The following is a 103,423-nucleotide window of genomic DNA, read 5'->3' as shown; positions in this document are numbered from 1 at the left end:
ACCCTGCAAAGCCATTGTGTGAACAAACACGATCCCAGATGTAATAGAACCCAGGCTTGGTCTCTGTCCCTTCCTGTCCCTTTCACTTTATTCAGTGGTGATCATCTTCCCTGACCCTGGGGAAAATCCGGGCAGATCCTGTAGCTTTGCAGCTCAGTCTTAGGTTATTTTACCTAATTAGTCAGTTTGTGTTGTAAATACAGACTCAGCCAGGCCAAGAAAGCATTCGATCCCTTGACTTCTCAGAGACAGGGTGGCTGGTGGCTTCTCCTCCCCAGGCCAGGCAGATGGTTAGGGATGCTGTCACACAAGGCATGTTTGTGGGATCCCTCTTCTGGGTGCCCCCTTATGATCTCTTCCTTTGCCCATGGGAACCATGAGCCTAGCCCTTCCTGGCAAGGCCCCTTGTCCCTCCAGGTGGCCCTGTCATAGTGGTGCACACTGGCTCTCTCTCCATCTGCCCACCTCTGGCCCACAAGAAACACTTGGAGCACTTGCCCACCTACTCTGGGTGGGGGCCATGCCCTGACAGCAGTGCCCTCTGCAGCCAGCCCCAGCACTGCTGGCCCACACAACCCTTCCTCTGGGTTCCCAGGGTGGGAGTCAGGCCACACTCGCTCATCCACTTGAGCTTTCTTGGATCCTGCAGGCCCAGTTCTCTGTGTCTTCAACATCTCAAAGCTCTCTGAGAAGCTCTGGAGGCCCCCTCGGCCTGCCTGGAGTTAGAAGGTGGTGTGTACCTGCCACAAGCCTTGCCAGAACCTCCTGCAAGGGAAGGCTCGGGTCCTGGAAACAGCACAGCAGCAGCTCTCTCCAAAGAAACTGGCTCCCAGGGTCCCGCAGCCCTCCACTCTCTCAGACCCCTTTTTATATCCTTGATGTGCCCAGGGACCCAAGTGAGTGGCACCATTTATTTCCCTTGTAAACCAACTTCATAGGAGAGGCATGTGGTTTGGTGCCCTGAAACCTCCGATATTGGTTCCCTGGTCCAAACTGGGACAGGGATCGTCCGTTCACCACGGGGTTAACCATCTTTCTCTAGCCACATGAGAACTTTTTCAAATGGCAGACTGTGTCCAGTTTTTTGTTTGTTTTTTGTTTTTTAAAGAATATCAGAATTTAAAATAGCGGTGTATCTCACGTGGTAAGAGTGAGTGTTGTTTGGCGAAACTGTTGATTCAGCACTATATAAAAGTTGGGTGAGTGCCCATGTGTGTGTCCTGGTGAGTGACAGAGAATAAACTTTTTACTAGGAATCTCAGTGAAAAGAACTTAAAAGCAGCACAAGAACAGAGTCAATGTCTGCTTTACTCAGCACTGCATCCCGGGACTAGCTCAGTGGCTGGCACATGGTGGTAACTCAATGACTATCGCGTGTGTGAGGAGAGGAGGGAAACTGGAGACTGTGACCCCACCGTGAGGCTGTGGGGGAGTCAGGTCTTTCTCACAAGCTCCAGGGATCCTAACTACCACCTTGGTCTGGGCCAGTGGGAGGCTTCCTGCATTGTTCTTGAAACCATGGCTTGGAGCCCGGGCTTCTCAGCCCCTTAGGTGGGGTCTTCCCTGGCTGCCTGAGGTGGGCCCTCACCTGGCCTGGGATGTGGGCGGGCTCACCTGGAAGGAGGAGTGAGTGAGGCTGGGACGTGGCTGAGGCCGGGAGAGGAGGCCTGTGCTTGCAGCAAGGCTGCAGCTGCCGCTGGGTCACTCTGGGGTGAGGCTGGGGTCCAGGCAGCGGGTGGCTCTGTGAGTGATGGATGCGGCTCCTGTGTCAGCGGGAAAGCATGCAGCCCAAAGATCTCAGCCCTTGGCAGGGAGAGAGATGCTCCTGGACAGACGTCAGCTCTCACCCTGGGGGCCACGGCAGTGTTGGCAGCTTCCCTACCTCCGTGCCAGGAGCTCCTCTGACATCAGCCCTGATGGCCATGAGACTCAAACCCCGGGAGGTTGGGAGGGGCCAGGGAGACAGAAGCCCAGGCATTCCTACAGGCAGAGACAGCAACTGGGGACAGTAACTGAGAGCGAGGCAAGGGTGTGGTGGCAAAGATGCCAAAAGGCAGCCACTGATGGGCTCAGAGAAACAGCAGGGACTAGTGTCTTCTGACCCTGGCTGCTTCTGAGACTCTGTGTGTGCTGGCATGGTGCCTTTGCACGCTACCATTGCTCTAAGCACACTGTTACTGTGCAGCCCACCTGTGAGTCTAAGGGCGGTGCAAGGCCAGGCCAGACCTGTTTGTTCATAACACAGTCTTCAGCCCCTGTCCCAGCACCTGGCACAGATAAGGAGCTGGGAATATTTGCAGAAGAAAAACTGATTGATCAGCCAATTCACTCTCTGCTGAGTTCCCCTGGACCTGCTCCTCTGTTTGAACCCTTCTTGTCCCCTCAAGTTTCCTGCCCCTTTTCTCACCAGCAGTCCCATCTTCCACTCTGTTTTTCTGGAAGGAGGTCAGACACAGGACCATTTGAAATTCTCGCCAGATGGAGAAACACACGTGGATTCACCATGCACTTGTGCACACACAAGTCACAGAGGCTGTAGTCAGTCTGTCAGGGATGAGGAGGGGCACAAGGAGATCCCTGAAATCCCAGGAATGAATGTCAGGCTTCCTGTCCCAAACCTCCTTGGGCCAGGGCCCTCAGGACTTTCCCAGGGACAGAGGCAGGCAGACAGGCCAGAGAACAATCAATCAGAGAGGATGGGTGAGGAACTTAGTTCAAAAATGATACTTAAAGGCTGGCAGTTGCCAAGCTCCATCTGAGGGCATCCCAGAGGGACCCCAGGGTCCCTTCAGGAAGCACCACCCTCATGTGGGTATCCCAAGCCAGCCTGAGTGGCAGGGGTCAGGGCCAGGCCAGCCTGAGCCCAGCACATGTAATGACCATCCTGACAAGCACTTCCTCCCATGCCAGCTCACAGAGCTGGCATCCCCGGGCAGCTGCCAGGCACCTGCTGCCGGAGAGAAAAACCCCATCATCCCGGCCTTTGTGGACAGACAGGCCGGCTCGGATTCCAGAAAGGCGTGCAAGGTCAGAGTGGAGCCCCCTTCCCCGGATGTGGGCTGAGCAGCCAGCAGTATGTCCTGTCCTCTCGCCTGCCCTACTCCGTGCTGGCCTCTGTGCGAGGCAGAGCATCAGGGAGTGTGCACTGGGATCTTTGGTGCAACTGGCCAGGGGGCCGAGCTTGCCTCCAGTATTTGTCCCGGGAGCTGTCTCCCCTTGGGGCCCATGTCTGCCACTCATCCTCCCAGGCATCACTCCCTCCCTGGCAGAACCAGGCCACTTCTGTACGGAAGACTGTAGGACTTGTGGCAAGGAAGGCAGAGGGCAGGGAGGGCTTGCCCAAGAGCCCTCCCTGTTTAAGAGAAGCCGGTTTAAGAGAGATAATTGAGGCTCCTGTATCCTGTATCAATCTGTCACATTTATAGCCATCACTCCAGACAGGAGACAAGGAAATGACAAAAGCCAATAAGGCCAATAAATAAAGGGTAATGGAATAATCAGTATGTGCAGCCTATTCCCTGAGCCCCAGAGCCAGGAGCAGGGCTCAGCCCCTCCCTTCGGTCTCTGTCTCAGCTTCGCCCACAGGCCCCAGGAGACAGTTAAAACCACTCAACAGCCCCCACGGGGGTGCCCGGCTGGATTTCCAGCTGCTCAGGCCAAAACCTTTGACATCATCCTTGCCTCCTCTCTTTTTCTCACACTCCACATCCAATCCGGCAGGAAATCCTGTTGGCTCTGCCTTCGAAATATATCCCAGGTTCAACCACTTCTCAACATCTCCTCTGCCACTGCGTTCGTCTGCACCACCATCATCTCTCTCCTGGATTCTTGCAGCGGCCTCCTCACTGGTCCTTGTCCCCAACTGCTCTCAACACAGCAGCCAGCATGGTCCTATTAAAATCAAGTCAGCTCATGCTCACCGAGAGCCCTCCAGCAGCCTCATCTCACCCAGAGGAAAAGCCTTTCCACAGCCCTCACCCAGACCTGATCCATCCCTTGCCCATTTGCCTGGCTGAGCCCCGCTATGGCCAGCCTCTTGCTCCACTTCAGTGACATCAACTCCTTATGGGTTCCTGAGCAGGCCGAGCATGTCCTGGCCTGGCACTGGAGCACTGGCTGTTCCCTCCCACCTGGAATGCTCTTCCCCCAGGGATCAGCCGTAGCTCCCCTGCTTTCTCTTTCAAGTCTTAGAGGTCACTTTTGCAATAAGGCCGACCATGACCATCCTATTTTCTTCACTTTCCCAGCCCATTGTTTTTATTTTTTATCAGTTTTAAGAAAGTATAACTTATCTACAATAAAAGGCACCCTTCTTAAATGCACAGTTTGATGAGTTTCGACAAATGTTTAAGCAGTACAGCTACCACCATAATTAAGATATGGAATATTTTCATCTCATCAAGAAGTTGTCTCATCTCCTTCATGGTCAGTTGGCTGTTCCTGCCAATTACTGATTGATTTTCTGTTCCTATAGATTTGCCTTTTCTGGAGAGTTCATATAAGTGGAGTAATTTTCATATGTAGCCTTGTGTGCCTGGCTGCTTTCACTTAGCATAATGCATTAGAGATCCATCCACGTCATTGTCTGTATCAGTTGTTCCTTTTTATTGTTGAATAGTATTCCATTATATGGGCGTACCACAGTTTGTTTTCCATTCAGTAGTTGAGGGACATTTGAGTTGTTTACCATTTTTTGCTATTGTGAATAAAGCTGCCATGAACATTTGTATATAGATGTTTTTGTGCGCTTATGTGTTTTGGGCGTTTTTTTGTTTGTTTGTTTGTTTGAGATAGTCTCACTCTGTCACTCAGACTAGAGTGCATTGGCACAACCTCCGCTCACTTCAACCTCATCTTCCCAAGCTCAAGCAACCCCCCCACCTCAGCCTCCCAAGTAGCTGGGACTACAGACATGCACCAACATGCCCAGATAATTTTTTTGTATTTCTGGTAAAGACAGAGTTTTACCATGTTGCGCAGGCTGGTCTCAAACTCCTGAGCCCAAGTGATCTGTCTGCCTCAGACTCCCAGGCATGCTGGGATTACAGTTGTGAGGCACCACACCTGGCTATGTTTTTATCTCTTGGGTAAATACCTAGGAATTGAATTTCAGAGTTACATAAGTGGTGCATGTTTAACTTTATATGAAATTGTCAAAATGTTTTCCAAAGCATTTGCTTGCTTTTCATTCATCAATGAGAGTTCTAGTTGCTGTATATCCATGCCAGCATTTAGTATTGCCAGCCTTATCTTTCCTTTAACTTTAGCCATTTGAGAGTATCTTATAATTTTAATTTGGATTTCCCTGATGACTAATGATGTTGAGCATGTCTTTTTCTTCTTCAAGAGACAGGGTCTCACTCTGTCACCCAGGCTGGAGTGCAGTGGCACAATCATAGCTCACTGTAACCTTGAACTTTCAGACTCAAGCGATCATCCCACCTGAGGCTCCTGAGTAGCTGGGACTACAGGCATGAGTTATTTTTTAAAAAATTTTTGTAGAGATGGGGGGTCTTGCTATGTTGCCCAAGCTGGTCTCAAACTCCTGGGCTCAAGCAGTCCTGCCTAGGCCTCCCAAAGTGCTCGGATTACAGGCATGCGCCACCGTGCCCATAATGTGAGCATCTTTCCATGTGCTTATTGGCTATTCCTCTATCTTCTTTGGTGAAATGTCTGCCACTGTTTTAAAGAGCTCTCAACAATGTTTATATGCTTACATCATCATTGGAAGGAACAAGCCTCCCTGTGCGTGATAAACTCCCACTGCTCTGACACGGGCTTTCTGTGTGATCTGGGGAAACTGACCTCACTGTTCCGGTCTCTGTTCCCTTGTCTGTAAAATGGGGAAAATAACAACAGCTGCTTCCCAGGGTAGTGTGAGGACTATGAAAATTAAGATTTGTAAAGAATTTACAATGATCCCTGAAATACAGTAAGCACTTAATAAATGTCTAGTATGATGACAGTGATGATGATTACTAACCCCTATGTGACTTGTTCATGTCAATCCTATTTCCCTCTTAAAGCCTGATGTTTTCGTCTATAAATGGTTGCAGGAGAGGGTTTCTGGAAAATCTCTAAGTCCTGTCCACAGTAGCATCCTTGAGTTCTAGAATAGCTCTGTTTATGGACACACCCTTACAGGCCCCTTTCCCCTCCCAGGGCATGCCCAGCAGCCACCCACCTACGGGACTCTAGAGTTATACACACAAGGCAACAGGAAGCTCACCTCGAACTACTGCCCTCCAGAAATGGCCTAGGGCCCAGCTCCTTAATCACCCACAAGAAGAACCATGAGAAACTGAAAGGATCAGGAGGAGATGGCTAAGTCAGAGGCAGAGCTGGGAAGGGCAGGTGACACCAGGCAAGACCAATAGACAGTGGGAACCTGGGGAGAGCAGTGTGGCCTTACAGGGCCACATCTCCTGCCCCCGCAGTGGCTCTGCATGCTCTCCCACTCCAGTCCTCTACCTCCCACTAGGCAGCTCCACAGGTCTGCAGGCCGAGGCCTCCAGCTGCCCTGCCTGCATCCCTCCCTGACTCAGGGAGAAAGCTGGGCCCCCCAGGGAAGCATCTCAAGTCCTTGAGCCCCTCCCTTGGGGGCAGTGGGGTGGGGAGGAGGACAGGAATGTTGGGAAATCAGTGCACACAGATCTGGGGCTGGTGTCAGGGTGCCACAGGGAGCGAGGAGGAGGTGATGAGAGAAGGGCACAGCAGCTCAGCAGGGCCCAGGCCGCAGGCAGGGCAGGAGGAGTGGTGGGGATGTGACTGGGGGAGCGGAGAGGGCTGGGAGGCTGAGAGCAAGGGGTTATAGAGTTTAGAGGCTAGAGATTTCTGAAAGACCAGATCAGGGAGAAGAGGAGTTCCCGAACCGCCAGGGTGCAGGAGGGGTGAGGAAGATGAGAGCAAGGAGCAATGGCGCCGTTGCGCCCAAGGAGCAAGGGAGAAGAACCTCTGGTCCTCCCAGCCTCCCAGGCCTTCACTTCCCCTAAGCATACTCTTCACACTTATTGTCACCTCCTTGATCATGGGCAGCCCTACCCAGCCTTCTCAGCTACCAGCCCCCGCCAGGACTCTCTTGGCACCCCAGCCACCCAATGTCCTCCTCCCTTCCAGGCCAGCCTCCACCTCCATGCTGCCCTCACCACCCACCTGCTGCAAGGCCCCCAGCACAGAGCCCCCATAAGCCAATTTCTCTGCTCCCACACCCCAGCTGAAACCCACCCAGCCCCAAGCATAAGCTCACTATAAAGCCATGCATCTGCCCCCTGCCAGCCCTACCTGCCACCTTCTCTCTCCTGTGGACACTCTCACATTTGAAGAATCAATGAATACCGAGCAGCAGGGCCAAATGAGAGGCTCCAGAATCAGAGGGTCCCCTTCCTCACTCACTCACTCCCACCAAGTGAGATCAGCCTACATAGGGACCAGCTGGGGAAACCAAGGCATCTGTCCACTCTTTGTTTAGTAACCACATATTGAGCATCTTTTAGATAAAACCAGACAAGGTCCCTGTCCTCAGGTAGCTCACAGTCAAGTTAGGAAAACAGGTATTCACCTCCAGTCCACAAAGAAGGCTGTTTATAGTTACAAAACTATATGGCGGGGTAGGGGAGTACAAAGTGCAATGAGGGAGAATAACCAGTCAGGTGATCTCTATAGGGAGAGATGAGGGTGGCTTGGACGAGGATGGGGATAGTAGAGAATGAGAAACCTGGGAGCTATTTCGGATGCAAAATTGGTAGAGTGCTCAGAAGTGGGAGAGGAGGTATCTCTGGTCTCTGGCTAGGACAGCCGTGAAAGTGCCACAAGAGGCTTCCTCAGATCACCTCCCAGGCAGCCCCTCCGGCCTCGTACACCTGCCCCACAGAGCCCTTGGCAAGCAGAATGGATGGCTATTTGGGGACCTATTCTAAGAATGAATCCCAGGTCCCATCCACCCAGATCCTGCCTCCTACAGCTACCATGGGGAACCAAGCTGTAAAAAAGAGCAAGTTCCCAAAACCTGTTGAGGCAGCGCCCGTACGTCGCTGGTGATGGTGAAGACACTGGCATCTCTGGTATCTGTGAATGCAGCTGTTTGAACTGTCCCTTGGGCACAGAGCACAAAGGTGGCCTCAATCCACTTTTAATTTTTTCTGTTAACCAATCAAGAATTTACATGACACATCCAGTCCCTCCCTTAAGGGATTTTTACTTTCTGAGTTGTTTTTGTTTTGTTTTGTTTTGTTTAATAGAGATTGGGGGTCTGACCAGCACTGCCACATCACTATTGAGGACACTCATAGCATCCTCACAGGGACAGTATCACTCCTCAAAGTCAACTGGAGCCCAGGGGCTCCCCACTATGACTCATATCTAGGTGGCAGTCCCTGGCCAGGAACACAGGTACAATGTCAGCATGGCAGAGTCTCCAGAGCTCCCAGCAGTTAGCCTCACTCCATGCTAAGGACAGCCTTACCCCAGGAAACACAGGTGGGTCCTTGTTGTAAGCCCCAGTCACCACCCTAGACTCACGTGTTCCTCATATTAATCTCATTTCAGAAGCCCCATGGCCCAACGCCTTTACTGAGACCACTTCACTCCATCTCAACAAATTCCCTTCACTTCAAATCCCAGGAGCAGCAGTTGGATAGCATTTTCTTCCCTCACAGAGGTTCTGGGCTCCCTGTGTCAACTGATGCGCTTCCTCCAGGGAACAGCTTTGCATACCAGAGATCTCAGGGAGAGGAGGCTTTGGATCTAGTCTCAAAACAATAAACTAACTCCAAGTGGGGGACCAAGGCTACTCATTCCTCACCCTATGTTTGCATAACTAAGAAAGCTATTTAAGTGGCTTTCACTAAACTCCAGTTATTTCATTTTAAACTGTCCCTGTGACTTGTGGACACAAAGAGTGGACTTCACCAGGCACGTAAATCCTCCTCATTGGTCCCCAGAGCCTTGAAGAGGCTTATCTGGAGAACAGACCTCCCACAGCACCCCATCCCAGCCTCCACACAGGCTCTGCTCTGAGTGCTTTTCAGGCAGGGAAAAGGAACACGTCCAGGTGGAAATCTTCCAAATGTGTCTTCCCCAATCACCTTGTCACCGGATTGTTCTCAGCAAAAACTTTCTCATAAATTATCTTTGCCTTTGGCTGTTCACACACAAAGGTCACATAGTTGTCTGCCTCTGGTATCACACATGTAGCTGTAGAAATGGTTTCAGAGGTTCCCACAGCTGGAATCTCCAGAGGAATTTTGATCAAGAAAAGGGAAATGAGGTCATGATGAAGAGAGAAAGGGAGGAAAGATAAGGTGGGGAAGGCCTGGAGAGCTAGAGGAGGAGAGGGGAATCTCTACCTAGGTCATCTGGCTTCTTTCCCCCTTTCCATCCCTAAGCCACACTTTCTTCAGCGGCGCCTGCACCATCGCATCCAAATGAATGGATAATAAAAAAGGCCAACTGGAAGCAATAACACACCAGTATGAATGAGCACCCACAGCACCCAAATCTTGGTTTCTAAATATCGTTCCCCATTAAAAGGAACCAGGGCTTCTTGGTGAAATGGCTGATTCAGGGCTAGAGCCAGGAAAACACCAGAAAACCTGGAACATCTTATTGTGCCAGAAAGCAAAAAAGTGCTCAAAGACAGATAAGGATAAATGTCAAAAGACACAGGAGCCAGTATGACTGGGCCAACTAGTAAGTTTAGAAGTAATGATGGTGTAAAAATTATTAGTGGGCAAAAACTAGTGGGTAGAAGTTTGATGAGGAATACAGTCTCAAAGTATCTCCCCACAATTACTTAATAATTAGAAAGAGAAAATAGTAATTCTACAGGAGGGGGAACAGACACCACTTAAACTAAGTGATCAAAGATGATATCACTAACAAATGGAAAAGTTGACATAGTGTGCCTCCCGACGTAAGACTCTGAGACAGACACACCTTCAGTAATCATCCTCAAACATATCACCTGAAAGTCATAATGAGGACACATCCAACAGGATTCGAGCAACATTATTCTTCAAATAACTGGCCTGCACTTTTCAAAATTGTCAAATTCAAGAAACACAAAGGCTGAGGAACTCTGCCAGATTAAAGGAGGCGAAAGAGACATGAAAACTGAATACAATGAGTGGCCCTGGAACATTAAAAAGAAATAGAAATAGGCTGGGCTTGGTGGCTCACGCCTGTAATCCTGGCACTTTGGGAGGCCGAAGTGGGTGAATCATCTGAGGCCAGGAGTTCGAGACCAGCCTGGCCAACATGGTGAAACTATATCTCTACTAAAAATATAAAAATTAGCTGGTTGTCGTGGTGCATGCCTGTAATCCCAGCTACTTGGGAGGTTGAGGCAGGAGAATCACTTGAACCCAGGAGGCAGAGGTTGCAGTGAACCAGGGTCACGCTACTGCGCTCCAGCCTGGGCAACAGTGAGACTCTGACAAAAAAGAAGGAAAGAAGGAAAGAAGGAAAGAAGGAAGGAAGGAGGGAAGGAAGGAAGAAAGGAAGGAGGGAAGGAAGGAAAGAGAGAGAGAGAAAGAAAGAGAGAAAGAAGATATGATGAGACAACTGATGAAATGTACATACGGACTGTGGATTCGATAACAGTATTAATCAATGTTAGATTTTCTAATTTTGAACTGCACTATGGTTTTGTAAGAGAATATCTTTGTCCTTACCAACACACACAAGTATTTAGGGCAAAAAAGGCATGATGTATTCAACTTATTCTCACGTGATTCCAAAAAAATACGTGCGTGCATGTGCGTATGTGTATATATACTATATATAGTAGATATGTAATATAGAGTACATCATAAACACACACATATATATGAGGAAAGAGAGAATAAAATAAATGTGCAAAATATAAACAATTGCTGAATCTGCATAAAGGGCGTATGGGAATTTCTTGCAACTTTTCTGTATCTAAGTTTGAAATTATATTAAAATAAAATTTACAAAAATATTACTAATGGCCAGTGATTACATTGTACCCGATATGGTTTAAAACACTTTACATATTTTAGCTCATTTGGTACTTACAACAGTTCTACAAGGTATGTGGTATTATCTATCATCCATGTCATCATCTTCATTTTACAGATAGGGAAACCAAGGCACGGGGCAGTTACACTACTTGCCCTAGCTCCCCCAGCTGGTTCAGATGGCAGAGCTGAGATGTGACCCCAGGCTAATCGGCCTGGCCCAAGTCTGTGCTCCCAGTATGCTCTGATGCCTCCTAAGCTATGCAGAGGCTGAGAATGGAACCCATAGACAGGAATGCACATAGGGGAGGACAGGCACACCCTTCCCCACAGACACACACACAGTGGGGCTGCCTGGAAAAGTATGGTTACAGCCTGCTAATCAAAATAGTCTTCAGATCTGAACACAGGAGAGAGCCTTTTAGAGCATGGAAGGAAGTTCAGAGTTCAGTGTCATACAGCTTGGGGGCTGGACACCTGGGCCAAGACCCTCCACCCTGAAGGGCTTCCTGTAGCCTCTGGCTTGGTCCTATTTGTCTTCTCCTTCCCCTTCCCTAGAGCTCCAAATTTCTGTCTCTCTTTCTCCAAGACTTTTCTGCTCCCTCCACCCCATCCCAATGAACCCAGAAATAAGAGGTTTCTGGTATGGCCTTCTGGTGAACAGTGGCCTTAGAGGAAAGAGGTGGGCCCAGACAGAGAAATGGCCCAAAAGCCAGGGAGTTGGAGGGGGAAGACTGGAAGCTGATGGTCACTGTGATAGAGGAGATGGGGTAAGGAGAGGAGACAAGAGGATCAGCCATTCAAGTCTGCCCAGGGATAAGAAGCACTGTGTGTGTCAGGACCCGGCATCAGCAGTCACTGCAGGAACAGCTCTGATGGGGGTGGGAGGTGGTCATCCTTCTTGGCACTTTGCCAGAAAGGACTGAGGGAGAGCTGTCTCCTACCATTTCTGAGAAGGCTGAGGCCACATGGAGCAGAAACAAATCTCCAAGCCAGGGGTTCTCAGGGAGGGTGCCTGGTTGCTAGGGCCTGTCTAGTCTGACAGGGCAATGGGGGTTGGGGGAAAAAGATGCTGACATCTGAATTCAGAAGTGGAGTGGACCCCCACCATCACCCTCCCTGCCGAAGGGCCTGTCACAAGGCGGCCGTGGCTCACACCTGCTTATCAGCGCTGGGGTGTGGAGAGGGTGTCGCAGACGGGAGATAGGGCTGGGACAGGGCTGTCCACACCGGCCCTGCTCTACCTCCCTCATTCACACCTCCTCAGAGGCCCTCGGCCCACTTTGCCCCTGCGGCCTCCAGCCCGCCCCACTGTGCCTCTTCTGCAAACCACCCCAGCAGCCTGCCTTGCTCCAAGGATTGCTCTGCCCTGGACAATTAAGAGACACCAAAGAGGAGGGACGCTGGACACTGTCTAGCCCCAACCCCTCACTTTACAGAAGAGGAACTGGAGAGTGAGGTGCAGCCACTTACCTAAAATCCTATCGCAAGTACACCGAGGAGCCAGAACTAGAAGGCAGGCTCTCACCCCCGACCAGAACATGAAAGAGTCTGAGTTTCAGCGGGGGCACCCCCAAGAGCAGGGTTCCAAGGGTCATAGTGAAGGAGGACTGAGGGGCACATTTATCCCTGAGGAGGGTGTCTGTTCATATGTTAGCCTCATGCAGGGAGAGAGAGCACAATCACATCATATCATCGTGAGCTCCACCTGCCTTGGATGAGACCCCCCAGGGCAGGGCTCTTCCATCTCTGCCTCCAGACAAGCTCTCTTCCATCTGAGTGGTGATGGCTGGCAAGGGGTCAAAGACTGTCTCTGAAGTGGTGGGCAGAGTAGGGGCACGGAGCACATCAATCAAGAGGCTAGTGTGAGAAGCCAGGGTCCCTTCACGGTTGTGGTGAGGGAACCCGAACATCATCCCGTCTGGTGGTCTAAGAAGGAGCCAGTTGGGCCCTAGTTGCACCAAGGCCTCAAAGGTGCTAGGGAGGCTCAGCAAATTTAAGGCCACTGCATGCCATTGTCCCCACCCCTTCAGCCTTGGAGGACATTTGGGTAGATCTTTCCGTCCGGGCATCACAAGAGGTAGGACATTTCATCCTGTGCCTGTGGAGTAACTGGGGCTGAAGGAGGGAGACGATGGGAATAATTCTGAGATCCTAGTTGGGGGTAGGTAAGGGGGTGGCGCTTCACACCTGCACACAACTGGAAGACCTAATTTTAGCTCTGCTTCTCCCAGAGTCAAACACACAAAAGCCCTTGCTCAGCACACTCTGACTGCCACCTCCACACTTCCATCTTCACACCAGGGTAACTGCTTCAGACCAGAGACCAGACTGCAGAGCCTAACATAGGGTGCCCAGGGAAAGTGCCCTGGGAGTTAAGGCATGCGTTCAGCAATGCTCAGTACCCAGGTGTTATTCAAGACACAGGCTTGCCCACAGCCACAGAGCAGGACCCAGGTCCCCACCCTTCTGTGTCCCCATGCCCCCGACCCCAAGTAAATGAGCACATTAGCACTCAAGCAGGATAAGCTCCACCTTTCTGACTTGCTATGTAACTCCAAAACATTTCTTGAACACTCACTATTTGCAAAACCCCGCAGGAACCGCAGAAAAGAATCAATTCCATTATGTGCCTGCCTCTAAAGAGTTAGCAGGGCACTGTAGGGCTAAAATGGGTAAATGCACAAATGACCGAATTAGAAAGCAAATGAAAATAACTACACAACAACTTTGAGGGATGAGGAGTTGAGGGCAAACATTAGATTGGAAGCTGGAAGATCTTGGTAAATTCCTAGTTTGTTTCTTTGTTTGTGAAATGCGATGAATCGCGCCAATTCAAATGGTGGACTGCATAAATTCTGACTAGAAAGCGCTTTGCAAACTGTAAAGCATGGATATGCTCAAAGGGCTGGTAGCAACACATCACAGTCTTAGGATTTGGGAAGAGATTAAACCGCTTCCACCACCACAGGTTAACACCATACTGAGGTCTGGCTCTGTCCTTCACTCTCTCAGATCAGGATGACCTTTATCAGTCACCAATAATCATTCTCAAGAATTCACAGTAACTGGCTACTATTTATTAAAAGCTTACCAAACTGCATATGTTATCTTATTCAATCCTCAACCAGTCCTGCGGGTCTTCAACTTGCTTACAGATGAGGAACCTGATACAGAAGGATGAAGTCAGTTGTCCTCAACTGCCCCGCACTGGTAAGTGGAAAAATGATTATGTGGGACCCTAAGTCTCCCCAGCAGCCTCCCCGCCCACTGCTGGTGTCCAAAGCATTGGCACAGCCATGCCATGTGGACCCAGAGATGCGGCAGGCACTCTCCCTGTCCCAGAGTGACTCACAGGCAAATTGTGATGGAGCCCTATTTCTCCATAGTGCAATCAATTCACAGTTTTTCTTTCTAAAGAAACAGAAATGGGTTGAGTGACTTGGCTCAAGTCCATAATCCCAGCACTTAGGGAGGCCAAAGTGAGAGGACTGCTTGAGGCCAGGAGTTCAAGACCAGCCTGGGCAACATGGTGAGAACTCATCTCCAGAAAATTTTTTTTAAAAATTAGCCAGGCATGCTGGTACATGCCTGTAGTCCTAGCTACTCAGAAGGCTGAGGCAGGAGGATTGCTTGAGCCCAGGAGTTCAAGGTTAGAGTGAACTGCAATCGCACCACTGCACTCCAGCCAGGATGAGAAAGTGAGATGCTGTTTCTATAAATAAATAAACAAACAGAAATGAACTTAATAGAAAATATCAGAGCACATTATGAAACTGGGTATGTGAAGTGGGTTGCCATGTAAAGTGAATTTTTTATCAGAGGGATTTTCCATGGCTCTGTCTTGTTCAATGTTTTTAACAAACACATTGAAGGCTTGTTTATCCAATCTGCTATCTCAAAGCTCGGATGCATAGCTAACATGTCAGATGGCCAAATCAGGATCATCAAGAATGTGAACTCACTTGAAGATGGGTAGAAACCGTAAAAAGATGAAATCTCAACAGTTGGGCACACATCAAATCTCACATTTTCATCCAAAACTTGGCTATGTAAGTTCATAATGGGAAAGTGATTTGACAGCAGATTGATCATGTGAAAACGACTTGAGGCAGTTAGTTGGACCGAGTTCCACAGGAAGCAATGGTATATAATGTGAAAAGTGGAGCGTCCCTGAGGAGAGTGGTCAATCCCCTGGACTCAGTTCAGCACTGCTCTCACTGCACCCTGAATGCTTTGCTCAGATGTGGCTGCCACATCATGAAGGCATATAAAATCACGATGGTGAAGGGTCTGAAATTCATGAGCACCGGAGCACGACATGAGATGCCACATGTCTTTATAAGCTGCATATCTCGAAAGGACTATCAGGTGAAAGGAGGTGTCAGTCAGTTTTGTGTGGCCTGGAATGGCAGCTTGGGCCTGTCATTGATGGGTAGGAATCACAAGGGAAGGTTTCAACTTCATCTTATGAAGATCTACTACAAAGAAAATTGCATAGCTGGTAGCTGCGGGCCCAAAGGGATAGGAGAACATACTCCCTTAGAGATATTTGGAAGCTCAAAGGCCATTTATCTGACAAAGGACTCCTGTATTGGGAGAGGGCAGAGGTATAGTAGGGGGCCAGTCTGGCTCCAAACCCTGGTTGATCAGCAGAATCACCAGTGTTGCTTGTTTAGAAAATACAAATTCCAGGCCGGGCGCAGTGGCTCACGCCTGTAGTCCCAGCACTTTGGGAGGCCAAGGTGGGCAGATCACTTGAGGCCAGTTCAAGACCAGCCTGGCCAACATGGTGAAATCTCATCTCTACTAAAAATATATAAATTAGGCAGGTGTGGTAGCACTCGCCTATAGTTCCAGCTACTCAGGAGGCTGAGACAGAAGAATCGCTTGAGCCCAGGTAGCACAAGTGGCAGCATGCTGAGATCACGCCACTGCACTCCAGCCTGGCTGACAGAGCGAGACTCTCCCAAAAAAAAGAAAAGAAAATACTGATTCTAGCCTCACATCAAATCTACAGAATTAAAACCTCAAGAAAAGTTAGAGAATCTATTTTCTGAGGCAGAATATTCTAGATTGAGACTAGTTATAATAATACGAGCTTCAACTGAAACCTATATTTAGGGAAAAAAATGTATAAATGACATTTTGGAATGCCTGGGCCAGTTTTAACAGGAATTGTTTATTAGATGATATTGAATTCTGGTAATTTTCTTAGATGTATATTTCAGAATTATAGGGGAATGTCCTTATTCTTAGGTAATACAAGCTTAAGTATTAAAAAGGTAAGTGTCATGTCTATAATTTACCGTTAAAAAAACAGCAAATTGCTTTTAATAATTTGGAAAAAAAAGAAAGCAAATGAGACAAAATTTGGGGGAGGGGTAATCATCACACTCTTCTTTCAACTTTTCTGTGGGCTTGAAATTTCTCAAAGTTTGGGGGAACATTAAGCTGTGAGGCTATTCTGGTGTGAGCCAAACATGAGACCCACTGGACAAGATAACCTCTGCTATTCCATCCAGCCTGAGTGCCTGGTGCCTGATGTCTGAGGCTGAGTTCTCTGTGGCTTACAGAGCCACACTGGGGTGTGGTAAATTCCATACTGGCTGGGGTGGTGCCACAGCTGAGACTAAGTCTTGCAGTGACACTAGGCCACAGTGACCTCTAGAGGTACTTGGTGCGCTCAGGGGCAGTCCACCCCTTGGCCACAATTGGCATGTTCAGGAGCAGGAAAGAGAAGCCCATGGGCACCCTCACTGTCCTGAATTGCATGGGGCCCGTGTCAATGCAGTCCATCTTGCTTGGTCCTAATGACCTGAGGTTTGCTCCCTGAAGGTGGGGCTAGACTAGAAAAAGGAACACCAGATCCCTGATAGACAGTCTTCAAGAATGATGACATCCAGGAAAGCATGCCAGATGGAGGCTAGGCCTGGAGACAAGCAGGAGCAGGAGTTTCACACCTGATGTGAGCCCAGCCCTGACCAAATCCACCAGAATGAACTATAGTGAGGATACAGGAGGCACATGGAGGTGTGCCAGGATGGGGAAGGATGCACGGGGTGAAGGTATGAAAGGGTAGGCAAGGAACAAACAGCACCCCAGGTGCAGGGTTAGGTTCAGGGATGGGCTGCTAATGGGAAGTTTGCGATTCATGGAGGTGATATCAATGACACTTATGTACTCACGAGGATGAGGCCAGGGGACACAGGTAGGTGACATGGTAACATTCAGAGTCATTCCAAGTATAGAACTCAGCCTAGAGCTCTAATCAAAGGTCTGAAGGAAAGACAGAAGTTTTCCGTTGCTTGAAGGTCAAGGTGCAAGGGGCAGAAATATTCGCAGGTATTTAATTAAGGACTGACATCCATTCTCCTAACCTTTGCAATTTGTTGTATTGCTACCCACAAAAATATTGGTGCAACAGCCTTAATTCAAGACCAAAGAATTTGGAATTTCACAATAAAGATATAACTGAGGGCGGAGAGAAACTTGGGATGTAGGTTTCCAGCAGAAGAGCCTGTCCAGACTGCACTTCCTCCACGGCTGCCTTTCCCTCAGACCAGGGACTATCTGAGGGAAAAGAGAACAGACAGGCAGAATCTCAGACTCAGCCTATGCTGCATCTGAGTCCAGGATGATCAACAGTCACACTGAGGGCTGAAGCAGTATGACAGGAGAAAAATGCTAACCTCTAACCAATTATTTACATTTCAAGTTTGTTTGGGGGAACTCTTAATGAAAGCGTTGAGACAATTCAAACACCATTGTTACACACTAACAAACTTTTCCAAAGGCTGCCAGATTCGTGAATCACATAAATAAATAAATATAAATAAAAATGAGGACTGGCAGACTGCAACTTTGTATTACAAGCTCTTACCTCCATTTGTCACCATGACCAGGCAACATCTTTCAAAATAAATAAAAACCTAAGAAACTGTATTGATCTGTCCTTTTGCAGGTGGCGGCGAGGGTGGAGAGGATGCCATGAAGGCCTCGGGCACACTATGAGAGTACAAGGTGGTGGGTCGCTGCCTGCCCACCCCTAAATGCCACACACCAACCCTCTACCACATGCAAATCTTTGCATCTAATCATGTCATTGCCAAGTCCTGCTTCTGGTACTTGGTATCTCAGTAAAAGATGAAGTCTTCAGGGTAGATTGTTACTGTGGGCAGGTGTTTGAGAAATGCCCCCTGTGGGTGAAGAACTTCGGCATCTGGTTGTGCTATGACACCCTGAGCAGCACCCACAACATGTGCCGGGAATACAGGGACCTGACCACTGCAGGTGCTGTCACCCATTGCTACCGAGACATGGGCCCCCGGCACCGTGCCCAGGCCCACTCCATCCAGATCATGAAGGTGGAGGAGACTGCAGCCAGCAAGTGCCACCGGCCAGCTGTCAAGCAGTTCCATGACTCCAAGATCAAGTTCCTGCTGCCCCACTGGGTTCTACACTATCAGCACAAGCCATGCTTCGCCATCAAGAGACCCAACACCTTCTTCTAGGTGCAAGGCCTTCGCTTGGGTGTGCCCCAAATAAACTCAGGAACGCCCCGGGGGAAAAAAAACTTTATTGATCTAAAACTAGAGATTCTACCATCTAGGTGAAGAGGCAGGAGCAAGAAGAGCATGAGAAGTAACTCCAAGGCTGCTGGCAATGCAGGTCGGCAGAACAGAGCATAGCAACAGGGGAAGGGAGTTGGGGGCCCGCCTCTAGAGATGGGCAGTAGGTACCTAGGACTTATCCCACAGAGCTGCCCACTTATACTCCTGGAGAAACACCCAGGCCACACCATCACCTCTCCATGGAGGAGAAAAAATAACAGATTGTTTGGTCACAGTGACATTTTGGCTCTACATCCCCGAGAAGAGGAGAACTGGCACAAGCTAATGGGGAACAGTGTGATAAAACAGAATGGTACTAATCAGGCTACTGTGTTCTGACCCCTCAACTTTTCTTTTTTACCCAAATAAAAGAGCAGAACAAGGTCAATCATTATTATCTTATCTTTATCTTAAAGCCTTGGCACTTCTCTTAGAACAAACACACCACAATAATCTTTCTTACAATACCACTCGGAAAAGACAGCAGTGGTATGCATGACAGATTCAGACAAGCTTTTATGCCCCAAGACATTTTACTGACAATGCTCAGGACAGTCCATGAAAGAACTCCAGATAAACCCAAATCAAGAGAACTGGCTCCGAAAACCAGCCACAATTTCCCTCAGGAATGCTAAATGCCTTTGGACCTTTGGCCCACTATGCTAGACAAGCAGGCACAGAGGAAGCAAATAATAAGCTGGTGATTTTGTGGACAGATCTTTTTCTTTTTTTTCTTTTTCTTTTTTTTTTTTTTTTTTTGAGACAGGGTCTCCCTCTGCAGCCCAGGCTGGAGTCCAGTAGCATGACCATGTCCCATCGCAGCCTCGACCTGCCAGGCTCAAGCAATCCTCCTATCTCAGTCTCCCAGGTAGCTGGGACTACAAGTGTGCACCATGCCCAGCTAATTTTTGTAGTTTTTTGAAAAGACAGGGTTTCATTATATTGCTCAGGCTAGTCTCAAACTCCTGGGCTCAAGCAATCCACCCACTTTGATTTCCCAAAGTGCTGAGATTACGGGCCTGAGCCACCATGCCTGGCCATAGACCCTTCTTAGGTTTCTTAATCTTAAGAACAAAAAGCTCACCTGGAAAGCAAGAACACATCAACTTGGCAGTATCTGGTCACTAAAAGAACTGCATCTCTGGAAGCAAGCATGGGCTCTAATAAACCCCACAAAATATTGCCCTCTAATTCCCAAATACTCCTGACTGTCTCTTTCCAAAGAGCTAAGGAGGGTTCAGTTCAAAGAACATTAAAGTCCCTTTGGCTTGCATAGCAGATGAGAAACCAGACTCTTCTTACCAAGCATGCCTTGGGCCCACAAATACTCATGGAAATAGGTGTATATTTCTGAGTAAAAAGCCACCATCCATGTCAGAAAAAATCTGAATCTACCTCAGCTGTCTTTCTTCTCTTAGATCTGTCTGCCTCATACTTCGTGGATGACTACTTTGGAAAAGTGAAACTCGGGTAAGACACTAAGCTCTCTAAGCGTCAATTTTCTCTCAGGTAAAATGGGGATAGTGGTATTTACCTCAAAGGGTCATTGTGAGACAACACATGTAAAGCACTGAGCCTAGTAGATAGAACAAATCTAGTCAGCAGAAACTAGTTGCTGAGTACTTCTATGCAGACAGAAGTAGAAAAAAGAGCAGATTCATAAGAGGAGAAAGAAGAAACAAATATACAGTGCCATGTGGACAGGAACTACATAGATGATTTCTAAAAGCCACCTCCAAGACCAATTCAGGTCCTAGGGGGAAAAATGTACAACACTGAGTTCTGAGAAGGCTGGGCAGATACATCAAAGACAATGCATGGTTTGGAGGTATGAAACTGAACAAATGCTTTCCCAATACTCTATATCCAGCGGGATACCAATGCAGTGTCATCTGTGGGCAATGTTCCTGTTAACTTGACACAAGATCAGCCCTCCATCTGCAGGTGTCAAAGCTCCCTTAATAATTAGTTCCTGAGTCAAATATAATACTGACAAAAACATTGTAGATCTTTCATCTTTTGGGAGAATTTTTAGTCGTAAATTTATGATTCCATTTGTTTCTTTAAAGCAAAGCCACTAGTAGCTGAGGGTGATGGTGTGTGCCTATAGTCTCAGCTGCTCAGGAGGCAGAGGCAGGAGGATTGCTTAAGCCCAGAAGTTCGAGTCTATAGTGAGCTATGATTCCACCACTGCACTCCAGCCTGGACGACACAGCGAGACATCTCTTAAAGAGAAAAATTTTTTAAAAAGCAAAAAGCAAAGCCACTAAACTATGTTAGCCTAAAGAGGGCATGCCTGCTTCATTACAGACGCTATGACACATCTTGAGATAAAAACAAGGATGGCTTTCTTGTCTAGGTTCCTGACTGCTCCTTAGCTTTGAGTTCTTCTAGTTTCTTCTCATAGCAACTCATGAAGTAATCATCTGGTTCAATCTCTGCATTCTTCAAGTTTTCCATGATCTTTTCCAGTCTAAGCACTGATCGAGCTCCTTCAATCTTTCTTGTACTCAAGTACAAGGTGAACTCCTGGAAATCCAGAAGCTTACAGGTGTCCACAGAGCAGATATTCCGGATATCTCTAGTTCTATCCAAATGAGGAAAAAACACCAGTCCTGACAACTTCTCTAGGTCCTGGAGGCTCACTTGGAATTCAGTTAACTGGGGCTGGAAGCCGATGGCTTCATTAGGTACCACAAAGGCCCCTAGTGCCAGTGGTTCGGTAGATACTGAGCTTCTGCGGGCCAGGATTACCTTATAAAGGTGTGAGGGGACTGCCACGTTGTCCTCACCAATCACCTAAAAACAAAGCAGCCATATTAGCGATGCCAATTTGTGCTAACAGTTCGCAAATTTTTTCTGAAAAACTTATTTAACGCATTGCTGAAATGTACTTATAAGCCATCCCACTCTGTTCTAATGAATTTACATTCAAATGCCAAAAATAATAAACTGATACAGAGATTCACATAGAAGATAAGTATCTAACAGGTCAATTCTGGTCACATTCTTTAAAATAATATAACCCCAGGTGAGGCACGGTGGCTCATACCTGTAATCCCAGCACTTTGGGAGGCCAAGGCGGGCGGATCACTTGAGGTCAGGAGTTCAAGACCAGCCTGGCCAACATGGTGAAAGCCCATCTCTACTAAAAAGAAACACAAAAATTAGCTGGGCGTGGTGGCAGACACCTGTAATCCCAGCTACTTGGGAGGCTGAAGCAGGAGAATTGCTTGAACCAAGGAGGGGGAGGTTGGAGTGAGCCGAGATTGCACCATTGCACTCCAGCCTGGCTGACGGAGCAAGACTCCATCTCGAAAAATAAAATAATGCCAACCCAAAGATCAGGGGTCACAGTCTCCATTCTGTTTGTAGGACAAAGGACAAAGGAATGCCATGAGTGAGTCCTGGTTTTTTAACAGACAAGAAAAGCTGTCATTTTCTCTTCATCTCATAATCAGAACTTCTGGTGCTCCAAACATTCAAAGGTCAAAACTGCTAGCTTGGGTACTCCCAGCTCTAGAAATAAAAACATAGCCTTAGTTTATGAAATTCACTAGGGAATTAAACAGCCCTCAGAGAAGCAGCCAGGTGTCAAGTCAACATTACCATCACCAGGATCACTTCAATTAGGGCTAATTTTCAAAATTAAATTACATAAATGTAAATGCTATTTGCTCTGAGTTTTGCACATCCTTGGGCTTGTGATCAAAGAACTTCTAAATACGTTGTCATATCAAACACTTTGGAAAGGTATCCACACAGTGAAGAAGCCAGAGCCAGGGTCAGGCCTAGATAAGATAAATTAGTTGTGTGGTTTGGCTGAAATTAATGAAATAACATTATTACTAAACCTTTTCAAATTTCCTTCCAATTGGCATCTCGGCTGGGTGCGGTGGCTCACATCTGTAATCCCAGCACTTTGGGAGGCCAAGGCAGGCAGATCCCCTGAGGTCGGGAGTTTGAGACCAGCCTGACCAACACGGAGACACCCCATCTCTACTAAAAATCCAAAATTAGCTGGGCATGGTGGCGCATACCTGTAATCCCAGCTACTCGGGAGGCTGAGGCAAGAGAATTGCTTGAACCCAGGAGGTGGAGGTTGCAGTGAGCTGCGATTCTAACACTGCACTTCAGCCTGGGCAACAAGAGTGAAACTCCATCTCAAAACAAAACAAAACAAAACAAAAAGCCTTTTTTGAAAAAGAAAATACTCAACATCTATTTACTTAATGGTCCCCAATAACTGACATAAACCAACTAAAATATGCTCATTGGTATTACTGCCCCTCCCGGGCCCTTCCCTGGTAAGAGTCAGTTTTCTTTCCCGATCAGACAGCTCTGCCTGCAGCAAGATTCCTTCTTGGGAGCCCAAATAAGGCAGAGACCTGACAGTTACAAAGGAAGTTTCTTTTCGGCTTTTTTCAAGCTCCTGCCTACATAGCACACAGACTGGGGACTCCATGACCATCTGCTGTCTGTCACACATGAAGGTCCCACTGCCAAGACCAACTGCAGAGCTTCAGGGAAGACCCATGCACGGGAATGATTTCCATAACCAACTGTCTTCAAAGTTACTGAAAGTGGTTGGTCAGGGTGTGGTGTAAAGTCTATGAAACTATACAAACTACATACATAAAATCCCCATTTCACCCCAAAAATTCATTTATGCACCTGGGAAGATAAACATACTCTTCAAAGCAAAAAATATACTGAGGGAGAACCCTATGGAAGTCCACAGTTAACTCACAAATCACCAAAAGATGTGAATTCAACAATGCAACTCAGAGGTCCTGTGCCTGGCACTGCTGGAAATACAGAAAAGAATATGCTTTCAAGTAGATGCAGCTGGTGCCTCCACTCAAGAAATTTACCACCTAGAGTGGGAACCAAGACCTACAGCTTTCACTACAGGTAGAATGTGGTTAGGTGCCAATACAAAGCCCAAATAACAGCACTAAGGGGATTCAGGGGAAGCTGGGGACCAGAATTCAGGGCATAGATGCAGCTGAGCCATAGTTTGCAAAAAGGGAGAAGGTAAAAGGGGCTTCAAGTATTCCAGGTGCTAGCTAGGAATCCAACAGTTAAACAAAGTCTTGGTGCCACCTCATGGACATTCCCCATCACTGCAGTACAGTTCAAGAACATTCACTTGATTTTCTCTCCTCATGGACTCCTTGTCTACAAACGGCAATTTTCAAATATAATTAACATGCCCATTGCTGCCACGCAGAGCTTCTAATCAGGCTTGCGAAATTCCAGCCAAAAGTAAAGACGTTGGACATTTTAAGTTCTACAGCTTTACTTTATGCAAATGTACCATTTCTAAAGATGTTTAAAAACTCTTAGGATTGCTAGAGGACCTCGATTCTACTTTTGAGAAACCTCATGGAAACAGAAATTCCTATTAGGAACCACAGGTGTGATCCTTCTACCCATGACTTTCTCACAATATTTCAAGGGGGTAAAATACTATCCCTAGAACTAAGGAGAAAAATAAAAACTTAGCCACTCACTGATCTCTTTTCTGATTCAGTCTGCTTTGTTCTTAGGAAGCAAACATCTTTAATCTGTCTAACATAGGGACAGGTCCTAGTAGGATATTCAGAAAAACCCACTGTTTCTTCCTTGAATTTAAGACAATTTTTTTAAACAATCAATCTTGAAATATTTTAGAGCTGTCTTCTTTAAAGACAACTCAACCTACATAATAAATTTTTTCTACTTTTGGAAAAATTGGAGATTTCCAAAAATGTTTCTGAACACTACTAGAGCTTCAGTGGACAGGAAGCCCAGAGACCTGGTCAAACCTGGCTTTGCCACTAAGCTGCAAGTCACGTCCACCCATTTCTTTTTTCTTCATTTATAAAATACATAGCAGCCATCCCCATGGGTGGATTGTTATTTATATTTTATAAATGCCTCTCTCATAGAATTGTTATGAAGATACAATGACATGTTAGTTTAAAAAATTTCAAAATCTACAAGATCTTATAAAAAGCTATTTTTGTAGTGGACATAATTCAAAAGATACAACAGCATTTCATACAAAAGATGGTTTTACAGAGGGATGGGCAGGGGGAACGTATAATCAAGCAAGATTAGACCAGTTACAGGTCAGCAATGGGGTTTCAGGAGGAGAAAGCAACTTGGGCACAAATGATGTCCGTAACAAAGGACTCAAAGGCTTAACATAAACCAAGTCTAGTTAATCAGTGAGTCAGCAAACAACCCTTTTCATGTAAGATTTAGGTATAAAAATATCTTGCAAAGGAAACCCTTGCTGCTGTTAAATTCCCAGGAAGCACTGAACTCTACTCAAGACTGTAGCAAAAACTGGAAGTCAACTGGGAGTTAACTAGAAAATACAATACATAAGCTGGCACTCATTTGCAACCTGAAGCTAGTTTTCTTATATGCTGACCTGAGCTTGTTTCCTTCCATCCAAGAGACAGAAATGACAATTTGCCACCACCACCCAGGCCCAGAAGAGACCCAAAACAAACAATACTACATTAAGCCTACCATTTGTAAGGTCATACCTACTGTAACTTTGCCTCCAATAAACTATTAAGCAGCATCAAGAGGAAAAAATATGTACCTGCTAGAATCAGATAGATATATTTGGTTACAGTCCCCTAGTAAGACAAAAAAAGAAACTCCAAAAATAAAACTAGAGGGACAGATCAAGAGACCAAGCCCTTAAAAAGTCATGCCGATCAAGTGAAAGAAAGAAACCATGGGAGTTTAATAAACAACAAATCCGAACCTGAGGGGGAGAAGGAACATGAAAAGTGAGGGAGTCACAAAGTGTGGTAAAGTCAACAAGAATGTGGTCGCCCCCTGTGTCAACTATAAAGCCTCAGCAGATTCTTGTGGCAGCACAAACCCTGGAAGATAGTACTTCTCACACTGGGGTATCTGTTCCAGGCCAAAGGGTAGGAGCCTACTAAGAGTAAAACAAGCACCCTCTTTCTAGGCTGTCAATGGTACTTGAAGATTTAGGGTGAGGGTAGAGAGACAATCAGTAAAATAATTTAACTTTCATTAAAACAAATAGATATGGAAATGAACAAAAGCTTTCCCTAAATATAAACCAAGAGACTTAAAAAAATTATTACTCCCATATCACTTCAAGTGATGTCTCAAGACTCCTGAGGGCATTTTCAATTTCCTCCCCTTTAGGGTTAGTATAGTGAAAGTTTGCAAATCGCTGTTATAAAAGAACACAGATTGTTAAAGATTTCTAACATTACCACCATCACTGAGTTCTAAAATCTGAAGCTCACTTTCTTGTCAGACCATTTATAATGTCCAAAACAGAATCTTCAGGTATGTTTCACTTGTCTGGAATCAACCTCTTCTTGAAACAGGAACATCAGAGAAAGCACAGGGATGACCTCAGCTACAATAAAGGCGGTGATTCTGATTAGAACTGTCAGAAGACTCACTTCTGATAAAATCACTGCTACGAATCTTCCCTTAGGCTCATATTCACTCAAGTTCTATGATGATGTGATCCTTTCCTACATATTCTAACAGACATTTCTGCCTGGCTATAAGGAATCCTCCTCTTGGCCCATTTTCTGTTATTTTTGCACACTAGCAAGTATCACTTGTAACTCCTCTCTCCATCCACACCATCTTTTATTATCTGCTAACCTTAAGCTTTTGTATATGAACAGCACAGCAATTCATCTACTATAAACTTGAGTGCTTCAAAGAGTAACACTGTGAATGACTGGCAATTGTCAGACAGACCCATGTTTGGATACCCTCTTTGACAATTATAAGCTACATATGCCTCAGACTCGATCCTTAAAGTCTTGATTTCCTTGCCTATAAAAGAAAATGGTCACTACTTTTTTTGTAAGGGTGTAGTGAAGATTGAATGAGATGCATATACAAAGCTATTTACATACTGCCTGGTATACCTAGCTCTCAAGAAATGCCAGTTAATGTGCTTTACTTCCTCCAAAGTAAAAACACATATATGCTTCATTGCCTGGATAGAAAACTAAATAAGCCCTTTTATTGGGTACAACCTCCTAAAATAAGGTTCAGAGTATAGTTGTAAGCAAGCAGTAAATATTAAATGGCTAGATCTGAGAAAACAAAACACTTTCCAAGCATTCTGAATTGCTGTACGTAATTGCAAGACCCTGCCTTGGAAGCGGGAATTCATGATTCAAATTATTCATTGCTTGAGAGAAACAGACCAGTCTCTAGCACTGGGCAATGCTGTGTCCCCTTTCCCAGAAGAATAAAAGAACATCATTTTATCCATATTTGTTTTATAATTAATTGCCCGCTTTTCAAAGGCCCTGCTTGCTAGAAAATTATCTTGAAATTCTTGCCTGAACTTTTTAACTGGTCATTTGAAGTTTCTGCCACCAGGCCCCAAACTTTCCTTTTATTTTTGTCTCCTTCCTACATGAATGCTCTAACTTAACTGTTTTCTCAGCACATATCCTATCTTTTCTCATCTCTTCACCTTGCCTAGGAAGACCTCACACGTCTGTATTTCTTAACCAAATTCTCCCAAGTTTATAAATACAAGTGTATGCATATATATAAAAATTTTGGCCCCACTAAATTCTTAAATCGGCAAGAATTTCAAGACAATTTTTCCGATTTATTTTACTAACAAACTATATTTTGCTTTCATCTTATAGATACTCCAAAGATTTTTAGGTTTAAAATTCTACCTGAAATAAAGTTTGATTTGAAATATAATGCCAAATCTAACAAAAGCAGTATTATTATGGAGATATTTGTTAGTGAAAAACGAAAATATATAAAAGTAGACGTCAGTTTGATATGCTTCTGAGAAAACTGAAAAACCATATGCTTCTCCAGAAATATGGATTCCTGGAGTCAATATTCAACTTTACATATACATACACAACACACAAACACAGTGAATTGCTTTCCTAATGAACAGTGTCTGTCAATCCCTGTTTTGAAGTACAAGAACACAGAAAGTAGAGGAGAAAGGCCTTCTCAACAGTGAGCCACTAAAGGCAATAGAATTCATGTACTATGAGCTTTGGGGCTCTCTCCATCTACCACAAAAGATTAAAAACAAATGTGGTGAATATACCTGACAAACCGAACAGCAGAGCGAGCACTCAAGAATCAATCTGAATTGCTGTCCGGATCTTAGTTTCTAAACATCAGTCCCCACCAAAAGGATCCAGTGCTCCTTGGAGAAATGGCCGATGGCCAAGATGAACATGGAACATACATAGCCTTATGCCAGAAAGTAGGAAATGCTAAAAAATGATGAGGATGCATCAAAAGGACACAGGAGACACTTGAAGGAGCTCCCACTAGCTAAATCTGGGGCAATTTGAGCATCAAAATGAACAATCACAGTAAACATTAAAACTCAATAAAAATAAATCTGTGAGTCTATACTGATAACAAGGAGAAGCTCTAACAGTGGAATGTCAACTAATAAATGAAGGAGTAAGAATTAGAAAGTCAACATTTAGCTACTATCATAGTAATAACTAATTCAGGCAAGAAATATCAATGGATACTAAAACTATTGAGTGAAAGTTTGAAGAGGAAAAAGATGCTTACATCACCTCAAAGTATTTCCACAGATTACTTATAAATTCCAAAGGGGGAAATGGTGAAGAAACCTGGTAGACACCACCTTAACCAAGTAAAGTTAAAATCATCAACAACCAGAGAAACTGATATTATGCACCTCCTGATGTGATATACTGAGAAGGACACAAGATCACTGCTGCTACATTCTGCTAAAAACAAAACGAATCATGAGCAAACAACAGACAAACCCAAAGGAGGGACACACTGTAAAACAACTGGCCCATACTCTTCAAAAATATCAAAGTCATTCAAGACAAAATGCTGAGTCAGAAGCTAGTTCAGATTAAAGGAGACTACAGAGACATGATCACTAAATGCAACGCTCAATCCTGGTTGGATACCAAATCAGAAAAAAAAAAAAAAGTATAAAGGATATTATTAGGTAATTTGTAAAATTTGAATATGGACTAAATATTAGATAATATTTCTATATGTTCTTTCATGAATTTGATAATTATTCTGTGGTTACATGACAGAACGCTTAGGAGGAAAGGAACAAGATATTTGCAACTAACTCAAATGGTTCAGAAAATAAAAATAGGTGTATGCCTATGTATGGAAGCAAAATGTTAACAACTAGTAAATCTAGGTGAAAGATACAGGGGAGTTCTTTTTATTGTTCTTACAACCTTTCTATAAATTTGAAATTATTTCCAAATAAAACATTAAGAAATATTAACCTGCTAAAAGCAAAGATTAAAAAAAAATCAACCTGCTTTGCAAAAAACTAATAAACAGAGATTAAAGTAGTGTTTCCAGTTAAAAAAGGCAATCTGAACATGGGTTTTTGGTCCTCTCCTCTGCAAATTAAAAGGAAAATACATATATATATACACACACACACACACACATATATGGATATCCGTATACACATTCCATATAAATATATGGAATGGAAGTAAAAAGGTATAAAAGTTCTGACAAATGACGGAGTGGTGCATTAGTGGACTAAGAACTACCGTGAAGTTATGGAAGATGAAAGATGGATGTGATAACACTGTTAAGATAAAACAAACAGGAAAAAGCCAAAGCTCACATTAATATTTTTGCCACCCCTTAAGTAGTACTCCAGCAAATAAAGGGTATCAAAATCAAAGTGTGTGACTGAAAAAAATTCATCTGCCGAATTATCATGCAACTCACAAAAGTAGCAGGCCTTTGTTTTGCCTTCACGTGAGGATAGAAAATACTCTCTAAAAGAATGGGTCTCTCTCTCTGCAGTTCATGCCCTTCCTAGAGCTAGACACGAACTTGCCTGCCAACCAAGTGCCTGCAGGGCTGCAGAAATGGCTCTGTGCCATGGCCTCCATCCTGGGCAAACCCAAGGATGGGAGCATGGGCCAGGGAGCACAGGAGGAGGGCAGCATGTGAACATGATGGGTGTGGCGGGCCTGACCATGGTGCTGAGTAGGTCCACTGAGCCCTGGGCACAGCTGTTCATCTCCTCCACCAGCGTGATGGACACCACTGAGGAGAACTGCAGCCACAGCACCCACTTCTTCGAGTTCCTCACCGAGGAGCTGGCCCTGGGCCAGGACCAGATAATTTTCCACTTTCCCCACTGGAGCCCTGGCAGACTGGCAAGAAAGGGATGGTCATAACTTTTTAATGACTGGCCTCCAGGGATCCAGGGCATCTGTGAGCTGGCTGCCCCTTCCAGAGAATCCTCCTGGCAGAGCGCCTGGTGTTACCAGCTTTAGGTAATTCCCCATGAGACATTCCTGTGACCTCATAATCCTCTTCTTCTCCATCCTCAAGTCAAATAAAGGGATCATCCTCATTAAAATAAAATAAAAATAAAAGAATGGTGGTATACATAAAACTACCCTAGAGAACTTGTCATACATAAAGATTCCTGAACCCATCTTCAGAGTTTTAGGACATTTTCGGACAAGCAAGGACTCAGAAAGGTTATCATCCATTGACTCTTCCAGAAAAAATTTGAGGATATACTCCACCAAAGCAAAAAAAGTTATCTATAAAAAAGGGTAGCCAGGTGCAGTGACTCATGCCTGTAATCCCAGCACTTTGGGAGGCTAAGGCGGGCAGATCACTTGCAGTGAGGAGTTCAAGACGAGCCTGGTCAACATGGTGAAACCCCGTCTCTACTAAAAATACAAAACATTAGCCAAACATGGTGGCAGGTGCCTGTAATCCCAGTTATTCAGGAGGCTGAGGCAGGAGAATTGCTTAAACCTGGGAGCTGGAGGCTGCAGTGAGCCAAGATCGCACCACTGCACTCCAGCCTGGGTGACAGAGTAAAACTCTGTCTCAAAAAAAAAAAAAAAGAAAAAGAAAAAAAGAAAAAGTGGGGGGTTGGGGGGAGGGTGGAAAAGAGGGAAAAGATATATTAAAATAATATCTTAAAATATTAAGATAATATTTAAGGGGAAAGAGGAATTTAAGGACCCAAGCTAGGAGTATAATAAGAAACAGAAGGACAGATATATAGATAACTTAAAACTAAAAAAGTTTACTGGGATTGCAAATGGTCAGTTCTCAACTGATCATTCCCTCCTTGAAATGCTTTCTTTACTTGGCTTCTGGAACATCACTCTCCCCTAGTTTTTCTCCTACCTTAAAGGCTGCTCCTCTGACTCTTTTGCTGGATCTTCCTCTTCTTGACCTCTAAGTGTCCGAGTGCTCCAGGGTTCAGAATTCAATCGATTGTTCTCTCCTATCTATACTCACTTATATAATCTCATCATAGCTTTCAACATCATTGGTGGGCTGATCACTTCCAAGCACATCCTAAATCAGACCACTTCTCACCATTTCTAACATCACCATCCTACTCAAGTTATTATTTCTCATGTAGACAATTCCATTAGTCTCTTAACTGGCCTTCCAGTTTCCACACTTTCTTCTGTTCTTCACAAGAAGCCAGTGTGTGCTTTAAAAATGTAAACCAGATTATGCTACTAACCTGATCAAAACACTGTAAGTGTCCCATCTCACTTAATACAATCCACATTTCTTGCCATCGCCTCCCTCTATAATTTACTTTCTTCTCCTCCTCGTGCTTACGCTGCTCTAGTCACACTGAGCAGAGCACTTGAATGTGCCAACCTCAGTTTCATCTGTGCATCTGCACTTTCTCTAGCTGAAAAACTTCATATGGCTTGCTCCCTCACTTCACTTAGGCTTCTGTCCTATCTCACTTCCCCTTGTCTTTCTTTCCCACCCTAATACAATCCTTTACCGTGCTTTATTTTTCTACGTGGCATTTTACTTACTATGTAACTCCTCCATTATAATGCATGCTCCATGAGGGTATGCTTTTCTGCCTTGTTTACTGCTGTATCAGAAGCACTCAGAACAGCACCAGGTACCTAGTAAAAGCTTAGTTAAGTCTCTGTTGAATAAAAGGAAGGAAAGAAGGGAATGAAGGAGAAAGGGATGGAGGGAGGAAACAAGTAATCCAAATTAAAACAGAAAGTCAGAGGGCTCCAAGAATTTATCTTCAAGAAAAAACTAACTTATCTTTTTAAAAAATCATATGATGATATGCTTAAACGACCTAAATTATCTGATTTAGAAAGTAAAAACATATTCCATTTTTAAAAAGAGCAATTATAATACACTGCCACCCTTACGTTCCACTTCTCAGTTTTTCCGATGTTTGTGGTAATACTTCTCTCTCAAGTGGCACAGATTTAATGATGTAGAATTACATCTACTTCCTTATAGGTCCAAACATACTACTTACACACTTATAATAATATAAATGTTGGTTAAATATTTTCCAATAGATCTTGGATTACAAACTCAAAGACCAACAAGGGCTAGACAGGAAATGTAAATGAGTAAAATGAGGCAGGTAAAGACTAAAGTGAATTGAAGATGTGTGTTCAATCTAAGGAGAAGGTTGATACTCTTGTCTAGTAAACTGGTTGCCTATCGGAGTATATGCCAATTGTTATGGAGTCATCTGATTTAAGAGAAGCTAAAATCTGGATTTATGTGAAATCTCCCAATTATTAAACATTATCAACTAATTAAAAAATAACATATAGTCAGGTTGGTGCCTCACACCTTTAGTTCCAGCCCTTTGAGGGGTGGAGGTGGGAGGATTACTTGAGGCCAGGAGTTTAAGGCCAGCTGGGGCAACACAGTAAGACCCCCATCTCTACAAAACAAAAACTTAAAAATTAGCTGGGCATGGTGGTGCATGCCTGTAGTCGTAGCTACTTGGTAGGCTGAGGTGGGAGGATCTCTTAAGCCCAGAAGATAAAGGTTATAGTGAGCTACAATCGTGTCACTGCACTCCAGCCTAGGAGACAGAGCAAGACCCTATCTCTACGAAAAACTTAAAAAAAAAAAAAAAAAATATATATATATATATACATATACACACACACCACATGAGCCAAATAAAATGCCTTTATGGGCTGGACTTGCCATAAGAGGCCTCAGTTTACAAACCCTGCTATAGGCAAAACTCAGACTACATTATCATTAGCAAACATAAATGTAAATGCTACAAACCTTGACCAGTATAAATGATAGATCAAGATTAAAGGTTTAAGTATATTATGTAAAGTATATGATGCAAAGTTTACCAACAGAAGAACTACGTATATATGACTAGCAGAGTATGGTGCAGTGCAAGAAGTAAACTTAAAAAATTTCATAATTTTACAGAGATAAATTGTTAATAAGTGACAAGTCACAAGTTAAAAATATATTTTAGTGCTCATTATTCTGAGATATAGTAATAAGCACCAGAACAAATAAAAACTGGACAGTGGGATAAGTAGTATAAGTGAGACTTTACCTTTTCATCCTGCTTTGTACTGTTTAAATTTCATTACAATGTCATATACTTCCACAATCATGTTTAAGATTTAGCACTTTTACCATTATGCACATATAATTGCATAATTTAAAAAATTTTTAAGTTTAAATTCAAGGAAAGACAGTTTGTCAATTATGACTTTAATGCCATGAGCAAAAAAAAAGCATCAAGACTAAACCATGTTTAATATAAAGTATCTAATTTCACAAGTCCTAACATAACATGAACTCATGAACTCAAAAGCATTATCTCTACTCAGAAGACTACAAAGATTGTACTTTAAAATTAATAAAGAGGCACCTGAGCTTTGGGCTTCTGTGGATAAGAAAGGAGAAATAAAAAAGAATCTTAGAAATCATAGGTTTATAAGTACATGCACCAAAGAATACAAAAAGCACTGGTCTTCATTCTTATGTTAGCCTCCAAGGGAGTAATAGTAGCTAACATTTACTGAACATTTCCTATGTGCTAACTACCAAGCTAACAATGATACTAGCAACTCAGTGAGGTAAACACTACTACTATCCAAATATCACAGATAAAACTGAACTTTACAGAAGGTAGGTCATTTTCCCAGGACCACATGCAAGCAAGTATCAAAGCAAAGATACAAGGCCAGATCTGACATGAAACATATAACTATAACCACCCTGCCTTTCCTACTATTGCAAGGTAAAGGGATAAACTCCAAGTTAAACACCAGAAATTTCTTCTGTGGTCTGCTACCCGTAGGTCTGAATTTCCTTACCAATTCTAGTACTCTGTCCCATGCTTTGATAAGAGGAGACATGTCAAATTAACATCCTTTATAATTTGGTCCAAATTTCACTTTATCTTGCAGATATTATTTGAAAAATTCCTTGATACAGGACTGTGAACATTCCCCAATTTCAGTATAAATGAAGTTTCCTTTTCTCTTCTTCTAATGCTACTCTTTTTTATGGTTCTGAGGATTAGGAAAGTACAACATATACTTTCTCTGTCATGGTTTCTGTACTCCACACAGACTGGTAGCCAATGCAATTGGAAGCAGAGAAACTCATTAGAGGCCTCTGCAATACTGCAGGTGTTCAGAGCTTTGGTATGTCTAAGTAAAAGTTATTTTAAAAAAAGAGAACTAATAAAAGTTATCGGTTCAAAGTAATTAAGAGAGATGACTGCCAGGATGTGAAATACAGGAGAGGAAGAAAGTAATCAAGAATATAAGTTTGGGGCATGCCATTTACAATTCTGTATACCTTCCTCCCACATGACAGGTACTTGAAGATTTGCTGAACTGATGATTTACCGAATTAAAGATTTGCCAGTGTGAGCATGGATAGGTCCTATAAATTAACAGACATATGGAAAACTAACGATATGAGCTAAGAAGCCCAGAATCTGAAAGAGAATACCTAATACCAGCAAGCCTTTAAAATAAAAACAAGAAACAAGACTATTACTCAAAGTATACTCTTCAGGAAGCTGATCTTGACTGACCTCACACGACTGATCATTATGACACTAAACAGGGTGAGGAGAGATGAGAGGTCTCTTTTGAAACTCTTCAAGGCTAGCTTGAACATGCTTGAGTATCATTTCACCGATAAACTATTTTAATATATTTTTTAATATTTCATTTAAATATCTGTATAATATTTAATATATAATTTTAAAATTCTGAATTAATTAAAAGCTTAGGATTTGTAAGAACAGCACAAAGAATTCCTTCCTTTATATCCTTCGCTCAGATTTACCAATTGTTAACATTTTGTTCTATTTGTTTTATCACTCTCTTCTATTTTCCCTAAACTTTTTAAAAGTCACAGACACACCCTTTTACTCCTAAACACTTTAGGATATAACTTCCTAAGAGCAAAGATATTTACTTAATCACAGAACAATTTTAAAAATCAGGAAATTTAATACTGAAAATACACAATTATCTAATTTACAGATCTTGAATGTTGCCAATTCTCCCAATAACATCCTTTTTAGCAACTTTTTTCTGGTCTAGGATCTAATCTAAGATCATACTCTGTATTTTGTTTGCATGACTCTTTAATCCATTAATCTAGAACAGATAGTTTCTCAGCCTTTGTCTTTTAAGACACCAACACTTTTGTAAAGTAGAAGTCAGCTGTTTCACAGAATGTCCCTCAATTGGGTTATGCCTGATATTTTATCCTGCTCAGTGCATCACACTAGGAAGTACAGCGTATCACTAAGTACCATCACTAGCAATACTAAACTTGATCACTTGGGTACGGGGATGTTTCTTCACTGTAAAGTTACTTTTTACTTTGTGATTAATAAATAATTTATGAGGAGATACTTTTAGACTATGTAAATACTGTATTCCTCACAAAACATTCACTCACCAGTTTTAGCTAGTGATGATTCTTGCCTGAATCAATTATGGTGATGTGTGCAAAATGATTTGTATAACTCTTCATTCTTGCAAATTTATTAACTGACATTCTATGGTAAGCAGAAGCTTTTCTTTACACCCTATGTATTTACATATTTATTGAGTATGGATTCTTATTTAATTCAATAGGTTTATAATCCATTTTATTTTGATATTCAATAGCACCAGATACGGTAAATGGGAGCTCCTTCAAGCTGATTCACATGTCCTTCTGACATATCCCCACCCACCATTTGTCTGAGCACTTCCTTGGCTTACTCCTCTTCAGGTATACCACTTTGTAAACTACCAATATGGAAGGCTAGCTAAGAATTTCCCAGCAACATTAGATGTCTGAAGCTCTCACACCACTAATTACACTCTCCTATCTTTAATCTCTCTTCAGTCTTAAAAGTGCTCACATATTTTGCATTATTAAAAAAAAAGAAGCTTCTAGAAGAAAAACTTTTCTTCCCATTTATTCAACTCACTGTAACACTGTAATCTGGTTTTTATTTTATTTTTATTTATTTATTTTTTTTGAGACAGAGTCTTGCTCTGTCGCCCAGGCTGGAGTGCAGCGGCGCAATCTCGGCTCACTGCAACCTCCGCCTCCTGGGCTCAAGCGATTCTTCTGCCTCAGACTCCCAAGTAGCTGGGACTACAGGCATGTGCCACCACACTCAGCTAATTTTTGTATTTTTCACAGAGATAGGGTTTCACCATATTGGTAAGGCTGGTCTTGAACTCCTGACCTCGTGATCTGCCCGCCTCAGCCTCCCAAAGTGCTGGGATTACAGGTGAGCCACTGCACCCGGCCTGCAATCTGGTTGTTATCTGGAACTTCTCCCTCTTCCTCACTCAAACAAGTTATTTATTCACGGTTACTCTTTCCTGTGTTCCTCTATTATTCCTCACTCCAACGGCTTGTATGTCTTAACTCATCTCTTTGCCTCTAATCTCTCCTTTAAATGCTCCCTTTTCCCACCTATCTCTTTACATGCTACTGCCAGAATATTTTTTATAAAACCCAAATATCACATTTGTCCCATGCTTAAAACAAATCTATGACTTCTTAGTGCCTAAAAATTAAAAACCAAGTCTTCATCATAGAATAGAAAGTCGCGTATTATCTCACCCGTCCACCTGTTGTTACAGAACTCTTCATCCCCCTTGAGCCACCCACACTGTTTTGCACCATAAGCTCCAACCTTTATGAATGATATATAAATCCCAAAACCCTGATGTTGACCACAAATGTCCTGTGCTCATCCTGCTCCATCCTCTGGAATCCTCAGGGTCCACTCCTGACTCTTAACTGTCAAGGTATAGCCCAATATCACTTCCTCTTTTAAGCATTCCTGACCCATATGAGTAGAGCCCATCAGTTCTTTCACAAGAACACACTGTGTTTATCTCTATTACAGCGTGTCACACTTTAATGTAATTGTTAACATCTGTCTTCCACTCTAAACTGTGAGTTCCTTGAAGTCAATAGTTGCTTTTATTCATCACTATATTCTCTATGCCTATCACGCCTAATAGGTGTTCAATAAATATTGTTGAATAAGTGAAATTAAAAAGTAGAATGCAAAATTTTTTAAATGATAAAAACAAAAATAAAAAGCAGAATGCAAAGTGAGATTATAATATCATACAGATAACATCAACCTGACTATTAAACATCCTTACCTGGTAACTAACTATTTTTTTTCCATCGCTTCTAGTCTGAGGTAACGTCAAAGGCCCAGATACCACCCAAACATCTTCAAACCTTTCTGTCAGCTCTCGACAGTACATTTCTATTCTGAAAAACAAATCAAAAAAAGTATGATATTCTCACATATATACGTGTAAGATAGCAGCAAATCATATCAATCCCTACGAAAGATACCAAGAAAAACTGCATTTGAGAAATTAACAAGAACATAGCACAAAATATTATAAGCATACAAACAATTATTTTCCCAGTTTGCTTACTGCACAGAAAAACCTTAAAAATCACATACACTAACAAAACTATCTACATTTTTCTTTATGTGCACTCAGAGTACATTCTGGAATTCAAATTTCATGAACTTAAAACTTTTTTTATGCCATAATTCCCAACCAGCTTTCAAGAATTATATATCATTCCAACAAGATGATATACTTTATTTAACCATTCCTCTTGCAGGACAATTGGGCTTATGTTAACATTTCTTAAATAATGCAACACTATCAATTCCTTCAGATAAATTTCAAGGACCAGAAATACTGAATGTATTTATTTTAACTCGTCATCATATGTAAAACTAACATTTTTAATAGGGCTATATCAATTTACTCTATAAGCTCCAAAATACAACAGCAGTTTCACAACAATCTTTATAATGCTGGGATTTATCATTTAAAAACTGTTTTTGTCAATTTACCAGATAAAAATGGCAAGTATGCCGGGCGCGGTGGCTCAAGCCTGTAATCCCAGCACTTTGGGAGGCCGAGACGGGCGGATCACGAGGTCAGAAGATCGAGACCATCCTGGCTAACACGGTGAAACCCTGTCTCTACTAAAAATACAAAAACTAGCTAGGCGAGGTGGCGGGCGCCTGTAGTCCCAGCTACTCGGGAGGCTGAGGCAGGAGAATGGCGTAAACCCGGGAGGCGGAGCTTGCAGTGAGCTGAGATCTGGCCACTGCACTCCAGTCGGGGCCACAGAGCGAGACTCCGCCTCAAAAAAAAAAAAAAAAAAAAAAAAATGGCAAGTATTTTTTTTTTCTTTTTTCTTTTTTCTTTTTTTGAGATGGAGTCTCACTCTGCCACTCAGGCTGGAGTCCAATGGTGCAATCTCAGCTCACTGCAACCTCAGCCTCCCGGGTCCAAGAGATTCTCCTGCCTCAATCTCCCGAGTAGCTGGGATTACAGGCGCCCAAATGGCAAGTAGTTTTAATATGTACTTTCTTACACTGCAGTTGGAAGATTTTTTTTTTTTTTTTTTTTTTTGAGACGGGGTCTCACTCACTCTGTCACTAAGGCTCAGCTCACTGCAACCTCCGTCTCCTGGGTTTAAGTGATTCTCCTGCCTCAGCCTCCTGAGTAGCCGGGATTTTAGGTGTGTGCCACCACACCTGGCTAATTTTTTTTTATTTTTAGTAGACACATGGTTTCGCCACGTTGCCTAGACTGGTCTCTAACTCCTGACCTCAAGCGATCTGCCCACCTCGGCTTCCCAAAGTGCTGGCATTACAGGCATGAGCCACTGCGCCCGGCCCAGTTGGAAGAGATTTCTAAATGAGAGATAACAATGCATTTCCTCATTCCTCAGTTTCTTATCTAAAAAGTAAAATCCAATTATTTTTATAGGCTGGTATAAGTGCAGTGGTTTACAACTAATTGTTCACAACCGGTTACACACTTCCTTGTTCCTTCTCTACTCCCACTGCTTCACTTGACTGACCTTAAAATTTTTTTTTAAATTATTTTTAATAGCATATATATATACCCAATCACAAGGTAAAGTTTTCCTCCCAGAAATTTATCTCTTGGGAAAAGAAAATGTTAAATGCTTCCACAGGTATGCAATCAGCAAATCCAGAATATGGAAAGGAAATTCTAGGACAAACATCCTAGATCTTCAACAGATAATTTGAATGGGGGAAAAAAAAAGGAAAGGGAAACCTACAGATTAATAGGAACTAAAGAGATATATCAACCAAATTTTTGTGTCTATCTTGTTTGAATCCTGATTCAAACCAACCAACAACAACAAGAAATCAAAGACAACCAAGAAAATTTGAACTGACTATAAAATTGGTAACAAAGAATTATTGTTAAATTCTTTAAGGGCATTAATAATACTGTGGTTATATTTTAAAAGAATCCTTATATTCTAAATATATATAACGAAACATTTATGGATAAAATATCTGCAATCTGCTAAAAATAATCTGAGTGTGTCAAAGTGATGGTATGTAGATGAAACAAATGTCGCCATGACTAATAACTGCTGAAGTCTCTCGTTGGTGCAGGGTGCTCTCTTCATTATTTTAAACCACAAAGTACTATATGGGGAAAAACACAATAGCCTGAAAGAACCTCAAACTGTTAGTTTTAGATGCATAAAGAAACCACCTGACAGTGTCAGAAATATGTAGAAGGCCCAGATTATTTTATAGTTAGGTTCTATCAAAAACTGGTTAATAGTGGTCAGGCGTGGTGGCTCATGCCTGTAATCCCAGCACTTTGGAAGGCCAAGGTGGGCAAATCATGAGGTCAGGAGTTCGAGACTAGTGTGGCCAACATAGTGAAACCCCATGTCTACTAAAAATACAAAAATTAGCCGGGTGTGGTGGTGTGTGCCTGTAATCCCAGCTACTCGGGAGACTGAGGCAGGAGAATCGCTTGAACCCGGGAGGCAGAGGTTATAGCGAGCTGAGATCATGCCATTGCATACCAGCCTAGGCAACAAAGTGAGACTTTGCCTCAGGGGGAGTAAAAAAACCAAAAAAAAACTGGTTAATAGTTATATTAAACTATGCTCCAACTTTTTTTCAAGTTCAGGAACTTTTTTTTTTTTTGAGATAGGGTCTTGCTCTGTTGTCTAGGCTGGAGTGCAGAGGCACAATTACCACTCACTATAGCCTCAATCTCCTGGGCTCAAGTGATTGTCCCACCTCAGCCTCCTGAGTAGCTGGGATTACAGGCATGGACCAACACACTTGGTTAATTTTTTAAATTTTTAGTAGAGACAAGGCTTCAGTATGTTCCAGGTCAGTCTCAACTCCTGCTCAAGCAATCCTCCTGCCTCGGCCTCTCAAAATGCTGAGACTATAAACAAGAACCACAGACCCTGGCCTAAAGCTCAGGAGCTCTTGAAATACAAAACTGTTTTTTTTAAAAAGCTAAGAAATATTGGAATACAAGAGAAAATAACAGTGTTCACTGAACATACTCAAAAAAGATGCTGCCTCAATTACTAAGATTATTATTTTGAGTCATTTCGTTTGAAACTTGACTTTTGAATAGTGGCAAACATGATCAAAAAGGCAGGCTATGTTTTGAAGTCTGATCTTCTGTAGAAGATTGTACTCCCAAAATACAGCAGAGAAAACTGGCCCAATGTACTTACCTTCAGAGGCTTAGCTTTTGAAAAACAAAGACAGAAACAGCTAATAGGCACATCAGTACATTCTCCTGTCACTTCATTTATCTTCCACAGAATCATGTTTTTAAAACTCTCATCCCTCACCTGTTCCAATATCCAGAATTATTATCAAAATCCTGAGGCACAATGTTAGAAAGGTAAAAGGTTTCAGCCATGGCTTTCTGTAAAGAAAGAAACATAGTAACTTGCACTGAAATGTTTCCTCTTTAAAATACATTTTATTAAAAAGACACAGAAAAACAGTTTCTTATTTATACATTAGTGCTAGGCAATTATTGACTATTTGTTTCAATAAATGAAAGCCATAATTATTCCAGGACAGAAAGCTCTTATAATAATTATTCAAAATGAGGACTACAAAGTAAGTAGTTAGCTATGCTTATCAATTATAAAATCCAAACCTATAATGTGAATTCTAAGAACTAAATATTTCCAACACAAAGCTTAAGGGCAAATTCTGGTTTTAAGCCTCTGGCAAAGAGTTTCTCAATAGAGACCAATTTTCACAAAAGTTATTTTAGTACAGTACAAACATACTAGTTCAAAAGTGGCAGAGAAAACGTTCTTGTTCTTCTGAATATCTGGCCACTATGTGTTCATTCACTTCACATTTCTGACCCAAATACCCAAGGCTCTGCCTCACTGTAATTTCTTCACTGATCTATACTAACTGTCAATGCTATAAGTACCTTCTCTTCAAGCAGTCGCTCTCAATCTTGGGTGCACACTGGAATAATCTAGGGAGCTTTAAAAATATTGACATTGATGCCTGGGTCTCATCCCTGAGATATTCCAATTTTATAAGTATGAGGTTAAGATCTGGGCATCAGGATTGTGAAAACTTCTCCAGGTGACTATAATGAGTGTCCAAGGTAGAGAATTACTATCTTAATGACATAATCACCAATAGTTCACGTAACAAACGTCAATATCATGAAAGACACTCCTCCACTTTTTGGCAGGAAAAGCATTCTAGATTAAAGAAGACTAAAGAAATATGATAACTAAATGTAATGCGTGATTCATGATTGAATACTAAATCAAAAAAGCTATAAAGGACATAATTAGGACCATGTGGGAAAGCTGACTATACACTGTATTTTAGATAATATTACTGCACAAATATATAAAAATGTATTCGTATACATTTCTTGATATACTTGTATTTACATTATATTCATATATACAAACATCCTTATTCTTAGATGATGCATACTCCTGAGCAATCTATTTAGAAATAAAACATTATGTCTGCAACTTTGTCAATGGTTGCAGAATTTACATATGTATATGTAAATGTATCAGTATGTTTGTTGTACTATTTTTTCACCTTTTCTATGAATTTCTACATATTTTCTGCAAATTAAAAACATTTTTCAAAATAAATTAGCCATGCATGGTGGCACATGACTGTAGTCCTAGTTACTCGGGAAGATGAGGAAAGAGAACCATATAAGCCTAGGAGTTCAAGACTACAGTGAGCTATGATTCCACCACTGTACTCCAGCCTGGGCATTAAAGCGAGACTCTGTCTCTAATTAACTAATTAAAAATAAGTGAGTAGCCGAGCACAGTGGCTCATGCCTGTAATCCCAGCACTTTGGGAGGCCGAGGCGGGTGGATCACCTGAGGTCTGGAGTTTGAGACCAGCCTGGCCAACATGGCGAAACCCCCCGTCTCTACTAAAAATACAAAAATTAGCTGGGTGTGGTGTGGGCCTGTAATCCCAGCTACTTGGGAGGCTGAGGCAGAAGAATCACTTGAACCCGGGAGGCAGAGGTTGCAGTAAGCTGAGATCGTGCCATTGCACTCCAGTCTGGGTGAGAGAGAGAAAGACTCCATCTCAAAAAATAAACAAACAAACAAACAAAAATTAGCTGAGCATGGTGACGCACACCTGTAATCCCAGCTACTCAGGAGGCTGAGGCACAAGAATTGCTTGAACCTGGGAGGCAGAGGTTGCAGTGCACTGAGATCAAGCCACTGTGTTCCGACATGGGCAACAGAGTGAGTGAAACTCCGTCTCAAAAAAAAAAAAAAAAAAAAAGTGAGTAGTTTCAGTTGCCAGTGGCTTTCTAGTTCCCTTCATATAGCACTTAGTTTTCCTCATTCAACCTGTTTAAAAATGTCTCGGCATGTGATTGAAAGAAGAGAAATAAAGTCAGGAAGAAAAGTAAGAGTATGGAAATTCTCAAGTTTTAAGGTTTAGCTCCTAGGTTTTTAATCTCTAATTCCTGTTGTATGTATAACATCAGCCCCATATTCCCATCCCTCCCCCAAAGTATGCCTACACTTGAAAATTTGTTATTTCCTGCTGGAGCCATGTGTCCTCGTGACCACCCACTTCCAACATAATCTTCATTGAAGGCACTGAAGGTTGGAGGGATATTGGGATCAGGCTTAAATTTACAATGCTTTCTGTCTGCATCACCTGAAGAAAAACACACAACATGGGTATGTTATCAGTAGACAAATGTCCCTCAAGATTCTCTAAGCAAGGCAAGCTGGCTGCTACTGCCTGGTATCTCTTCAAGCAATTAGTATTAGGGACTGCATGCATGTCTCAAGTTCCTGGGATAGTTCAGATACTTCATCTGAATTTAGAAAGTACTAGTCCAGGAAAGAATGCTTTTCATACAGTGTAGCTATCTCCTGTAATTTTGACTCTGGCCTTTCCAGTTAAAGAAAAATTCCTCTGAATAGTATTTAAGTTAAAACAATCAACAATCAAAACGCTAAACTATATAAAAAGCTTGGCTACTAAATAAATGCTTGTTTTTCAAAAAAGACACCCATGGATTGTATTTTGTATGATTGTATTTGACAAGTTTATGTGTACTAAAATAATGGATATATATAGACACAAAACAATTTGTTCTAGGCAGGCACAGCCTTGGGTAGAAGAGAGTGTCTCTGATATCTTGCTTACTGCCTCTTGAACCGTGACAAAATAAACATTTAAGTTATGAGCTCCACCCAGAAATTTCTAAAACAGAGTATCTGAGTACCACATAGGAAAGAAGAAATCTCAGATTTTATTTATTTTCTGACACCTCCAGAATGGTTTGTCACAGAGAACATTAGCAAATCCTAACACTACCTACTGCACTATTGTGAGGTGAGACCTTCTTAAATTACAAAAGTTATGACAACAAATGAAACATACTCAGACTGTTATTCAAAGAAGTGTAAAATGGAGAACAGTGAAGTCACTGATTCCAAGGTGATTTCATTCAGCCAAGAGAAATTTAGTATCAGATCCCAAAGTTCACAGTAAAGTATCATATACGTAAACTTTTTAGAATCACTTTATAAAGAATACAGGAAAATTATCATTAGTAAATTTCTAAGTGTCATTACCATTGGAATCACTTCCTTCTACACCTAGTTATTTTTGGCTGGTGCTCACTGTCACACAGAAGCAATCTGTAGGAATTTCCAAAGGCCTAAAAAGATATCTTCCTTGAGAAAAGACGTAAATTTACTGCTGTAAGGTGTCTAGCAACATTACCAGTGGAGAACCATATTAAACCATGCTCAGGGATTAAGGTTCCCTGATCTCCTCTCGATGCACAGATTTGGGCTGTAAGTCTGCATGATAGCCAGTTTTTGACCTTACCTTCTCTGGAACAAACCTTTTATCTTTCTTTTGACCTTTCTCTGTTCAATGCCAAGACAACCTTCCATGTAGTCCCCAAGAGTGGGCACGAAGTTAGTTCTAGTTCACTCTTGCCTGAGGATGTAGCCCTTTGGAGTTCCAGGGTAACACAGGAAGGGTCTCCTACACTGCAGGACCTACAGGACAACCTACCTTGGGTGAGCCTTAGGTCTTTCCTTCAATCCTCCTCACCCCATAATGCTGTGAATTCAAAGGCAAATGTGGTTTCAGTTTGCCAAGACTGCGCTTACCTCTTTGGATTCTGGCTTTCTCCCATGAACACTAGCCTGGCAATTCTCCACTATGCTGCTGGCTCTTCATTTTTCGTAAGTGATTTTTTAAAAGATACGCTTTTAGTTGGGCATAGTGGCACATACCTGTAATCCCAGCTACTCAGGAGGCTGAGAGAGGAGGGTCACTTGAACCCAGAAATTGAAGACTAGCCTAGGCAGCATAGCAAAACCTCATCTCAAAAAAAAAGTAAAAAAATATAAATATGTATATACACTTTTTATATACTAACATTTTTGGTTTTCAGCAGGAAGATGCTATCTGAATAACTCAGTCCATCATTACTGAAAATAGAAGTCCTTTTACATTAAAATCAAGTAAAACACAGGTACATTGCTCCCTAATTTCAAATATTAATTGGCTCTATTTTATTGCCTCAAAAGTATACAGCTCACAAGATTTATTATACAATATAAAATGCCCAGGTTTTCTTATATGCTGGATAAAGTTTTCACTTACATCAGTTTCTCTCTAACAGCAAGTACATTCCAAGCCTCTTGTTATTCTGCTGGTTGCTATGCACTCTAGAATGGCACACACTTACTTTTAATATCACCATTTTAATATGCATAGCCATAGCACACATTTTAAAGCAAAGGAGAATATGTGGAACACACAGCAAATTAAAAAGCAAATAACAAAAGGGAACAAAACAACTGTGACAAAAGGTAATATCCTTAATAAATAAAAGAACTTCTACAAATAAATTCAAAAGAGAATGCCCCAACTGAAATGGGTAAAGAATAACTTACCAAAAAAGACTAATTCACAACATGTTAACTCTCACTAATAATCAATAAACACAAGTAAAATCAGCATTAAATTGGTAAAGCTGAGTAATGCTCACCATGGGTGAGGGTTGAGAGAGAGAATAAACAATGATGGTAGGAGGGTAAACTTGAAGAATCTACCTAGAAGCCAATTTGACATTAATTATCAAGATCTGGTAATTCTACAGGACCCTATCAAGACATAAGGACACGTGAATAAAGTGACACACCTGCCTATTTCTCCATCCTCATTTCACATCACCTTCTCCCTCATTCACCTACTGGCACTCGATTTCAGTTCCCTAAAAGAACAAAACCCCTCTCCATATTGGGGGCCTCCAAAGATGCAAGTGTTCCTTTCTTTCTAGAATGCTCTTCTCCACATCCCATGGCACATTCAACCCCCTGCCTAAGTAATTTCCATTCACTCTTCAGTCCACTTTTTCAGAGAAGCCTTACTAATCAAAATCAGGTTCTCCTGTTATAATCTCTCATCACACTTTTTTTTTTTTTTTTTTTTTTTGGAGACATGGTCTCCCTCTGTTGCCTAGGCTGGAGTGTGGTGCTGCACGCTTGGCTCACTGCAATCCCCACCTCCTGGGCTCAAGAGATCCTCCCATCTCAGTCCCCCAAGTAGCTGGGACCACAGAGGTGCACCACCACGCCCAGCTAATTTTTGTATTTTTTGTACAAACGGGGTTTTGCCATGTTGGCCAGGCTCATCTCAAACTCCTGAGCTCAAATGCCTCAGCCTCCCAAAGTACTGGGATTACAGGTGTGAGCCACCACGCCCAGCCTCTCATCAAACTTTTTACTGTTCCTAATTATACTACACTAACTTGCAATCACTTCCTTTGGAAAAATTATAATTATACATTCATAATTATTTGTTTGATAGGTCAACTTACTCTCCCAACTCAAAGTGTCATGGGGGTAGAGATCCTCTACTCTGGTCACACATAGGTCCCCAAGTGTTATCACAGTGCCAGACACATAAATATTTGTTAAGGTAAAACTGAATGGTGCTCATTGCTGTAATATTTATGACAGAGCCTCCCAACTAGTGTGTCAAGATATGGATATTTTCCGCCCTGAAACAGCTGGAAAGGGTCCGGCTTTCTGGCTGCCAGGCAGGGTTGATTTAACCAGTAAGTTATACAAATATAATTTTCTACATGTGCTATGATATGAAAAAGGTTGAGAATATTAATAATCATCCTGTTTTAAATTTGGAGACATCTTTCATAAATACTGTTACTTCAATTTTTTTGTCCAACCACCTACCCATTATCTTGCTTTTGGATATATGTTCAAGAACCCATCTAGGCACCCGCTTTGCCTGATCATAAGACAAAGCGTGATTAGTGTAACACCTTGTCTCTGTTCCAGTTAAAGGGAATCCAAATTGTTCTAAGACAGCCTTTCCCGCAGATCCTAAAAATGAAAACAAAACAAAACAAAAACACAAACACACAATTAGTGGCTCTTAAGAATGAAAGAGTATAAGGAAAAGGAGAGCGGTGTGATTTACAAAGGACTGGCTCAAAAGTCTAATCAACGAGAAAATCTCATTTTTGCAATTACTTACGAGATGAAGAAAATAGTAGACAAAGTACAGATTTGCCTATAATCAACAAATAAACTGCAGCTACTGCGTTAACTTTTGAATAAAGACTTGATCTTGTTAGTCTTTCACATCAAATTTCCAAATCATCTCTGAAGCACTGATATGTGTGCTGTTGCAAGATGACAGTAAAACTGGTACTGTTTTTCCGAGTGGGAGAAACCAAGCACACAATCAATAGTGAGTCGGTTTCGAGATAATCCTCCCCTGATGCCTTCTCAAATCCTCAACCCACCAAGGGGGTAGTTCTCTTGCTAGATGCCAAGTATCCAAAGGAGCAAGTTAAATTGGCACATCCACAAAGTGTAAGAAATGAGCACGTCTTAATTTTTTTTTTTTTTGTCAAATGTAAGGTACTCATTGCAACATGAGTTTTTATACACTTTGGAGAGATAACAGGTATTCTTCAACTGAACAATGACGAAAGAAGGGCAGTTAACTAATCTACTAAAACTATGTATTAATTTATTCCTTCATTCATACTTACTGAATGCCAATTATGTACCAGGTACCGTGCTGGTTAGATGATGGAGACCAAAACAGACATAGTCTCAAGTCTTACGGAGCTAACAATCTTAGTGGAGGGCACAGACTTCTATTAAAACATAGATATCGCGATGAGTAATTTGGGGGAAGAAAGTCGGGCGGGGGGGGGGGTTGGTTCTGTGAAGAAAACTAAGATGCCCGGGGTAAGGAAGGACATGAGGGAAGCTGGCCAGACGCGAGGTGAGGAGGGGAGGCCAAGCCGGGAGAATAAAGGTCAGAAACCAAGGGCCAGGCTCGGGGCCCAGCAAACGGTGAAGGCTGTCCGTCAGGCACTGCCATTCACATCCCAGGTAGGAGACGGAGCCCGAAACCTGGGCCAGGGAAGGGAGGACGGGCCCACAGACTTACCATCCGGCTGCTTCCCTGTCAACGATCCCTCAGCGCCCTGACTCCGGAAGAACTGCAGGGCCGTGAGCCCAGCTCCCGCAGCGCCCACTACAGCCCCGGCCACGAAGCCACTCAGAAAACGCCGGGAGCCCCGGAGGCGGGAAGCGATACTCTTGGTAGCCATCTTGCCCGGGGTATCGGCCTTTTATCACGGCGCATGCGCGCGCAGGCCGGGCCCCTGTCTCGCCGCCCGCCAAACTGAGGGCCTTGTACGTCCCCTGGTGACAAACCTGGATGCCCTGGCGCATCTCCGCTTCATCCCTGGTCCACTGGGCGGGGCGATGGATGGGGAATAGGATGTCTAGAGGATTTAGTGGTGTGCTATGTATATTCTTGAGAAGAAAATGCTTTTAGTCCCATTTAATAGCTGAGTAAACACTTGCATATGGTTACACTAAGGTCTCCAGAGCCGATATTCCAACTCAGGTCTATTTATTTATTTATTTAGCGACAGGGTCTCTGCTACCCAGGCTGCAGTACAGTAGAATGATCATAGCTCACTGCGATCTCGAACTCCTGGGCTCAAGCGATCCTCCTGCCTCAGCCTCCTGAGTAGCTGGGACTACAGGCTACTTACCAGGCAGTGCCACACTGCCTGGCTAATTTTTTTTGGCAGGAGTGGGGGAGTAGAGAAGGGAATCTCCTTATGCTGCCCAGGCTGGTATCCAACTTCTGGCCTCAAGCAATCTTCCCGCCTCGGCCTCCCAAAGTGCTGTAAGTCCAGGTGTGAGTCACTGTCCCCAACCTTCTCTTTTATATTGGAATAATAATACTTAGACCATAGCGTTCTTGTGAGGATTAAAGGAGATGACACATGTAAAATGTTTAGGGAAGTACCAGGGGCATGTCGTTAGGCGCTCTGTAAATGTTAGAAATATTTGAGTCATCTCTACTCTTTGTCTTGATAGAATATAAAATCCAGATTGCTGAATGCCTGCTGGCAAAGGAAGGATAGATAGATTTCATGGACTACCACTCACAAATAAATGAGTTCATTTTGCAGCACAATCTCCAGCATTCCGTGTGGACTTAGTTCTTAGCAGAACTTTCAAGTTTCCTATTTCTTGGAAAACTGGTAGGAATAACTTTTATCTGATCCCACTGACGATTCACTGACCAGGAGGCCACTTCTAACAACCTACTGAAGTATGCACATTATTTTGACAGCCTCAAATGGGAGGTTACCCCCTTGCCAGGAATACCTGTTGTGAAGGACCCTGACTGGTTAAGCTACATCAACCAGAGTCCTTCCTAGGGATTTTGGATCTAGTACCCTCTCTGGGTAGCAAAGCTGTGATGTGAAACTCTGGCACTGGGCCAGGCACAGTGGCTCATGCCTGTAATCCCAGCACTTTGAGAGGCCGAGACTAGAGGATCACCTGAGGTCAGGAATTTGAGACCAGCCTGGCCAACATAGTGAAACCACATCTCTACTAACAATACAAAAATTAGCCGGGCGTGGTGGTGCATGCCTGTAATCCCAGCTACTCGAAAGGCTGAGGCAGAATTGCTTGAACCCAGGAGAGGAAGGTTGCAGTGAGCTGAGATTGTGCCACTGCACTCCAATCTGGGCAACAGAGCAAGACTCTGTTTCAAAAAACAAAACAAAAAAAAAACCTCTGGCACTATCTACAGCCTTGTTTCCTGCTAAGAAGTCAAAGGAGCAGATGCATCTGGTCTTGCTCTGAGCAATAATGGAAGAAATACCAGGACACAGGTGGAGAAGGCCTGCAATGCTGTGACCCCAACTCGCAAGGCTCCTGAAACCCACATACATCCTGCCTTTCTGAAGGCTTGGCTAGTCATTTCCCCCAGAATCCTTTCAGTGAAACCCCCTTTTTTGTCTAATGGTTTCTGTCACCTGCAACCAAGGATCCTGACAAATACAACCAGACAACACTGGTATCTGTAGACTTCAAGGCTACTTCAGCAGCTTTCCCCAGAATTTACTAAATACACAATCACTGAGGTACTGTATTTCTTAAGGCTCTTCTAAGTGCCAGACACTGCTAAATACTAGAGAAATAAATAGTAGATGGCTTTTCCTAATCCAGATCCTCTACTTCTAAACAGTGTAACCCCACATTTGGTCCCAAGAGGTCAAGAACTGGAAGGGCTGCCTGCCTCTGGGTAGGAAAACTCCCTCTGGGCCTGTATGCCCACCTCTAAAATTGGCACTGGGCCAGTGATTTGTAAACTTTAATCAAGGTTCCTAGGTGTTCCATAGGGATGCCTGAGACTTAAAGGAAGGGATGAGAGGGTAAGTGAAATGGTCCCTTGGCCCTCTTCTACTTGCTCATTCAGACAAGCCTGGTTAATATAAACCAACTTCTATGTCAAATTTCTTTTGGTGAAAGAATTCCTTTGCTAAAGGGAAAGTTTGACCAGATAACTCCTAAGGTCCAACCTTTCAGCTTTTCCAGCTCCAAGATCCTGTGTCAAAAATGTCAGCCCTTTGCCCTCCTTCCTTCATTAGGGGCACTCACTAATAAAAGGTGAACTTTCTAAATGTGAAAGAGCAAAAACAGCCAAATATTGGGCAACTGGTCCCTGAATAAAGGGTCCTTTCATCAAAAACTTTCTCCAAAAGTATCAACAGTTGCTTAATTCTCATAATAAAGAGTGAATTAAAAAGGTGTTTCTCCACTTAGGCAAATAAGAGTCATGGACCAAAAAAACTTGTTAGTGCAGAAAGCAGTGAGATGATTTCTGGGCCCTTCCTGTTTTGTTAGGTATTAAAGACTATCATTATTTTATTGTTGGGGAACCATGAGTTCCTTTGGTGAGATTAAGTCCAGATCTCTGAAACCGGAGACCTGCTTTGCTAATTCCAGGTTGGGGACAAGGACCCGTAATTGTATTTTTTAATCGCTCAGCAAATGACTCCAGTACTCAGCAACGTTTGGGAATGGCAGTTTGTCATCTGCAGTAGTCCTGAATACAACTATTTTCAAGGCTTCTCTGCTCCACTTACAACAGTATTGCTCAGGGTTGTCTGCAAAGTACAAGACTGGCGGCAGAGGATGGGGGAATGGGGGAGTGTCTTGGACATCTGGAAAATATGCTACCCTGCAGAAACTTACCCAAAATCCCAGAACAGTTCATTCAGGAGAACGGTCCCCATTCATAGTGTCCCCAACTAGACCCTGTACTTCTGAATGGCAGAAATGGAGACCTGTGCTTAGCTCCAGCCCCACAGGACCATGGCAGACTAGGCATTCAGCCATTAACATCTGTTAATATTACACATACCAAACAGAAACTGACTTGAGTCAGCCCTCTAAGCAAGGGAACGCCATTTTACTTCCAATCCTCATGAAAGGAAACTCCAATCCCCTGCCACGTAATTAAGAGAGACAAGATTGTTTTATTATTATTTTATTTTCATATACAAAAAGATAAAACTTGAAATAGTTCTAGATTTTTCCTCCTATTGTTGGGGTGTAACTGCTTCTTCACACAGGGGGAAAAAACTACATTCACATCGGTTTGAGGACCCAGTGCAGAGTTCAAGCAGCAAAACCCCAACTTAGCAGATCTAATTTCAAACTTGACACTCATTTCTAAAATTACCACAGTAAAAAGGAACAAAGATCCACTGCAAATGAATGAACTATGATACAATGTTCTTTCCAAAATGTTTTCATTTTGCAACTGTAATTACATGGATGTCTGCTTTAGGCCATTTTAGGGGTGTGTGTGTGTGTGTGTGTGTGTGTGTGTGTGTAATATATATATATAAATCAGCACACTTTTCAAATCCAGACAGGGTAACAGCAACAAGCTTAACTCTGTATATATATATATTTTTTTTTAAAAACATGATACTTTAGTATAACTTTTGTTAATTCAGTAGTACAAGCTATTTCTGTTCTACAAAATTTTTATTTTATAGCTACAAGGGTGAAAAGTGACCTACTACATTTACATCTCACATATCCTGGCATACAAACAGTACTTATTGAATTTGAGCCAAAAACTAGAAGTCTTTAGTTTTAGCACTTGAAAGAGCTTCCTTGCTTCTATAGCCTTAAATCATATACTGTCACATTTCCAGAATTTGCAATTACTCATCATTTTAAACTGTGAGAAACAGGTGAACCCAAACTTTTAATTACAATTTTTATATACAAGTTAGGTAACACAGCTCAATAAGACTTAGCTATCCATCCTAAGCCCAACACACACATTCTCCACTAAGTTAGACAAGTCTTAGGGTTTTCCTTCTTTCCCTTACAAATAATGTACAAATTTAGAAGTAGCTGGTAAAACTGATATATATATATAAGATGGCAAATAAAAGGTGACATTTTCTGTTGGTTCCAAAACTGTTCCTGCAAATTTTGTTCTTTGCTGTATTCTTTAACTGTATGTGTTACATGCAGAAAGCTCTTTTCATAAGAATTGACATCAAACTCGATGTAAGTTAAATTTACAGTACTGTATAAAGTTATTCAGATTCAAGGACAAATGTGGAAAAATATTAACAGGTGAAAAACTTGGCCTTTGACACTACCATTTAAGATCATGTCAAGTTCATAAGCAGATTTTTGTACAGTTGAAAAATGGCATTGTTGTGGATTTGTGGTTTGGAACTGAAATCTAGAAATATATTTCTACTCTGCGGTAACCCTCTCCCTCAATTCTGAAGTACCACTCAACTTTCTCTGCATTTTTACAGAATTATAGAAAAAAAAGAGAAAAAAAAAAAAAAAAGCCACTGGCATTTTAACAATTCCTTCCCTCACTGGCAGTCTTAACATTTTCAGATGAGGTCTCCTAAAGAATCGCTAATCATCACTTGCTCCCAGTCGGCCTTTCATGATGACTTGGACACTTTTCCAAATAAAACTCAGATGTTGCCTAATCTTTCCTACTCTCATCTCTGTCGTTGGTAAAATTTGGGCGACTGCATTTTTCCCTTATGGAGAAATTATTTGGCTAAACACACACTTAACTTGTGGCAGTGCTCTGAGAAAACCCCACTCGGGCTAAAGCACTTGCAGGGACTGAAGTCAACAGTCCACTGAATGGGGCAGAGACCAAACACTTAAGATGACTGACTTGGGACCCTCACTGGGAACACACTGACCTTGTGTCCCATGGTCTGCGGAACAGCAGGTCTGCAGGACAGCAGGACAGCCCAGGAAGGTAGACCATGCTCATATGGCTGAGTTACCACTTTTAATCTTGGTCTGCCATCTACGCCCCAGAGACAAAAATTCAGATGTGGTGACTGCTGGTTAATTAAACTTTTTGAACTGGTAAAAAAGGCTCTTTAAAAAATATATATATTTATTTAAAATACATCAAAATGACAAACAGCCATATCCCACAAGGCCTGATTTCACAGCAACATATGCTACAGACATCTTCCCAAAATGCACTATGGTGGATAGTGGGTTTTTTATCCTGCCATTTAAAGGAATGTTCTACATTGAGCATTAGCAACTGGAAATGTGTTACAAAGAGCTTATCTTTGGAACTAATTTGCGTGCAAGACCAGCCAATTAAATCGCTTTGCCTATTCAGATACACGAGAATACTGAAAATGGCAGAATTCAAAGAGGAACACAGGAAGCACCATTCAGATGACACTCTAGACCCATCCCACCACAGTGCCAGGACGAGCTTGCCAGAAGCCCTTTCTTCACTCCCTGGGAAGAGTTTTGCTTTAAAACAAGTGCCCACGCTCAGCAGGGTTCCTGCATGTGTACATTAAAAGTCTGCAGTATCAAGAGGACCCAGATGGTGACACTGTTCAACATGAGGTCTGAGGTAACTGGTTCTTAAAATATCTGGATCACAGAAGTGCATCCAGAAATTAGAGCTGGGAAAAAGGAAAAAGGTAGAGGTGGGGGACTAGAAAAGACAAGTAGAAAAAAGCTTACAGCAGTTGCTTTTGGGGGGAAGAGAGTGACAAAAACAAAGGCACAACAGAATTACATTCCAAGACACGTGGCTGCAGAGCAGAGAAGTGTTCTTTTTATGGGGAACAGATGGGGTTGGTTTCTGGAGTGCTACTAGATCTGCTGGAACTAAATTTATTCCAAGTATAAAAAGGGTAAAGTGTAAACCTATACGCTTAACCAGAATGAATAATAAGCACAGCTGGTTTAAAATGACACATTAGGGATTCTCTTGATAAAACTATCCAGTCCAGTGCACCTCTGTCTGGAAGCAGCTGCTTGAAGCCAGCGGGCAGAGTCTGGGGGACAGGTCTTTAGCTGGGCCTCAGGACTGGCCATTATGCATACCAGAAATTAACTTAATTATTCCTTATATATCGCCATCAAAAGTCCCACACAAATAACCATCCACTCTGCCTAAAAATAAACAGGCTAAAATGAAGACCACTTTCCATATTGTGGCAGTGATGCTAAGCTTCCTAAGAACAGCAGGAAAACTCTGGAGCTATTTGAAAGATGCTCTGCTGTTACTGGGGTTCTGAGCTTCCTCACTGGGCTCCTGGCTGACTCCACAGATTGAAGCAGCGAGCCAACCCAACCATTCTCACCTCCAAAAGAGCCCTGACCAAAGAGGACAAAATGTGCCTGGCAGCTCTCCATTGAATTGGATCACTCCATCCACATGCCACCCTCCCCACTTTTCCGAACAATTACTTAACTGGGTAATTCTGTCCCCCAACCTGGATAATGTGATCTTAGGTAATTCAGTTTGGTGGATTACTCAAACCACCAGATTCTCATTTCAAAGTTTTTGTACCTGAATCTTATTCGAGTCCCATCCCACCCCAATCTGCACCCCTATACAATTTCTGTTCCCCCGAACACTCTCACATGACTATGTCGTATGGCAAAAGCTTACAAACCAATTTTTGACCTCAGAACCCCTTTGTTCAACAGAAATCTCAGGAGGAAGCACCAATGTAAAACACACTGCAGGCCCTCTCTCCTCCCAATCCACAAGAAGCTGAGCTGAAGTATCACTGTCCTACACAAACACAAGTGGAGTTTTGGCCAAAAAAGACCCGCAAATTGACTCCAGTCTGCCAGTGTATCACAAGAATCCATATAAGCGCTAAGTAAAAGTTCCACACCACTCATGCTCCAGTGTACGTTTCTCTTGAAAGGTAAAGCTCATTAGCTCTGATTACAAAATCATTCAAATTCACTAACTTTATAAAAATAATCTGTGGTACAAAACAATCTCCACACTGTGTAGAAGAAATCTGTCAAGTGATATAACTAAATATATATGTAGAACTATCGATTTTTTTAAAGTAAAGTTTCAAGTGTTGTGTATCTATTATACAATCTATTCTTTTATTTACAATGCTAACATTCTGATGCAAACGTGATTAGGAGAGTCGGGGAATGAGCCCACACCCAACCAACAGAGAAGTTCCCAGGACTCAAGACAGAACTCATGCATTTGCAAGAAGACCCATCCTCACCTACCTGAAAAACTCGCGGGTCATATTTTTTCATAACTGTGAGCTCAAAAATGTAAACTTTGCAAGTGAATGTAATACTCTTCTGTAGATGTCCAGCATAGCCCAGGTTTATATAACCCATTCCATACACACAGAGAGTGGTGTGTACATTGCTTTAGTGTCCTGTGGTTGGTTTACAGTAGTTCTCAGAATTACCTAGGCCCTAGACAATCCAAAGACACTGCCCTAGAGAAGTAAAGGCAGTGCAGGGCCCATCACCACACATTGGCATTTAGAGAATATGTGTTTCAATTACTGAGGAAAAATCACGTCAGTTATCTCTATGAGCTGCCACAGGAACAAATAAAGTATCACTGGTTTTGGCACTACAGGGGATACAGGAAGTACCACAATACAAAAGTCTTGTTTCATTCATAACTGGAAGATACCGTAATGAAAATGTAAAAACTTGGTAATAATTTAAATAATGATAAATTCTTTAAATTCAAATTCTTGTTCGAACCAAAGTTTACAGTGGACCCAAAATAAACATAAAACATTCAAAGTGTCCCACTAGATAATTTGGACTTTTGTTTGCTGGCAGGCCTTTTGGAGCCACCAATTGTTTTAAAAAATGTTATTGGGTCAACTGAATTAATTTCCAAAGGGGTGTTTTTTCTACAAAACTAAATCATTATTTCAAAAATCTTTTCCAACCTTCTAAAGGTTTGGGATACATTCATAGGTAGACTGCTGGTTACAAATCAACTACCTGGAATCTTAAAGAACTACGCGTATAACCCTGAATTCATTAAACATTTACAAAACTAAACTGAGAAGATGTATATACAGTTCATCAACTGAATTACTGGGCCTGTTTATCTAAAACATTACTGTCAATTGAGATTTAAACTAATCATTACTAGATTGAACATGTTAGCTGCTGAGTATTTCATTAGTTTAGAATTTGCAAACAGCCATTAACTAAAAGAATTCATGTCACCCCAGTGAAAAGGAGAAAAAGACACCTTGTCCCTTCTCATTCTGGCTGTTTGCCCAGGATGCAGGGTAGATAACTAGATTCACGGAGCTTCTTAAAAAAGTATGGTCTGATGCCCCTGAAATGGGAATCAGGCCTGGTCATCTCTCCAAAGGTGTGCCATCAAAAACTCAACAGGCTAAAATAACTGAGACTGAAAATCAAACTGAGTTAACTCCTGGAAACTGCTTTCCAATTAGTTTATTTTTCTAGTGAAATCAAGTTCTCGAGAATAATAACTAGCTGTCCAACTTCTAGTACCAATTCTAAAAACTTACATACTTATGCTTATTAGATTATTTTAAAAAACCAGCAAGTCTTTGTGTTACCAATAGGTGCTGGAAACTTTATACTACATACTAAAAAAGGCCAAATTCTAGTTTCAAGAGGGCCATCCAATACTCCCACTTTAATGGAACAGCCACCTCCCCACCCTCACGGCTCAGAGCACAGGGGCCAAGTGACAGGCTTTCTGAGTCACACACAACACACGAAGGATGTTCAATACATAGCTGGGCCTCCTTCCACCAGGGAAAAACCCCACACACAGCCAGAGCACACAGGGCATAGCAGCAGGATGGAGGAAACGAGAATATGGCCAACTAAAGAGAAAGGTGACAGAGCCCAACTACAGGACGAAGTGCTTTGCTGTCTAAGTCATGTCAAGAGCGTTAGCCTAGCCTCTTAAGGCAATCGAAGAACTATCTCTGTGGCCTGGAGAAGAGAGACCCTTCCCTTTACTAAGAATATGTAAGAGTTTCTATCCTCCTGAAGATGTTCAAGGCTGGAAAACAACCTCTTTGTTCTGCAGAAACACCCCCAAGTCCAGACAGGATGTATTCAGAGTCAGAATCAGCCGGCACGTGTGGATATGCCCTCCCCACTCCCCAGGCAGGACTGGTCCCACAGGCTCCTCTCCAGAGCAGACAGGACAAGAAGGCCATGCTGGACACAAAAGCTAATAATGCTCACCATCTTCCCTCACAGGCTGGTGTCACTTTCTCCTAAGAACAGCCCATTTGCAGCCCTTGCCCACAAGCAACTCATGCAAGGAACTCCTGCTGAGGACCAATGGTCCCAGGAGAAAACCCAGCTTATGCCAGGCCAGGATGTTCTGATGACTATGTGTACAGCCTTCCCCAATGCCCCATCATTGAGGGCCCTCTGCATGACACTGTAACACAATGGCCTCTGTCCTCACTTCCTTCCTCCTTCTGCTCATTACTGGATTTCTCCAGCTAGGGATGACTTCTCAGTTATCACAGATGCTTTCAAAGAAGATTCTTCCCCAAGACCCATCCCTAAAGCCAGGAGCCTGCTTGGATGACAGCACACTAGAAACGAAGAAGCAAGGATCCTTGGCTACTCTCTGCTAACTTGGTCCCCTCCCACCCTGCATGGAACAGCCCCTCCCATTGACAGGGAAAACGATGCCAGGCCCCATTTTCCCCAATCCGTCAAAGAGCCTGAGGTCAAAAACAAAAAGAAAGCAATTATCTGAGCCCCCAAAAAGTGCATGTTGCATGAAGTTATTATGGAAAACAGCACAGGCAGAGGCTGTATGACCCAGTAAATTCAAAGTAGGACTCTAGATGGCTCACTCCTCAAAGAACACATGACAGCAAACAGACAAACATTTTACCTGGGGCAAAAGGCCCACCTGTGCTCCTAGACCCATACCCTATAAGGAGATCCCCCACTTTTTTCTTGCCATCAGAACCAGATATACCACCTGATGGGTGAGCTTTACACCACAACATGAGGGGAAGAGCGGCCTGAAGCCCAAAGAACTGGCATGGACCACCCTCCTCCCCAGCCCCACCAAAAAGGTACCATCTCCTGACACACCATCTGATGGCGAGGCTCCACGGGGACACTATAGTGGCTGAGCGCACGGTGGGCCGAAGGGGAAGGCCACCCAGAGAAAAGTCAGGCAGGCCTGACCTGTCTGTACTGTGTCATGACTGCAAAGTCCCACACCAGAACCATGGCTCAATCCTCCCTTGGCCAGGTCAAAACTTCTCACAAGAATCAAGCCAGCACACAAAAGAAAAACCACCCAGAGGAACTAAAACCAAACAAAGAGGCTGGGGTTTAGTGTTCAGGTAGTATCATGATCTAACTATTCCTGCAGTAAATTTGCTACATTTGTTAGTGGTTTGTTTCTTCTGAGGATGAAAAGTAAAGATGCCTGCCCTGCCTGAGGAGAAAGCTAAAAAAATTAGATATGGCACTTTTCAATAAATATTTTAAAGCTTCTTAAAGAAATAAATGGTAAAGAAAAGCAACTGCTGTAAGGCCTGTTTTGCCATTAAAAATTATTCCAAGGGAAGAAAAATACCACAGCACAAAATCAAACCATTTAAAAATAAAAATTAAAAAAAGACAACATAGCTTACCAAAACCCTGTTCCTGTAACCACTTGGCCAGCCGACATTTTGACCCCTGAAGCAAAAACTGAGCTCTGAGAGGGAAGCAAACGGGCCTCCCATAGCACCCTGTGCCTCCACACCCAGAGGAAAAGACCCCCGGGCAGCAAGCCCCAGACACTGAACATAGCACGCCAGGTAGATGGCCAGGCATGTGCAGTGGCCCCCCACACTGTGGACTCCAAGACCAGCAAGAGCGAAACCCTTCCCTCCCAGACACGCTACACTAGAAGACTAGCCTGCGTCACGGTGTGCTTCACAGAGGCGCCACACATCTCTTCCAAGGTTGCTGCTAATTTGCTGAAGAAGTTAAATCTCAAGTAAAATCACCCCATTCAGGTCTAAGGGCCATCCTTCTACCAAGTTTAAGTGGGGCTGTCATTCTGAACATCGACGGATCAAGTTACATGTTACATGTGAATTCCATGTGAAGCTCCAAACAACCCAAGAGGAGGCGGCCTCTTCAGTTCTCACCCAGGTCAACCTCTCCCCACAGCCCCCGCCTTGCCTACCCTCATGATGAAGAGATGCACTGTTTTTAAATAAAATGATCTAAAGAAACCAGAAGGAAAAGCCTTCACAAACAAGACTGATGAATGCCCAGACTTGGCCCAGACAGCCAACCTACAGCTGATGACAATTATTTATAAGGGGGCGTTATCAAACAAAATGGTAGCACTCCCCAGAAGATGCAAACTTTTTTCTTTTTCTCTATTTCTTTTAAACTTCCTTGTCATAAAAGCCAACTTACATTAAAATATACTTACTACAAGACAACACAACTAACAAAATATATAATAAACCTTACACAAGTAGAAAATTCTGAGGTATTTCTGGTTTGAGGTGATCTGTGGTCGTGAAGTTTTAATTCTTTTACTTTTCAAAATTTAAACCTTGGAAGCCACATAGCAAAGCATGTGTATATGTGGATGTGTTTTGTTTGAAAAAAAAATTTAGCATGTTTCATAAATTAAAAAGAATTCAAATGTTGAAACAGCAGCATTAGGAACATTCACTGACTACAGCAAGGTTATGGCATAATAGAAAAACAGTTTTTTAGAATATGTACCACTTTAAGGGGTCTGGAGAAAGTCTTGTCCACGAGCCACAGAAAGGGGACAGTATTGTTACCACCTGGGGCAGAACCAGAGCTGCAGGACTCTGGGGTCCCCAGCGAGGCAGGCCTTGGCAGACTCCACCCAGGAAATCCTCTTGCCCTATCTGTGCAAGACAACCCCCTGTGGGCATTTCCCTGAACTGCTCCAAGAGGAAACAAAAGTATTTCAACTTTTCGTCCATTAAGGGTATTTACAGCATCGTGTCTTATGAAGAATGTATTCACTAACCTGTGATTCTACCCTCACCTAATTTTAAAATTAGGGAAGAAAAAATGTTTCACCCTATGCCCAAGGCCAAGTTAGTGAAAAGAAACTGGTCAGGGACAGCAGGTAAGTCAGGGCTGTACCCAATCTCAGACTTTCTCCAAACCCCACTCTTGCTATTAATGCTCGGCCTCCAGAAGGTCCTTCCCCTCGATTCCTGGTTACCTGAGAAGTAGCCTCCATAGTAAAGGATGCTGCTCCGAATGTGCCCGAGTCCAGTGTAGCTCTGTTCCAAATCCTACCCCCAGTACTGTCCTCCCCTTCCAACTCCAGTCCAAACCATTCTCATCCCAGTTTTTTTCTCGGTCAGGACAACACCCGTTAGGTCCATGAAAGATGTATCTGCTGTTTCTTAAGCTCACTAAAACAAAATAAAAGGAGGGGTGGGAGGGAGGGAGGGAGGGGAGAAGGGCAGAGGGCAGAGGAAACTCCTCTTCTGAGGAAGGTATGTTCTTATGTAACAGTCTTCAAAGGTTCCTCTAGGTAGAGTTTGCAGCATTAGGTTTCCTAAGACAGGAGATGGGTTTCTTTGTGTCACAGATTCTGAGACGACGAACAAAGAGAAAGCGGGAAAAATGAATCCCAAAGGACAGGAGGTGGCTGAGGCTCTTCAGCATGGCGCTGGTTCTGCATTCACAGCTCAGCACCTCAACGCCTGCTGACGTGTCCGCTGTTTGTGATACAGTAGAGCAATATGCTGGTAAAAAATGATCCAATCCAAAAAATAATATTAATAATAATAATTATAATAATTATAATAATAATAATAAGTCAAGGTAAAATAGCAGCTGCATTTTATGTGTTTGTTGGTTTTATGGGATTTCCAAAACAAAACACAACTTTTTTTCCTTTTTTCTTCAGATCCACTGAGTCTGGACAGACACTCATGTCCTGGGCTTAGATGCTTGACTCTTTAGGGGGCAGGTCCACATTGGTGACAGAGGTCACCAGGGAAACGAGACAGTCCGAGGTAGTGCCGTTGACTGACCTCCGAATCAGGGACACCCGCTCCTCCACACAGCCCGCAGACAAGCGAGCCTCTGCATCATGGTCCCAGCACTCCTCGATGGTCACACAAAGCTGGGCCAGGCCCTGAGCAGCATAGGAGAGATGGGAAAGACACCTTTGTTAGGGCCCTTCAATGAGGAAAAGCTTTGGGGGACAGTAAACTTGATGTTCCCAAGGATCAGGCAGAGCCCACCAGCCCCAACCACAGCAGCAGGTCCACCAGCAGAGGCCTGGGGGAAACTTCAGGAATCAGCATGCCTGCCTTTGTGGCAGTCATCTTTCTGAGCTTACTGGCCTCACTCCACAGCCCTAGGAAAGGTTCATTGAACCTCAACATACATAGGAGGGAGAAGGAGACAACCAGGCCCCTACTAGGACAGACATGACTACTTGCCTTGAAGAACTGATACTCAAATAAAATCGTATTCAAAGCCCAAACCATACAAGGGCCCAAAATGTAGCAGTTCAGTCAAAGTGGGGATGGGGATCAGGAGAAGGACATCATCCTACCTTACTCCCCATAACCCCTGGAACCCATTCCTAAAGTCCAGGGAACGTAGCAGACTTTCTCTTTGCTCATTCCCCCTTGATTTCAGCTTACCTGCTACACATGAAGGGTTTTCCCTTCTCCACCCTCTTGCAAAGTTGCCTGCACCAGGCCCCTTACCGGGTGTTTCAACCAGTGATCCTTAATGGTGGGCCTCATCTTCTTGTGCACCACCACCTCCTGCAGCTCTTCCAACGAAGGGTGCTGGCCAATCTCTTCCTCGAAGGGCAGCATGTACTCATCCACGGGTCCTAGGATTAAGAGAGAACCTGGCAGGATCACTCCAAGGTCCCACTGCTCCTTATCCCTCAACCTAGGATGCCCAGGGCTGCCATCCTACTTACCGTCTGCAGCCTTGCAGCGAGACACAAGCTCCCACAGCACCAGCCCCATGGCATACATGTCAATGCGCAGGAAGGCATCTCTCTGGAAGTTGATGGCTCCCTCGAGCACCTCAGGAGCCATGTACCGTCTCGTGCCTACCTATGTGAGGACAGAGGAGGACAGGGTTTACAGTGACTGGCCTTACACACACAGCTGGGACATGGGAGTTACAGCCTCTGTACACCAGATGGAGGCAAGACAGAGCAATTCAGATGGGTTATCAATGATGGCAAACCTCGATTCACCACATTCACAGCAGTTACGAGAGGTCACAGCATCAATTATACTTGGATAATAATTTTTTAAATACTATATCCTGGAGATAATAGTAATCTAAAATGGAATTGTTACCAAATTAATACAAGGAACTACAGATGATGTGTATTTTACTGAGATTAAGACCAAAAACAAAGGGAGAAGGAGAACACTTAAAAATAATAACAGTGACTGTTTTAGAAATTATTTCCTAAGTTTAATTTTTAGTTAATTTTTCCAGGTTCTTTGTTTGGATCCTTAGTACATTTCTTTCTGTTTTATCTTAGGAATTAAAACTAAAAAAGTGAGAGACAGACAACGAGGACTAGTGGTCAAAACCCCAATGGGGAATCTCTACATTTCCCAGCTGACTGTCAGCTACACTGCCTTCCTGGCCTTGGTTTCTCCACTGGTCAAATAAGAGCACTGTTCTGAGTTCTCAGACAGCTCTGAACACATGCAGTCACCCTCATCTGTGCACCTCGCCAGCTAAGCACGAAAAGGGCAAAGTATCTACCCTGGGCCTGCCCCTGTCTTGCTGCCCTGTGAGGCTTGTTACCTGTCCGTGGGTGTCCCCTGGAGGTTTCCCTGGCTCAAATCGAACAGCCAAGCCAAAGTCAGCCAGCACGGCTGTGAGGTCGCTCTTCAGCAATACATTCTTACTTTTAAAGTCCCTGTGGAAACAAGTGGGCAGAGATAAAGCTTAACATCATGATCCAACTCCCACTTTGGTTCCCAAGATACTAGAGTCTGTGCCCTAGAGTCAGTCCCCAGACCAGGCCATCCCCCCTACCTGGGGTGCAGAGGTGAAGCAGCACAGGCAGGCAGCTGCAGGAGCCCACATAGGTGTGAGAATCCCTCAGTGCACTTCAGATGGAAGGCTTCCCCCAGGATTGGCAAAGCAACACCTACCCTAATGGCTGGGCAGACCCTGTCCCAGTCCCCACACTATCAAAGGCCAGCCCATATATTCTCAGAGGGGTTGTGGACAGGCACACTGGCCTGGGATGCAAGTTTTCTGAGAAGAATTTACAGCATTTGGAATGTGAATGAGAATAGGAATTTAATATTAGCTTTCCTAGGATCCTGCAGATATCCCTTAGGGCCTCGAGCTCACCATGAAGGCCGGGTGGAGCAAGGGTGCTGTTGCATGCGCCCAGCTCCACCTCTAACTAAGCAAAGCTATTTGTGGTACTCAATTTCCCCATGCCTGTCTCAGCCCTGTGAAGATTCGACTGAGTGGTAAGTACAAATGCTTAGGGCCACACCAGGAATACTTACTAGGTGTTCCTATTAAGTTGAGCCATATAGTGGAGACAACATTCAAGCTTTTGGCCTGTAAGAATAGCACTTTCATACAGTCAACCTTCTATGTCATTACTGTTATTACCATCAGGGACCCTTCAGCTGGGAACGCTGGAATTTGAGGATCATTCCCCTCCCTCACAGTCACAGAACCAGACTCAACTAGCTACAGGACCTTGGCTAAGTCATTCAACTTCTCTGTACTACTGTTCCTCATCTGCAAGACAGAGCTGAAAAATACAGTACTTGTCTCAATGGGCAGTAATGAAGGTTAAATGAATTGACACTTCTCAAGTGTTTAGAGCACTGCCTGCCATTTAGTAAGCAGGACAGTGATGAGCTCATCCAGAGTTTCTTAAAGTGTGGTTTGAGGACCCCAGAAGATCTCTAAGACTGTTCCAAGGGAATCTATAAAGTCAAAATTATTTTCATTTATTTGCTTTTTGAAGGCTCATTCTCTTAGGAGCATAACTCTATGCTCCTAAGAGCTACATGAGATGTGATGTCATCACTCTGACAGCAAATGGGATGTGTGGGTGTGCTCAAATACAGCAAATATCAATAGTCATAATCCACTTACACAAAAGTCCTTTTAAGAGTATAGAGAGGTCCTAAACTAGACAATTTGAGAACTACTGAGCCAACTCTCCAACCAAAGTAATGGAGTCAGCACTTCATGTGGCCATTAGAGGGCACCACAAACCAGCTTGGGAGGCCACACCATCCCCAGGACACAGTGGGAAGGCCAGGTTTTGTGCCCAGCTGCCTCAGACACACAGCAAGCAGAATAAGTATGTTTAGGAAGTTGAAACATCTCCAGACACTGCTCTCACCCACCAACCCTTCCTACAGCTCCAAGCCAAGTGCAGGAAAGGCATGTGCTGACCCTAGTACCTGTGGGCAATAGACGGCTTGTGGCCCTCGCCACGGCACCAGGGCACGTCCTCATGCAGGTATGAGAGGCCTCGCGACATCGTCTCTGCTACGTGACACAGTTCATTCCATGTGATGATGTTCCCCTTGAGGTAATCTGTGAGGGAGCCCTGAGAGAAGACAGCACAGAACTTGAGCACAGATTCTGGGTACAGGACAGAACCCAGCCCAGCCCTGGCAGAGAAGTCTCAGTGGGCCAATGACTAGGCTGCCCTCCTGGGAGGCTACTACAATTGATATGGAAGATAGATGAGGCCAGGAGGCAGGGAGGGCTGGGGGTGGGAATCATGCAGTCACTACTCTTATCACAAAAACTTATCCCAGGGTGAGAGGTTCCTATCATAGGGGCACCTATGTCCACTCCTATGGCAGGGGTAACCTCATTGTGGATAGTGCTACTGGGGCAGAGTACCTCATGGTGGACACCTCCACAGGGAAGGGGTCATCATATTATGGAGAGCTACCAAGGGGGCATTCTATCTCCTCTCAGAGTCCATTCTGATGGGTGTGGCTCACCTTGTCGTGGAAGGCCGTGATGAGCCACAGCTCTACTTCGAGGTTGGAGCCTCGCTTCTCGGCAGCAATGAACTGTAGCAGGTTCTCGTGCTTCATGCCAGGTGTGCTGAAGATCTCCCGTTCACTCTGCCACGACTGCTTGTCCTGAGGCCGGGGGTGAGGGGTTGGGGGGACAACTGGCTGGTTTAGCCCTGCTACAGTCACATTGCCCTACAGGAGAACAACCATTCCCCATTCCCCACTCCTGAGCCTCCCAGCTGATTCCCCACCCCCCAGCCTCGCAGCTTCAGCCATTTGTAACAGGACCAAGAGAAGATCTGTATTAAGCTAGGTCCTGGAGCATGAGGCCAACAGTGATCCCTGAGATCACTTAAGGCTAGCACTTTGATTTACAAACGGGGCCTTCCTGTCTGTGGACAGACAGGAAGTGAGTGACCCTGCATCACCCAACAAATGAGGCAGGGCGAGACCTGGTGTCCAGGGCCGCTGGAAAGACCTCAGTGTCAAAAACAAAACCTTGGAAACCGGGGCAAATCAAGGTTTTGCAAAGCCCTACCCTAGTCCTATGATAAAATTCCACAGTTGCATGAAATCTACAGACCAGCCAAGTGTAACATGAGTAACTAGGCCCAATAAGGCTCACTTTTCTCTAATACCACAATGTATTTGGGGTTTGGATTGCCTCAGGGCAGGAGAGCCTCCAGTTCAAGCTGCAGTGGAGGCAGAGGACCTGGTTGGAGCCCCTCAAATACTCACCTGGAGTGGGAAGATCTTGACAGCTACAAAGTCATTCATGAGCTGGGCCTTCCAGACACAGCCAAAGCGCCCCCGAGCCTTGATCTCCAGCAGCTGCAGTGGCTTCAGGCCCACCAGAGGGGATGGGGGTGGAGGCCCAGGGTCCTGGGGGAGAGCAAGGCTTAATAAGGTCTGGCCTGTCCTCCCGACCTCTACCCTGCCCTGCCCCAAGCTAGCACTGTCTCACCTCATGGATGTCCACATGACCGTACGGGGGCTTGCGATGCCGGTACATCCAAAAGGCCAGCAGGACGATGAGGGAAAGGCCCCCGATGGGCAGCAGTGAGTAGGCCAGCACCGTGAGCAGGGTGGGGGCTGTCGGAGGTGGCTCATACGTGACTGGGGGACACACAGAGCCCTGTGTCAAACAGTCTGCCCACCCTCACACCTCCAGAGCCAGACTACAGGGCCCTGTAGCCACACCCCACCCAACTGAGGAGCTAAGAGCTCCAAGCCAAAGAGGCCCAGGTCAGCTGACTCAAGGCCCCACTTCCACACTGCCCCCTCACCTTCTGGGCCCCCAGCCTCTGGCAAATGAGTGAAGCGCTCGTTGCAGAAGTTGCCTTCACAGCAGCAGAAGTACACCTGGGGGTTCTCCTCAGTGGCCACACACTCCTGCCTGGAGGCACAGAATTTTCCATACACCCCTCACCTGGGGGATGCAAGACTCCCCCAGGCCTGCCCCGCCAACCCCTCCTCACAGACAGAGCACCTCATGAGCAGCATCAGGGGGATGGTGTGAACTCACCTCCCCTACAGGAGACCCAAAGCCAAGGAGGAACAGCCAGGGGTTGACACTCACTGAGACCCCTCCTCAGGGTTGAGGTAGGACAAATAGCGTGTGGAAGGGCGTGGGGCCCTGGCAACCATCTCAAGAGCCCCTTCTCGGTCCTTTGTCTCCCGCTCAGACATCCTGAGACCCAAATGGCCCAGTGGGCAGTATAAGTGCAGGTGGGTCCAAGAGGAAAGGAGGGCGAGTCGTGGAGTACCTATCATAGCAGTTGAAGTCATCTAGCCAGCAGCCCTTCTTCACGAGCTCGATGGTGCCAGAGCTGTTGCGCCAGGAGGCGTAGCAGTGCAGCCGCTTGTCCTGCTCGCCCTCGCAGCGCTCCAGGCCACTCTGGTTGGTGCGCTCCAGCTCCCAGTTGGCGTTGTAGTAGATGCACTCCCGTGTCTCAGCCTCCCCACGCCCAGAGCCTGTGCCCCAGAGAAAAGAGAACCACTGAGCATGCCCCTGGGACCACCACCCAAACCCCTACTCCCAGTCCTGGGTGCCAGGCCACCCTGAGGGAGGGAGGCCGGGTGGTAGGTTGGGGTCACCAACCCCCTGCACTCACCCCTGGACGCAGGCCACCCATCCATCCAACACCTCTTAATTTACATGTGCCAGTTGGCACCAGCCCCCACCTTATTCTGCAGCCAATCACAGCTGCCCCTAGGCCTAAGCAAAAGAGAGGAGGCAGGAAACCTAATGCCCCAGAAGGATGGATAAACAGCCAGCCAGACAGAGGCCAGATGCACAGAAAGGGCACCAATACCTGAGGCTCCTGGGTGGGGGTGGGGGCTACTTCCCTGCTGCAGCAGAAACTGATGAAGGCGCACCCTTAAAACCCCAGGGCACATTGGAATCACCGTATGTTGGAGGTGTGGGAGAGAGGAGCAGTGTTCACTCAAACATATATTTCCAGGCCCAATCCAGACCCATCCCAATGGGAATGGGTGCAGAGTATGTGCTTTTAACCACCCCTGTCTGTCTCAGGTAATTGTGACAAAGATCTCAAGGACCACTTGGGAAAACTGCAAAGGGGAGTGGCTTCCTGCTGCTCCTGTCTCTGCCCCCAAACCCCCTTCTCACAACAGTTCCCCAGGGAGACCATGCCAGTGGGTCCCCCACGACTCCCTGCCCATACGTAAAGGGAAGCAAGGACCCTGTAAGCGTCCTTTCTACACCCAGCAACCACGCCTGGTACTGAAGAACATAAGGAATGTTCTCCACGCAGGGCTGGAGAACATAAGGAATGAGGCCTGCGTGTACAGGGTAAGCCTCTCAAAGTCACCAAGGGGAATACGTGCCTCAGGCAGAGGAGGGCTAGATGGTGGCTTAACCTGCAATCACAGATCATTCTCCTGGCTAGGCTTCTGATGACCCCAGGGCACTCCCCATCACTTCTGAACCCCCTTCCACCTGCTGCAGGAAGTGCCATCCAGGGGGACAACCACTTCAACCCCCACCATTCAAACACTTTCCTTCAAACTTGATTTCAAACATTCCCCAAATCCATCTTCCTCACCATCCCCTACAAAACAACCTCCAGTCCCAGCCCCAGTCTACTCCCACTACCCCCAGGAACCACATAGCCCTGAGATAGGAAAGAGTATGGAGATGCCAAAGGATGTTCGGTTCTGTCTGAAAGCTCTGCCAACACCCCATTATAGGCCGCCCACAATGGAGGGAGGTGGTGGCATTTACAACCTCATTGCTAGAACCCCATGCAGACACCCGAGAGGATAGTTGCACCAAGCATCCCGCCATCCTGTCCACACTTCTTGGGCCCAAGTAGGCCAGTGACCTGGCACCACTCCTGGCTGGTCTTCTCCTACCACTATTCCCGTCCCAGGAAGGAGGGAGGGGTCAGAGTCAATCCCACCAGACAGCCAGCCCATCAGCAGCCAAGAGCCCTACTTCGCCATCAGCCTCAACAGCTGACTGGAGTAGCAAGGAACACAAACCCTGCCCTGACCCTGGGGAAGGGCAAAGTACCCTGAACGCTAGTGTAGCCTAAGGACATCCTCACTCTCCTCTCCACCCCCATTGGTGGCCTTCATGAGGAAAGAGCTTGATTTCCCAGGGTATACCCCGGAGAGAAGGATACTGACTGGCTGTCAGGTGAAAGAAGCCCCCCACCACTGGAGCAGCCATTCCCCTGTCAAACCCAACCCCTTTCTGCATCTCCCTGAAGTGATAGGATGCTTCTTCCAGGGGCAGCAGCAAGCAACAAAACTCAAGGATCCAGGTAGCGCCCAACGGTCCGAAATGTCACCCAATCAGAATGGCAGTGCCCAGCCACAGCTCTGGTCATTCTACACCAGGTAGCCTAGGCTCTGACACTTGTGAAAGGCAAACGCATGGGCTCCTGACCAGCCAGTCAGCTGGGACTCAGCCTCTTCAAAACGAAGGGCCTCAGGGTCCACAGAAAGGCTTACAAGGGTACACACCGGCTTCCCCAGTCAGGCCCTTCATCAAGCATGTGGCTTTAAGGTTTAGAGGGAGAACCTGAGAGGGTGGGGTGGCAGTAGTAGACCAAAGGCTGAGCAAGCACCCCAGTCTGCCTGTAGCAGCACCCAATGACTGGGTTATTCGAAGCACCCTGCCCAGAGGCCACAGGGCCTCCTCTCGCCAGGCTGGGCCCCACTGCATCCACGGCAGCAGTTCTAGTGGGGGTCCGTGGAGACCTGAGACTTGTGGGGCCAGCCATGAAGCTGCACTGCAGACAGGGAAGCTGGGCACTCCCCTACCTTCCTTCCCTCACTGCAGCCACACCATAATGTCACACCCTTGAATGTGATCGGCTTCTAGGCTTAGTAAGTCGGAAGTTACCACCTCTGACCGTAAGGTTCCCCACCTTCCTCTGATTTCAGCTCTTCCTTCTCCCTCAGCTAAGACCAGGCAAACTTTCTACTTCCACTGGCCCTTGTGCTTCCCCTGCGACTTAACTTAACCACCCTTGACTAATGGCCTGTTGTTGCTTAAAGGAGTATCTCAGACATCTGAAAAGTGTACCAATAACATAACCACAAATAATCTCCAAGATGAAATAACAATGAACACTTGTATGAGAAATAAAACATTACACACGTACTCGACAACTACTTCCTAAATGTCAGGCTTTCCCCACAAGACTGGAAAGCCAACGAAGGCAGAGCCCTTGCTGTCCTGAGTGGTAGAATCATTCCAAACACATCATGGACGGATGGGTGGACAGACAGATGGACAGAAGGGTGTAGGTATCATGGCTAGAGCAAGATTTCGAAAGGAGGGGACAACAAGGAAGGATGGCCTCAGCCTGCAGCCCAAGCCCTAGGTCCTCGGAGTTTCCATCTCCATTGAGACAAGCAACAAGCCTCTGTGCTGAGGTAGGAGTTCAAACAAGGGAGACCAACAGAGTAACCTCCTCTCTCCGGGCCACTGATAAGTCAGGGACCACCCTCTAGCCACTACCATGGGCAGGACCCAAGTGAAGAGGCTGGGAGTTCCAAATCTCTGAGGACCCAAGGGTTCCAGATGTCACCTGGGCCAGGCACAGTGGCTCACGCCTGTAATCCCAGCACTCTGGGAGGCCGAGACAGGCAGATCACCTGAGGTCAAGAGTTCGAGACCAGCCTGGCCAATGTGGTGAAACCTCGTCTCTACTAAAAATACAAAAATGGGCCAGGTGTGGCAGTAGGCACCTGTAATCCCAGCTACTCAGGAGGCTGAGGCAGAAGAATCACTTGAACCCGGGAGGCAGAGGTTGCAGTGAGCTGAGGTCGTGCCATTGCACTCCATCCTGGGCGACAAGAGCGAGACTCCATTTCAAAAAGATGTCACCTGACCCCCATCTGACCAGATCCTCCTACTGGCAACCCAGCGAAACATGGCAGCCATGAGTGGGCCAGACTTCAAGTCCTACTCCAATACTTCACAGCTAGGGAAGTTGTAGCAACTAATTGAATTAAGGCACTTTAAGAGTGGTTAGAACACTGCCTGGCACATTGGCTGTATTAGAGCCACACCTACCCCCTACTGCCTATGACAATCCCTTACAACACAAGTACCCTGTATGACTTCCAGCCCATCAAGTCACACTATGCCTACAAGAGCTTTATGTTCAGAGCCCTATGTAACATTCTATGCCCCTCCCTCACCACAGGGCTCTGCTGCCAGCTGGAGACCCAGGGGCCTCCCCCATTCCTCTCTCTTCCCCAGACTCTCCTTCTTCACACACTCAGCTATTTATAGCCTCTGGCAATACTCCAACCACAGGCCACCTCTGCCTTTTGATAGAGATTCCCACCCACACCCAGGAAGCCAGGGCATCCATTCACAGGTGGCTCCCCTTGACCCCCAACCCACTCATCTAACCTGGCAGGAGGAGAAGCCATGCTCCCAAGATGGGGGTGCTTATGGTACTCCCTTAGGCCTGATGCCTCATAGTCCTGAGGTAAATGAGCATGGCTCCCAGACACCAGGACAAGGGGCTTGCTGCATCCCTAAGTCACAGCCAAACCAACTGCTGGCCTCCAAAGGAAGCTGAAATACAAGTGGCAATGTCCCCAAGGGGCAGTCCCTATGCTCCAAGAGGCCTAATACCAGTGGAAAGAAAGTACCCAGGGCTCCCCAAACCTTCCCTCCTGGCAGGACACCACTCCCAGATACACCACTCCCGACCCCCACACAAACACACAGTACATGCACACACACACAGTACATGCGCACACACACAGTACAAGCAGACTGCACTCTGAACCAACATTTCTGGTAGCAGAACCTAAGCCAGCTAGTTTTGATGCTCGAAGACATGCACTGGGAGGTCAAACACTGGGAGGTTCGCTCCTATGAAGCTGCTCCTATGAAGCAGCTCAGCCCACTAGACTTTGGACATACCCACTATGCCCTGAGGAAGAAAGGGAGAAATCTCACCAAGGTCTTGCCTGTGAGGGGCTCAAAGTGCAATGGGGAGAGAAAGGAGATGGTTCAGAGGTGGAGTGCCCATGCCCACCTCCCCTGGAGTCCCTGAGCTTTGCACTTGGGTGTCCCCAGTCCAGCCAGTGTCTCCTAGAGGAACTGTGACCCCAGCAGCCAGCAGAACCACTGCTCGGTTGGCTCCTGGAGGCCCCTTGGCAGCCACCTACCCCAGGGAGCAGGTGCCCAGTCCCACCTTTGTGGGCACTGTAGTGGTGAGAAGGAGTGCCACTCACCACTACATCTATCTAGGTCTGCTTCTGCCAGCACACTGGGGCACACCCTCCCAGAAGCCTCCATGGACAGGAGGAGGACAAGAAGGAACGTCTCAGGAGGGCCAGTGTTCTCCCTCTGGTGTCCGGCCTTCACATCTGCCCAGAGAGAAGAGGCAGCTCTCCCCACAGACAGCACCCCTCGAAAGGCAGCCCTGAGTCTGCCCAGCTGCCTTTATTGCCCTAGCAGGTCCCTCCATAAGAGCCAAGGAGGGCCAAGAGCAGTGACTTATCCATGTTATGATTCCACACCCCTAGCTCCACAAAGCAGCATCTCTACCACCTCCCCAGGACCAGAGTAAGGGCAACCGGGTGTAGAGATGGAGGGAACCTGAAGAGACAGATGGGGCCAGGAAGGAAGGCTAGAGTGTATAACAAAGACACTGACACACGCACACACGTGTATGCACATTGTGGAATGGTATGTATAATAGGGGAGAAAAAAATCCCCAAATATTCCAACATTGTGTCTTTGCATTTCTTTTACCTGAGAGAGTAACTCTTGACTGTTTCTGGCAACCAAATACAATCGCTGATACATATGCTTTTTCTCCTTCATCCATGTATTTATAAGCCATCCAGGTTGACACACATTTATTTAATACTTAAACAGCTCACACTACATCCCAGGTCCTATACTAAGCATTCTGCAAAGAGTAACTTACTTAATCCTCATGATAAACCTGTGCAGGTCCTCATTTTATAAAAACTGAGGCACAAAGAGGCTAAGTAACTTACCAAGTTATTTATTAAGTGTCAAAATCAGGCTTCAAACCCAGGCAGCCTGTCTCTAGAGTGCATGTTCTTTATATACTGCTGCCTCTCCTACAGCTCTTAAGTGCATTTATTTCAGAAGCTTAAAACCTCACATAACTTTAAGCATCCACTCACCTACTGGACTCAGGTTATTTATGTTTGCTGATCTCAGCAATGCCATCATGAATTCTTTTTTACATTTTTGTGTGTGTGTGTGCTCATGTGTGGGCATTTCTTGGCTAGGTCATAGGGTCTAAACATCATCAACTGACTAAATACCGTTAAACTGTTCTCCAAAGTGGATGTGCCAATCTAAGTTCCCAACAGATGACAGCCCCACCTGGGGTTCACCTGGTGAGTGTGAAATGGTACACAATTTGGATCTGCATTTCCCTGATTACTTGTGAGACTGATCATCTTCTCATGATTATTAACATTTCCTTCTGAGAACTGCTTGTTTGTATCTTTTCTCATTTTTCTACTGGATTGCTTTTCCTTTGAGTTATAGAAATTATTTTATATATTCTTGGTAATAAAACTTTTCTTACTATATAGTAACCCTCTTCATTTGCAATGAATGCTCTTTGCCAAAAGTCCATTTTATCTGATGTTAACATAGCTATATGACATTTCGTGTGTGTTAGTATTAAAGAAAATTATCTTTTCTAACTTAAAGAAATCTTTCTCTCTTCCCTCCCCCCAAATCAATCTAACACCATCTTTTAATTAGAGTTCAGTCTCATTACATTTATGATTACTGGGTATGTTTACATATATGATTACTGGGTATGTTTAAATTTGTTTCTTCTCTACTGTTACCTCTGTTTGGATTATCTTTTAAAATTTCCTATTTTAGCCACTTTTGAAGTTATACATCTCATTCCTATTCCGTTGTAAGCTAGGCCTATAAACTTTAATGGGTACACTTATACTAAAAGGGTAAATCAACATCTCTACCATCCCTCATTGGAACTTAAATATTTGAAACTCTAACGACTCTTCCAATGTACATCTAATTTAACATATTGCTTGTGTTCAGTATTTAGTGTCATTGTTCTTACTACCCAGCTCCCAAATCAGACATTATTTGTGTCTGTATTTTGTAAGTGTCCACACAGTCATCTTTCCCTGCATCTCTGCCTTTCTGAGACCACTGTCCTTACTGAAAAAAAATCTTTCAATAGAGATATCTTGGCAGGGGAGTCTTTGTTGTTTTTCTCAAAATATTTTGTCTTTCTTCCTGAATGGCAATTTAGATGAACATAAAATTTTAGATTGTTATTTTATCTCAGCTCTCTGAAAATATTATTCTACTATTTTCTAGCTTCCACTACTATTGCTGAAAAGTCTGCTATTAATTTAACTTTGTAGATATTCTGTTTTTTTCTCTGGCTGCTTTCTCTCTTTGCAGTTTCACTACAAGGTACATGTCTAAGTATATATTTAAAGTTATACTACTTGGGGTTCACTATGCCGTTAGATTCTAATGACTTGTGTTTTTTGTCAATTCTGACAAATTCTTGGCTATTATCAACTTGAATATTGCATCTCCATATTCTATGATTCTGAAATTCCTATTATAACCGTATTAGGCCTTCTCATTCTGTCCAGTCTCTTAACTCTCCTTTCCTATTTTCCAATTCTGTGTCTAAACACCATTACAGGTAATTCCTGAAGATCAACTTCCAATTCACGAATTCTCTCTTAAGCTATGTCTAATCTGTTGTTTAGTCCTTCTACTCAATTTATAAATTCAATTATTCTATTTTTTCATTTCTATAAGCCCTATTAAAAAAAAAACTTCCTGGTCAATTTTGATACTTCTGTACTTTGGCCGACTTCCAAATCTCTCTTAGAATTCTATAATTTAACTTCTTGAAAGTTTGCTTCTGACATTTGTTATTTCTGACTTTACTCATGGTACTGTTTCCTCATGGGGCTTTAGAATTTTGAATACTGAGCTTATGTTCATTGGGGCCTTTTCTGTTGGACTACTTTGAGGCCAAGTTTGAAGGGGCAACCTTTCAAAGGTAACTTATATTTTTGGCTTCTGCCAGTCCCCCTAGGACATTAACTATTTGGAACCACTTTAATTTCTCAACTTAGTTTACCAGAGAACAGGATGGTACAAATGCCAAGCTCACATGTGCATAGGCCTATGGTTACAAATTCTCAGGGAAACTTCCCCAACCCCAACCCCGACCCAGACTCAGACAATTTCATTATTTAGTCTCTTTGTCAACAAAGACATGTTTCCTCTAGCCCACATTTTTACTGAAGGTATAACACAACAGAAGTCTGAGGCCATGCAAAGGCCTCAGTCTCAATTCCACATCTTGTCTCCTCTTATCCACACTGCTACTAAACCCCATCTCTAAATTACAAAGACAGGCAAAGTCTCCAAGGAATCAGCAGTTTCAGCCAGTGAAGGCATACAGCTCTAGTTTCCAGCCCCTTCTTATACATGCAGCAATGTATATGCATTTTTAAAAGGGTGTTTATTATACTTTTTCCAGCGTTTCTATGTATTTTGCATGAGGATTTTCCACTGTTTTGTTCACTACAAATGCCAGAAATGTAAATACAAGAGCACCTTCCAAGGTGACAGGAGGAATTCCATCTGCCTTCAGAAGTCCCGCCTAGGAACAAGGAACCAAGCCAGGTGACCTCAAGTCACTTCCAACTTGGACTTTGTAAACAAGGACCTGGCACCATCCTCCCACAGCTCTGAAATACACGCCTTTTCCCAGGTCCCATCACTCCTGGACAACACTGGAAGGACAGCTTCCAAGTAAAGGCCAAGGATCATACACAAACATTTCCTTTTGCTCCCTCCTGTAGTCCCACTAGAACCACAGTAAAGTATTTCAAGGCATAAACCTGTAAGAACAAAGAGAACAGGAGAGAACCACAGAAATGACATTTCAAGGCTGGAAAGCATTTATACACATGGTAACTGATCATGCAGATTCCTAAGTTGGCTCTGGATAAAGTAGAAAAGCGATGTGACTTCCCCCACAGAACCCTTCAAAACTCAGGAATTTGTGGCACCAGATGTCTCTGAAAGAATAGGGTAAAGATGAGTCTAAAGACAGAAGAGTTGGTTAGTAAGGTACAGTCAGATCCTCAGATCCTACCACCACTCATCATGGTTGACCCTCTCCAACCCAGCGGAGATTATGTTTATTTTCCAAAGCAAATGAACAGAGAGCCTCTTCGACAAAGAGAAGCAGGCAAACCTGAGGGCACAGGTATCACACTAAAACAGGAGGAATACAGAACAATGTACCAAATACAGGAACCCCTAGTTCTCATCCCCCGTGACTTCCAGGATGTTAATATCCAGGCTTGGCCCTCCAGACAGAAAACAGAAGATATTTCTCAGGGAAATCCAATTAATTCCCAAAACAGCCCAATCACATCACCCTAGATTAAGCCAACTCCACCCACGGACTCAGAGCTTTTAATAAGTATTCAGGTCATATTTGTTAAGAATTTTTACATCAGGCCCAGCATGGTGGCTCATACCCATAATCCCAGCACTTTGGGAGGCTGAGGCAGGCAGACTGCTTGAGCTCAGGAGCTCGAGACAAGCCTGGGCAACAGGATGAGACCTCATCTCTTCCAAAAATACAAAAATTAGCCAGGCATGGTGGTTTGCACCTGTGGTCCCAGCTACTTCAAAGGCTGAGGTGGAAAGATCGCTTAAGCCTGGAGGAGCAGTGGTTGCAGTGAGCCGAGACTGCGCTGCTGCACTCCAGCCTGGGTGACAGAGTGAGACCCTGTCTTAAAAATAATAATTTTTACATCATATATTTATTAGAAATATTAGCTGTATTTATCTCATCTGGTCTATGTTCCCTTATCTCTTATTGCTTTCTTCTCAACTGAAGAATCCTCTATTATTCCATGCCTCCTTTTTTTTGGACACAGGGTCTTGCTCTGTGACCTAGGCTAGAGTACAGTGACTCAATCACAGCTCACTGCAGCCTCAAACTCCTGAGCTCAAACGATCCTCCCACCTCAGCCTCCCAAGTAGCTCAGACTTACAGGTGCATGCCACCACACTCGGCTGATTTTTTTTATTTTTTGTAGAGATGGGGTCTCACTACATTGCCTAGGATGGTCTCAGACTCTGGGCTCCAGTGATCCTCCCCACTTGAACTCCCAAAGTGCTGGGATTACAGGCATGAGCCACTCACTCGGCCCATTTGTCTGCCTTTTTTTTTTTGTTTTCTATTTTGAGATGGAGTTTCGCTCTTGTTGCCCAGGCCAGAGAAAAATGGTGCAATCTCAGCTCACCGAAACCTCCGCCTCCCATGTTCAAGCGATTCTCCTGCCTCAGCCTCCCGAGTAGCTGGAATTACAGGCATGCGCCACCACGCCTGGCTAATTTTGTATTTTTAGTAGAGATGGGATTTCTCCGTGTTGGTCAGGCTGGTCTTCAACAACCCACCTTAGGTGATCCGCCCACCTCAGCCTCCCAAAGTGCTTGGATTACTGGCGTGAGCCACTGCACCCAGGCCATTTGTCTCTTTTTTAGCTTAAAAGTTATAATTTATCCTTTAAGTCACCCTAGAGATGACAGCATGCCTTATCAAAATTTAGTATTACTTGGTAGTTCCACTCTCTTCCTGGCCATTGTAAGAATCTTTAGAACAATTTAAATTCATTTTCAACCCACTCTCACATACAGCATTGTTGCCAAGCGTTTTCTTTTGTGGTATTTGAAACTCAGTAACACATTCTCACAATAAATGCCTGAATATTTATTATTTTCATTGCTCTTCATTCTCCTCTTCATCTCTGACATTCCATCTGGATTTATTTTCCTTCTGCCTAAAGAACACATTCCTTGACACGTTCCTTCTTTTTTAAGAAGTTTTGTAGGCCGGACATGGTGGCTCATGCCTATAATCCCAGCACTTTGGGAGGCTGATGGGGGTGGATCACGAGGTCAGGAGTTCAAGACCAGTCTGATCAACATGGTGAAACCCTCTCTCTACTAAAAAATACAAAAATTAGCCAGGCATGGTGGCGTGTGCCTGAGTCCCAGCTACTCGGGAGGCTGAGGCAGGAGAATTGCTTGAACCTGGGAGGCGGAGGTTGTAGTGAGTCGACATCGCCCCACTGCACTCCAGCCTGGGTGATAGAGCAAGACTCCATCTCAAAACAAAAAAAAAAGGAGTTTTGTTTAAAAATTGACACGTAATAACTGTACATATTTATGGGATAGAATATGTTTTGATACATGTATACACTGCGTAATGATCAAATTAGGGTAATTAGCAAATCCATTACCATTTATCATTTCTTTGTGGTAGGAACATTCAAAATCCTCTCTTCTAGCTATTTTGAAATATACCATACATTCTTGCAAACTACAATCACTCTACGGTGCAAGAGACCAGAACTTATTCCCTTAAATGTAATTTTGTACCCTTTGACCACTCTCTCCCCATCTGACCTCCTACCTACATCCTTAGCCTCTGGTAACCACTATTTTATGCACTATTTCTATGAGATCAACCTTTTTAGATTCCAAATATAAGTGAGATAATATGGTATTTGTCTTTCCATGTCTGGCTTATTTTACTTAACATCATGCCTTCTTTCCGGAACGACAGTTTCACTTGATACAGAATTTCAGGCTGACAACTACTACTTTCAGCACTTAAAGCTATCATTCTATTGTCTTCTGGCTTCCACTGTTTCTATTGAGAAGTTAGCTGTCACTATAACTACAGCTCTTTTGATAATAATGCCTTTTTTCTCTAGCTGCTTTCAACATTCTCTGTCTTTGGTTTCCAGAATTTTTACTGTGATGGAAATAGATGTGGATTTTTAAAATTTATTGTCTTACCTGGGATTCACAGGACTTCCTGAACCTGTGGCTTGGTATCTTTAATTTTAGAAAGTTCTCAGCTATTATCTTTTCTGTCTCATTCTCTCTCCTTTACTTCTGTGGCTGTGAGTTCATGAATCTTAGACCTTCTCATTTCTTCCTCTATGGGTTTCTCTTTATTCTGTTGTTATCCATTTTCTGCCTGTCCATGGTTCAGTTTATACTTTCTTCTGATCTATCATCCAGTTCACTAATTCTCTATCCAGTTTCACCTAATCCCCTGATAAAAGCATTCACTGATTTATTACTTTCTGTTACTATGCAGAACAAGTCTTTAAGACATTTTTCCTTTTCATAGTTTTCAGCTATCTGCTGAAATTCTCACTCTCATTTCCTTGACCACAGTGAACACTGATTTTTTCTTCTCCTTCTCCTTCTTCTTCTTTTTAGATGAAATCTCGTTCTGTCACCCAGGCTGGAGGGCAGTGGTGCAATTTTGGGTCACTGCAACCTCTGCCTCCCAGGTTCAAGCAATTCCCTGCCTCAGCCTCCCTAGTAGCTGGGATTACAGGGCGCCTGCCACCACATTCTGCTAATTTTTTTGTATTTTTAGTAGAGATAGGGTTTCACCATGTTGGCCAGGTTGGTCTTGAACTAGTGTCTTCGTGATCCACCCACCTCGGCCTCCCAAAGTGCTGGGATTACAGGCATGAGCCACTGCGCCCGGCTGAACAGTTCTATTTTAAAATATGTACATGGCAACTCCAACCTGGAGGTCATTCAGGTTGGCTTCAACTGTGATGTTTCTGCTGGTTGTTTACTTAAAATTACCAGTCATTGTATTTGAAAAATTATAGAGATAATTTGAGGCCTAGGATGACATAAATCCTCTAGAAAGAATTAACATGTCTAAAGCTACCATTACCCAGAACATATTTTCTGTTTTTGAGATGAGTCTTACTATATCGTTCAGGCTGGTCTTGAACTCCTGAGCTCAACTGATCCTCCCCACCTCAGTCTCCCAGCTACCACACCCAGCAGCCCAGAATATTTCAATCTAACTTTAGTGTTTGTCTACATGTGGGTCCCCCTAACTTCTATATCTTTGGGATCTCAATCCCAAGTAAGTGATTGACTCTGCCCACCCTTTGCTTAGAACCCCAATTCCTGTCTTTCCAGCCCCACAAAGCTATCAAATGCAGCCTCTCAGTTGACCCTATGACTAAAAACAGACCCAAATACCAAAATCATCACCCTAGGCCTTTGTTCTCATGCAGATACTGGCCTGGTAGGTCTTTAGTATCTTCTTAGATATACAATGCCTTCAACCAGAGAAGTTTTATTTTTTCCAGTTTCTCTAGTTACCTTTAGAAAGAGATTTGGTCCTGATTATCAGAAAAGGACATCTCTATATCTACTTTTTACCCAGCTTTTAGACATTATTTTCAGGATCATAACATGCCCAAAGGCAAGGGAATGTCACAAACAGAAATTAAGCCCACCAGTGTAGATAAGATTGTCCATGGACAGTATTAAGCAAGAACAAAAGAGACACAAGGGCAAAGCCCTGAAAAAAGTAACTTCCATTCCAAAATGTCACTCAAGAGGAAAACAGAATTCACTTTCAACCAAACTTTATTGTTTCAGACAGTCATAGACTGAAGTGAGTCCCACCAAAATTCATAGGTTGAGGCCCTAACCTCCAATGTGACTACTGAGTTGGTGCAAAAGTAATTGCGGGTTTTGCCATTAATATATTTACAGATAGGGCCTTTAAGATGGTAATTAAGCCTAATGAGGTGATAACGGTGGGCCTCCAGTACAACAGGACTGGCATCCTTACAAGAAGAGACACCTGGAGTGGATACACACAGCAAAAAGGACATAGCGGAGGCGGAGCAAGATGGCCGAATAGGAACAGCTCCAGTCTCCAGCTCCCAGCGCAAGCGACACAGAAGACAGGTGATTTCTGCATTTTCAACTGAGGTACTGGGTACATCTCACTAGGGAGTGCCAGACAATTGGTGCTGGTCAGCTGCTGCAGCCCGACCAGCAAGAGCTGAAGAAGGGCGAGGCATCGCCTCACCTGGGAAGCGCAAGGAGGAAGGGAATCCCTTTTCCTAGCCAGGGGAACTGAGACACAAAACACCTAGAAAATCCGGTAACTCACACCCCAATACTGCGCTTTACCAGGGGTCTTAGCAAACGGGCACACCAGGAGATTATATCCCACAATTGGCCGGGAGGGTCCCATGCCCAGGGAGCCTCCCTCATTGCTAGCACAGCAGTCTGCGATCTAAGGGCAAGACAGCGGTGAGGCTGGGGTAGGGGCGCCTGCCATTGCTGAGGCTTAAGTAGGTAAACAAAGCCACTGGGAAGCTCGAACTGGGTGGAGCTCACAGCAGCTCAAAGAGGCCTGCCTGTCTCTGTAGACTCCACCTCTGGGGACAGGGCACAGCTAAACAACAACAACAACAACAAAAGCAGCAGAAACCTCTGCAGACGCAAACGACTGTCTGACAGCTTTGAAGAGAGCAGTGGATCTCCCAACACGGAGGTTGAGATCTGAGAACGGACAGACTGCCTGCTTAAGTGGGTCCCTGATCCCTGAGTAGCCTAACTGGGAGACATCCCCCACTAGGGGCAGACCTACACCCCACACCTCACACGGTGGAGTACACCCCTGAGAGGAAGCTTCCAAAGCAAGAATCAGACAGGTACACTCGCTGTTCAGCAATATTCTATCTTAGGCAGCCTCTGCTGCTGACACCCAGGGAAACAGGGTCTGGAGTGGACCTCAAGCAATCTCCAACAGACCTGCAGCTGAGAGTCCCGACTGTTAGAAGGAAAACTAACAAACAGGAAGGACACTCACACCAAAACCCCATCAGTACGTCACCATCATCAAAGACCAGAGGCAGATAAAACCACAAAGATGGAGAAAAAGTAGGGCAGGAAAGCTGGAAATTCAAAAAATAAGAGCGCATCTCCCCCTGAAAAGGAACGCAGCTCATTGCCAGCAACAGATCAAAGCTGGACGGAGAATGACTTTGACGAGATGAGAGAAGAAGGCTTCAGTCCATCAAACTTCTCAGAGCTAAAGGAGGAATTACGTACCCAGCGCAAAGAAACGAAAAAACTTGAAAAAAGAGTGGAAGAATTGATAACTAGAATAATTAATGCAAAGAAGGCCATAAATGAAATGACAGAGATGAAAACAATGACACGAGAAATACGTGACAAAGGCACAAGCTTCAGTAACCGACTCGATCAACTATAAGAAAGAGTATCAGCAATTGAGGATCAAATGAATGAAATGAAGCGAGAAGAGAAGTCTAAAGAAAAAAGAAGAAAAAGAAATGAACAAAGCCTGAAAGAAGTATGGGATTATGTAAAAAGACCAAATCTACGTCTGATTGGGGTGCCTGAAAGTGACGGGGAAAATGGAACCAAGTTGGAAAACACGCTTCAGGATATCATCCAGGAGAACTTCCCCAACCTAGTAGGGCAGGACAACATTCAAATTCAGGAAATACAGAGACCACCACAAAGATACTCCTCGAGAAGAGCAACTCCAAGACACATAATTGCCAGATTCACCAAAGTTGAAATGAAGGAAAAAATCTTAAGGGCAGCCAGAGAGAAAGGTCGGGTTACCCACAAAGGGAAACAGCAGATCTTTCAGCAGAAAATCCACAAGCCAGAAGAGAGTGAGGGCCAATATTCAACATTCTTAAAGAAAAGAATTTTCAACCCAGAATTTCATATCCAGCCAAACTAAGTTTCATCAGTGAAGGAGAAATAAAATCCTTTACAGAAAAGCAAATGCTTAGAGATTTTGTCACCACCAGGCCTGCCTTACAAGAGACCCTGAAGGAAGCACTAAACATGGAAAGGAACAACCGGTACCAGCCATTGTAAAAACATGCCAAAATGTAAAGATCATCGAGGCTAGGAAGAAACCGCATCATCTAACGAGCAAAATAACCAGTTAATATTATAATGGCAGGATCAAGTTCACACATAACAATATTAACCTTAAATGTAAATGGACTAAATGCTCCAATTAAAAGACACAGACTGGCAAACTGGATCAAGAGTCAAGACCCATCAGTGTGCTGTATTCAGGAGACCCATCTCACATGCAGAGACATACATAGGCTCAAAATAAAGGGATGGAGGAAGATCTACCAAGAAAATGGAGAACAAAAAAAAGCAGGGGTTGCAATACTAGTCTCTGATAAAACAGACTTTAAACCATCAAAGATCAAAAGAGACAAAGAAGGACATTACATAATGGTAAGGGATCAATTCAACAGGAAGAGCTAACTCTCCTAAATATATATGCACCCAATACAGGAGCACCCAGATTCATAAGGCAAGTCCTTAGAGACTTACAAAGAGACTTAGACTCCCATACAATAATAATGGGAGACTTCAACACTCCACTGTCAACATTAGACAGATCAACGAGACAGAAAGTTAACAAGGATATCCAGGAATTGAACTCATCTCTGCACCAAGCAGACCTAATAGACATCTACAGAACTCTCCACCCCAAATCAACAGAATATACATTCTTCTCAGCACCACATCGCACTTATTCCAAAATTGACCACATAATTGGAAGTAAAGCACTCCTCAGCAAATGTACAAGAACAGAAATTATAACAAACTGTCTCTCAGACCACAGTGCAGTCAAACTAGAACTCAGGACTAAGAAACTCAATTGAAACCACTCAACTACATGGAAACTGAATAACCTGCTCCTGAATGACTACTGGGTTCATAACGAAATAAAGGCAGAAATAAAGATGTTCTTTGAAACCAATGAGAACAAAGATACAACATACCAGAATCTCTGGGACACATTTAAAGCAGTGTGTAGAGGGAAATTTATAGCACTAAATGCCCACAAAGAAAACTGGAAAGATCTAAAATTGACACTCTAACCTCACAATTAAAAGAACTAGAGAAGCAAGAGCAAACACATTCAAAAGCTAGCAGAAGGCAAGAAATAACTAAGATCAGAGCAGAACTGAAGGAGATAGAGATACAAAAAACCCTCCAAAAAAATCAATGAATCTAGGAGTTGGTTTTTTGAAAAGATCAACAAAATTGATAAACCGCTAGCAAGACTAATAAAGAAGAAAAGAGAGAAGAATCAAATAGACGCAATAAAAAATGATAAAGGGGATATCACCACCGACCCCACAGAAATACAAACTACCATCAGAGAATACTATAAACACCTCTACGCAAATCAACTAGAAAATCTAGAAGAAATGGATAATTTCCTGGACACTTACACTCTCCCAAGACTAAACCAGGAAGAAGTTGAATCCCCGAATAGACCAATAGCAGGCTCTGAAATTGAGGCAACAATTAATAGCCTACCCACCAAAAAAAGTCCAGGACCAGATGGATTCACAGCTGAATTCTACCAGAGGGATAAGGAGGAGCTGGTACCATTCCTTCTGCAACTATTCCAATCAATAGAAAATGAGGGAATCCTCCTTAACTCATTTTATGAGGCCAACATCATCCTGATACCAAAGCCTGGCAGAGACATAACAAAAAAAGAGAATTTTAGACCAATATCCCTGATGAACATCGATGCAAAAATCCTCAATAAAATACTGGCAAACCGGATCCAGCAGCACATCAAAAAGCTTATTCACCATGATCAAGGGGGCTTCATCCCTGGGATGCAAGGCTGGTTCAACATTCGCAAATCAATAAACGTAATCCAGCATATAAACAGAACCAAAGACAAAAGCCACATGATTATCTCAATACATGCAGAAAAGGCCTTTGACAAAATTCAACAGCCCTTCATGCTAAAAACTCTCAATAAATTCGGTATTGATGGAACGTATCTCAAAATAATAAGAGCTATTTATGACAAACCCACAGCCAATATCATACTGAATGGGCAAAAACTGGAAAAATTCCCTTTGAAAACTGGCACAAGACAGGGATGCCCTCTCTCACCACTCCTATTCAACATAGTGTTGGAAGTTCTGGCTAGGGCAATCAGGCAAGAGAAAGAAATCAAGGGTATTCAATTAGGAAAAGAAGAAGTCAAACTGTCCCTGTTTGCAGATGACATGATTGTATATTTAGAAAACCCCACTGCCTCAGCCCAATATCTCCTTCAGCTGATAAGAAACTTCAGCAAAGTCTCAGAATACAAAATTAATGTGCAAAAATCACAAGCATTCTTATACACCAGTAACAGTCAAACAGAGAGCCAAATCAGGAATGAACTTCCATTCACAATTCCTTCAAAGAGAATAAAATACCTAAGAATCCAACTTACAAGGGATGTAAAGGACCTCTTCAAGGAGAACTACAAACCACTGCTCAGTGAAATCAAAGAGGACACAAACAAATGGAAGAACATACCATGCTCATGGATAGGAAGAATCAATATCGTGAATATGGCCATACTGCCCAAGGTAATTTATAGATTCAATGCCATCCCCATCAAGCTACCAATGAGTTTCTTCACAGAATTGGAAAAAACTGCTTTAAAGTTCATATGGAACCAAAAAAGAGCCCGCATTGCCAAGACAATCCTAAGTCAAAAGAACAAAGCTGGAGGCATCATGCTACCTGACTTCAAACTATACTACAAGGCTACAGTAACCAAAACAGCATGGTACTGGTACCAAAACAGAGATATAGACCAATGGAACAGAACAGAGCCCTCAGAAATAATACCACACTTCTACAGCCATCTGATCTTTGACAAACCTGAGAGAAACAAGAAATGGGGAAAGGATTCCCTATTTAATAAATGGTGCTGGGAAAATTGGCTAGCCATAAGCAGAAAGCTGAAACTGGATCCTTTCCTTACTCCTTATACGAAAATTAATTCAAGATGGATTAGAGACTTAAATGTTACACCTAATACCATAAAAATCCTAGAAGAAAACCTAGATAATACCATTCAGGACATAGGCATGGGCAAGGACTTCATGTCTAAAACACCAAAAGCAATGGCAACAAAAGCCAAAATTGACAAATGGGATCTCATTAAACTAAAGAGCTTCTGCACAGCAAAAGAAACTACCATCAGAGTGAACAGGCAACCCACAGAATGGGAGAAAATTTTTGCAATCTACTCATCAGACAAAGGGCTAATATCCAAAACCTACAAAGAACTCAAACAAATTTACAAGAAAAAAACAAACAACCCCATCAAAAAGTGGGCAAAGGATATGAACAGACATTTCTCAAAAGAAGACATTCATACAGCCAACAGACACATGAAAAAATGCTCATCATTACTGGCCATCAGAGAAATGCAAATCAAAACCACAATGAGATACCATCTCACACCAGTTAGAATGGCAATCATTAAAAAGTCAGGAAACAACAGGTGCTGGAGAGGATGTGGAGAAATAGGAACACTTTTACACTGTTGGTGGGATTGTAAACTAGTTCAATCATTATGGAAAACAGTATGGCGATTCCTCAAGGATCTAGAACTAGATGTACCATATGACCCAGCCATCCCACTACTGGGTATATACCCAAAGGATTATAAATCATGCTGCTATAAAGACAAATGCACATATATGTTTATTGCGGCACTATTCACAATAGCAAAGACTTGGAATCAACCCAAATGTCCATCTGTGACAGACTGGATTAAGAAAATGTGGCGGCCGGGCGCGGTGGCTCAAGCCTGTAATCCCAGCACTTTGGGAGGCCGAGACGGGCAGATCACGAGGTCAGGAGATCGAGACCATCCTGGCTAACACGGTGAAACCCCGTCTCTAATAAAAAATACAAAAAACTAGCCGGGCGAGGTGGCGGGCGCCTGTAGTCCCAGCTACTCGGGAGGCTGAGACAGGAGAATGGCGGGAACCCGGGAGGCGGAGCTTGCAGTGAGCTGAGATCCAGCCACTGCACTCCAGCCTGGGCAACAGGGCAAGTCTCCGTCTCAAAAAAAAAAAGAAAATGTGGCCCATATACACCATGGAATACTATGCAGCCATAAAAAAGGATGAGTTCGTGTCCTTTGTAGGGACATGGATGCAGCTGGAAACCATCATTCTCAGCAAACTATTACAAGAACGGAAAACCAAACACCGCATGTTCTCACTCATACGTGGGAACTGAACAATGAGATCACTTGGACTCGGGAAGGGGAACATCACACACCGGGGCCTATCATGGGGAGGGGGGAAGGGGGAGGGGGTTGCATTGGGAGTTATACCTGATGTAAATGACGAGTTGATGGGTGCTGACGAGTTGATGGGTGCAGCACACCAACATGGCACAAGTATACAAATGTAACAAACCTGCACGTTATGCACATGTACCCTAGAACTTAAAGTATAATAATAATAAAATTAAAAAAAAAAAAAAAGAAAGCAAGCCCAGGGGAAAAAGTAATAATAATAGACAGTTGTACTTGATTGTTTCCATGGTCAAGGCATCCTCCTGAGTGACAGACAATTCATCTTCTGTCAGTTTCCATTGCCTAGAGATCATTCTGAGCATTGTTATCAGCAAAAACCTCCACAAAATGAAGGATTTTCAAACAGGAAACCAGATGTGATGGGGTTAGGCCCTGCATGTGATGGGGATATTTGGGTTAATGATGATTGATGCCATATCACATTTCATAAAGTACACACTTGCCAAATCAGGTATTTTTCCTGTCACATAGGAGCAGTTGCTAAATTCCTTTACAGGAAAGCACCAAGGTCAAAGAGGAAGGAGTGAACACAAAAGAAAGGTGGCATAATAAAACAAAGATAATCATGTTGCATATTGTATAAGATTGGCATGATAATCCGTCCTAAATGTCTGTTATTTATCTGGGAAATCTAAAACATTTCAATTTTTCTATACCTACAACATACACAATGTTTTTGTTTTTTGTTTGTTTGGGGTCTACTTTTAACTTTGTTCCTCTAAATTAATATATTAATTACATTAGCTGTGTCCTTATTGTAATTACTTTATCAAAATCAACAATTGAAGTGGTGAACTCTTAACTTTTTCATCACATATGTCATGATTTGGGGGACAAAAGTCACTCAAAATACAAATGTATTATCAAACAACACTGCCTTCTATTTGATGCTACATGCAAAGGTAGTGATTTAATTATCAATCTTGCTTTAGTAACAAGTAGGCTTTCTTTAATTTGTGTGATATTTTAATATGGGCATATATTTAGATTCTCTAAGAGGAAAATTTCCAAAAATGCTCAAGGGAAGAAGAGCCCTCATTATTTAATCTTAGAAATAAATCTTTGCAAAACCATTAAAAAAAAAAAAAAAAAAAAGGACATAGCAAGAAGGCTACCATATGCCAACCCAGGAGAGAGGAATCACTGGAAACCAATCCTGATAGCACCTTCATCTTTAACTTTCAGCCCCCAGAAGTGTAAGTAAAGAAATTTCTGTTGTTTAAGCCACCCAATCTATGGTATTCCATTATGGCAACCTGAGCAGACTAAGACACAAACAGTGCACATCATATGTATAAGGTGGGAAAGCTGATTGGAGTATCATTGTACTAGAAACAGTTCCACAAACTTGAGTGTCACGTAAATTCATTAGCAGGGCCTGACAAGTGGACTTACATAAAGAATCCCAACATAACAGTAAAGAGTAGGCAGCAAGCTGAAGAACAAGACTGGGAAGCAAGAGCTTTGGAGAACAAGTCATCCCAAACTATCTTCCTTAAGTCTTCTGCCAACTGTGTTAGAGAGTTATACAGGGAACAAGGCATACACTCAGCCAGGAACAGAAACTCACCAGAGCTCCTTCTGTCATGAAAAGCTTCTCACCATACTCTAAAATAGTTTTTCTACAGGTTTCTCCAATACCCCCACCATCATTATCACCACATATGAAATTAGAATTTGTCACACTCAGATTTTGTCAAATGCAGTGGGTTCGCCAGTAGTGCCGTTACCCAGAGCTCTTCAGCAACCTTCAGCAAGTGCCTTAGTCTTTTCAGAGTCTGCAGGCAGCATGGAGCCTGGTAAGTGAACACACATATGCACTTCCATCCCAAACCCAGACCAGCACATCCTGGCTAGTCCACTGCTACTTCCCTCATCAGCAAAGTACCCAGGAGACTCAGGCACAAGGTAGGAGACGCAGGCACGAGAAGTTATCTCCAGGTCTCCTCATACATTAAGCCAGTGGAAATGAGCCCTTCCCATGTCCCAGCACCCTTCTTGAAGCCAGGCTATTTCTAACCTCTGTAATCTAGCATGTCAGCAGGGGTTGGGGTGTGGGGGTGGGAAGGATGCTCACAGATTACTGCAGAGAGCCAACTGCCAAATCATCCAGCTTCTACCCCCACTGCCATCACTTGGGTAGCCTAAAAAAATAAATAAATAAATAAAATAGTATAACCATTTTTCAGTATCTATTAAAACCAGTAATACACGCCTTAAAATCCAGAAGTTATTTTCTCATCTACCCTTGAGAAACAGTCTGCATACATTCTATACAATCATAAAGTCCATCAATAAAAAACTAGGTAAAATGTAGTCTATATTTAAACTTTAGAATATTACATAGTTATTAAAAAGATCAAAGTAGATCCATATTTATCAGACAGTTTTCCAAAGCAAATCTCCGTGTTTAAAAAGCCATGATATTCAACATAGGTTCAAGTCACAAACATGGTGAGGAAAAGATGGACACAAAGCAGTTTATTCTGTAAGGTTCTATTCATATGAAACACAGAAACAGACAAAACTATTTTATGCTGTTAGAAGTCAGAATAGTAGTTAACCTTAGTGGGTGTTGGTAGAGACTGAAATGGAACAAAACAGGGCTTGCTGGGGATGGGGGGCTGGAAAATTTTTGATTCTTGACTTGGATGCTGACTACACCAGTGTATTCAGTTTGTGAAGATGCTTCTCAGCTGTCACTTATGTTAATTACTTATACATTCTTCTGTATATGTTTATACTTCAATTAAATGTTTGAATACCATTTTAGGTGGAAAAAAGGCCTATGTCTTTTTTTTTTTTTTTTTTTTTTTTGAGACGGAGTCTCACTCTGTTGTCCAGGCTGGACTGCAGTGGCGCTATCTTGGCTCACTGCAAGCTCTGCCTCCCGGGTTCATGCCATTCTCCTGCCTCAGCCTCCCGAGTAGCTGGGACTATAGGCACCCACCACCACGTCTGGCTAATTTTTTGTATTTTTAGTAGAGATGGGGTTTCACTGTGTTAGCCAGGATAGTCTCGATCTCCTGACCTCATGATTTGCCTGCCTCAGCCTCCCAAAGTGCTGGGATTACAGGTGTGAGCCACGGCGCCCGGCCAAAAGCCTATTTCTATAAGTATTTCTATAGATACACAGCTAAAAACGTCTGGAAGAATATACCTCAACCTTCAAAGGATTACGTTTGGAGGGGGCCTCAGATAGGGAACAGAGATGATAAAAGGAGACCCTAGTTTTATCTGTAACATCTAAATTTCTGCGATACAAGGTAGGTATATTACTTGTTTAAAAAGTAATAATTTTTTTTAAGAAATGGAAAAATTAGGGCTGAAGTGACTTCTACTCCCCCAGCTATACCCCAGGGTGGCTAAACTTTCAGTGATGGGAGGTTTGGATGGGAGGTTTCAGGGCAGGGGAGGTAGGACTGCATTGCCCTGGCCCTCCTTCTACTCCCACACAGCCTTGCAGGTCTCACCCTCAGCCAGAAGGTTCACAGAAGGAGCCAGCCAGGTGGGAAGAGAAACCAGAATTCATCTCTCTAACCCTTCTGCTCCTCTAGTTTCTAAGCCCCAGAGCAGATGAGCCTTTACTCACTATGCCCTCACTACACAGAGAAGCTGGACCTCCTGTGTGAGCTCTGGGCCATAGGACTCCCCTCTAACCCAATATCAAACTTCAGTGAGAAGGAAATTCCCAAAAAGTGCATAAAATAAGAGTTCTTAAACCATGGTTGCCAGCCCAGGCTGGGAAAACTCATGTGTGCTTTCTAAATCAACGGACACATAATAATCCAGTTGGAGGGGAAGGGGAGGAGGGTTATCAATGACACTGGACATTCATTAAAAGGCATTGTCCTCATACCTGAAAACACTGTGCACCACTGCACAAGCCAGAAGGAAAAAACATCCTGGCATCAACACTTGAGAGAGTCAGCTTCCAAGTCAGTCTCCTGTTTTAATTGGTTCAGGTCTGGGAGGCCACAGGGACCACTCCCTCTCCTCAGATGGACAGATAACAGCTGGTCTGGTCCCATCCTCTGAAATGCTCAGGCATAAACCTGGGAAGCAGCCTCCCCCATTCTCCAGCCAAGGGCTTGGGTTTCCAACTAGCCTTCCTTTTCCTTCTCCAAAACTAATTTTAGCCTCCTTGGTTGTCAGAGTGGAACTGAAATAGTCGGCAGAGGAACACATGCAAAGAGCATGAGCTTGCCTCACAAAACACCTCAGCCCAGAAACTGGCCAGGGAGAAGCCCCATTGTCCAGCAGGTCAGACCCGTCCAGACAACATTCCCCTAGGAAGAAGGCCTCACATTTGCCCAGTGGGACAGGCTTCCTTTCCACACCCGCTTCCAGAGGTCATGTGTCCATGAATGAAAACACCCAGTTGGAGCTGCCAGTCCCAGAAAGAATCTGAAAAAGGCACATGCATGTGTACAGCAAGCCTAGAATAACCAGAGGAAAGCATGGGGCTATCCGAAGGCAGACAGCCATTATTGGTCCTGGGCCAGGAAGAGGCATGGCTGACCCCTGAACAATCCCAGTCTGCTTTATCCATTGATTTCCAGTACCTACCATTGTCTTAGTCAGAGACATCACTGACCAATGTAATAAACAAAGAGTCAGAAGAAGGCAGCAGCATTTCCACCCCGGGAAAACCTGGGCATTCAGGAGTGGTACCCCCAGGACCACAAGGAATAGGCACCTCTAGGGCTAGGATGGACCCCTAAATCCGGTGCAGAATGAGAGACCAAAAAAGGAAGCCCAGAACAAGGGGGTGGGTCTCTGTTTTGGAACACAGAATTAGTGACAGAATGGGAGGGAAGGAAGAGAAAGAATTCTGAGAAGGAAATAAAGTCCCCTTTGTAAAGACCCCAAAAACAGATGGAACTAAAGTCTGAACCTCAGCAAGCACTTCACATACCAGTGATGTGGAGCACTTGGAAACTGGGGCTTTGAAAAATGCTTCCGCCATCCTAACAGTCCAGTTTGTAATCACTTCCCAGTGCAGCAAACTGTGTCTCACTGAGTTCAAGATGAGAGAGAGTCCCACAGAAGCATTCCCTAGCCAAGCTCGAAGCAGGCCAGGGTAGGAGTAGAAAATAAACATGGGAGCAGCCACAGGGGGCTGCCAGCCTGCCAAGCCCAACAGACAAGCCTTCCACAAATACGAACCGCTCCACCGGGGCCTCCAGTGCTGGCTGCCGCATGTCTAAGGCAGCGCTGCCCACACCTCCCCAGGTCCACAGCAGGAAGCCTGGCCCTGCCCTCAGATTCCCATCTGGCCACCACACCCTGAGGAGAGGGGAGAGACTTGCACCCATACCTTTGGGGAGAGGCTGCCCACCTGCCCTGGTGTCCCCGGCCTGGGGGCTCCAGGCCCACAGCCTCTGCGGCTCCCCGGAGCGCCACACAGCAGATCTGCTCAGGGGAAGGGGCATGCCCATGGCCTGCTACAACCCCAGTGCTCCGCTTGGCAGACAGGGCTAGCCTCAGCTCCTGAGGCCCCCAGGTGAGCAGAGAGGGGGTGCTGGGCAGGCAGAGAGTCCCCAGCAACAGGCACTTCCTGACATTCTGCGTGTACGGGAGGAAGAGGCTGAGTGCCAGCCTTAAGGCAAGGGTCAGAGGCGAGTGGGCGGGTGCGGGCAGGCAGGCTGCCCAGCTACCCACAGCCTCCGCCTCCCTGAAACCTAAACCACTTCTGGGAAAACTCAAGGACACCAGGATTCTCCTCGGTGGCAAGCTGTACACCAGAACCACTAATTTTGAACCAAACTCTCACGTGCTGATGAGCAGATTTCACTAAGCAGTAATCTCCTAAGCTTTGAGGAGAACCTCACCTTCAACCCTGCATCCAGAGTGGGGGGATGGATATGCACTCATAAGCCGTTACCCCTACCTACTTCTTACAACTGTGTGCCTCTTTGAAAGCATGAGAACATTCTAGATCAGTGGTTCCCAACAGGAGATGATCTTGCTCTCACCTCTGCCAGGGACATTTTATCAAGATCTGGAAACATTTTTGGTTGACATGATCTACTGGAATTTGTGGGTAGAGGTAGGGATACTGCTGAATATCCTACAATGCACAGAACAGCTCAACCCACCACTACCCACACACAACAGAGTATCATCAGGCCTAAAATGTAAATAGGGTCAAGGCTGAGAAACCCTGTTCTAGAGTGAGGCCCACGCAACCAGGACCCTACCTCAGGACTATCTAGAGTCTATCTGGAGTTACCCACAAAAAGATTATCCAGACCCAGTCCTCAACCCTCCAGATCCCAATCCATGGTGACAGGTTAGTATCTGTGAGTGGATCTAAACTCCTGAACCGATACTCCTTGGTTCTCATTTGCACTACCCTGAGCTCCCAAGCAGAGGGACTGAATGCATAGTCAGGCACTCAGGAGGGCAGCTTTCTGGAAAGAGACCAGGGCTAGAATCTAAACATCCAGCGGAATCACAAAAGGCAAAGTAAGTGAGGTACCAAGGTGGAACAAGCACCCCTCCCACCCCAGAACAAGCTGCCCCTTAGGACTGCTACAGTGGATATGTGCAGGGCAGCCAGGACTTCAAGGAGTTTAATCAGGGGGCAGCAGGTTCCCAGTATCTACAAAACAGAATGGGTGCATACAATGTACAGCCACATGCACACATATACTGATTTACATTTTCCTGGGGGAAGGGTCCATAGCTTTCATCAGATTCTGGTGAGGAAGTGGCCAAGAAACATCTTTGGGTCAAAGAACGGTCAGCCTATCAGAGCAATCAGGGCCTGCACTTCCTGATGGGAGAGACAGGAGGCAGGTCCCTCTCCAAGAGCTCTGGACACTTCACCTAGAATACTGCTCACCCCACCCCCATAGGCCCTTTGATCTGAACCACAAGTACAGAGTAAAGAGACAGGTGTTAGGAGTTCTTGTAGGATATAGCGTTGAGTGTCGAGGATGTCCACTGAAATGCAAGAGCCAAATGGCTTGTTTCCCAAGGACACTCGGCCAGGCACAGACCACAAAAGACTTACAGAATTATTAAAGAACTAACTGACCACTGACTGATCTTGTGACAAGCACCATGTGCCATTTATTACACCAAAAATTCTGCCTTCCCTTCTGAGACTCCATTGTCCAATATGGTAGCCACTAGCCAAATGTTCTGCAGAGCACTGGAAACGTGGAAAGTTGGAGTTGAGGACGTTCTGTAAGGCACATACAGGATTTTGATGACAGTACAAAAATGGAACACAAAATGTCTCATTTTAATACTGATTTCAGGCTGAGATGATTACTTTGTATACATCAAATTAAGTGAAATACACTTTTTTTTTTTGAGATGGAGCCTCACTCTGTCACTAGGCTGGAGTGCAGTGACACAATCTTGGCTCACTGCAACCTCCACCTCCCAGGTCATGCGATTCTCCTGCCTCAGCCTCCGGAGTAGCTGGGACTACAGGCATTTGTCACCACACCCAGCTAATTTTTGTATTTTTAGTAGAGATGGGGTTTCACCATGTTGGCCGGGATGGTCTCGATCTCTTGACCTCATGATCCTCCCACCTCGGTCTCCCAAAGTGCAGGGAATACAGGCATCAGCCACTGTGCCAGGCCAGTAAAATATACTATTAAAGTTCATTCCATCTCATGGAAAGAATGTGTTCCCCCAAAATTCATATGATGAAGCTCTGACCCCCAGCGTAATGGTATTTGGAAATGGAACCTTTGGGAGGTAGTGAGGGTTAGATTAAGTCAGAAGGGTGGGGCCCTCAGGTAATGGGGACAGGATTCACAGTCTTATAAACAGAGGAAAACACCCCCTAGTCCCACCCCACCCATCATGTGAGAATGCAGTAAGAAGGCAGATGTCTGCAAGCCAGGAAGAGGGTCTTCACCAGAACCCAACCATGCCAGCACCCTGCACCCTGGGCTCAGACTTACAGCTTCCAGAACTTTGACGATAAAAATTTCTGCTGTTTAAGCCACCAGTCTACAGTATTTTGTTATGGCAGTCCCAACTAAGACACAGCTGTTTCTTCTTCCTTTTATTAACATGACTACTAGAAAACATTGTTTTATATGTATACACAGTTCATATACTATTTCTGTCGCCAGGACAGCATTCTTCTAGATGTTCCTTCTAGCAGGCCATTGTGTGCTGCACAGGGTGGGGGTTATTCCAAACAGCAAGCCAGAAGCTTGAAATAAAACGGCATCCCTGAAGCCAAAACAACGGAGGGTCAGGTCTGCTCCAAACTGGGCCTGGGGCAGCTCTTTTCACAGTTCCTCACAGGTCAGGGACTGGCTGATGTGACTACACGAAATATCCAGTGACCCCTGACCTTCTTCCCAGGGCAGGATACACTGCTCAGCACTGCCTAAGCTAGGTGGCTGAAACGGAGGAAAAAGAAAGAAAATACAGTCCTTCCAGGGGTCTGATGCCACCCTGCCCTGCCTAATGAGGGAGGTGTGAGACTGGTGTGGTCCCCAGATCCCAGGTTTGAAGCTGTCCTGTCTTGGGAGGAAGCTCTCCTAAAAGCCTGGGCTTGGAAGAGCCCCAGCACTTCCAGGGATCAGGCAACCAGCGGGTCTGGAGGCAGCCCGGTGGGCTGTTGTGTGCCTATGAAGTCAGCTTGCTGCCGCCCTCCTTCTGGCAGACCAATGCCTCCCCTGTCACTTTCGAGCCCTCCTTGGGGAAAATGCATCCCAAGGGAGCGGGGCAAAAAAGAGGAGCACAAAGTCCAACACGACCACCACTTTGCCTCCAGCACACAGGAAGCAGCTCCAGGAGAGCTGCAACACTCTCTTCCATATAGTTCTCAGGTGCCAACTGGTCGTTGCCCTCCCGTCTCCGCACTCAGGCTGTGTGCGCGCTACTACCCTACAGAACTCACTCGCTTTCAGTGTAAACTAAGCCTCACGACGACGCAAAGGAGGTAGAACTAGGGTGGGAACGGGACGGAGATGCCAAATCCCCAAATCCCCAAATCCCCACCCCCGCAGCAGCCTGGGGACTCCGGCCCCGCCCCTGCAGCCCGGCCCCGCCCCTCGAGGGTTTCCCAGACTCCAGGCTGCTGCCACCGTGGGCGGCTGGGGACCCGCGCTGCATGTGTAATGGGGGCTGGGAACAAAGACGCGCAGGACCCGACGGCCGGGTACCAGCCGCCCCGACCTTCTCGCCAGAGCTTCAATGCCCAGCTCCCCACGTTTCCCAGGACTGGCCAGGGGACGTCCCGGCGCGCCCGCCGGGGTTAGGCGTACCCGGGCACCACTGGGACAGGGAAATTGGTGCTTGGGCCGCAGGAGAAGAAAGCTTTACAGGCGGAACTCCGCTTGTTTACGCCCGCACCCACATACCTCCAAACACAAGTGCGCTGGCCGAACACCTCCAACCACACGCCCGCAGCCGCTGGGGAGCTGAGCGCGGGTCACCCACCCCGCCACGTGCCTCCCGGAGGCCCGAGCGAACGGGGACCTGTTGGTTTTCCATCTTACCCATCCCCTCCCCTCCCAAGTGCCCAAAGCGGTCCCGCGAAGCGACCACACTCCGCATCCCGTGGCCAACGGCAGGGAAAGAGGGAGCAGGCGGGAGCCAGCACCAACAGCCCGCTGGGCCGGTAACGCGACGCAGACTGGTGGCAAGAGATGCAAGGGACTTTGGTCTGCGTGAAGCCGCCCCCTTCGCTTCGCTACACTTAGTGACTCTGAGGGACGTGCAACCCTCCCCGCATGCTGCCGCTGCTGCACCTACAATCCTGCCACCCCTAATGAGATCTGCCCACCCCTCTTGGCCGCCTTCCCCACGCTCAGGTTTTCCTCACTCTTTCCCTGGGTTCCACGCGCCCGCGTAGCCCGAACTCCGACCCTGAGGCTCCGGGTCCCGGCCCCCATCGCAGGGGCACCTCTGGGAACCAGAACTCTGCAGACGACTGCACAAACAAGATCGTGACCCCAAGATCGGCGAGCTGGGCGCCCACCGCGCCCCCAGCCCCCGCCCCGGGAGATGCGAGCTGAATACAGGTGGCCGGGCGACGAGGCCGCGGGCCCGCCCTTTGTTGGTAAACACCGCGCGGCGCCAGGGGCCAGCCCTGCGCGCCCACTCGGCGTACCCGCGCCGCGCCCAGTTCTTACCGGCGCACAGCGATCCCCAGAGGAGGGCGAGGGCCGCCCAGGGCGCCGTCATGTTCCGCTGCGCCGCCCCGCGCACACCCGGAGCCCGCGGGCAGGGCCGCACGGCGCTCCCGGGGCGCGCAGGGCCCAGCGGCGGCTGCGCTCTCCTTCCCGCTCCTTCCTTCGGTCTCGTTCAGTGCGCGCTTCCTGCGCCTTCGTCCCCGAGCAGCGTTCGGGCTCCAAGGGCCGGTCGGCGGGGCCGGGCTCAGGGCCGCTGCGGGCGGCGCAGGCTGCGGCCCGTGCTCCGGGGCGACGCGGGGGCCGGGGGTCGGCGGCGGGGCACGGGCCGGGGCGCGCCCGACTCAGGCATAGCGCGGCGGGGCTGGGCCCGGGCCCCGGGCGCAGGGACCGAGTCCGGAGGGGCCATGAACGGGGGGAGGGGTGGGGGGGAGGGGAGCTGAACCGAGTCCAAAATGGCTCCTGAGCGGCGGCCACGGAGCCGAGCCAGCGGGGAAACCCGGATGTTGGATACAAAGAGGCGGGCGGGCTGGGCGGGGAGGGGGAGGGGAGGCGGGCCCTCCGGCCGCGTGGTCCGCGCCCCCCTGAGGGGCGGGGCCCCGGAGAAATAACAACACTGAGGCCCCGCCCCCATCCCGCGCCCTGTGGGAGGACGCGCATGCACCACCCTGCGCACGGGGTGGTGGACGGAGGTGGCGGGAGTGGGCTCCTGACCACTTTGCCCGGGAGCCTGTGGCCACTGCGCTGGCAATTAGTGCCCCGCACACTCGAGCCCACGCTCCTGATACATGCTACACTGCAACCCCGGAATGAGTGGATAGCCCCGGGACTCTGGCGGAGACCCCTTCGCGCCTTGGATTCCCCACCTGTGCAACGGGGGTGACGGTGAACCGTGGGAAAATCGGATCTCTTCTGATGGGCGAATTAAGTGGCAGAAAGAGGCTGACTTCCCTGAATTGACAAGCAGTCCCCTGTCTGCAATCCCTTGCCACACACTCAAAGTCACGGGTAGGGATCCTGGGGAGTGGTGATTTAAACCCAAGCAAGTGAGGGAGGGGACAGAGTCCCGCCCCTCCAAGCCCAGCAGGTGGAAAAGGGCCTCTGGCAGCCTGCTTGCCCTCCCTAACCCCATCCTGTCTTCAGCATTTCCTGCGCCGCCCGCAGCGGCCCTGAGCTTCAATCTGCACCTTCAAAACTTCTCAATTGCTTCCAGAGCCCTGCAGTTGAAGATCTTGTCTAGCACATGGTTTTGCTGTTTTCCTCACCCCCAACTCCCTCCTTGGAGGGCCATCGTTCTCTGTCTCGAATTCCACCCTCCTTATCACACAACTAGAGCTTCGGAGGAACGTGATGGGGCTCCCAACTAAAGAGGGAAAGACCATCATAGCTCAGGGATGAGGCTCCGAGATCCTCAGATAATCTCGACTTGACATCCTTGTTTGGAGCAGGGCAGGAGCAGCTGAAAGGGAGGTGGCACCTTGGAGGTCTGGGTCATTTCACTTTTCTGAGCCTCAGTTTTCCCATATGCAAAGTGAAGAGGTTAGACTCCCTCAGGGTCTTGCACCTTCTTAATGGCAGAAACCTATTCAAACAAAATCTTATGTAAATATTCACTATAGGTGGAGTGAGGTGGCTCACACCTGTAATTCCAGCACTTTTAGAGGCCCAGAAGGCACTTGAGGTCAGCAGTTCAAGACCAGCCTGACTAACACGGCGAAAACCTATCTCTACTAAATAATACAAAAATTAGCTGGGCATGGTGACACACACCTGTAATTCCAACTACTCGGTAGGAGGCTGAGGCAGGAGAATCACTTGACCCCAGGAGGGCGGCGGAGGTTACAGTGAGCTGAGATTGCACCACTGCACTCCATCCTGGGTGACAGAGTGAGACTATCTCTCAAAAAAAAAAAAAAAAAGGTTACAAAGAAATGTATATTGTTCTGATTGACACTGATACAGGGTCAACTACCCCTGGTCATCAGAGCACCAGGAACACCTCAGGGACTACACTTTGGAGGCACTGCCCAGAAAGATTTCTGTGTCTTTAAAAGTCCCTTCCAGTTCTGGGAAATCCTATGTGAAAAATGATGGCCTCTGCTTGCTGCAATCCCTACAGGTGACCTATTATCTAAGCGCTTTAACAGGATTGAATACTATGCAGCTATGTGCCAAGCAAGAAGCAGTGTTGTATGGTACACCCTAGCTGTATATAAGGTATCTGGTAATACCACAGGAGGCCACAGTGATAGACTGTGATAACGGAAGTAAGTCCATATCCAGTTTAAGTGTCTTTTCTAGGGAGTATAAATTGTTATCTCCATTCCAGTATGGACTGAAAGGTATCAACTTATCCATGTGCCAAAAATTAGATTGGCTGGTTCCTCTCTTCTACTCCATAACAGGTCAGATATCATAATAAGGGCTCAGAGTAGTTCAAGCTGCCCAAATATCTGTGCCTTCCACTCTGACCTGTCTGGAAACTCCAAATTTATATCCAACTGCTTACTTGACAACTGGAGTTGGTAGCCTATCAGGCATCTCAAGTTTGACCTAGCCAAAGCAGAAGTCCTCATTTTCCCCATAAATCTCCTTCCCAGTTTTCCCTGTCTGAACCAATGGCATAAGCAACTACACCATTGCTCAAATCAGAACCTTATGAGTCCTACTGAAACCAGCCAAAGAGTCCCATAGACAGTTGTTTTTGTTTTTGTTTTTGCTTTTGAGACGGAGATTCACTCTTATTGCCCTCATTGGAGTGCTGTGGCATGATCTCGGCTCACTGCAACCTCCACTTCCTGGGTTCAAGTGATTCTCCTGCCTCAGCCTCCCAAGTAGCTGGGATCCCAGGCACGCCACCATGCCCAGCTAAGTTTTGTATTTTTAGTAGAGGCCGGGTTTCATCATGTTGGCCAGGCTGGTCTTGAACTCCCAATTTCAGGTGATCTGCTTGCCTAGGCCTCCCAGTGTGCTGGGATTATAGAAAGTGATCCTTTTGCTGTTAAAGCTTGAAACTTATTTGTTTTATCTGAGTTCCTTCCTCAGGAAAGGACCTTCAGGCCTCTCACAAAAAGTATCAAAAAATCTGAAACCAGATCACTGCACTAGATGGTGGGCCCCTCAGTCACCATGATCGCTTCCTTGCCCCTCCCATGTTCCTGTTTTCTGACATATTGTTACATTTCTTTCCTGCTGTATAAACCCTTGGTTTTGGTCAGTCAAGGAGATGGATTTGGGATTGCACTCCCAATTCCTCGGCTGCAGCACCTGATTAAAGCCTTCTTCCTTGGCAATACTTGTCATCTCAGTGATTGGCTTTCTGTGCACTGAGCAGCAGGATCTAGACTAAACCCCTGATGTTTCGGTAACAATACTTGATTCCTCCCATATATGGTCCATCAGCAAAATGGCCTCAAAAGCGTTTCCATCACCCGAATTTTTTCATGTACACTACTGCAACATTGTCACTGTTGCAAAAGCAGTGAACTAGAAGGGATCTTACCTGGTCCTCTGAATTCATTCTTGCCTTAAATAAATCTTCCGTATAGTAACCAAAGTGGATTCCCTGCCACCATTTTGATCATGAGCTCATCAAGCAAATACTAGGCTGGTTGAGAAAGGTGATAATGGATATTTGAAAAAGGAGTTCTTTTTGGGTTTTCTGTTCTTTTGAATGACTACAGGATTGCTAAATACCACATTTGATGTCAGACATGGGGTGACCGAAAACTGAAAGGCAAAAAAATCCAAAACCCCAAATGTCTGCTGTAGAATTTATGGCAGTGAGTTCTGCCATTAAGGCATTCAATGTGTTAGGACCACTCTTCCCTGGCTTACCCACTCTTCAACAATCAAGACCAGAAACCAAGGAAATGAGAAGAATCAGTTGAACATGACATTCTTTAGTATCAAGCTCATGGAAGAAGATGGAAAACTATAGAATTGTAATAAGACTTAGTATCTATACAATTATAATGAATTCTATTAAGGGATTAAATACATTTGTTTAGCAAGATAAACTTTGAAAGTAACCACAGTTTTTATAATGTTATTTGGGGATTTCTTCATTTGAGAAAATATAAGTGGCCTCATCCTCTCTCAGCTTCTGAGAGGCCCTGGTTAGACATACCCTGTAGAGGGTAATTTAGGCACAGCAACATGAAATTAGACAATTTTATGAGAGTACCATTCACAGTGTATAATTGTGGGGGGAGAGGTGGGCAGTGCATGCTTTCTTTGATAGTACAATTCCCCCGAGACTTAATAAGCTATCTGTTATTTCCTAGACATAGTTCTCAAAGTGCTTTATTTCTTTGCCTTATTTGTTTTCTTCCTGGACCTTGTACTTCTCCCTGCCTCCTTCTCTTAACTTAATGGTAGTTACTTGAGGTCAACTAAATGAATTGGCCTGGGTAGAAAGCTAACACTATCTCTCAAGAGAGATTAGATTATGCTATACTAATGGAAAAATCCCAAAACCTTAATGACTTAAAACAACAAAATTTATATCTTTCTCGTAATATATGTTCACTGGAGGTCAATAAACAAGCTCTACTCATTATAGTAACTCAGGGACACAGACTAAGAGGGCTACCTTTTGATACATGCTTCTACTATTGGAGAGACAAGGGAAAGAGAGCATGTTAAATGCTGGCTCTTTAAACTTCTACCAGACTGGGAGGATGATGGTTAGGTTGTTGGTTGCATTGTTTTTCAATCTTTCAAAATCTTCACATGAAAACACAGAGTAAGCTGGGCATGGTGGCTTATGCCTGTAATCCCAGCACATTGGGAGGCTGAGGCAAGAGCATCACTTGAGCCCAGGCATTCAAGCCTAGTCTGAGCGACATAGTGAGACCCCCATTTGTTAAAAATAAATAAAAATAAGGCTGGGCATGGTGGCTCATGCCTGTAATCCCAGCACTTTGGGAGGCCAAGGTGGGCAGATCACAAGGTCAAGAGATGGAGACCATTCTGACCAACGTGGTGAAACCCCATCTCTACTAAAAATACAAAAATTTGCTGAGCGTGGTGGCACATGCCTGTAGTCCCAGCTACTCAGGAGGCTGAGGCATGAACCCAGGAGGTGGAGCTTGCAGCGAGCCGAAATCATGCCACTGCACTCCAGCCTGGCGACAGAGCGAGACTCGGATGGCTCAAAAAATAATAATAATAATAATAAATTAATTTAAATAAATAAAAATAAAAAACACAGAGCAATTGTATGGAAAAAACCAGACCATCCAAGTGCACTCACCAAAAAACTAGGTGACAAGATTTCCCTCAAAACATCAAAATACAAGCAAATAGAGACAAACTACTAACAGCAACAAAAGCTGTGTGGGCCAGCCTCTGCGCAAGAGGGAGCAGGATATAACGGGGTATGTGACATACCTGAGAACCTCCAAGAATTCCCACAGGATGGGGAAATGTTTAGCTCCACCCAGCAAAACTGGAGTCTTCATGGAAAACTCAGAACATTCAGTAGAGACCTAGACAGTCACTCCATAGTAGTGGAGCTAAACCAGCCCTAGATAATAAAGACTATTGTAAACCACAATACTAAGCTAAAGGAACAAGCCTTGACATGATCAACCTGATCTATAAGTTAATTTACCCACCAGAGAAACCATCACTTTTTAAAGAAATTCTATCAATCTGGCATTCAGTAAAAAAATATTTTAAATGCCCAACAGCTAATAAAAGAATTACTAAGCATAGGAAGAAGCAGGAAAATGTGACCCAAAATAAGCAGAAAAATCATTCAATAGAAATAGATACAGAAGTGACAGAGATAATGGAATTATGAGGCAAGAATTTTACTTCGATTTGATTTTTACAGGTATTTTTGTACAAATTCATGGAGGACATGAGAAATTTTGTTGCATGCATATAATGTGTATTGTTCAAGTAATGGCATTTACGTATCCATCACCCAAGATCAATACACTTTTGTTAAATATAGTCACCCTACTCAGCTATCAGATATTGAGTTTATTCTATCTGTATGTTTGTAGCCTTTAGCCCAGTTCTCTTCACCCACCCACCCCAGCTCCCTACTCACCGTTCCCAGTCTCTGTTATCTATCTCTCTACCACCATAAAATCAAATATTTTAGTTTCCACATATAAGTAAGAATATATATTTGTCTGTTGTGCCTGGCTTAGTTCACTCAAGATATATCCAGATCCATCCATGATGCTGCCAATGACAGGATTTCTTTTTTTTTTAATTAAAATTTATGAGACAAGGTCTCACTATGTTGCCCAGGCTAGTCTCAAACTCGTGGACTCAAGCAATCCTCCCTCCTCAGCCTCTCAAAGTGCTAGGATTACAGTCATGAGCCACCATGGCTGGCCAATTTCATTCTTTTTAATGGTTGAATAGTATTTCATTCTGTATATATACTACATTTTCTTTATCTATTCATCCGTTAATGAGTGCTTAGATTGATTCTTTATCTTCTCTTTTGAGAATAGTACAGTCATAAACATGAATGGAGGTATTCATTTAGTATAGTGATTCCTTTTCCTTTGGGTAGCTATCCAGTACTGGGATTGCAGGATCACATGGTAATTCTACTTTTAGTTTTTAGAGAAATCTCTATACTGTTGTTTTCCATAATGACTGTGCTAGTTTACATTCCCACCAACAGTGTATAAGAATTCCCTTTTCGGCCAGATGTGG

General features: G+C 44.6%; 3 protein-coding genes and 1 pseudogene across 4 annotated transcripts; 2 read left to right on the top strand and 2 right to left on the bottom strand.

Annotated features, from left to right (window-relative positions):
- Positions 1-17,969: 17,969 nt before the first annotated feature.
- Positions 17,970-18,493, top strand: LOC104668731 (annotated as a pseudogene).
- Positions 18,494-18,543: 50 nt separating this feature from the next.
- On the bottom strand, positions 18,544-47,993 carry EXOG (exo/endonuclease G). 2 transcript variants are annotated; one of them, XM_010371493.2, is made up of 6 exons: positions 47,781-47,993; positions 46,547-46,696; positions 42,835-42,974; positions 40,628-40,704; positions 37,093-37,207; positions 18,544-21,391 (listed from the first exon to the last, which is right to left on the bottom strand). In XM_010371493.2, exons 1-6 carry the CDS (start codon positions 47,941-47,943, stop codon positions 20,948-20,950), a joined length of 1,089 nt encoding a protein of 362 aa, XP_010369795.1. In that variant the 5' UTR covers positions 47,944-47,993; the 3' UTR covers positions 18,544-20,947. The 2 variants fall into 2 exon arrangements, with proteins under 2 accessions (XP_010369795.1, XP_030790797.1); XM_030934937.1 differs by lacking the exon at positions 46,547-46,696 and having other exon boundaries at positions 47,781-47,981.
- LOC104668729 (D-dopachrome decarboxylase-like) lies at positions 29,438-29,814 on the top strand. The gene is made up of 2 exons (XM_030934941.1): positions 29,438-29,542; positions 29,578-29,814. Exons 1-2 carry the CDS (start codon positions 29,438-29,440, stop codon positions 29,812-29,814), a joined length of 342 nt encoding a protein of 113 aa, XP_030790801.1.
- Positions 47,994-51,181: 3,188 nt separating the features above from the next.
- Positions 51,182-97,149, bottom strand: ACVR2B (activin A receptor type 2B). Its single transcript, XM_010371492.2, has 11 exons — positions 96,740-97,149; positions 66,798-67,005; positions 66,318-66,427; positions 65,996-66,147; positions 65,770-65,913; positions 65,014-65,157; positions 64,459-64,607; positions 62,819-62,933; positions 61,965-62,103; positions 61,741-61,871; positions 51,182-61,157 (listed from the first exon to the last, which is right to left on the bottom strand). The coding sequence occupies exons 1-11, from the start codon at positions 96,789-96,791 to the stop codon at positions 60,963-60,965; spliced, it is 1,539 nt and encodes a 512-aa protein (XP_010369794.2). The 5' UTR covers positions 96,792-97,149; the 3' UTR covers positions 51,182-60,962.
- Between the last annotated feature and the right edge of the window lie 6,274 nt (positions 97,150-103,423).

The sequence above is a fragment of the Rhinopithecus roxellana genome, chromosome 1 (assembly GCF_007565055.1).
Source record: "Rhinopithecus roxellana isolate Shanxi Qingling chromosome 1, ASM756505v1, whole genome shotgun sequence".
In the NCBI taxonomy this organism is placed as follows: domain Eukaryota; kingdom Metazoa; phylum Chordata; class Mammalia; order Primates; family Cercopithecidae; genus Rhinopithecus; species Rhinopithecus roxellana.
The sequence above is the reverse complement of the archived record's forward strand: the minus strand, read 5'-3'. Positions and strand labels throughout refer to the sequence as shown.

What these genes read in the sequence shown, in the direction of transcription:
- LOC104668729 (XM_030934941.1), top strand. Translation starts at nt 29,438, where the DNA reads ATGCCCTTCCTAGAGCTAGACACGAACTTGCCTGCCAACCAAGTGCCT. An exon ending in TCCTGGGCAAACCCAAGGAT is followed by an intron (nt 29,543 to 29,577) that starts GGGAGCATGGGC and finishes GGAGGAGGGCAG; the next exon opens with CATGTGAACATGATGGGTGT.
- ACVR2B (XM_010371492.2), bottom strand. Translation starts at nt 96,791, where the DNA reads ATGACGGCGCCCTGGGCGGCCCTCGCCCTCCTCTGGGGATCGCTGTGC. An exon ending in CTGGGGATCGCTGTGCGCCG is followed by an intron (nt 67,006 to 96,739) that starts GTAAGAACTGGG and finishes TCTGGGGCACAG; the next exon opens with GCTCTGGGCGTGGGGAGGCT. An exon ending in TCAAGATCTTCCCACTCCAG is followed by an intron (nt 65,158 to 65,769) that starts GTGAGTATTTGA and finishes CCCCGGCCTCAG; the next exon opens with GACAAGCAGTCGTGGCAGAG.
- EXOG (XM_010371493.2), bottom strand. Translation starts at nt 47,943, where the DNA reads ATGGCTACCAAGAGTATCGCTTCCCGCCTCCGGGGCTCCCGGCGTTTT. An exon ending in ATCCAAAAGCAAGATAATGG is followed by an intron (nt 42,975 to 46,546) that starts GTAGGTGGTTGG and finishes GTTTTTCTTCAG; the next exon opens with GTGATGCAGACAGAAAGCAT. An exon ending in AAAAAATAGTTAGTTACCAG is followed by an intron (nt 21,392 to 37,092) that starts GTAAGGATGTTT and finishes CTTTGTTTTTAG; the next exon opens with GTGATTGGTGAGGACAACGT.